Source organism: Gordionus sp. m RMFG-2023, chromosome 2 (genome assembly GCF_954871325.1).
Source record: "Gordionus sp. m RMFG-2023 chromosome 2, tfGorSpeb1-WG-v2, whole genome shotgun sequence".
In the NCBI taxonomy this organism is placed as follows: Eukaryota; Metazoa; Nematomorpha; class Gordioida; order Chordodea; family Parachordodidae; genus Gordionus; species Gordionus sp. m RMFG-2023.
Window position 1 is genome coordinate 33924913 of NC_088776.1, and position 144179 is coordinate 34069091.

A 144179-nucleotide genomic window follows, 5' to 3' on the forward strand; every position below is an offset into this window, starting at 1 on the left:
CTCACTGAATTTTTAATTTAACATGTTTAGAATATATATTTTTAGATATTTCCTTTAAAAAAATTTAAAAAGTTCAAAAATAGCGATTATGACAATTGTCACCTATCTATGATACATCCTCACTGAATTTTTAATTTAACATGTTTAGAATATATAATTTTAGCAATTTGCTTTAAAAAACCTCAAAAAAGTTCAAAAATAGCGATTATGACAATTACCACTTATCTATGGTACATCATCACTGAAATTTTGATTTAACATGTCTATACAATATATATTTTTATCTATTTCATTTAAAAAAGTTCAAAAATAACCATCATGACAAATGGCACTTTTCTATGGTACATCTTCACTTAAAAATTTTAAAATATAACTGATGAATATTATAATTTAAAGAAGCTTTAAGTAACTTTCCCGCCGATAATATTAATATATATTAAATGTTATTTGACTTTTGGTCGAAAAAAATGATCTAGATATTAGGTTAGGGGTGAAAAAGCAACTCTAACTTTAAGTCGTCTTTATAAAAAAAGATCCATATTTTGGGTCGGATTGAATAAAACGACCCGATGTTTGAATCTGAGTCAGAAAAACGACCCAAACTTTGAGTTGGAGACGAAAAATACGATCTAAACTTCAAGTTTGAGTCGAAAAATATGACCCAAACTTCAAGTTTGAGTCGAAAAATACAACCCAAATTTCAAGTTTGAGTCGAAAAATACAACCCAAATTTTGAGTCGGAGTCGTAAAAAACGACCCATATTTTGGGTCGAGGTCGTTTTTTTCGGCTTGGACTTGGGTCGGAGTCGAAAAAAACGACCCATATTTTGGGTCGAAGTCGTTTTTTTCGGCTTGAACTTGGGTCGAAGTCGTAAAAAACGACCAAAACTTTGAGTTGGAGTCGAAAAAAACGACCCAAAATTTGGGTGAGCTCTGTTCGAGCCGACTCGGCTAAGCCGATTAACAACACTAGGTTGTTAATACCCAGACCTGGCGCTTGGCTCTAAAATTAAACTAAATCTGCTAAGAGCACGAGGCCCATGTATTTTAAGTTATTTCTTATTAAACTTATTGGTTAAATATATGGTTATTACAGATTAATTGATAGATAATTAAAAGACCTATTGAATATGCAACAATTCAAGCGCCACTTTTCTATGAGTGAAGCTGTTTCTACGTAAACGGAAATTTTAATAACATGAAGAGAAAAAATAATTCTTAAAATTATATTTTGAAATAAAGAGGTTGCTCGAAGCATAAACTCCTTCCTATTCATATATTTATGAACTATTATTTTCCTGATTTTATTATATTTAAAATCATAAGAAATATATATTTTTTTTATTTTTATAAAAATATTAAATAATAAAATAAATGGAACAATGAATTTGTTGATCCAAAAATTTTTTTTATTTATTCGATTTTTTCATTGTAATTATAAAATTTAACTAGATGCAAAAAAAAATTTAAAAAATCCCCCACTCCTTAATTAGGTGCCAGATAGGCGATTTGGTTTTTTATTTTATTATAAAATTAATTTCTTTTTTATATTTAAGATTTTTTGAAATATTAAATAATTTTTTATAAAAAAATATATAATATTGCTTACAAATTTTTAAAGGAGATGGAAATGGAAGTTAAATTTAGGGGAAATGTTACTAGAAACCTCTTTATTTCCATACAGGATTAATTTTAGGAATTGATTTTTTCCATTCATGTTATCAAAATTTCCGTTAAAATTATTTAAAAATCTTAAAACTTAATTTGATAATCTAGCAGATATTATTCTCTTAATATTGTACAAAGTTAAAAATAAAATGTTAAGATCCATACATGCCCATTAAGTTTAATTAAGTGCAATGCTAAAAAAAAATTTCACGAACAAATATGAGTAACTATATTAATTTATTATTCCCGGTCAAATTAATATACACCATATAAAGGTAGTTAAAACTATATTTATTTGATATCCATGCATTATCATATCAATATTTGATTTTGATAAAATTATTCCTGACCTACGTAGAAATAACTTCACTCATCGAGAAGTGGAGCTTGACTTTTTGCCTATTCAATAGGTATTTTAATTATCAATCGATTTATCTCTAATAACCATATATTTATATACTATAATATGTTCAATAAGAAATAACTTAAATTAAAATATATGGGCCTGAACCACGGATCTGTGATCGGGGTTCGTGCTCATTACAGATTTTAAGAGCCAACCAACCAATTAACAACACTATATAACTAATCAAGTTTCATAAATTTAAGATAACCTGTTGAGTTCACGATTCAAATTCATAACTGAGTTCACGACTCGAGTTCATAACTCTAGTTCAACATAATTCGAGTTCAAGACTCAAGTTCGGAACTCGAGTCGTAAAAATGAGTCGACTTATCGACTAAAAACTCGACTTGAGTTTTGAGTTGATTTTTTGACTAAAAACTCGACTTGAGTCGTAGTTAAGCCGATTCGGATGAGTCGTTTAACAACACTAATCTGGTTATTAGGACAGTAGAGCTATATTAGAAAAACGATGTAATTATTATAATGCAAAATATGATTTGGTTTATCATTTTATTTCGATAAAGTGCCGTCTTTTTAAGCGAATTTTTTTAAATCGATGGCCGAGGAAACTACCTCTACTGACTTATTAATGGAAATGGGATTTCCTTTGCAAAAAATGTTTTAATTTTTGATATAGTTAACTAAATTTTTTAAATAGTTTTCAGGCTATTTTGACCACAGGCAGTCAAGATATTGGCCAACTCATCACATGGTTATTTATTTAAATTTCTTTATATGATAGTTGTTTAGGATGGAAGAAAACGAAGTTTTTGAAAATGCTAATGATTCCCTACAAACTACCCTGCCATCAAAATCAACTGATCAAAAAAGTGTTGATTCATTTGATCCATCAAAATCTGCTGGTCAACAAACTCTTGATTCATTAATCAGTCAAAAGGTTGAGGATGATAAGTTAGAAAATAATAAAAAGTCTAACACATTTAAATGCAAAATGTAAGTTTTTTCTCTCAATAATTTTTTAAATTTACTTGTAGATGTCAAAAATTATTTAAAAATGATGAAATAGCAGCCATTCATGCTTCTAAAACTGGTCATGCTGATTTTGAAGAGAGTAATGAAGAATTAAAACCATTAACAGAGGAAGAAAAAAAACTTAAAGTTGAAGAGTAAAAAAATATGTTTTATGACATCTTAAATTAAATTACACATGCTGTAAAACTTCTATAAAGGTATTATTAACACATTTTATAAATTTTTGTTATGTTACAAGGCATTTTCTTTACCTAATTATCTACATAAATAGCAAAATAATTTATTTTTTAACCAAGGAATACTTACCTTAGCACAAAGTTGTATTAATATTGAGCTATCTAAAAATGATTACTACCTACCTTAAATATATATAACTCCAAAACTATACAAAACTCTTTCACTATTTTATTTGAAAATATTTATAAAATAATAAACTATATATATATTATAAAATATTTATTCTTATTGTACAATTAATGAAGAAATTTGCTTGAGGTTTTGCATTTGTCATTATATCTTCTCTATGAAGCCAAAACTGTCAAATAGTTTGCTGTTTATTAGAACTTGCCCTTTCATCCTAGCTTTTATATTACCTGATTATTAGGAGCTAATAAAGATAAACCCCCCTTTTAAACCCATTTTGGATAAATAATTAGTATACAGTTCCACAAATTATTCATTCACCCTCTCTGATATTTTTTGATATTCATATGAATTCAATCTGATAACCAATATCAATCTGATATTTACATTAATTTTTATTTTATATCTTTCTAAAATAATAAAAAAAAGGTAATAATATTCTATGTAGTGTTGTAAACATTTCTAAAAAAATTGAACACATTCAACGTTCATTGAAAAAAATTGAACCTGTTCACGTTCACTTCCAAACAAAAGGAATGAATTCACGTTCATTCAAAATTTTATAATAAATTTTTTTTTAATTTAATTTAATATAAATAAATGTTTTATATTTTTTTAACGCAATATATTAGATATTTTATTTTGATAATATAATTATAAATACAACATAATATAACAAATAAAAAGATATTTATATTATAAAAAAAATTTCTTATTAATTATATTAACATTAGTTTTAAAAATTTGATAGAGAGGAACGCTTGGCAGTAAACACACTCTTTGCAGTATTATATTTTATAAACAACTCTTAACATGGGGAATTTATTAAAAACATTTATTGTTTTGTCCTTCGCTTCAATTTTTTATAGATTTGTTGTGTGGAAGTTTTATCCATGCCATTGAAGCTTGAATACTGGATTAATAATTACAGAAAGAACTTATTGATCTTTATATATATATATATGTTCAAATCTTTAAAAAAATAAAATATATGTATAATTAATTTGAAGGTGATAGGTTTAATATCTTTTATTAATCCCATTTAATATTTCGTCTATCAATGTTTGACCATATTTTAGGCTACTAATTTTTTTATTGTTAAAATAACTATCGGTTGGCGTCATGTAGCTCAAATGCATTTTTTCTTCAAATTTAATGATTTTACTTAGTTATAATATATTATATTAGTAATTTTATAATCAAATGTCGTTTTGAATTGGAACTTGAAGAGGGCACATTTTACATTTGGTAAGTATTGAATTAGTTCCTTCAATATAGGATGTTACTGTAAAATATTTATCAAATTTGGGCCATGGTGTTAATTCATCTAATTTTGAATTCAGAATCAGATAATTATGATGAAATAATAATATCCATGCTTATACTAATCTATTAAATTAAAATATAAACAATAATATTCAAATTAATAGACTATAATAATGGCGTGTTTAAAAAATTTAAATGTGAAAAAGGAAAAACAGTTGATTATAAAATATAACTTTTTTCTTAAAAAAATTGGATTAACATTAAATTTTTCAAACAAATAAAAATAAAGTGTTTTTAATATTGAACGAACGTTAAATTCGAACGCGTTCGTCATAAAAAAAGGAACGCGTTCACGTTCAAAGTTCGTCAAAAATAAAAAGAACTAATTCATCATTTTTTTCAAAGAATGAAGTTCGTTCACTATGAACGCGCTCGTTTCCAACACGAATTTTATGTAATAAAAATAACTAAACTATAAATAAAGCATGAAATTTTTCTTTTCTCATGGCTAAGTTGAGTGTATTTTTTTTATTCCTAATATTATTCATCTCATTTAAAACATGGATAAAGTTTATGGCTCTATTTGACTCATTTTAAATTATTTTCTTACAAATATATCACATTTCTACACTTTTTTTTTAATTAGTTAGATTTTTTATATATCATTATGTTTGTTGAGTACTTACCCTATGAATTTCAGACAATTTTTGCCATAAACATTGTGTATTTATATAAAATTTATGTTAAAAATTAAGAATAGCTCAAAAGTTACAGCAGAATTGTTTTAAATTTACAGTGTGTTGGCTATACATGCTAGAATATATTTCCAGCCAAATCAGATTTTTCAAATTTAAAAATTGCCTTCAGTATATGAATTAAAATTGAAAAAATTTTTAATCCCATGGATTTCATATCCCAGTACAATATATACAATCATAAAATAACCCAAAATAATGATGATATCAGATCGTTTTTTTGGCACTCCCTAGTTAATTAAAACCAAATCATTTTATTCTTTAAATTTTCTGAACCAAGAACTAAATAAATTTTTGATAATCTGAAAAAATCTTAAATTTTTATTAGATTGGTCATCGTCCATAGTAAGTTAAAAATGAATGTCTTAAAATGATAAGGATCTTCGATTAAAAATAATAGATTATTTATTAACTGATTATGATTAGTGTTGTTAAATGGCTCGATTTGAGCTTATTTTTAAAAACTGCTAACTCAATATTTTATTTAGAAAAATATTAAGCCTTTAGATTACATTAATAGTTGTCCAAACCTTTGTGTTATCTGTGAACAAAATCTTCAGGCTTGCTAATATTTTTTTGGGTGAGTTAGACATTTTTAAAACTCAAATCAAGCCATTTAACAAGACTAATTGTGATTACCAAAATGGAAGCAAAAAAATTTGAAACATGGTCGGCGAAAATCTCTTTGTCTGCATGAATTCATTTATTTGTAAAAATTATTATTTTAAGAAATTTGTAATTTTATTTTTGGATACCTTGAACTTTCAACTTTTGAAAAGGGTTCGGATTCAGCAAAAACACTAGTGTTCGGGCTCACATCCCTGATATTCATTATATTGTCAATGAATTGATTATTTCATCAAATATTTTATAACAATTTTTTAGAAAAGCTTTTATTCGTTAAAATATTTATGTATATTCATTTTTTAGACATATTATTTGTTGGCCGCACAAATTATTGAAAGAAAATTAGACAGTTAAACAATAAAGTGATTTCTTATAAAAATTGTAAATACTTTTCTTATCATTTAAAAATATTATTTCAAATTTAAGAGACCAGTGTAACAAAAATTTAAATATTTTATTTTTTTTACCTTACTATCTTTAGTGATGACTTCAAATTTTAATATTTAAATTGATTTAGTTTTTAATTAATAAATAATTAGTTTATATCTGAAAGAGGTAAAAATATAAAATTTTTGACTTTTAACCTTAATCTCAGGTAATATAAAAGCTAGAATCATATTTTGTTTCTGTTCTAACTATAGTATATATATCAAATTTTTTCGGATTTGAAAGAGTTGGTTGGGAGAGGTGCGTTATATGATTTCTTTAATGGTCATAAACGATTTTTTCGTAAACGTTTTATATATAATATCTAATAGGAATAACTATATTGGCCTTGGAAATGGTCACCTTTGGAAGTTTTACTGAATTAAAGAATGTAAAGTTATAAAATAATTTCGTCATAAATCATTTCACAATTGTAATGTTATTTTAATAGATTACAAAAAACTTTAGAGAAACGCAGATTAGAAAAAGAGAAAGAAGAAGAAGAAGAATCCAGAAAAAGAGAACAACAAAGGAGGAAGCAAGGCAAAGAATTTTTAACTATCAAAGAAAAGTAATTATTTATATATAGTAAAACTTATTTAATTTGGGTTTTTGTTTTCGGGCAATTCCCTAATTTGACCAAAATATTTAGTCTCAATCATATTCCTATTAACTACTATGTATTAAAAAAATGCGATGCCCAAATTAGTCAGGTTTTGCTGCAGTCAAACTTGTCAAGGCATTTTTTAATAGGAATTTGATTGGGACACAAATTTTTTTTTAGGAAATTGCCCATCAAGAGTTCAAATTAGACAGGTTTGACTGTATATATACAATTTTAGAACTTTGTCCAAAACATTAAATATTTGAATTTTTTGTTTTTTTTATGAATTTAAAATAAGATTTAACTTATATTTTGAATTCATTTAAACTATGAACCATTTATATTTAATTTTTAATAATAAAAAAAAATATATTAAAATTTTGTGCCTCTTTTTTCTACACCCATTTTAAGCACACTCTCTCTAAAATCAATGATTACCTGGAAAATCAGCTAACCCTGCATTCATAGTTAGCGTGGATTAGCTGCGAAGTATACAATAATTCTTCTGTTTACTTATTGGCGAATTTTCGCTAACTGTGAATGCAGGGTAATAAATATCACTAACTTATTTTTGAAATACGTTGACTCATAAAATGTTTTATTCGAAAATTTTTGTTCCTTCCTTTCGCTTAATTATCCCCATTTTATCTCTTTTCCTTTGATTTTTGTCTAATCGAAAATCGACCTCATTTCTTTTTTAAGTAGAAACTATTACCGCTTCCATACATAATATAATTTTTACCTACCAATATTCACTGTTTCTGAAATGACACACAATAAAGTTATATAAAACCCATTAAGTTTCCTCAGGGGTCAGTAACATTTTAAAAGCGTGAAACGTTTAAGCATCCCAAATCTACCTTCCACTACACCTATTAGATAGAAAAAGGATATAAACATATATATTGCAAACTTGGTGATATAATAGATAGGGTACAGTAGTGTTTTATGAATAGAATGCTGTAGAGATATGAATTACCTTCATGGCTATTTAAGTTTAAGATTGGAAGGATCAGCAGACTTCAACGATATTATCCTTGTAGAGGGTCCGCCCCAATTAGTAAAACATTTGAGCAAGTAGCCGGGTTCGATTCAAGCGTAATATAATTTAAGTAGGTGGTTCAATTGATAAAAAAAAATTATATTTTTAAATCAAAATTAAAAAACTAGACATAAATTTAGTATAAAAATTAGAATTTTTATTTTATTTATGGGCAAAATATATTTGAAAATATAAAACATAGTCATGTATCAATTTAAAAAAAATTATTTAGACGTATTAGCATAATTCTTCCATGAGTTGTTCGCTCATCCTCGATTAGTGATAGAATGAATTTCAAATGTGAAAAAGATCCTTCAACACTAATATTATATATATTTATGTGAAAATATAATAAATTAACTTGGGTTGCAGGAATAGCAAATAAGATTACGAATAAAATATATAAATCAGGGTACTGCAGTTTAGCAGCTAAAAATGCAAAATATTTTCCTTCTTATCCAATCTTTTAAAATCGCCCAAATTCAATCATTATCGTTCCAATACTTTTCTCTGCAATCGTTGGCCTTCTTTTAAGTATTTTCTCCTCCCTTTCTTTAAGTTGTATCAATTTCTCTAAATCATCCTGTTCAATAACTTCACCCGAACTATTATCATTAGAAAAAATGAGCGTGGATATAGGTTTAATTTTACTCTCTAAATTAACAAAATACCTTTTCGCTCATTGATTTGTTCTAGGAAACAAAAACAACATTCTTTGAATGTGTTCAGTAACTAGAGTCCAAATCTAATCTAATTTCATATTGCTTTATACTATTGATATTTATTTTTACAGCAAGGGGATGTTACTAAAAATTTTCTTAGTATTTTGTTAAGGATTCGGCAAAAAAACACTAAATATTATATTCATTATTTCATATTGAATTTATAATCTAAATCTATGTTTTCCAAAAAACATCACAATTATCAAATCGGTAGATGACTGTAATAAAATAACAATGTTTATTGCGCAATTAGATAAACATGGTGTATTTGGTAATTTTGCTATAAGAAATTGATGTATTAACATTAGTCATCATATCCCTAACTACTGGATCTCAGAAATTCAGCGTCAGAAAATAAATTAAATGCTAAACTATATATAGGTAGATGCGACCTATATTTTAAAATTTAACTCCTTTTATGATAGAACTTGGTCGTAAATATGATTTTTCTATATATAGAAAAAACGAATATCTATTTTCAGAACCAGTTCTGATATCCATCATTATTCCTCTTTAATGTGAAATGAAACCCTCATTAGTGCATATCATTATGGGTATGGTGGCTAAGATATACGTCAGTTTAAATAATACTTATTATTTTTGGGGAGATTATCCATAAATATTAATGCCACAAACTGTCAACTTAATTCTAATTTATCTACATCCTTCAATATCATCAGAGTAAATTAGCCAACTATGTTATTTTGGCAATTCCATTATCTGATATATTTTCAGAATAATTTTGTGTTAAAAAAATTATTAAAGAAATGAGTGTTTTATGTTTAAAAATATTTTTCTAATTTAAGTTTAATGATATATAATAATTTAAAAAAAGTTATTTTATAATATTCTGCTGTGGTTGTATATAGTGTTGTTAAAAAGTCGAGTTCTTACGACTTGCGACTCGAGTCGTAGTCGTAAAAAACGGCTCCGACTCAAGCCGATCAAGGAGCCGCATGAGTCGGCTCACTTAGTCGGCTCGCTTAGTCGGCTCGCTTAGTCGGCTCGCTTAGTCGGCTCGCTTAGTCGGCTCACTTAGTCGGCTCGCTTAGTCGGCTCACTTAGTCGGCTCGCTTAGTCGGCTCACTTAGTCGGCTCAGAGGGTAGCTTGAGTTTATTTTAAATTTAGAGCCAAAAATTATTTTAAAGTTATTGAGAAATTTTAAATAATAATGTAGAATTTTATTTATTTATTTTTAGTAAAATAATTTATTTTATTTATATTTTATTTAATGCAAATAATATGTTTTGATTTGATTATAATAAAAATGGATTTATTAAATAAAAAAAAATTAATATTTTTGAGCTAAAAATTTTAAGAAAAAAATATTTTTGAAACATATTTTGCTAATTTTTTGAAGAAATTTAATTCTTTTGTTTTATCATAAAATTTTATTCTTTTTTTGATTATATCATAAATAAATAATCTTTTAGGTCAAATCTTCTATAGTTTTTTTTATATTATTTTTATAAATATATCTATATTTTAAGTTTATTATTAGAGGTGGCTTTTTCTAAATATTTTTTTAATAAATATATTTATATTTTAAGAATATTAAAAGAGGTGGTTTTTCTAAATTATTTTTTTATTAATATTTATGTCAAACTTTTTTTTAATGCCGCAATTGTCATATGCGTTATTTTTTAAGATTTTTGGACACAAAAGGGTTATAATATAATTTATATTGTAAAGATATTATATTATAAATTCAATGAAGATGTTCCCTGGAAAAATGATAATTATCATAATAGGTAGGTATATTTTTGAACATATAAGATTTTTTTGTGACGCTAATGGGCAAAAATATGTTTCTTTAACTGGTAAAATTTAATGTAGATGTACCCTAGATAAATGACAATTGTCATAATAGTTATTTTTAAAGTTTTTCGAATTTTTTTGACGTAAATGGGCTAAAATAAGCATTGCTAACATGTTAAAATAAAATTTAAGTGAAGATGTACCCTAGATAAGTGACAATTGTCATAATCGTTGAAGTTTTTCGAATTTTTTTGACGTAAATGGGCTAAAATAAGCATTGCTAACATGTTTAAATAAAATTTTAGTGAAGATGTACGATAGATAAGTGACAATTGTCATAATCGTTGTTTTTAAAGTTTTTCGAATTTTTTTGACGTAAATGGGCTAAAATAAGCATTGCTAACATGTTTAAATAAAATTTAAGTGAAGATGTACCCTAGATAAGTGACAATTGTCATAATCGTTTTTTTTAAAGTTTTTCGAATTTTTTTGACGTAAATGAGCTAAAATAAGCATTGCTAACATATTTAAATAAAATTTTAGTGAAGATGTACGATAGATAAGTGACAATTGTCATAATCGTTGTTTTTAAAGTTTTTCGAATTTTTTTGACGTAAATGGGCTAAAATAAGCACTGCTAACATGTTTAAATAAAATTTTAGTGGAGATGTACCATAGATAAGTCACAATTGTCATAATCTTTGTCTTTAAAGTTTTTTGAATTTTTTTGTCGTAAATGGGCTAAAATAAGCATTGCTAACATGTTTAAATAAAATTTTAGTGAAGATGTACCCTAGATAAGTGACAATTGTCATAATCGTTGTTTTTAAAGTTTTTCGAATTTTTTTGACGTAAATGGGCTAAAATAAGCATTGCTAACATGTTTAAATAAAATTTTAGTGGAGATGTATCATTGATAAGTGACAATTGTCATAATCTTTGTCTTTAAAGTTTTTCGAATTTTTTTGACGTAAATGGGCTAAAATAAGCATTGCTAACATGTTTAAATAAAATTTTAGTGGAGATGTACCATAGATAAGTGACAATTGTCATAATCGTTGTTTTTAAAGTTTTTCGAATTTTTTTGACGTAATTGGGCTAAAATAAGCATTGCTAACATTATTAAATAAAATTTTAGTGGAGATGTACCATAGATAAGTGACAATTGTCATAATCGTTGTTTTTAAAGTTTTTCGAATTTTTTTGACGTAAATGGGCTAAAATAAGCATTGCTAACATGTTTAAATAAAATTTTAGTGGAGATGTACCATAGATAAGTGACAATTGTCATAATCGTTGTTTTTAAAGTTTTTCGAATTTTATTGACGTAATTGGGCTAAAATAAGCATTGCTAACATTATTAAATAAAATTTTAGTGGAGATGTACCATAGATAAGTGACAATTGTCATAATCGTTGTTTTTCAAGTTTTCGAATTTTTTTGACGTAATTGGGCTAAAATAAGCATTGCTAACATTATTAAATAAAATTTTAGTGGAGATGTACCATAGATAAGTGACAATTGTCATAATCGTTGTTTTTAAAGGAATTTTTTTGACGTAATTGGGCTAAAATAAGCATTGCTAACATGTTTAAATAAAAATTTAGTGAAGATGTACTAAGAAAATCATAATATTTTTTAAATTTTTGTCAATTTTTCTTTAACTTTTATTTATTTTAGTTATTCCTTTTTAATTTATTTCTATTTTTTATTAATATTTATGTCAAACTTTTTTTTAATGCGACAATTGTCAGCAATGCTTATTTTAGCTCAATTACGTCAAAAAAATTCCTTTAAAAACAACGATTATGACAATTGTCACTTATCTATGGTACATCTCCACTAAAATTTTATTTAAACATGTTAGCAATGCTTATTTTAGCTCAATTACGTCAAAAAAATTCGAAAAACTTTAAAAACAACGATTATGACAATTGTCACTTATCTATGGTACATCTTCACTAAAATTTTATTTAAACATGTTAGCAATGCTTATTTTAGCCCATTTACGTCAAAAAAATTCAAAAAACTTTAAAAACAACGATTTTATGACAATTGTCACTTATCTAGGGTACATCTTCACTAAAATTTTATTTAAACATGTTAGCAATGCTTATTTTAGCCCATTTACGTCAAAAAAATTCGAAACTCTTTAAAAACAACGATTATGACAATTGTCACTTATCTATCGTACATCTTCACTAAAATTTTATTTAAATATGTTAGCAATGCTTATATTAGCTCATTTACGTCAAAAAAATTCGAAACTCTTTAAAAACAACGATTATGACAATTGTCACTTATCTAGGGTACATCTTCACTTAAATTTTATTTAAACATGTTAGCAATGCTTATTTTAGCCCATTTACGTCAAAAAAATTCGAAAAACTTTAAAAACAACGATTATGACAATTGTCACTTATCTATCGTACATCTTCACTAAAATTTTATTTTAACATGTTAGCAATGCTTATTTTAGCCCATTTACGTCAAAAAAATTCGAAAAACTTTAAAAACAACGATTATGACAATTGTCACTTATCTATGGTACATCTTCACTAAAATTTTATTTAAACATGTTAGCAATGCTTATTTTAGCCCATTTACGACAAAAAAATTCAAAAAACTTTAAAGACAAAGATTATGACAATTGTGACTTATCTATGGTACATCTCCACTAAAATTTTATTTAAACATGTTAGCAGTGCTTATTTTAGCCCATTTACGTCAAAAAAATTCGAAAAACTTTAAAAACAACGATTATGACAATTGTCACTTATCTATCGTACATCTTCACTAAAATTTTATTTAAATATGTTAGCAATGCTTATTTTAGCTCATTTACGTCAAAAAAATTCGAAAAACTTTAAAAAAAACGATTATGACAATTGTCACTTATCTAGGGTACATCTTCACTTAAATTTTATTTAAACATGTTAGCAATGCTTATTTTAGCCCATTTACGTCAAAAAAATTCGAAAAACTTTAAAAACAACGATTATGACAATTGTCACTTATCTATCGTACATCTTCACTAAAATTTTATTTAAACATGTTAGCAATGCTTATTTTAGCCCATTTACGTCAAAAAAATTCGAAAAACTTCAACGATTATGACAATTGTCACTTATCTAGGGTACATCTTCACTTAAATTTTATTTTAACATGTTAGCAATGCTTATTTTAGCCCATTTACGTCAAAAAAATTCGAAAAACTTTAAAAATAACTATTATGACAATTGTCATTTATCTAGGGTACATCTACATTAAATTTTACCAGTTAAAGAAACATATTTTTGCCCATTAGCGTCACAAAAAAATCTTATATGTTCAAAAATATACCTACCTATTATGATAATTATCATTTTTCCAGGGAACATCTTCATTGAATTTATAATATAATATCTTTACAATATAAATTATATTATAACCCTTTTGTGTCCAAAAATCTTAAAAAATAACGCATATGACAATTGCGGCATTAAAAAAAAGTTTGACATAAATATTAATAAAAAAATAATTTAGAAAAACCACCTCTTTTAATATTCTTAAAATATAAATATATTTATTAAAAAAATATTTAGAAAAAGCCACCTCTAATAATAAACTTAAAATATAGATATATTTATGAAAATAATATAAAAAAACTATAGAAGATTTGACCTAAAAGATTATTTATTTATGATAAAATTAACAAAAGTATTTCTTAAAAAAGTTAAAAATTAATAAAAAATCAACAAAATATGTTTCAATATTTTTGTTCAAAAATTATTTTTTGCTTAAAATTTTTAGCTCGACAAAAATATGAATTTTTTTTTATTTAAAAAAAATCAAATAAATAAATCCATTTTTATTATAAGATCAAAACATATTAATAAAAGTTAAAAAAATTTTTTGTTTGATAATAATAAAATATTAACATTAAATATAAATAAAATAAATTATTCACTAAAAATAAATAAATAAAATTCTACATTATTATTTAAAATATCTCAATAACATAAAAATAAATTTTGACTCTAAATTTAAATTAAACTCAAGCTAACCTCTGAGTCCACTAAGTGAGCCGACTAAGTGAGCCGACTAAGTGAGCCGACTAAGCGAGCCATAAATGAGCCGACTAAGCGAGCCGACTAAGTGAGCCGACTAAGCGAGCCGACTAAGTGAGCCGACTAAGCGAGCCGACTAAATGAGCCGACTAAGCGAGCCGACTAAGCGAGCCGACTAATGCGGCTCATTTAGTCGACTCGAGTCTGAGCTGTTTTATCGACTAGAAACTAGGCTCGAGTCATAGCTAAGTCGACTCGGCTTAGCCGTTTAACAACACTAGTTGTATATTAATATTTTAAGGTGTATTTTTCTTGAGGCAACACTAAGCTTATGAATTTCAACATCGTAATTCATAGCCGTCGACAGCAATAATACAATATTATTTAATTGATTTAAATATGATTACAGCATCAATTTTAGTAATGAACAAATAATTTAATATTGATCACATAATAATATTTCAAAAATACACTAAAATTGATAAAATGTGTTCTTAAATCGATTCGCTTAGATATTTGTATCAGAGGTTACACTTAACGGATAATTTGGATTCATCTTTTAAGGAAATTAATATTGGATTGGGAGTCCAGCTAGATGTCGAAAACTTCGTCTTCTCGAACATACCCTTAGAATTCTTTTCCGTTTTGTCTCATATTAAATCAGCGAAATGACTCGAATGCTGATGAAATTTGAAACATTTATCAAGCCCGATTCAAGGCATATATTATATTCAAAATCGGGGAATTACTTATGCAAAAATTTAAATTTAAGAACTAAACAAACTCTTCATGTTATCTCTCACATATGTATTAGTTGAGTGAAAAATAAATTCCCTCCATTTTTAAGCTTTGGGCTTGATTCTAAGGTTGTGCTTAGTTGCTGCAACAAAATTTTAATTATTAATTATTAAATTGTTATTATCAGTATATATTATTTAAAAAAATTGAAATATTTAAATTTTTTTATATTACATTAGGATAAGGGAACAAGAATTGCTCAAAATGGCGGATGAAAGGAAAAGGGAAAAAATGGAAGATCAAATGGCCAAGTTATTTTAGATTTTTATGAAAATAAAGATAGAGTTTTAAAATTGTTGCTGTTTTATTGCCCGCAGGGACGTCACTATTTTTTTCCCCGGGCTTCGATCGGGTTTCTTTTTAACATCTTATATCCTTTTAATTAAAATTAACAAACCTTGATTTAGTATTCAAATTCTTACATTTTTCGATCTATTATGTATATATACATATATGTTGTAAAAAACATATATAATGAAGGTCAAATAGAAGACATTTTTTTAAGCAATGATAAAATTTATATATGTAAAAAGGATATACAAAAAAAATAAAATAAGTAAAAGGATTATTAAAAAAAGTTATGTAAGCTCCTTAGGAAGGAGGCTTCCAATGAAACAGGTGTAATTCGATTTATGAATAGCAATGGAGAGTCTTTGCTTAAGGTAAAAACCTTACCTAGTTTCATCAGTGGTTTTACGAATAATAGAACCGAGTTCCTTGAAGGTAAAAGCATGGCTGCCAAATTCGGTTAATGTAGAAGAGATTATAGGTATAAAAATGTGTTCATTGTATATTTCTGGATATTTATTAATTTTGGATAGCTCTTTGATGTCCAAGATGTTTTTGCTAAGATGTAAGGGCTTGGGGATTTATACAGGAATAGTCCCAATCTAGAAATTGACCTCTCTTAAGGGGTATCAAATTCTAGATCTCCATAGATCTAATGCCTTAGTATACGACGAATCGTCCACAGGAGAGTGAACGGTAATAATTGGTGTTAATAATCAACTTGAGATAAAGAATGTTAAAGCTAAGTCAGAAGATCTGATGCCAAAACCGTGAATTTTTTTGGGAGAGTTGCTTGAGTCCAAACATGTCTTCGGTAAGTACCTTGATTCCCGTTTCATATACTTCCAAAGGGCCAGGATATTTTAAACAGGAGTAATCCTTAGAGTGTAAAGAATGCGCGGTATATTAAAAGCTGTTCAACAAAAAAAAGAGAGGAAAGGAGGAAAAGCAGTGGCCCCTACACTTTCTGAGCGAATGAAGCAGAATACCCCCCTGAAAAGAGTAATAATTACATTCCACATTTTGGCCATCTTATAAAGATTTCTAAACTTCAACATTTCTTCGAAAATTTGACTTGAATTTAAATTGTAAAATTCACAGATATCCTCGATATCTTTTTAATAATTGATTTTTCTGCCATTCCCTTTGGCGTTAAAAATGATGTTTGATGTAAAAATTTCATCTAATCATCATTAAATCTTTCGTTAAACTGCATAATAATTAAATCGAGTGCAGTATAAAACACACCTATTTTAAAGCTAAAAAAATTTCTATATTTAATGATGAAAGTATATATACCTCTCCTTTTTGGATTGTAATGTTTGAAGTCTAGAACTTTCAAAATCAAAAGGTAGATTTTTCTCTTTCACAAAATCTTGTGCCTTTGAAAAAACATCCAAAAATTCAGTGTTATTATCTATTAGATTAAAAAATAATTAAGACAATAATTTATATTATACTTCTCAAATTAATCAAGCAATCTTTTGCCAATTGAATTTGATTTATTGCAAACCCTAATCCTTCGAAATGGTTTGCAATTTTGTACAAGCCAAAATATTTTATCCAAAACACAAAGTGATAAGATAAAATCAAATTTTTCTATTCTAAAGACTATAGAACGCCATAATGGAAGTGGCAGGATCTTCAGAATCCTTTAAAGCTGCCCTCAAGGCATCATAAAGTAGAAAAAATTTTACAATAGCTTTATATGACGATAGCCAGCTTCTAAATGAAAAAAACATTTTAAATCTAAATAAATAAAATACTATTACCGAGTGGTTCTTGATGCGTAGAAATCGTTGCGATTTTTTCAGACCATTACACTGACATTTTTTGAGTATCTCATATCTTTTTACACCATTAAAATAGATATAAATCTCATCTAGTATTCCTAGAACATTTCGAAGTTCTTTAATTGATTGGCATAATTGAACAATGATTAAATTTAATCGATGACAATAAGGCATAAAAGCTGCCTTTGGCGCCTCTGCTTTAATCAAGGCCTGCACACTATTGATTCTTCCACTCATGTTTGAGGCGCCATCATAACTTTGCCCTACTTGAAATTCAAGGGGTAAATTAATCGAGCCGAGTTTGGATATTATATTATGCTTAATATCGAGACCTGTTATATTTCCCCTACAATATATGTCAATCAGTCTTTCAACAGGCTTCGGCGTCTCACTATTTTCAACATATCTTACTATCAAAGCTATTGCTTCTGATTTTGAAACATCATATGTGCCATCAACTATGATTGAAAAGCACCTGTTAAATGATTTTGAATTTTTTTATAACCATATTTTTCATGATTTCAATGAGAATATTTATGTTATTATATGATAATAAATTTGAATATAATTTCGTTTTTAATCCCTTTTTCTTTCTTCATTTTGTTGTATATACATTTTTAGTACAGGTTCAGAATCTGCAATAAGCTTAATAAGGGCCATCATATTGTCTTCTTGTTGCCTGTTCCCCTAGAAGGCTTGGTTACGAGATATTAAATAATCTAAACATCTTATTTTAATTCTTATGATAGAACGGTTATTATCTACACATTCTTTCTGGGGTGTTAAAAATTATAATATTGAATTTTTATTGTGAGAAAGCCTTCCATAATCGGCTATCATATGTGCCTGTGAAGATTCATGCAGAATAATATCACGATTAATATTCTGCCATTTATCTAGACCTTCACATGTCCATTTTGAATTTGTGTGTAGACCTCCAAATAAGAGACATGTTAAGCAAAACCCTATATTCATTTTAATACTATAAGTAATCCAGTTTCTAATCATCTCTTATATTATGCGATTTGCAATTTTTAATTAGGCATTTGTATTTTTTTTGGTTAATATTTTTAGGCATATTATAAAATTGGAAAAATAATTTATGACAAGAAATCTCGGATAACAACTTAATTTACTAAACATCGACCAAAGTTTCCGTCAATTTATATTAAATTAAATATTAAGTTGGGAGGGGGGGGGGTCTTATTATTACATTTATAAACCAGAAATCACTTGATCATGGTGGATGTAACAAAACAGTAAAAGAATTAAATAATTAAAAAAGTACCCCCACTCAAATTTACTTAAGCAGTTGCTTCGGACCCCCCCCCCGTTGTAGGGGCCACTGAGGAAAAGGATATCACACAATTTGATAAGAGTCTCATGGGTTGAATCCAGAACGGTGCAAACAGCTGAGTTGCCTCCAACCGATGATCCTAAGTGAATTAGTTGATCTTGAAAGAGTTTTTCATTGAGCATTATAATTGTTATAGTATCAAAGAGTGTTAGATATTTGATATTGGATAAAAATATTTGAATGAAAACATTACAAAAGTAATAAAAAATGTCACTTTTTTTCCTACACAAGATTTAATAAACTTCGCAAGGCAATAGAATTCTTAGCACACTTTGATAAAATGTCATGCAACAAATATAAATAACTGTAGCCATTTTAAACATTATATGAAAGAAGAAATTAATAAGGAAAAATAGTAATCTTAACCAAATAAAAATTAGGACATGATTTAAGGTAGATAAGCAATAATGGGTGAATAATTGTAAAATAATTAATTGCTTGAAAGATTATTATCCATTTTTAATTTTATATAAACATCCAGGTAATACACATTAGTACTTAAAAAGGAACTATTTTCTCTTCCCAAGTTTTAAACAATAGCGGCACATTTTATATTAAATTTTAGATTGTTAAAATTTATTTAAAAATATTTCTTTCCATATTAATATTTGTCACTATTTTTAGAAAAGCTTGATCTGGGCACTAAGACATCTGGGCCTTCTCAGCCTATATTAGGTTATACCCATATAGTGGATTAGGAGAAAATAGTGCCTAAATTTTCGCGCACAGTCTCAACAAGGATATCTTTTTGATAAAGATTATTAATGATTTAAAAGGCAAAAAATTCTTAGTAGCTCTCTCTTTGACCAAAGATCATACTACAAATTTAATTCTCTGGTGTCATTTTAAGCAATCTTTGATAGGAAGCATTATGTGAAAATTTGTTGTTAATTAAATCAACAATTCTTAAAGGATAATTATGTGGTAATTTATAGCGTCCTCTTAGAGAGCATGATGAAAGCCAACATGATATTCGAGGGAATTATTGTGACAGAGTGGCTCGAGCCCCATGAAAATTTTTTATATCTGAAATAATTAACATTTAATATAAAATAACAATGTTTTAAAGTGCCGATATTGTTCAAACATGATTCAAATTTTTAAGTGCATGAGCCCTGTGCCTTCCATAGTGACGTTATTTCTGGAGACTACTACTTATTGATTTTTAATGTTATGAATTCTCTCTATCTATTTATTCTTGAAAAATATATCATTTATTATAGAAATATTTTTTTTTAGTTAAATTTAAAATGGCGATTATAGAAAAATAAAATTTCTATTGCATAAATATGTAAACGTTAATCATGGATAATCGGATTTACATTAAATTTAGAGTTTGTTTTCTGTAATATTCGAAATAGCGATTAAAATAGTTTATCAGTAGATTTAAGTTTCAAACTTCTTGTAATTTTTGTAAATTAAATTACCCATAAAATTTTAATATAATATAGTGAATAGATTCTGTTTATAATATTGCAAATAAAATGTCCTCAGTTTTTTTTAATAATTAAATATAATATTATTATGATCATTTTTTCCTTTCTAATTACCATCTTTTTTAAAAAATAAATTAACTATAGTATTGGATTTGAGTAAGTCACATTTCAATTAATGTAATTGTTGAGAAGTCCCGTAACAATCTTAATATTAATAATGCTTTTTAACTAATTACATTTTGGGCAGTATGTTACTTTAGATAATACCTTATGCAATATCGAGTTAAAATTGTCTTTTCCTCTTATTAAATTCATGATTTTCATATTTTTATATGACAGACAACGCATCAAAGATTTGATAGAGAGGGATAAAATGGACCGAATGAAAAAGGTTAATCATTTTTTGACACTTTTTATTTTAGATATATATTTTTAGTAACAGGAGGGAGGAGGTCAGATATTATAGATTATTAATTTTTAAATATTATACATAGGAGTTGGGTTTAAACCATTAACGGTCACGTCATTAGGTCCTGTGATTTAAGCTTAATTTTGAGTACTCTCAAAAAACGCTTCGCTTAAATATAAAATAGTACAGGCTTTCACCACGCATAGCGAATCCAATACATTAAGTTGTACGCTTTAAAAAAAGAAGGTGTCGAGACCTACTAATTTACATTTCGATTCTGATATTTGAATACCCCTGACGACTAATAGACAATTAAATATAAATATTTGTATGACTTATTTATTTTTAATAAATCCCAATAAGATAGCTTTATTGAAGCGCTATTTTATTTTGTAATTTATTTTTGATAGTTGGAAACTCGATTTGTAATTGTCATTTTGTAAAGATTATATTATATAGATGGGAATGCTCAATATTGGAAGTTAATTTTAAAAAATCCATTTATAGCAAAATTTTAATTGATCTTTTCACAATTATAAGAAAAACTTAATTTTATGAGATTCGAAATATTAGAATTCCAATAACATTTTAACACGAACGACCACTCACCCGTTGTTTTACAAAATTTTAATCCGCTCCCCCACGAATAATTTTTTAATTAACCCTCCCACTCATTTATCTAAGAATTGATTTTAACTCGCTTGCTTGCTCAATTATAAAAAATTATTTTATTGGTTGGCTTAGTTTAGCCCTTCATTTATTTTATATATGCTTTTACTTAAACTTATAAAATATGCAATATTATGAAATAACCATATTATTTTTTGTTGTAAACCTCTATTTCAAACATTAATCATTTTTTATAAGATGTTAATAATTTTATTATATAAATTTTAAAAAAATCATAGTTTAATTATATCGAGTCTGATCAAGTCAATCCTATTGATTCTCTCAACAATTGTCCTTCCACCAATAGTTACAATCATGAATCTGTCAAAGAAAATCAACAAATTACCGAAAATGACGATATAGTATTCAGAGGCAACGGTTTGGATAAGAAGGAGTACGACAAATGTGATTTACAGGTTAAAAAAATTCTTAAATTAAATTTTACTAAGTAATGAAGGTGGAAATTAAGGAAAGGGAATGGTGTAAATGGCAATTTTTGTGATTTTCCCTTATTTTTTAATTATAATTTTTGCATAAAACGGATTTAATTTTTTTAATATAAATTTCTTTTTTGGAATGCATAAATTTGTTTGGATAGACTTCCATAACTGTCCCGTGATTACCACGCTGCATAAGGTGGGAAAAGAAATAGGATAATCATAAAAAAAATATTATCGTTATTAAAATAGATCCGAATGATAGACGGGAAAATTTTGAAACACAGTTTTGGTGCTAAGGAGGAATTAGCGGCGGTGAGACTTTTTGTTTTAATGAATTCGACTCATAATTTTGATGACACGGCTCAATCTCCTCTTCCCGTTAGCCTTATGACCCCCTTTCCAAAGAGGGTATTTTCAGAAGGGGACATGTCGAAACCATTATCTGAACTGGGTAAGAAATCAGAAATTCATATTTTTTACCCACCCGTCCATTTTTAAAAAATTTAATACGCTTGCCAGTCCTTTTTTTTAAATTTACCTGCACGCACATTTATCTAAAATTTTGTTTAACCCGCCCGTCCAATTTTTATTATTTTAATGATTTGTTTGGTTCTTTATTTATTTTTAATGTATTTTTTCTTTAAACTTATAAAATATGCAATATTATGAAATAAAATAGAATAAATAGACGTCTGTTCTGCTCATTTTGCTCGAAAAATATTTAAAATTCACCCATTAATTTTTTAAAAGTATTTTTTAACCTGCCCACTCACCCGCTTGATATTTAAATTTTTTTAGAAAGCTTGCTCACGCTCTCACATAGAATAAGCGGGCGGGCTAAAAACATGACCATTGCAGACCTTTAATAGAGATTTCATTAAGTATATTTTATCTAATTATATTTATTTATTAACCCTCTGATAATAATAATGTTTGCAACAATAAAATATTTATATGATTAAAACAACATATATTTTATGTATAGTTTTAGAAATAATATAAAATAATGTTTTAATATTATTTCAAGGCTTGGTTCCGAAAGCAGTTTTGACTGTCACAAGACAAAAAGCTTGAATTCTCAAAGATTTTTCAAATTATATTGATAATTTTTAAATATTTTGTGGGAAACATGTCTATTTTTGAAATATATATTTTATTTATATAGTTTATACATTTTGATATATTATTATATTGATACTGAAACTAAAAATATATTTCAATGTTTTCCATTCAATAAAAGTGATGACTTCTTTTTAATTCAAAATTTTTTCCTATCTTCAGAATTTATACTTTAAATTTTAAGATATTTTTCTTGATATCCATAAATGAAATTTATTAATACAATTTTTTTTGAAAATAATAGTTTCCTATTGTGAGGTTAGAAAATAAATTAGACTGAGCTGGATTAGCTTTAAGCAAGATAAATAATTAAATTGAATTATAATAGTAATTTGGGTTAATAAACCATTAATTATATATGCGATTCATATTTAGAAACCTTATATATCATCATGAGACTATACTAGCAAAACTTATTCGGGATTCACCCTTATGTAAAACCGATTCTTTAAAATGAATGTTATAAACAATAAGTGCAGTTTTGTTTTTTGGTTTACACTTACTTATCCATTTCAATGTTCTTTCCCACTGTATGGTGGGTCTTTAATAAAGTCCTAAACAGTGTCCAATTCAAGGAAGCCTTGACTTTCAACTAACCTGCAAGTTTAAATCAACATTATTTTTTTGAAAACTATTTCTTATTATTATTTTTGAATTGCCGATATTAAAATGGTGGTTATAAATGTGCGTGTCTTAGAACCAGAGATGTAACATATGGAAAATTACCCTGTAAAACGAAATTTCCCTTTTAGTTTCCCTAACTTTTATTTTATTTTTTGATCAAATAATCGAATTTTAATCATATTTTAGAAAGATATATTTTCCTCTTGATTTATATATCATAATTATGTCTTGTTTTTATATGTACATCCATTTTCGGTAATATTTAAATTTTTTAATAAATGATATAAGGAGTAGGATTAAAGGTTAAATAGATATAGGAATAGGTCAACTTCCTTTTCTAATTTTAATTCAACTAATAATAATTATATTTTTGAAAAATATTCTAATGAAATATATTGATAATTTCGCAACAGCTATTTTTCTATGAAATTATTCAAATGCACCATGTATTTGGAATAAATTTTTTAATCTTTAAAAACAACATTTAAAATGCTCTCAAGATATTTATTTACTCAGTAAAAATTTGTTAAACAGTGAATATGAAACGATTAAAAATATAGTAGAAAGATAAAATAAAAATTTGACCCTTATTAATGATGGGTGGACAAATATCTTAATGAGATGTATTGTAAATTTTATTATAGCAATCCCAAGTCCCATTTTCTATTAATTAATTGAAACAGGGACCAATATGCATACGGGAGAATATGTATATCTAGTGAATTTATTAAAGTAATTGTAGATATAGAAAACTCAAAAATTAACATGATAAATAATGCAAGTAATGACGAAAGCCTGAACATTGTGAGAATTAAAATTCCAATTATCGAATGCATTGGATCTGCATCTCATGGACTTAATTTGATTTTAAAGGATCTAGCAAATAAAATGCCAATTTAAATTTTAGTATCAAAAATACAAGTTATTATAGAATATGTAAAATTCAACTTTCTTTTACACACTTAAGGAGAAACAACTATCTAAAGATAAAAATAGAATTGTTTCCTTAAAGTTGCCTAGCCCACCCGTCTCTTTGGAAAGTATAGTTATGATAATTAATAGTCTGTTAAAAATTATTATATTCTGTGGCACGACTCCATATTTTTGTAGGGATAAGAGATGTAGTCTTCTTGATAATGAAGTTTTTTAAATGATCTTGCACATCTATACAATATATATCAGCATAAATAGAAGAAATCGAAGTGGACAAATCAAACATCTGAGATTCCTCAAGCAATTATTCATATAGGGGAAATCTCTTACGGAAAGAAAATCAAACAATTTATAATAAAAATAAGAAAATTTTATGTTGCCGGGACATACATTACATTAACCTGCTATATACTTGGAAAATCAAACAATTTATAATAAAAATAGGAAAATTTTATGTTGCCGGGACATACATTACATTAACCTGCTATATACTTGACACAAGATATTGTGGATTTAATTTTAAAGACAAGTTGAAAAGGATTAAATGTTATAAACCGATTTTTTAGTTACCTAGATTTAGATGTTGCTAGACAAATGACAAATTGCATGATTAGAGATCTGGAATCTTTTCAAACGAAGATACCAAATTATAATAAAAATTATACCATTTTTGTTTAAATAACATATTAATAGTCTATATGATAAATATAAAAAATCAATATTGACCTATGAAATAAATTTTTTTTAGAAAAAATTTCTCTCAATTATAGTTTCCCGGGAAATTTATATCCATATGTAGAACTGCCACAAGATAAGGCACTAATTTATTTATGGCATAACTATCTTAGAATGTAAATAAAACTTTAAAATAATTTATCAAACAAATATTTTAAGGAAGAGTCAGCATTTGGTGAATTTATAGAGCCTATTTGGATCGTGTTTTAACAATTTTTTGCCGAATTGATCCCGAACAAATTTTTGATGGCCAATTCTTACGCCTATTTACAATAATTTTATTTTATAAAAGGTTTTAATGTTATATCAATATTCCGAGGCAAGATGTTTATGCATAAAAAATAAGCTGTCAATCTGATGCTAATTTTAAGATTTACTCTAGAGACCTGTAGAGGTACTATTTGCCTGACCATGATTTAAAAAAAAATATTTTGGCCCTCCCTTGATTTTTTTAAAATATATTATATTTATTTTTAATTTTTATAGCTAATTTTGGCTATTTAAAATATACGGCCCAGCCCGGGTATTTTTTTTAAAAAAATTTTAAACCTGGCCCGGGTATATTTAAAAAAATTAAAATACGGGCAGAGCCTGCAGGTCGCTGTTATACACATTTATAAATTGGTCATTTTAATATCGACACCGCTTTAAATATTAAATTTTCTGAAAAGGTAAGTCTTTTGGACATATTTTTATTTATTAGCAAATAAAATAAGGCGCGTAGCTATAAATTTTCAACGTAAGGATGGGGGGGGGGGCATTATTTAATATTCAAGTGATTTTTTTTGGAACATTAAAAATTATTACAACTTTATCATCATATAAAAGGTAATTTCGATTCGAATAATAAAATTTTGGAATAGAAAATATTAACGAATATAAAATTGATAAGGATGTGCTCTAAATATTAAACATATAAATAAATAAATTTAATTTTTAATATAAAAATGAAATAATGTTCAAAATCATTTTTCGTCTTTACAAAAATTTATTATTAATAGAAATAAATAAATTATAATAAAATTCTGCTTAAACTTTATAAATTATTAAAAAAAACTAGTAAGTAATATTAAAGTGTTTGTAGGCCTTGTTATTTTCGTTTTTTTTATTTTTTTCCTGTTCTTTATTTGAATTTTAAATAAACTTAAAAAAAAATTAGTGAAAGATTTCGGACATGTTTTATTATTTTATTAATTTGGGAAAATTTATAAATTTTGAGGTTTTTTAAATATATTTAGGACAACACAGCGGAAGATCTTCAAATTCCTATTTTTTAAAATAATTTGGCCTGGCCTAATATTTTTTAAAAAATGTTGGGTCGGATCGGGCTTAAATTTTTAAAGATATTCTATATTGTGAAATAAATTGATATACTTCAAAATTCTTGAAATAAACAAAGCGGCAATATTTTTTATTTAAATTAAAAAAAATTAAATTTTTTTTATATTTAAATAAATTCTGATCAGGCTAAAATTAGGCCCGATGCAGATCAACAATATAAATCATAATAAAATATAGAATTAAACATTATATATGATGATTTATAATTAAAATATCCTTCATATATAAATTTTTTATCCCCTCCGATTATGCAAATGTTTCATGAGGATTACATCTAGATGTATATTTAAAGCTAGTCATTCATTCGATTTTCTGTTGTATTCTGAGATAGATCTTTATTCTCTATAATAAGGTAAAGGCCTCTCATTTGTGCTCGTAACTAATTGGCATTGTTGCCAAAATATACAATAATTTTAATATATTTGGAAAAAATTCGAAAATATATTTAGAAATATGCAATACTTCCACGGAATTTCTTGGAGGATTATCTATTATAATTACTTGATTTAAAGCGCTTTTGCCCTCTATCGCTTATAGTTCAACAGCTAGGCTAGATATTGCTCATTTCCATATAATTAGAATAAATTAAGTTGGGTCAAAAATTAAAAATGAGGAGCCCTCTGCACTTTTGTTAGCAATCTCCAGGTACTTGTACGCACAACAGTCCAAGACCATCATTTAAACGTCAATAGGCTAAGATAAAATGAGTTGGGCAAAGTAAAGGCCCATACCCAAGAAATTTCGCATATATTTAATTACTTTATGGGATAGGGGAAGTACTAATTTTAATTTTAAATGGCTGTGTTAAATAAGTATATTCTGTTCGTGTTGATGTTAGTATTATAAATAATTGAAAGCCTTTTTGTCGGCGGGTTAACCATCTAAAACGTATGCAATTAATAAATTTTTAGTCTTGCTATTCCATTGAGATTCCCAATTCATTTTTTTACACAGGAAACTTATGAATACAAACCTCATCTACGAAAACTAATCGTTTATACCAAGATTCAAATGTTAAAATTGATTTGCATTCAGATACACATCCTCTAAAAATTGAGCTAAAAGAAAATTTTTTCAATATCAAGATTTAATATATCTAAGGAAAATTCATTGGTAAGTATTTCTAAATTAGATAAAGTTATTTAATGAATCACAAATCATTCAACTCGGTTTAGCCGATTTTTAGTCGGCTAATATTGGTTTAAACGGCTAAAAATAGAGTAATTGCTCAAAATATATTGGCAACACTGTATACTATCGTATTCTTATTGCCATACATTTCCGATACTTTTTTATAATAGAATTTAGTTTAATTTTAATTCAAATTATAAGATGTGAAAAATGTTAAATACATAAATTAAGGTTTAAATATATTTTAATGTTGTATAAATATTTTAAGGTTTCTATGCTTCACTCCATATTCACTCCAATAGGATTTTACTTCCAGATAATATAGCAAAAAATAGTAGTTGATAAAAACCAAAATTTAATTAAGGTTTAACATAACCAAGGTGTCAAACTGATAGGTATAACATTTCAGTTCGTTTTAGTTTTTTTTTAAACATCTCAAATTTTTAAACTATTTCTAAGAAAAAAAATGTTCATTTTAATTTTGTATAAATATTTTATTAATATAAATTTTTAGAATATATACATAATAATCAGCAACTAATGATATAAATCATCAAACCCAGGAGAGAGGGGGGGGGGGCAAATTTTTTGAAAAAATATATAAGGTTTTTATGAATTACAAAGCATTATATTTCAAATAAGTCATATTCTATTTTAAATTTTAGTAAAAAGTTAAAATTAATTTAAATAATTCTTCCTTGTGTATTAATATTTTACAAGAAAATTTAAAGCATATTCTCTTACATTGAATATGAGAAAGTTCTATCAACTAAATAAAATCTATATGTTCATATAACCAAAAGATAGAATTTACTGATTATAATTTTTTCTGAGACTTCTTGTGTTACTAAGAGAAAAAGACTAAAAAATACCAGACAATATGAAGCCTTCGACATCAAGCTGTTACAGCAATTTTGTTTCTAGGGGAGCCTATCTTGAGTGCCCTTGGAAAAAATATAAAAATGGCCTGAATCCGTTATTTCATCTGAAGCTTCAATGCGCAGCTTATTTTTTTTGCATTGAAATATATTAATAAATTATTTAATTGACAATATTTTGCAATATTTTCAAAATTTAGGATATGAGATTCGTGTATTATTATAATATAAACTTAAATATCACGATATTTATGTGTGTTGAGACGAAAGCAAAATTATATGATTTTGTGATTTACAAGCCTCACTTGTACCTAGACAAACAAATCGTTCCTATATGAATGAGAACTCAATTTAAGAATACTATTAAATAACCGTTTTTATTACACTTTTGGAAACATTTTTTACTAAAATCAATGAATGTTTTGAGATTCATCAAATGGCCTGTCCAATTTACAAATATTATTAGCTTTATATCCTCCTGAGGATATATTAAATCTTGACTTTGGGAAAATTAAATATTTAACTAAATTTTATTCAGAGGTATAAATATCTAAAGGCCAGTTAATTTCAGAATTTAAATATGAAAGATTAATTTTGGTAGATAATCTTGAAGAAATGCAACAGAACATTGCATACTTTAAAATAGATGGGAGTTTTTCCAAACATATAAAAATTATTGTATTTTGGCAATACAATCAATTAGTATAAGCACAAATGGTGTTTTTCTTCATTACGGAAAATATAACCTATATTAAAAGTAAGACACCTTGAAATCGATTGAATGAACTATCATTACTTCATCGAGAATTAGACCTCAATACTGGACAAATTATTGAAAATTGACGCAATTATAAAAAATAAAATATAGACGCCTTGAGTTCTACAAGATTGGATTCACATCTTAGGGAACAATAGAGAGAGTCAAAGGTACATTTCCCAATATCCTTTTTTAGAAAATTTGGATAATGAGGTAGTGATCTGCATCGGGCCTAATTTTTCAAGTGGTCCGAAAATTTTTTATAAAGTTTTGCCCGGCTAGAACCCGAAATATTTTTTTAAAAATTTTGCTGGCCCGGCCCGGCCCGAATTTTTTTAAATATAGAAATTAATTCTTATAATTACTCAAAATAAACAATATATGTTATATGGCGTCTACTTTCTATAAATAAAATCACATATTTTTATTTTACATAAAATATTCAACATAAATTGATAAATTTAGATATATTTAAAAAAAAATTTAAGGCCCGACCCGGCCCGTCCCGAATTTTCTTAAAAAATATTAGACCCGGCCCGGTACGGGCCGAGCCTACTTTTGCAGATCTCTAAGAGGATATTATTTAAGGCTGATTATTACATATTTTAGTACAATTTAAAATTAATTTATATATGGTATTTTTAAAGAAAGTGTGTTATAAAAATCTGACGATGATATTTGTTGTGTAAGTTCTATGTTTAACACTTATGGAATTAATTAAGATCTGTTACTTCTTTTTCTTTACCTTTTGACCAAGATAAAATTTTGTACCTTTATATGATAAAACCTTTACTCAGTTTAGGATCGGTTTTCCTCCTTATCTGAACAATTCCTTCTAACAAACAGCGCCGTGACGAGACCTTTAGCGGTTCAGGGCAAAAATAATTTGGCCGGCCGTTAAAAAACACAATTTATCTAATCTTATTTGATAAATTTTAGAAATGAAATACTTTATTAAATTTTAATTATAAATGCTTTTTCAGGCGTATTTATTAAATCTGGTATATTGAATAAGAATCAAAAGTGATCTCTAAGGAGCTTTAACCGCTAGAAATGTTCTTCCAACGAATTTCTCGCTTAATCTAGTAATACATTGAAAAATTCAATCTCATTTTGTTGAGGATCATGTAGCCGTGCCATCTTAAGAAAAGATTTTTGACTTAAGAATTAATGTTGAAGGAAAACACTGCTATACTCATTTCCAATTCCTGTGCAAGCTCTTTCGTTGAATCATGGGAATTATGAAAGCCGTTTTCCTTAAAGCAATCTAAAATATCTTGCGTACTTTGTATAAGTGTAAAGATGGATACTGAATATTTCTGGCATTTCACATGTGGCATATTATGTCACATTTTTATTTCTAAAGTGTTTTAAAATAGCCCCTATTTGATAATTAATAAATGTACATTCGCTCTTCTCTCTTTTCGTTTCTCACACCTGAATCAAATTTGTTTCCTCATCCCATTTTGAAAACTCCTTGGTTGTGAAATAAAAGATTTTATGATAGTGTTTTTATATTAATTAAGTATACCATTTTATAAAAGGGTCTGATCTGAAAAGCATATTATATAGATAGTAAATTATAAATTAGATTAAACATTTAATAGTCAAATCTATTTTAATGAAAATAATAATTCAATTTATATTATAAAAATTTAAAGTATGCCCGCTCGAAAGGTCTATAAACTTTGTTTAAAATAGACTTATCAGAATACTCAAAAAGTGCTTCATAGCGATTACAGATAAAAAAACAGGACCTTTATGAGAAAATAGGCCAAATATTTATCGAAATAATCATTCAATAGAAATGGTTCTTTTAAAAATAAATTTATTTTATTTTTTTACTTAACCATTACCTAGTTTCTTTGAAAGATTATTTATAATATATAAAAATTAAAATTTCAATAAAATAATCCAATTTCATAACTAAAAAATAAATGAATTTTTTTTACTATAATATAAAATAAATTTTTTGTTATAATATTTATGGCTAGATAGATACCAAACCTTTTTTTAAAATTCATACACAGTTTTTTTACAAAAAACAAGAATAATTTTTTTTACAAAATTTGGAGACCCCTAAAATTGTCTAATTTCGGATGCTCTGAGCAACTGCCCTGCTCACCCCCCCCCCCCCGTCTGCACGTTCTGCTTACAAATGTCATATTTATTATCCCAATAGATATACTGATACATGAATTACAAAAGTATCTTCAATAAAAATAATGAGATATTAAAAGTTGCATGATATGCATTTCACCCATCTTTAGATTGTTTTTCAGGGACCCGGAGCAGAGGAGTTTTTTCATTTCGTTCCAGTTCCGGTCAAAAAATTGTTCCATTCCAGTTCCTTAAATATATTTTTTAAATCTACAAATTTTAATTAATCTTTATTTAATCATTAAACGAATCAATTATTATATCGAAGTAAAAATTTCCTAAAAGATTGGCATTTGTATGTTCTTTGTGGTGTTTGTATAAATTTGAATGTCGAAAAACAACGTTCAACAACCTGATTACATGGAGTTTCTAATACGATTTGGGCCAATTCATACAGGATAGGATTTTTATTTCATTGGATTCCAATATTCTAGAAAATTTTTTAATTTAAATACTATTATAGTTGATAGAATATCATCGTTATTGTATTTGCTTTTCTTTTTTATCCTTGAACCTTAGAAAAATTTCTAATTTAGCATATTCTTGTCGTTCTTAAGAAGATTTATCTGAATTACTTATTATATTTAAATCTAAAATTTTTAATATGTTCCCATGTTGGCAATAAATTATTTATAGCTATAATATTTTCCTCTTCGTTCTAAAAAGATTAAGCCTATCTAGATATAATTGATATTTTTAGAATGAAGTATTTTTTAAAGATTTTTATAATACAAATTATTAATTTTATATATGAAAAGTAGGATTTGTTCCTCTATAATTGATTAGGCTGCCAATAAAATAAAAAATATATATAATGAAATTATGATTTCATGGAAATAAAAAGGGAATTTGGGCCAAATAATTAATTCGATTTAAGATTTTTATAGAAAGATATATAGATGAATATAAAGGATCTATATATGGATAAAGATGTGTATATGGATAGAAAATATATATATATATGGATTATAAAATTTGTTTTATCAAAAGTGAATGTATAAAATCCTAAAATGAATATCATTAATGTTATAAAAGGTTTATATGAAATCTTAAAATGAACATCTATCTTTAATATAATTATAATCCTCTTAAAAAGTCAATATTTAGCTAATAGTATTCTTTTAAAAAATATTCGCCCAATGATAATCATCATAGCAATTTTAAGTCAATAATAATTCTATCATGTGATTTACAGATTATATATTTTATATATTTAATGGCGATAATGATGATGATTTTATATACTAAGATATTGGTAATTTTTGTTACAGGTCATTTTTTCTTAATAAATATTTCACATTGGATCTCAAAATGATATGAAATTAATGATTTAGCTTTAAGAGCTATAGTGAAAAATTTTACAAAATGTGAATCAGAAAAATATGAAAATAATGATTTTATCATTCATAAATTTTGCCAATTTTTTTCCTACTGCAAAAAATGACAAGTAGTTGCAGGTAAAATATTCATTTTTCAAAAGTATAATATTTAACAAATTTTAGAGAGAATAAATAAAATTTCAAAACTCTGGAAAACATTTTACAAGGAGTGCTTTGTGCCTTTCATTATAAATATTACCACAATCTAATAAATATTTTCATTTTATACAATTATATATCTTTGTTACAAATCTTAATTTCTGAACATATTAAAAAGGCAATTTTTATGTATTTATTTTATCATGAATTTTTTATATAAATAAATATATGCTTTTATATGATAGGAAATTAGAATTTTCTCCTCTCCTTAATTGATAATAGATGAATCAAATTCCCTCATATTTGATGATGGATATATCAAGGCTTATAATATATGTTGAGGAATACCAAAATAAACACAACACTATTTATAATATTGGAGAGTGGTTAAACTAAAACCACATCTCTAAAATATCAGAATTCAGCAAATATATATAAAAAAAGGCAGGCAACCTTAGTAAAAAATTAAAAATGGGCCAAGCAAAACTTGGAATGGTTGTCATTTGCAGACCTCAGGTGGTAAATGCATGGGAAAATAAAAGTGGCAAACGTATACCATATATAAATGGATTCCTTGGCAGAGGTAAAATTCATTATGATCTGCTGTTTCCGATGTCATCCTGACTAGTGGTTTCCAATGGGCAGGTTTTGATGCACCTGCCTGCTCATTTATTTAAAAAATTTGCTTAACTTGTCTGTCCAATGTTTAAAAATTATTATATTGGTTGATTTGGCTCTTTATGTATTATTTTAATGGTTTTTACTTAAATTTATAAATTATGAAATAAAAAAATAATATTTTATACTAAATAGAAGTCAGTTGCTCATTTTACCTGAAATATATTACAAATTCACCTGCCCATTGTTTTAAAATAATTTTAACCCTCCCGCTCACCAACTCATTATCTCTCAGTCTATCCACGGGTTTAAGTTAGGTAAAACCTTTACCTAGCAAGAATAAATTTTTTACATTGCAAATAAATATATAGAAATATATTTAGGAATATTTTTTTATTGAGCACATAAATATAATTTTTACAGATTTTATGAAATTAATATATAATGAAAATTCATTTATATTGAAGGTAATAAATATATCAAAGACCTGTAGGTGCCATTTCACAGCCTCCTCTGGATTTTTCTTTTTTTATATTTTTGGAATATCCCGGTCTGGATTTTCTAAAAATATATTTTTTTTCTATTCAATTTTTATAGATAAAAATGGCTATTTAAAATATACAGCTCGACCTGGGTATCTTTAAAATTTTTAGGCCCGACCTGGGTATATTTTAAAAAATTAAAATTTGGCCTGACCCTTATACCTGTATCAAAATATAATTTATAATAAAGATCATTTTGAAGAATGGATCCATATCATGAGAAGATGCAAACTTATTCAAAACTCTGTGGGGAATAATTGGAGTACTTTGTGGCTTCTATTGTTAATAAACAAAACCCTTAAGAAAGGATCCTTTCCCACAATCAAATAAATATTTGCATTTTATATGATTACTAGCTGATATCCCACAAGAATGACAAGGAATTAGTATTTTCACCTTAATTTGATGATGGATAAATCAGAAATAAGTCTTGAGAAGTGAATTATATATTTACCTTATATTGATGAGAGTTAATTCCAAAATTTTAATTATTCTTATAAAATATTTTAATGATGTATATATACTTATTGTTGCATTCAATATGAACAAATATTTGAAACATGTTTGAATGTACCTTTTTTAATTATATTAATTTTCTTATTTTTTTATTATTTATATACTCAATAAAAAATTTAATCTTGTTAGATGAGGGTTTTGTATATTGTTATCATGGAAACAGATTTTGGATTTGGACTTATTAAGAATGATTTTTTTAAAATTGGCTTCGCTTCAATAAATTGAGAACAAATTATTTTAGGAAGAGCACCACAGATTGTTCCATCATCAAGATACCAAATATTTATATCCAAGTCAATTTAAGATAATCAATGATATCATGAATACCAAGGTAAAAAAAATGAGGACATGTGCCCCCTGCTATATCCTTTGTCAGAACCTATGTCATAGGCTAAATAAAGGAATTCTAATGTTATAGTATGTCTCTAGGAATTTTGAATAATCAGGAAATGATAAAAACAATTTATGAAATGTTCATGAAATTTGCTATTAAAAGAATTTTTAAAGTCTACTTTGATAATAGCCATTTTAAGAGGAGGATTTTGGATATAATACAAATGGTATCGTGAAGCTATTTTGCCTTCTCCCTTATCACCAAATCATAATTGATACGTATAAGTTAAGACCCTGGGCCCCTTGGCAATTATTTTTGCTAATAATCTTATAAATAACCCGTTGCAATGGGAATGGATACCATCACAGTATTTATGAGATAATCAGGTTTGCCCCCATAATTGATTCGAATCTATGATGGCACTCCTTTTTTTAAAAGAATATTTAGGAAGGTTTGACAAGCATTTAAATCAAAAATATCCGGTAGTGTATACTATAAATCATTATCAAAAGGGAAGATTCTATAAATATCATGAACGGTTTAAAATCCATTCTAAAAACCGAAACAATTTAAATGGAGGATTTGATAAATACTAAAAGCCGGATCAATACCAGAAATACGATAATTGGATGAAAACAAAATTCTAATTTTCGAAGAATAAAAAGAGATATACACTGGACGTATAAATTGTGGGCGTGTAGCAGTTTGTGAACATATAAATTATATAATATAAATAAAAAATAGATTTTATGAAGTGTCAATCATTTATTATATATATTTTAATTAGTTGATTTGATTTTTATATTTTAAAACAGAAGAAGTTTTTTTCTTAAAATTTAATTAAATTTTTAATTAATGTTAATTTTAAATAAATTAAAGTAAAAGAGTTTTGATTTGTTCTACCATTTGAATGTGACTTGAAATAAAGAGTTTATGATTGGCTATTTGTATTCTTTTAAATTATTTTTACAACTTATTTTTCCAAATAAATTATCTTTATATTAAATTATTCGAATGAATATTTGAAGAAAATTTTACATTGACTGTTACATTTTGAAAGGACTTTCATAATATACACATGTGTTGGAGTGACCACTCATTTGTGTAGTTATTTGTTTTATCATAAGAAATTTTTGTAAAATATTTTTTAAAAAATGTGCAGTGATGGCCTTCCACTGTGGTCCATTTTATTTACTAATAAATATCACTCCCATAGAAGGGATGTAACATATTGGGAATTACGAAAAAAAACAACAAAACCAATCGAAAAATATCAAAATGCCAACTAGGCATATGATAAAGCAAGACATGTATTAGATGTTATTCGCACACTCATCTCATTGGAGATATGTCCCATCGTTTGCATTAACCTAAAAGCCTCTGCTATCCACAGAAGGGGGAAATACCGAGTGGTTCAAGAAATTATAACGTCGTTAAACTAAGTTCGGAAAAATTCCAAAGAAGGTACGACAACAAACAGTGGCCACCGACAGTTTATCAAAGAACGGAGTTAAAGGATTTTCCAGATAATGGAACCTCAAGATATGTTGGGAATAGAAACCAGTTGAATTAGTCAATCCCGACCGACAAGGGGATGGAAGACGCCTTGCTCCAATAGTATATAAGAACATTAATGTCTAGATTTGTTAGGAATCGAATTATTTTTATGTCCATGTTAGGAGAGTTATATATATACATTAATTATAACATATAGTTCGATGACGCATTATCTTGGCCCGTTATGGGTAGGCATGTTGTAATAATAATAAAAATAATGATATATTTTTCTAATAGTATGTCAATAATAATTTTGTGTTAAAAATGAATTGAGAATATTCTTTAATGTTTAATGAGGATTTGAAAATAATTTAAAAAACAATAGTAATTTTGATTCCATACTTTGAAGATATAAGAAATTATTACTTTTATTAATAATTGGCCGAATAATAATAATTTTATGCGATTTTTAGAATTAAGATAATTACAATTGTTGAAAAAAAATATCTTATCTAAATCACCTATTTATCTGATTAGAGATAAAAATATTAACATTCCCAATCCAAAAGTAATATATGTTAATATTTTTCAATTCATTTATTTTTATTTGATTCGTTGCTTATCTATGGGAGGATCAACGCATTTTTTATAATGTAAAACAAGATTGAATATGGGCGTGGATAATTTCATGTAGTTTAATTTTTGGCTTATATCTCCAGCCATTTATTCCCTTAAGGGAATGACCCCATTAATGGACAATAAAATTGTTTATTTTTTATAAGTATACGATCATTACTAAGGAATTGTATATGATTAATGAAAATATTAAATACACTTTTTAAAGGAAGGAAAATAACATTTAAAAATTTCGACCCCAGTAATAAAATAAGCCATAATTATAAAAAAAATTAGTGGTTTTTTGAGAATTTGAACAAATAAAGAATGGATAAAAATTGTAACAGGATTCATGTGCCCAAAAAGAGCATTTACGTGGTACAAAGACCCACAAACATTTTAGTATTTATTAAATTGCATAATATAGTTTCTGCTCTTTCTTGAATATTTGTCTTGATTTTAAATCTTGCTGTTTCAATAATCTTGATTTATAACTTTTAACTGTTGTATAACCTAAGTTTGTTTGTTCCATAATGACTAGCAAGGATGAATTTTTATTAAATATATTCATGATTTCATATTTGTTGGTTGTTTCATTTTTTAAATATAATTTCTTACCATATTCAAATTTCAATAAGCCAAATAATTTCAAAAATGGCGCTCAAAAAGCTCGCATGAACCTCTGAAAAGATGTCCCAGATCCTCAATAGCTTTAAAATTTAATTTTATGATAATTTAAACATGTTTTTTGTTCAAAAAGGAATTATTTAATATAGAATAGAATTTAATCTTTTATAGTTATTGGATAATTAAAATCTTTATTATTTTTTATTTATGATACATTGCAGCATTTACAAAAGTTACTTTTGACGGTATAAATCATGAGACCTGCAGAGGTACCATTAGTACGGCCCGGCCCGGATTTTTTTTTTAAAATTTTTTTAACCCGGCCCGGCCCTGGTTATTTTTTATAAAAAATTTTCAGGCCCGACCCGGATTTTTTAAAAATATATTTTATTTATTTTTGATTTTTACAGCTAATAATGAAGATTTCAAATGTTTGGTTTAAAAATATACGCCCCGACCCGGATATTTTTTTAAAAAAAATTTCAGTCTCGGCCCGAGCAGGCCGGCCTTAGGAATATATTGTTTTATTGTGATCCGATATTCAAAAATATTATAGCGCATATGCATAATGTAATTATAAATACAGTGTTGTGTAGATTTAATTCAAAACATTTCTATATTTTTTAATTCGTTTGTAATTAATTATTTAACTAGTAAAAATTGATAAGAATAATAAATATGTTATTTTAGCAATTTTTTTGCAAGTCAAATAATTTTATTTTCAAATAAATTAAAAAATATGGAAATGTTTTCCAAATCAAATCTGATCAACACTATATTTAGTTAAAAAATTAACCATTAAAGTTAAATACTCTGGAAGAAAACTCCAAGACTAGCAAGGACCTCGGGCTCATAAAATCCCCGGTCTCCCCTAGTATTAGTTTTGGCAAAATGGACCTACCTTTTTTTTCTTATAAATTTATTTGACAAAAAAATATAACTTTTATAATTTATTGAACCGTATAAATCCTTTTACCAAATTTCCAAATGGAACATAAAATTTTAATTTCTGAAATGATTTTTAAAATGATTTTCAATTTTTTGGAATTTATACTCTTATTTATTTTTGTTGCTAATATCTATTCTACAAATTGATAACTTCTATTTTTTATGGTTAAATATTTTGTTTAGATAGACCCAAAATCAAAATTTATAAATGCAATATTAACTTATAAATATTTAATAATATTATAATAATCACATTATAAAACTTGTTTGGTGTCATTACAAATACAACTCTAGCAGAGATATATTAAACTGTATCACTAATCAATAATTAAATTTTGATAAATTCGCAACATACTCTCACGATAAATCAAATATTTTGTTCAATAGATAAAAACGACCTTCAAATAAAACTATTTTTGTTTTATAACTATTTCAAATAAGTGTATTCCAACGAATAATAATTTAAAAAATATATAGCAATTAACAAGTCAATAGTCGCAATTTATGAAATATGAAGTACATCTTGTGGATTGCCGTTCTGTACCTCTCAGGATACTTCTATAAAATTATGGCTTATCAGGTAATAAATACATTATAATTTACTCACCACATTTGTTAATAAAAACTCTCATTATTTACACCAAACATTAGCCATTGCCGACCATTGTTCCAGCCAGAAATGCCAATCCCGAGGCTGATGCAAAAGTATTGAGAGGTGCTTTGGCAGGAATGGGTAAATTTTATATTTTGGAAAAATTATAAATCATTTCACAAAAGTGGTCAAATAATATAGTACTTTTGTAGTGTTTTTTATATAACATATTTTATAAGTAATTTTTATATTTAAAAATAAGAAAGTTTAATAATACAACCAATTCGATTTGGATTACCATTATAATATGGAAATCTAACTTTATTTTTGAATATTCAATTTTAATAATAAGTTGAATTTTTTAATTCATTATAATCGAATTTAAAATTATTACTAAAATTCTTATTTAAATTTTATTGTTTAGGAACTAATATTGATACTTTGGTTGCAGTGATGAGTAGTAGAAGTAATTTGCAAAGAATTCAAGCCGCCCATGCTTACAAAGCCAATTATCGCAGAGTAATTTTTTTTTAAATATAAACTATTTTATTAATTATGGTAAAAAATCAGCTATTATAACCTTTTTCAATTTTACCGTAACCAATCCATCTTATTTTGGTAACACATGGTCAGAACTACGGCATTTAAAATAAGCAATTAGACAAAAATGTCATGGGCATCGATACCCATCGCACTTTAACCAAATAATAAAAGGAGGGAGAGGGGGAATTATAATTATTTTAAATTAATAAAACAAAACATTATATATTTTGTAGTGATGTTAAAATAACTAGTTACATTTTGGCTAAAAAATAACTGTAACTAGTTATATTTTTAAAACTGTAACTAGTTAAAATTTTTAAAACTGTAACTAGTTAAAATTTTTGAAATGTAACTGCCAAAAGTAACTAGTTACTTTTAAAGATATATCCAAATAATTAATTTTATTTTTAATATGTTGTGATAAATTAATTTTAAATTAAATTTATTTTTTAAATAAAATTTATTAATTTAAAATTTTGTGAAAATGTCTGATTGTTCCCAACAATAACACAAATACTTATATGTATGGCAGATGTGCAGGGATTATAATATTGTCAACCTCTAAAGGATACTATATTAGCTAGTATTGAAAAAAGGTAACTAAAATCAAATAATTATTTATAAATTAATAATATCATGTTATAGGTTTAATAATCTTTATGATAATGACAATATCATTGCTGCAATTCATCACCCTTTATTTAAAATTGACTGGCCTTGGATTAGGCAAGAAAGGAATAAAGCAAAAAAGGAGGAAATTTTAAATTTAATAAATACCTTAATACCTCAAAGTGAATCCCAGACGAATGAATCATGCTCAAAACCAACATCACTTGATGTAGTTGGATTTTTTGACCTAAAGCGCCAAAATATTCTGGATAATGAACTTATAGAAAACTTTATCAAATCTAATAACAACACTTTTTTTTTATATAACGATTTCCCAAAGTTAAAATTAGTGCTCCCGTAGAGCGCTTATTCAGTCTAGGTAAGCTCATTTTTGGAGATAAATGAGCACGTCTCCTAGATAATAACTTAGAAATTAATATGTTGTTAAAAGCAAATAAACATTTATTAGATTCTAATTTTTATGAAAAATAATTTTTTTTTCAATGCAAATATATATTTTTATATTCGATGTAAATATTCAATTTTGCAATATTTTTTTATATAAATAAATTATATATTATTTTAAATAACTGATTATACTTTGTTTATCCTAATTTTTTTTATATTAAATAAATGCAGTCAATAAATAAATAATGCGCATATGAAGGATGTATAAAGTAAGTAACTAGTTACTTTTGAAAATAACTGTAACTAATAACTAGTTACTTTTGTAAAAATGTAACTAGTAACTGTAACTAGTTATGTTTTTGCCAATTTAACTAGTAACTGTAACTAGTTATGTTTCAAAAGTAACTTTTAACATCACTAATATTTTGATTATATTAATCTGCACGACCCGGCCTATGGGCAAAAAATTTCGGAACGGACCCAAATATATTTCGGGTTGAGAGGAACAATTTATACTAAATATTTGGACCGGTCCTGAATTTTGCAATTTTTTTGAATTAGAATTAAGCAAATTTATGTCTTTTTTTACGGGCTGGGCAACTTGTTTAATTATTTTATATGTCGGGCTAAAAATTTAAGGTGCGGTCGAAAAATCATCATGAATCGGGCCAGGCCATGCTGATCTTTAATAAAAATTATTATTTTGGGATAGTGCAAAATTTTATAGTAACAATATAAATTGGGATATTTTTGTTAAGGTTGTGTTTGAGTGGTCCAGCATTCTCAATATCTGCTTATTAATTCGCAATAAAATTTTTAAAATTATAAACAATTATCTGTTCTTAATTTCTATTAAGAAGCCATTAATGACCTCCTATAATTGAAGGGTGATCGGACGATCGCATCGTTAAGATCTTAAAGATGTATGGAATATTTCAATTTTGTCTGAATCTTTGTTCCAGTAGTGCGCCATTTAGAGTAGGTGCATGTGAGAAGGAGGCACTAAAAAAGTTTTAGTTAAATTTTAATATATTAATCTTTTTTATTGTCCCTTAATTTCAGTTTATTTTATTGTGATTTATAATAAAGTATATTCAATTACAAATATTTATGTAATAGATACTTTTATCATCTATAGAGGATCGTTTATTGATATTTTTGTGTTTATTTAAATCCACGAATATGTAAAGATATTTTTTTTTAAATTTTTTTTCTGCAATGATGAGTATTTTATGGAATTTGTTTATCGTTTGTAAGGGGGTGGGGGTGGGGGGGGATATAAAAGATGGTAAATAATTTAAAAACAAAGTGGAAAATTTTTAAAGATATTTAATATCAGTACAGTAGCTCAGGGAGATATAGGTTTAACTATCACCGATGACCCTCGCTATCTTCTTGATATGTTTTTTATTATATTTTATGGTTCAAAACTTTGTATATGAACATGAGATAGGTTTACAGTTGTACTACAGTATTTCTATTGCTATAAATGACATCTGACTATTAAAAATTATTCCATATTGTGATTTGCGAACCCGGCAAAATTTTTGCCTAGGTTCGGTTCGGGTTCGGTTTAAGGTTAAAAATATAGGTGGGTTCAGTTCGAGTTCGGTTCAGGGAAATATTTTTGAACCCGGGTTTGGTTCCGGGTTCAGCTCGGGTTTAATAATTTTTGAATTGATAAAAAAAAATTCTATATTTAAATCATAATTAAAAAACTAGATATAAATTTGGTATAAAAATAAATTTTTTATTTTATATAGGCAAAATATAGTTAAAAATACAAAGCATAGTCATGTATAGACTTAAAATTTTTTATTTAGACGTATTTCTTTAAATTAACAATATCCAATATAATAAATTTTACTTTGACTTGTTCACTTTCATTTTGCTCTAATAAATAATCTTTGAGAATAAGTTAAAAATTAAAAATAAATGGCTCAAATGAATTTAATTGCTTATTAACAATTCAATAGGAATCTTTGAGAATAAATTTTAAAAAATTTAAAAATGGAGTAATTGAATTAAGTTGTTTAAAATTTATTAATACTTCACTTAATTGGAAATTTGAAAATATTATAAAATGTCAAGTAAATTCTTATTATTTGTATTTACAATTATACAAACATCTTATTAATTTAAACAATACACTGAACCCCGGGTTCAAATAAAATTCCCGGGTTCGGTTCCGAGTTTTGAAAATTTTATAAACGGGGTTCATCAGATTTTTTCCCCCAAAACTCGGATTTTCTTCTCCGGGGTTTATTTCGGTTCGAACCCCTGGTTATTTCAATATTCCTTAGTTCAAATCTTTACCTTCAATCTATTTTCCCCACTTTAATATTTATTTTCCCCGCTTAAATATTTTGTTACAATTTAGTCTTTTATAATCGAGCTCAATTCTCAGTTTTAAACTCTATTGCTTGATTAAGCGAGGAAAAGGGGATAAATTGTCGTTAGGTTTAGGCTAGAGTATTTTATATAAATCGAATGATTCTTTCAAAAGGAATTTTTTGTAGTTAATTTATGTTTTTCAATTTGTTTTGTTTTTCATTCTAAATTTAGAAATCGGTTCTTAATTTCTTCTCCTAAAGAATCAAATAATTTTTCGAAAAATAAATTACAGGATTTGTTACAGCACATTAAAAGTGATACTAACCGTAAATTCGAAAAAATGATGGTGGCGCTATTAACTCCGGCCGCTGAATATGACGCTGAACTCGTGCGGGAATCCGTCAAAGTAATTACGAGAATAAATCAATTAATATGGAACCTTTATTATATTAAACTTCTATTGGAAATTGAATAACCTTTTTATAATAAAGGAAAATGTTAAAATATTGCTCAAATCAGTGACTTCGTTAGGGGGGCCCATTTGGGCTCGAGCTCTCTAACTTTAGAAAGGCCTATATAAATATGCAGTTTTTTTTAGATGTGGATTACCTTTTTTTGTAGCTAATTTTGAAATAAAAGATTTTTTTTTAAAGTGTGCCCCTCACGTTGAAAAAGCTAGTCAAGTCACTGGCTCAAATCAGTAGAGCAAATAAGGGCCATAGGTTTTGAACCCTTAATTTATCACCCACCCTTCATCTTAATTTTATAAATGATAAATTAGAGATTTTAGAAATAAAATTTATCAATAATCTATATATATATAATTTCCTAGTGGTGTAAACTAATTTTATATGAGGTATTTTTATGAAAAATAGTAAACATTTATGGTAACAAATGTGTTTTTGACTTTAAATTTAAAATAAGGAATTTACTATTAAAAACTTGATTTTATATTAAAAATTTTAATTTTTTATTATTTATGCATCAAATTTGATAAATATTTTTTTTTGTTTTTTCCCCCCGTTAATATAATATTTATTAAATTTTGAAAAATATATTAAAAAGTAGCATAATATAAAAAACTATATTAGAATAACATGTAAATAATTTTTTCATTGAGATCCGAGGAAACTTTGATAGTTGCCTCGGAACACGGCGATTTGAGTTGATTGTAACATTTAAAAGAGGATTCGTGATCACAATTAATTTGAGAAAATTGTTTATCTAAAATCATAGTCTAGGGATCCATTGGTAGAAATAACTATTGAAGTGAAAATCAGAAAATTCGGGTTTCTAATTTTTTGACCTTTCGGCTGTAATAATCGTATCAATCTTTGGGTTAAAAGAGAATTGGGGGACACAAGTGAAATCCCAAATAAGGTGTTTTCCTCTAAACCAAGGAATGTTTATGAATCCAGTATCGTTAAAACTTTTGGAAAGTTGATTAGTATAAAGGTTATTCAATAATCAGGACAGACTCCATCTTACCAAACTTTGGTTTTGATAGGGAGAAGAATCTTAAAGCGGAGGGTAGCATTAAAAAATTAATTTCTATACCATCTTGATTAATTAGTTTTCCTTTAATTGGAGGTGCCAAAGAAATGTTAAATAACTAGATAGTGAGTGGTAAGTAGGCAACTCTGGGTAGTGAGAGGTATGCGTAACGGAGGATAGTAAGTGGGAGGCTTAAGTTCTCAATTGCTCGTTAGGATCTGTGATCGCTTTACCTTAGAAATATGGTTTAATAATTTAAACATTCGCATTAAACAAAATTTGAATCTCTTAGGCCTTCCTAAGAAAAGCGCATTTATCCCGTCTTAATCTGTAGTGTTTTTTAGGAGGGTATAATGATCCTGATTTATGATCTGAGTTGAAAGAGACTTGGTGCAGCATCTTAATCCATCTATTCGTTGCTTCCCGCCTAAATTCTAATTTATATTTGGCTTCAGAGCTTAAGGAACTGTGAATTTTCATTGCTAATTGTTTGGCTATTAATAGTCCTTCACGTAAATTTATTTACATAATCAAACAAGGTAACAGAAGTTCTTTCGTTTTAGGGCTATAGCGTTCAAAGAGAAAAGATTATCTTAAGATTCCTGGCGAAGGACGGGGAGTTTACTAGGTTTTCATTTAGACGGGATATTTGTAGGTGGGAAACAACTCCTGAATATGTGTCGAGGGATCTAGACCTTCTGATCAAAATACCTCCTTCGAACACTCGGATCCTAGAGAATGTTTTACTTAAGTATATCGCATAACGCCTTGCCTCAAAAGATATCATTATATAATATAAACCTACAATCGGATGGATGGATAACAACATTAGGTGCTGCACCAAGTCTACAACTCGGATCATAAAATTATCATTTTCTATTTAAATTCAAAAGTTTAGTACAAAATGAAAAAGAGAAACGGTAATAAAAGTGTGAAGTGATTCAAGCCAAATATTGACTCACTGAATATCAAAATACTAAAAATCAATACATATAACAAGTTGAGATAATATCCAAATATAAACAATCAAGAGGTCATGAACATAAACAGACTTTGGAATACCAGTAACATTTTGGTAAATTCGGCTTTAATTTCCTTGCCAATGAGAGATAGATATACCGTTTGAACGGTGGAATCTAAGAATCTAATTGCCTGCCTCGTTGGTAGAGGAAATTACAAACGTAACAGGGTCAAATATACCCTCCTGGAAATTAGTCACCGATTAAAATAAAATAAGATAAACATGCCTTCCTTCAGAAGAGGGCCTCAGAGATCCAAATTTCGTTTAATAGGAATGACTAGAGCCTTTAAATTATTAAAATCTATTACTTCCTTTGATTATTTTTATTAATAAAACACAGATCCTAGCGAGCAATTGAGAACTTGGACTTCCCACTACCCCAATATATTTAACCCTGATAATGAATATATTCAATACGTGAATGACATTTCTTCTGTCATGACCTTATCTAATACCTCTCACTATCCACAGTTATTTAACACTTCCTCGGATACGTATACTACCTCCAAAATAAGGGGAACTAATCAATATAATAAAGAAGTTGAAATGTTATAGGATCTATGGTCAAGATAGTATCTTTTTATAAGGCCGACTCTTCACTTTGCTCTGAGATTCTTCGTCCTATTACGGCCAAAGTTTGACAAGATGGAGTCTATCCTTACGATTAGTTTACCTTTTGCAATTTGCAAAATTATTTACGCATATATTACTGAATAAATTATAACACTTATTTGGATTCTATCGTCACGCTCAGTAAGAGGCATAACTTAATTAGTTAGTAAATTGTAATTTTTTTAAAATTAACAAATGAGATCTGCACACACCCTTCCTGACAAATTTTTCAAAATATTTTTTTGGTATATTTATTCCGGTCAGGATAGTCCAGAATCTCATATATTAGAATTAGGTAAATTTATGTATTTTTCCTTTATAAGAAATTATTATGTGGTTGGACTACTTATACAAATTATTTTACAGACGGGACCAAAAAACCTTAGGTGGGACGGACCGTAGAGATCTATACATATATTATAACTTATTAACATTAAAGCTTGCGAGAAAAAAATTAGTTCAAATATAGGTTGTCTAAAACTTTTACAAAATATTAATATACTCTATCGGTACTTTTTCATTTTTCTAGATGTGCCAAAAAAAGTACATTAAAAGTTTTTATTTTATTATAGAATAAATTTAATATTTTATTTTCTAAATTATATATATTTTTTGTATAATTACCAACAATAATTATATACGATTTACAAATTTTTATAAATTTAAGTCTTGAAAAGCTTCTTTCCCCATAGACAACTTATAGAAATATGTTATTCTAGTTTTTGAGCCCCTAAAAATAGAAAATTTCCCTCAAACCTGGGCCAATGTTCATAATACCCGTACTATGACCGTTCCCACTCACACTTCTATTCTTAATTTCTTTTTATATCCGCAATATATATAAAACGATAACTCTTACCATCTAAATTATATCAAATTTAAAGTATTGTAAACATTTCTTATAGGGTTTAGGCACGGATTTGGATACATTATTCGAAGTCCTATTTACGAGATCTCCAAGACAAATCAAAATGATGGGAGCCGCCTATAATAGAAGTTTTTTTTTATTTTTGGTTTAAATATATGTTTTCAGAGTTTGGAACTTGAACTTTAAAACGGTGGTTCTGGTCCTGGCTCCAAAGTTTTTAAGAAGGGTTTTAAATTTAGATTCTTATATTATTTTTGCGATTCCAAGGTCCTGGTGTTGGATGTTAGACTTTGTCAATAAATAAACAATTATAAAAATTTCAAATTTTTTTACAATAAACCAACTCTAAAAAGAATTGCACTGAACAGTGGTTTAAATTATATGCACTTTTGTTTAAGCCCATTCCGACTCTAAATATTTTTAAAAAGATGATCTTGGACTATTCCTAAAGATTTTTAAATAAGGGTCTGGCCCAGGGCCATAGCCATAAGCCCCCCGGGAGAGGGGGGTGCAGCCCCCTCCCAAAAAAATTATAGGCTTCTAAACTTGGTCCCATGAAAAAAGGGCTCCAAATTTAAAAAAAATTATTTAGTTATTAAATTTTAATTCACCATTAACAAAAATCTAAATGAAAATACAACAAAATTTTGACAAAGAGATTATTTACTTAATTTATACAAATTAATAAACAAGTTTATTATTCATTATATTTTTTGTGGAGAAATCCAAGAAATTTAATAGTGATCATTAATTTACAATGCTTTTTGCTGAAAGCACATTACTAATTGTATTTTAAAGCAACAATGAATTTAATATTAATTCATCTAATATAATAAGCCAGGCATATGATGGTGCAGTTATGTCTGGGCGAAATGAAAGAATACTAACCCTGCTTTAAAAAAATTAATTAAAAAGTGCCTTATATACATTGCTAAAGCCACAAGTAGCATATAGTGGTTCAAATTAATATAATAATGTTATCATTTCTAATTTTTTTAAAATTTATTAATATTTTTAGTCGTTTTAACGTGTCTTAAATATACAGGCCATACTCTTAAGAGACTTTTAGACCAGAGTTGAATTGGTCAATTTAAAAGAATTTTAAGGCTATATTTTTTTACTTTTCTAATAGAACTCTTAACTCAGAGGTTTCCACTCATGATTCAGCCGAAGCCTCTGATCTTTTATCTCAATGCATTAATATAAATTAATTATATTGGTCATTTTAATTTCCTCAAAAATCTTCAAAGCCATAATCCAAATTGCTTTTTAATTGTGAAAAGGATTTCAATTAGAACCCTTAAAAAGGAATTATTATAAAATTATGATTACATTGTAGATCAATTTTTAGATAGATTTACACAAGATGATTATAATCTTCTATCATTTTTAATATACATTGTTCCCTCTTTACTCTAATTACTTTATATCAAAAACGAACCCATTAAAATCATTATCAAACTTAAATATGAAAACCTTGCATCATTAAATGAAAATAGCAAAAGGATTATTAGCTGCAGAAGTTAAAGAAACATAATTTTGAAAATATCTTTAATATTATGTATAAAAAAATATCATCTTGCATTTAAAGAATTGTATAATTGCTACTAGCAGCTATCATTATGACAACAGCTTTTTGTGAGGCCTCATTCTCTACACTAAAGAGAGTTCTATCGAGCACTAGAGAATCTATGAAAGATCGAAAATTTATTATTAAAGGCTTATGGAAAATAATTAGAATTTAGCTTTTAAATCATTTATGTTAAAATTAAAAATATCAAAAAATTCCTATGAGTGACTAAATATTTGTTTTATTTCAAATAAATATTGCCCCCTCCCCCTGAGTAAACCGTTGGCCTTGCAGCTGGGAATTCCTGGCTATGGCCCTTGTCTGGTCCCTCCTCTTAGATTTCACGCGGTTCAGATGGTTCCAGATTCTAGTTTTACACTCTGAATAAACAATAAAAATTATAATATTAAACACTTTAAATAAATCTTCCTAAATATATCACAGCATTTTAAACATTATATATAAATTAGTTAATTGCACTTTTGTTATAACCGTTTCCTATGAATTTTAAAATGGGTTACGGTTCATAGATTTGTCTAGGCTCCAAGTGTCCCGATACTAGTTTCAAGTAATCTAGATATATTCAAGAGTGAATCATTTTTTTTAAATGATAAAAACCTTAATTTACAACATAAAACAATAATATAGGAAAAGAAAAATATATAATTGAAAATCAAAGAAAGGGAATGAGAAGAATGTGGAGGAGAGTATAAGATGTCTGTGATTAAAAATTGCGAAATTATATAATGGGGATAAAGCTAAGATAGTCAGCCGGGCGGAAGCCCTCGTAATTAAAAATTAAATCAGTGTGTCTATGATCTATTCCATCGGGATAGCAAGGCTTGATAATAAATTTAGAAAGTATATACATTTATGTGTTATATAAATAAAATAAGAATTTAAAAGAAACTTGATACAAGATATCAAAGGCGATACTAGTGGAAAAGTAGAAGATTTGCTAGTTGAAGTAGCCAAGGTATAAAAACAATTTAAATTTTTTTTTATCAATACTTAATTATTTTGAAAAATAAATAAATAAATCTTAAGGGTGATAGAGATGAGTCCAATCGTATAGATCCTTTAGCAGCCGAAAATGTTGCCAAGGTTAAAAAATTAAATTAATGAAACACTTTGACTAGCGATTATATATAGGCGTGTGTGTATGGGTGTGGGGAGGGGGGGGGGGGGGAGGGGTGTTATATACTAAAACAATTTTTAATCATTTTATATTTTGTTTTATTGGGGCTATTATTAATTTGGTCAATTTATTGCCACATAGTAAAAGTAATCGGTTTTGAAAGTTTTATAGACTCGTATCGCTATAATCGGTTAAATCTAGAATGGGTTTAGGACCTGAATCGCATGCTGAAAAAAAATTAAATTTAAGCCTTGGCCATGAGTTTAATTTTTTTTCGGCTTTCCTTGAGATTAAATTATACTTTTGGCTAAAACTTTAAAGCTGAGGCTATACACTATATCCGCTTAGAATGGAGCATTTGATTAACCGACGGCTAAATTTAATTTTATGCCTAAAATATTTTCAATTAAAAGGGTTTAAATGCCATTTTAGATTAGGAATATAGTACTCTTATTATCTTAACACTATGTAGTCTCATTGGCGTATGCAGATGCCGGATATTTCAAAAATATTATTGTTTATATTCATTTATATTTGTTAATATTTATTCGTATCTCATATGAAATATATATTTTATTACATTTATTATCACATTCATAAGTTATTTTATCAATTAATTTCAATTTCAAGTTTTCCGGCGTAATATTTACTTATTATTTTCAAATTTTTAGTGGCGTAAATCTACCATTTTCAAATTTCTAGTCAAATAATAATTATTTCTGAAACTTCCGGTCCAACAGGGAAAAAGAAATTGCAACCTTGTCCAATGAGATAGAGCCTCTTCCATCAAGCACTAACAGCTATTAAGGAGTTAGAAGAGCCAATTATATGCTATTACTGAAATATCACAATGGCCTGAAAGAAATATTTCGTCAAAAGCAAGAAAATTATTGGATTCAATGCTTATTCCAAATTTTATTTCTCATTAGAATGTATTATTTAATTATACAACTAAAGTATTACTTTTCAAAAACATCACATTGATTTGATTAAGAAGATGAGAATAGCGGAGAGCATTTATCAGAACTCAAGGAAATTAAGGTTAATGTTGATGAAGAATTTCATATTTTATTGTTAAGTCAAAAGCAGAGCTATACGTGTTTAATATTTGTCTCCCTCGACTTGTAGCAAGGCAAGCTCATCGTTAAAACATTAATATAGGATCAGTAGAAGAGTACATTTATAACCCAAATAAATGAATTTTTAATTCATCATGCAGCACTTACATATGCAAATATTACTTTCACAAAAGCCTTCCTAACCTTTTTCAGATGGTGATAGAAAATATTTGTTAGATTTTTATTATGAAGATGTTAAAGTATCTTATGATGCCTTACTAGCTGAATAACTATGTTTATAAGATTAACTATAGTTGACATAGTCCCAAAAAATGCTATGGATGCTCTGCATTATTTCAAACACATTTTAGATTAAATTCCCAATGTATTAAAAGGGTTTATAAACTCTTCCCATTAGTAAACTAATGAGAGAACACTCTCTTTTTTAAGAAGAATAACAGAGGCCTGCAGAAGTACCATTTGCATGGCACGGCCCTTATTTTTTTTAAAGATTTTTTACGGCCCGGCCTGGGTTTTTTTTTAAAAATTTTTAGGCCCGGCCCAGCTTTTTTGAAAAAATTTTTTAGGCCCGGCTCGGCTTTTTTTTTAAATTTTCAGGCACGGCGCGGCTTTTTTTAAATAAAATTTTCAGGCCCGGCCCGGATTTTTTAAAAATAAATTATATTTATTTTTGATTTTTATAGCTAATAATAACGATTTCAAATATAGGCTGTTTTAAAAAATACAGCCCGGCCTGGGTGTTTTTTTAAAAATAATTAAGGCCCGGCTTGGGTGTTTTTTTTTAAAATTCAGGTCCGGCCCTGGTGTTTTTTAAAAAAAAATTCTGGCCCGGCCCGGGTATATTTACGGGCCTGCAGGTCTCTGAAAAACATACCAAGAAGTACAACATGTGTAAGTAGATTGAAAGGTTTGGATCTTTTGAATATTCATAGGCATTTGACGACAAGCAAGGATGAGATAATTGAAAAATTAGCTTAATCCCAACGAAGACTGGATTTTACATTGTCAATATATAACATACAAAATACAATTATTCCTAAGAAACTTTTTGTGTAAAGGCTCAAAAAATTCAAATTTCTATTTTGGGTCATTTAAGTGATTCTTTACATATAATTTTTTTATAATTCACATTAATTTAAAATTGTGTATTAGGAATAGTTATTAGTCCTAATAAATTTTTGCTTGATATTTTTAAAAAACAAAAATATTTCTTAAAAAAATTTATTCTCCCCCCCCCCCCCCCAGACCAAATTTTTAAGTACGCGCCTGTGTAGTCTTAATTACGACACCAAATGCCATTCTTGTTTATTATAAAAATTTTAAATTTTTTTCTATTTTAAATTAATTTAAATTTCTGACGGAAGAAGAATTTTACTATAAGTTTATAGATACAGATAGCGATAGTGTTTTATAAAGGAACAAAAACATTTTTTTAACATTATAAAGAAATCTATATTAATATTTTTATTTTAAAAATAAAAAAAACAGTTTTAAAATAAAATTTTTTCCATTTTTTTCTATTCTAATCGGATTATATATTATATTTTATATAATAAATTATATGATTAAGAAACCGAAACAGCCATTTAACCTAACTTCTCTTTTATCAATAATTTTTGCTTTAGTTAAAAAATAATATACAAATGACAAAGTTGATGGGTATTGTTAAATTAAATTCTTATATTTCTGCTTTGTAATAAAAGTTGAATAGATCATATTACAGTGAAACGATACACATGTTTAAATATACTATAAAAGGGGGTAAACAAAATAAGATTTTATTTTTAATAGAATAAAGATTGAAATTAAATATGGACAAGCAATTAATTAAGAAGATTAATATAGTTGTAATCATTATAAAAAAATGTGTTACAGTGAAACGATACACATGTTTAAATATACTATAAAAGGGGGTAAACAAAATAAGATTTTATTTTTAATAGAATAAAGATTGAAATTAAATATGGACAAGCAATTAATTAAGAAGATTAATAGTTGATTAATCATTATAAAAAAAATGTGTAATTTATGATGAAAAATGAATTTTTTTTTTATTTTCTTTGAGAATGCTCAAGTAAGATATTTGATTAAATTTCATTTAAAATTCTAAATCATTTTTTGTAAAAAGTCTTTTTAATATTTTAGAATTTCTTAAATGTAATCTATTTTGTATATCCATTTATTTCGATAAAAATATGATAACACTATAAACTTTTATAATAATTTCGATAAAATAATTAATACATAAAAAATATAATTATAATTTATCAAAATATTCTATTGTTCCATTGATGTTGGTACCTTTTTAGAAATTAAAAGAGTTAATATTATAATTATTAATACAAATCGATTATAAAGATTACCTAATTAATCAGTTGCCCGCGATAACCCAACTCCAAATAGCTTTGCATGTGATTGTAAAAGTTAGTGAAATCATAAGGAATAAATCCGTGTAAGAGTTGAATAATATTCCTAACAATTTCATCTCTTGAATTAGGGCGGGGATTGATTGCTCTAAATTTATTTTTCAAAACTCCAAAAAAATTTTCAATGGGATTTAACTGAGGTGAATAAGGTGGTAGGTATTCAATCCTACCTTTATAAGAATCGATAAGATGGCTTCTATGGATAGATGCATTATCCATTACAATGATTGCATCTGGTGGTAGGATACTATAATAAGCTCCGTCATAGAATCACGGAATAATAGCCCATTATAAGCTCCGTCTATTATTTTATAATGAATTACCCCTCCAATTCCGATTGTACAAAGGATACTTACATTTTTGCCCTTAGAGGATGGGATTTTTATTATTGGACGGACATTGTATGGCGCCCAGGCGTAGATTGGTACAACATGCAAGTTTATTCCAGTCTCATCTAAGAAATATAAATTTTCTCTTGGGATATTTAAGATCTTTGCACAATAAATTTGACGAATATTAATAGCCCCGGGAGTATTTCTTCTATCAGGCTCCTTGCCAGCCCTTTTTTTAGACCAACCAATATTTTTAATATATTTACTAATTGTGGTTTTTGTTTTTGGACTACCAGGAGGTAACTTTTCTATTATCTCCTGAATAGTCAAAGTGTTATTATCCATTAATAGGCTTATGATACTTCTTTCAATAATGGAAGAATCTTTCTTTTTACTTCCTCTTTTTTGAATATTATATTCCTTTAAAAGGATCTCCATTTATTTCTGGGAATGTATCCCGTCTAAATTTGTGAACAGATGCAGTAGACATTTCGACATATTTTGCTCTTTTATTTTCATTTGTTGTTTTTCCGGCATTGATAACATTTTGGTAACTATATCTAATTTTTCTTTATTCCAATATTTGTGTATTCTTTTTGGTCTTTGAATTCTCGACGAAGATTGGGAGTTTTCATTTAAATTGGAAAAATTAGTATTACTATTGGATAATAAAGATTCTATATTAAACATTTTTTTTTATTATTTAAGAAAAATTAAAAATAATTAATATGTAAGTATTTTAATTTTTTATTTTGAATTAAATTTTAACACATTTTTTTTATAATGATTAATCAACTATTAATCTTCTTAATTAATTGCTTGTCCATATTTAATTTCAATCTTTATTCTATTAAAAATAAAATCTTATTTTGTTTACCCCCTTTTATAGTATATTTAAACATGTGTATCGTTTCACTGTAAAATTTAATTCAAAAATAAAAAATTAAAATACTTACATATTAGTAATTATTTTTAATTTTTCTTAAATAATAAAAAAAAATGTTTAATATAGAATCTTTATTATCAAATAGTAATACTAATTTTTCCAATTTAAATGAAAACTCCCAATTATTCATCAAATTTATTGTGCAAAGATCTTAAATATCCCAAGAGAAAATTTATATTTCTTAGATGAGACTGGAATAAACTTGCATGTTGTACCAATCTACGCCTGGGCACCATACAATGTCTGTCCAATAATAAAAATCCCATCCTCTAAGGGTAAAAATGTAAGTATCCTTTGTACAATCGGAATTGGAGGAGTAATTTATTATAAAATAATAGACGGAGCTTATAATGGGCTATTATTCCGTGATTCTATGACGGAGCTTATTAGTATCCTACCACCAGATGCAATCATTGTAATGGATAATGCATCTATCCATAGAAGCCATCTTATCGATTCTTATAAAGGTAGGATTGAATACCTACCACCTTATTTTCACCTCAGTTAAATCCCATTGAAAATTTTTTTGGAGTTTTGAAAAATAAATTTAGAGCAATCAATCCCCGCCCTAATTCAAGAGATAAAATTGTTAGGAATATTATTCAACTCTTACACGGATTCATTCCTTATGCTTTCACTAACTTCTACAATCACATGCAAAGCTATTTGGAGTTGGGTTATCGCGGGCAACTGATTAATTAGGTAATCTTTTATAATCGTTTTGTATTAATAATTATAATATTAACTCTTTTAATTTAAAAAAGGTACCAACATCAAATTCGTGGAACAATGGAATATTTTGATAAATTATAATTATATTTTTTATGTATTAATTATTTTATCGAAATTATTATAAAAGTTTATAGTGTTATCATATTTTTATCGAAATAAATGGATATACAAAATAGATTACATTTAAGATTTTCTAAAATATTTTCAAATATTAAAAAAACTTTTTACAAAAAATGATTTAGAATTTTAAATGAAATTTAATCAAATATCTTACTTGAGCATTCTCAAAGAAAATAAAAAAAAATTCAGTTTTCATCACAAATTATATATATTTTTATAATGATTAATCAACTATTAATCTTCTTAATTAATTGCTTGTCCATATTTAATTTCAATCTTTATTCTATTAAAAATAAAATCTTATTTTGTTTACCCCCTTTTATAGTATATTTAAACATGTGTATCGTTTCATATTAAATAATCTAGTTTAATTAATTGCCATTGGGGGGGGGGGGATATAAATGCAAAAGAGTGAAATATAATATTGACTAATAAGTTAACGAGGAGATATCTACAATTGTTTAGTTAAAATTTAGTAAATTGTGTTAAAACAATCTTACTTTCATATTAAAATTTTTTTTTATTAAAATGCATTAAAGCTTGATTTCCCCTTCCCTCCTCACCAGAGTTGCCAGGTCAAAATTTTAAAATTGTGGGAGAAATTCGGTATTTTGTGGGAGTCAGAGAACTGCAGGCCCGGCCCTAAACCCGGCCCGGCCGTATTTTAAATTTTTTAAATATACCCGGGCGGGGCCTAAAAAATTTTTTTTTAAACATATCCGGGCCGAGCCGGGCCTAAAAAATTTTTTTTTTAATATATCCGGGCCGGGCCTTAATATTTTTTATAAAAATTTTTACATTATGAGTTAATGGTTATAAGATTATATTATATTATAGTTATGATTAATATAATATTGGGCGATGGTTAACACTACCTAACACCCACAGATCGATCTAATTATTAATTTCCTGCAAATTTATTCAAAGTATTAATATATTTTTTTATAATTCATATCTAAATTTTTACAACATGTTTTACCAAAACAATCAAATAAAGGAATATCTTAAATAAGCCCCAATATTCAAGTATTATTAATATATTTTTTTATAATTCATATCTAAATTTTTAGAATATATTTTACCAAAACAATCAAATAAAGGAATATCACTTCTTGAAGTTTGTAATACCTTTCAAAGCGAAAAAGGAGAAATAAAATTGATTTTACTTAATATAAAGCATTTTTTAATTGAAAAATTTGTTTTACATAAGTATCATTTTATTTCTCTTTTTCTCTGTCCCAAATTCAAGCAATTACATATGTAGTCAGGACAGATCGCAAGATGACGGAAAACTATATAAAAGATTATATTAAATTACAAGAGGCTCAGGAATTAAATGAAATACCATCGACCAGTATTACGACTGTTGTTAAACAAACTGAATCGTTTTATGACAAATGGGGCGATGGTAATTCTGTTAATATGTCAATACCCGATGATGAATATTATAATTAGATAAATAAAAAAATAGATGAAACATTTAAGGTGGATAATTTGTTAGAGTGTTGGGCGGCTCATCAATTCCTGCTTCAAGTGCAAGCTGTGAGCGGAATTTTTCCACTACGAGAATTCTTGAAGAAAGAAGAAGTAATCTTCAACCTGAAAAGGTAGATATGCTTCTCTTTCTTCAAGATAATTTGTGAATTTTTAATATCTTTCTTGAGTATAGGGTTTCGTCAATCATGCTGGTTTTTTACTTTGCAAACTGTCAAATATTTATAGCATTTATTATATTTACCTTGAGTCATGAAAGTTTTTAATCCAACATTTTTCATTATTTTTTTTTACAATATTATATAATACAATTATCTTCTTTTGTTAAAAATTTATATTATAAAATAAATTATATTAATATTGTGCAATTAGATTATATTTTCAAAATACTATTTATTATACATGCATTTTTTTAAATAGCGATTTATTTTTATTTTATAAATTAAATAGTAAATTAAATACAATATATTATATTCTCAAAATATTTTACATTTTTATAAATTAAATATTAGTTTTATTTTTATAAATGCAATATAAAATATAGTATATGCTCAAAATATTCATTTTTATAAATAACAGTTTTATAATTTTTATAAATTCAATATAATATTCTCAAAATATTAGCTTTTTACATGTATTTTTTTAATAATAAGCGATAATACTCGCTGAAAAATATCGTAAAATACCTCATAGGTGAATTTTTGTATATACCAGGTCGAATATAATTTTAAAAAATTCCGAGCCGGGCCTGAAGTTTTTTTTTAAAAAATATCCGGGCCGGGCCTTAAATTTTTAAATCCGGGATGGGCCGGGCCGTAAAAATTTTTTTTTAAAAATATCCGGGATGGGCCTTAAATTTTTAAATCCGGGATGGGCCGGGCCGTAAAAATTTTTTTTAAAAAATATCCGGGCCGGGCCTTAAATTTTTAAATCCGGGATGGGCCGGGCCGTAAAAATTTTTTTTTAAAAATATCCGGGATGGGCCTTAAATTTTTAAATCCGGGATGGGCCGGGCCGTAAAAATTTTTTTTAAAAAATATCCGGGCCGGGCCTTAAATTTTTAAATCCGGGATGGGCCGGGCCGTAAAAATTTTTTTTAAAAATATCCGGGCCGGGCTTTAAATTTTTAAATCCGGGATGGGCCGGGCCGTAAAAATTTTTTTTAAAAAATATCCGGGCCGGGCCTTATATTTTTAAATCCGGGCTGTAAAAAATTTTTTTAAAAAATATCCGGGCTAAAAAATTTAAAACCGGGCCGAGCCGTGCAAATAGTACATCTGCAGGTCTCTGGTGGGAGTAATATAAAAATTGTGAGAGAAATATGAAAATTGCTAAAAAAAAAATATTTTCCAAAATAAAATAGGTAATTATTTTTCAAAATAAAATAGCCAACTATTTTTCAAAATAAAATAGCCAACTATTTTTCAAAATAAAATAGCCAACTATTCTTCAAAATAAAATAGCCAACTATTTTTCAAAATAAAATATCCAACTCTTTTTCAAAATAAATAGGTAACTATTTTCCAAAATAAAATACGCAACTATTTTTCAAAATAGGTAATTATAGTACGACACAAAATTTCTTAAATACTATCTTTATTATTAAAATAACATATTGATTTATTATAATATATTAATTTTGTTTAAAAATAATAACCAACGATCTTTTTTAAATACAAAAGAATGTAAACAAGATAAAATTTTATTAAAAAATTGTAATTTTACAATGTAAAAAAATATATTTTATGCTAATGTATAAATAAGATTTTATAAAAAAACAAACAATTTTAAATTTACAATGTAAAAAATAATTATAATCAGTGCCGGGAAGTTGTTCTACAGTATTTAGTTAATACAATGGGGGAAGGGAATATGATATTTTGAGGCATCAAAAATCTTCAAAGCATAAATTAGTACAGGGCAGTCTATCAACATCTATTGCAAAACAAAAATATTCTTCAAAAATAAGAAATTATACAGATGCAACTACAGTTGCGGAAATGGTAAATACCTATCATGCAGTACAACATTCAGAGAGCTACTTAACATCACAATGTTGGTAGAATCTTTCCCCATAATATTTAAGGACTAATATAAATGAAAAGTATACTTTGTAGAACACAAATGAGCAAGACTATCATCAATGTTTTAGGTTATAAATCCAGAAGGTCAATTCTTGACGATTTGAAAGATGTGCAAACATATGCAATTCTGCATCTAATAAGGAGATATCAAAACATTTCCCTTGATCCTCCCCTATTTCAACAAAATTAATGTCATTTCAATAAAACTATTAAAAAAATTTTCTCCAGATATGAAATATCCAAAGACATAGCTAACCTTATAAATATGGCAGATTTGGCATTACCAATGAATTGCATAGCAGCTTTCTGATCTGATAATTCCTCAGTGAATTTGGCAAAAACCAGAGTGTATTTACAGAATTGAGTCAGCATAATATTGGTTGACAGGTTCCTCCTAATACACGCCATCGTAGAATTTTAAAATTTTACAAACCTTTAAAAAATAAATAGATTATAAAAGCTGTCCTAATATTTTGAAAAAAATTTTCAAAAATAAATGGCAGAAGTATATTTAGGAATTTTACATATAGGAAATCTACTATATGCTGTTAATATGCAGTTGCAATCAGAAGAATATAATTTAATAAAGGTTCACTAAATTATGCTGCAGAAATACCAAAGTAAGAATATTATTACTATTATCGGATAATTATTAATAAGATTTAATATGATGTCATGTTTGAGGAGATTGTAATGCTTCTTTATTTTTATGATTTGCCAAAATATTCAAAATATTAATTTTACAATGTAAAAAATAAATTTATTTGATTTTATGCAAATGTATAAATAAGATTTATAAAATATAGAAAGTCAAATAGTTATAGTTAATTATATTTTATTTGAGATTTAAATAATGGAACTAAACGTTTACCGTCGTTATTAAGATATTTATAAAATTCCTGGCACGACATTTTATAATTTTGTTTAACCATTGCCTCTAATGTTGTTAAAGCAATTCGATTTCTCTTCTTTCTCCAGGCAGTCCTCATCAGGCTAAAAATGCGCTCCGATGAGGCATTAGAATGAGGTAAGGAGAAAACATACTCGCAAATTTTTTCCAAGCATGGGGATTTATCGTTATTACGAAAAAATTCTACCCATTTCTCCTCTGCTTTTATACCATCTAACTTTAAGTATTCTGGCAAATCATAAAAAATGGAAAAATTACAATCTCTTCAAACAAGGCTTCAATGTCTATCGGTAATTTTAATATATTTATTAAATTACAAAAACCATCAAATGATGGTTTCTGTTCCAAGGTCATAATATTTATACACTTGTAAATAGAGTTATTAAAATCAAATCTTGATTGTAAATATTCCAAAATTGTCTTAATAAAAATATTTGCTTCATCTAAAAATACGTTAATTATATTTATTATCTATTTTTAACTGTAGAGATGAACAGAGCTGTAGCATGATTTTGTGAATCTTTATCATTAAAGAATCTTCTGATTGCAACTGAATATTAACTACATGAAGTATATTTCCTACATGTGAAACTAATCCCAAATATGCTTCTGACATTTCATCCTCGAAATTTTTTTTTAGCAAAATAGAACATTTTATTACTTAAATCTGTTTGGTATGTGGGATATAATATCCACTTCTAAAAGTTCTATTCTTCTAACACAAAAATTTTGAAAATGGCGAGTGGAGCACTGCAATTCTAGATAACGATATAAAATATATTAAGCAATTTACAATATATTTATAATAATTATACATACTGTTCTAACTTCTATTCTTTCTAACACAAAAATTTTGAAAATATCGAGTGGGAGAATTTTATAAAAAATATATTTTAGAGCGGAAAAATAAAATAAAAGAACTAGACATATTTTTCGAATAAATATTTAAAATTTATTTTAAAAATATAAAAATAATCAAATACTGTCTCTCAAAATTATTATTTATATATTAAAAACATTAAAATGCTAAAAAAAAATTGTGGGAGAAATTAAAAAATTGTGGGAGCTTTTTGTGGGTGATTTCTAATTGTGGGAGTTTTGTGGGAGTGAGATGTATGTGGGTAAACTAAAAAATTGTGGGAGACTCCCACTGATGGGGGGAGACATGGCAACCCTGCTCCTCACCCTTTTTTAGATTTGAAAAAAAAATTAGTTTTGCCTTTGTTTTTACGTTTTTTTACATTCCTATAATATAATTATAATTTTAAATGAAAAAGAACTTCTTAAATAATTTTACTGTAATTCAACTTTTACATTCTATTATTCATAATAATTTAGTATAGGGACGTCGAGGCTTCAGACAAGGAGTAATTCCGAACAGCCTTCACATTTTAAAACTATGATTTTAAGACTTAAATTGAAATTCATAACTAAAATACAACATTATTTTAATATTGCAGAAACTTAAAAGTGGAGGTATATCAAAATATTTTGGTACTCATGCGAATGAACTAATCACCATTTTATCTAAATGGAATTTCAATCAATTGAGGATGTTTTTCGATCAATATCAGAGGGTAACCAAAAAGACAATAGAAGAAGATATAAGCAAATATAGCGGTGGTGAAACCCAAAAGGCTTTATTGAATTATGGTAACGATTGGTATCAATTATTTGTTTAAATTGTTTATTTTAACGTAAAATTTTAATTTTTAATCGGCGCTCGCAGGACAGGGCAAGGAATGGCTCTAGGAAATTATTATATATAAAGTGTGTAATATTTATATTATAATTTTAACAATTTTTATATATTTGTATGTTTTAATCTTCTTAAATGTTTATAAAGATATTTAAATTTTATTTTATTCTATTCTTTATTTTAATATCCTTGAAATTTTAGTGAATCCTCCATGCTTTTTTGTGTATAAATCTTAGATATTTTTCGTTTCACATTTAATGTAATATTTTATTTTATTAACACAATTTTGTTTATTTTGGGATGATGATGGGATTTATATTTAAAGATTTGGGGGCCTCAGAAAGTTTTCTATTGAATTTACAAAATATTAATTTTAACCTCTAATATTTTCTTTTTATTTAGAATGATGATTTGCAATATCAATAAAAATTATTTGTTTTCAATTAAATTTTTTTAATATTTTTGATTACCTCTAATGCTATAAATAACCTTGTTATCTCTGGAAGGTAACGAGTAGTATAACAAAGTTACTTTTTTTAAGATAACGTAACTTAGATTTTCAGCGCATTAGTGTATTATTGACCCTTTCGCGCCCATGGATAACTTTTGGAATTATAATTTTTCAATTGTATATTATATGCATTAAAAATGGCCTCTGATAACTTCTTAAATCATATTTTTAATTTTTGATATTTTCTATTTCGTATTTTATAATTAACTCACTTTGTTTCATATGTTATTATATTATATTATAATTATAAAAAATCAATGTTTTCATACCATTTTCGAGCCAAAATTTTAATTCACATTCCTGGTTATCAAACTTGCTAAAAATATAAGTAACCATATTAATATATTTATTTAAAAATTATCATCTTAGGTGCTGGATTGAGCATAATGCCATTTGGTATCAATGGTCATTTCCCATGCACTAAAAAATATTTTCATCAATAAATGGAAATTTTAGACAAATTATTTAGGATATTTAGATTTAGGGTTGAGGAAACGGGGAGGGGGTAATTAGATTAGATTATATTTTGATAATAGTTGCATATATTGATTATATAATGTTTATTTGGATATAAAGAGAGATTCTAATTAGGTATTTTGTATAAATAACATATGATATGAGTTGCCTTTTATATCAATATGCATTTAGATATGACTACATTTATCCCCGTGGGCGATATATCTGAGGCTAATATAGAGAGCTCAGACTTAGAAGAAATTATTATCCTTTTCTAGCAGATGATTTGCCGACATCATCTTATATTACAAAGGAACTAGGTTTTATTGGAAGATATAATCTAAGATACTTCTATAACTAAAATAAAATATATTGATTGGTCCAAAAAAGACATCGGAAGCATGAATACAAAGTTTATTTCTATGTTGGAAATTCCTAAACAGAATTCAACTCTTTTTACCTAATTTCGTAATTTTTGTACACCCAGATAATTAGCAATTTTATATTGGAAACAAACCTTCTAATGTTATGTTGTGATAGATCATAAAAACAGATAGCGATGATATTGAAAATTTATTAGAGTACACTTTATACTATTTTAGTTAAGATGCCTTCTATACAACAGTATTGGTCGGTTGAAACATCTCTTCCACAAGTAGCGGAAACTATGTCCAGCAATCGTTTACTTTTGATTCGGAAATTTTTTAATAATAATAAGAAAGATATGGTATAGGGAAGATAAAGGGTACAACATATTATTTAAAATTTAACCCTTCGTATGCCAATTAAAAAAATAATTCAACTTAAAGTAAAGCTAGCTGTAGACGAATTTATAATTCCCCTCAAGAGACGCTCTAAATTAGGACAATTTAAATCGAATCCCCATAAATGTGGGTTAAAAGTGTTTGCTCTCTATGGCTCTTCCGGGTTTATGTTTATGTATGGTTTTGAAATATACCAGGGGAAGTATATAATGTCATAAGATCATGTTTAGGTATTAGTGGGGATATCGATCTTCATAATGAGGGAATGGATAGAGTAGATATTACAGTTATATCGGACAGATATTAAATGGAAACGATATTATATGAGAATGGTTTTTTATTTATTGGATTTCTTGTGTAATAAATATCTGTCTCCTTTATAGACGCCATATGAAAGCATTAAATAATATAAATTATGACATTGCTGATATCTAAATCTCAGATAGCAAAAGGGTTGATGCTAGCGGAAAAAGATAATACTAAGAAGACCGGAAGACCTTTCAGCATAATTATAAAAAGAAGAAAAGGTATCAATATTGCACACATATCGAATATAAGATATGACCAAGTAGGTCATTGTTCAATGCGCGTAACCATTAAGCAAAGGTGCAAGTATTGCGTAGAAGCCTATTTAAAAATTATTTGCAAAAAATGTAATTTTATTTATGCTTAAATAAACAGCGAAATTGTTATGTCATTTCATGTGAAATTAAATTTTTTTAAAATGAACTTGCATTTTGCCCCTTGATGACAATTGGAATCATTGAATATCTTTTGATAGAAGGTAATTTGTGTCTATAATATATACCCCTTAAAAAAAATTCATGGAGGGACAAAAGTCGGACGCGAAAGGATTAATTTAACAATTGGTATTATATAATATCAATTAAAAATGACATGTAAACTATTTATAAAAAATAGTTCTTTCTCTGGTGACGCCCATGAATCGTTAAAAAATTGTAAGGTAAAATTTCAAAACTGATTTTTTTCTTTGATCAAAAGGATCCTCGAGATTGTTGTTTTAGGACTCTTTTGGCTAATTCATTTGATTAGGGATTTCGCCTATTTCCCACATGAACAGTTTATTGATACTCCGATGGGTATAAATATATTGTTGTTGGCTAGGCGTGAATATTTTTGAGATTTCTCTTTTTACCGCTATACCGAATAGATCATAGTTAATAGATAAGGCGAAAATAAATATATATATACATATAAAGTCCTAATACAGATGTGTGTTTGAGATGTAAAGGAACATCGGATTGGAATAATGAATTTTGGATTATTTTATAAATTTATTTTAACAAGACAATGGATTGGAAATTGGATGTCTAGCTTTAGAATCAACTAAACCATTATCCCATATCTTTTACAGTTGTAAGGTAAATATATGTTTAAGCTTAACCTGATAGCCATAGCATCGAAATTACTTATTTCTAAAAAGACATTTATTTAACATGCTTGGATAAGTTTCTAACTATTTGTGGCCTTATTTATCCATTCCCAATGGACAGAGGTTAGTGTGACCCCCCTTCCTCCATAACCTCCAAAAATTTTTTTATTTTTATTGCGAATAGTTTTTTTTATAAAACGGAAATAAAAAATATGTACGATATCAAAATGAAATATATTTAAGAAAAACAAATAAGAATTAATTCTAATTGATCACATGGTTTAAATTAAAAATTATATGAACTAAAATATTGAATAACAAGTGGGGGCGGGGAGCTATAAAGAAATATTGTAAATATTTTCTGGCATAGTGGAGCTAGTTTTGTTAAACGGCTCAATTTGCCTATTTTTAAAAAGGGCTAACTCAATATTATAGCCAAGAAAATATTGCCTAAGCGTCGAGATTTTGCCAATAGATGTTCAATACTATGTGCCATCTATGAGCTCTAGGTTTGCATAATATATTTCTGGATAAAATATTGAGTTAGCCGTTATTCACTTAACAACACTTAATAGAGCCGAGGATGGAGAATAAATATGATCTGCATATCTCGAAAGATATTTTTTGAAAAACAATTATAAATTTAATAATATAATTTATATTGCTAAACAAATTAGATAGTTTTAAAAATTTTAATTAATTTTTTATAATTTTTAATTAAAAGAAAAATCGTTTAATTTGGTAAAAATAAACAGCAAACTTTTATTTTCTTTTGCCGGTGGAGTCTGAATTGTTGATTAAACTTGAAACGCGAGAGGATATTAAAAAAATCTCAGAATTTACTCTGATGATTTATAGGGATTACTTTGTGATGTCGAATTTTTTATATAAAAATCTTGACAGAACATAGAAATAATGCTTTGTAGGCTTTTCCATGTGTAATTGCACTTTAGATTCCCTGCCTAATATCAAAACATTGTTCTTTTATTTATCTTATCCATTGGTACATGCACTAATGAAAGTTCTTTTTCAACTTCGGTTAAAAACTTACTTAAGAAATAGCATCGGTGAAAACCGTTTAAATGGATTAGCCCTATTAAATATTTATAAGGAGATTATTCATCTCGGAGAAAAGTAGATCTCTCTTTATAAATTCAAATCATAAAACTTCAATATGATCATAATATGTTCTTAGTCTTAAAATTTTTATATGCAAAACTTAATTATAATAAATTCTTAGTTATAATATTTATATATTTTTTATCTAAGCCCGGCCCGGCCCTATACCCGGCCCGGCCTAAATTTTTTAAATAAACCCGGGCCGGGCCGGGCCTAAAAAAAATTTTTTTAAATATATCCGGGCCGGGCTTAATATTTTTTATAAAAATTTTAACATTATGAGTTAATGGTTATAAGATTATATTATATTATAGTTATGATTAATATAATATTGGGTAATGGTTAACACACCTAACACCTACAGATCGATCTAATTATTAATTTCCTGCAAATTTATTCAAAGTATTAATATATTTTTTTATAATTCATATCTAAATTTTTACAACATATTTTACCAAAACAATCAAATAAAGGAATATCTTAAATAAGCCCCAATATTCAAGTATTAATAATATATTTTTTATAATTCATATCTAAATTTTTAGAATATTTACCAAAACAATCAAATAAAGGAATATCATGGCACAAAATACTAATGATATAATTAATAAAATTAAATATAATATTTATTCTTTTATAAATACAAATAATAATTTAAAATCTGAAATATGGGCTAAATTTAACTTCATCAAAGATGAAAATAAAAAAAACATTGGCTACGTACAATGTAAGAATTGTTCAAGTATATTATCTTATAATTATAAACATGGTACATCACATCTAAAAAGACATAAATGTGATGGTAAATCCATGAAAATTAATAATTTTTTTTACACCTGAAAAACCAACCTATAAATGTAATATAAAATATTTAAAAATTATAAAATAAATTATATAAATATTGTGCAATTAGATTATATTTTCAAAATACTATTTATTATACATGCATTTTTTTAAATAGCGATTTATTTTTATTTTATAAATTAAATTGTAAATTAAATACAATATATTATGTTCTCAAAATATTTTCCATTTTTATAAATTAAATATTAGTTTTATTTTTTTTAAATGCAATATAAAATATAGTATATGCTCAAAATATTATTACCATTTTTATGAATATTAGTTTTATTTTTATAGTAAATGCAAAAAATTTAGTTATATGCTCAAAATATCCATTTTTATAAATAACAGTTTTATAATTTTTATAAATTCAATATAATATTCTCAAAATATTAGCTTTTTTCATGTATTTTTTAAATAATAAGCGATAATACTCGCTGAAAAATTTGGTAAAATACCTCATAGGTGAATTTTTTTATATACCAGCTCGAATATAATTTTAAAAAATTCCGAGCCGGGCCTGAAATTTTTTTTAAAAATATCCGGGCCAAGCTTTAAATTTTTTTAAAATTTATCCGGGCCGGGCCGGGCCTAAAAAATTTAAAACCAGGCCGGGCCGGGCCGGGCCGTGCAAATGGTGCCTCTGCAGGTCTCTGATTTTTAATAAAAGTATTGCATTGCAATAAGAGTTATTTATATTTTGATAATATAATCATTTGTATTAATTATAAGTTCAATTATATTTATTTTAAAACCGTTATTAACAAGAAATACTTATATTTTATTGTAATTATATTTTTTTTAAAATACAGTTATTTACAATAAATTTTATAAAATTTTTACATTTTGAAATTTATTTTATATTATATTAACATTAAATTGGGATGTTATTTATACTAAAGTATTTTAATAATAAATAAAATCTATAATTGAATTCTCTGTAAAATTTTGTTATATGCAAAAATTTAATTAAAATAATTATATTTAACAAAGAATAATATATATTGAGTGGTCATAAAAATTGGTGGTTTGCGGGGCGAATTTTTGTTCTTTCTACACTGAATGGATTTAATTTACAATTGAACACTAAAAATTGATAAAATTTTCAGAATAACGCTTTCAGTCGCCTATTAATCATAAATTTGGCCAAAATTTTGTTTTTCATATTTTTTCATTTATGCTGGCTACTTAAGTGGTTAGACATTAATAAAGCACAAAATATTGGCAAATTTTAGAATTAGTATTTCCAATTGTTCAGCTAACTTTAATAAAGATATAACTCAAAAAATTAATGTTGTATAATATTTTTTTAGGGACCCAGCCTTAGGCCGGAGGGAGGGGTTTTTGGGTGTGAAGCCCCCCAAAAAAAATTATAAACCCCCCTATGGATAAATCTAGCTACGCCACTGGTTATATGTCATTGCTCAAAGGTAAAGAATCGACGGAGCGTGACACATCAGCAGCATCCCTATCCATTTGTAAATTAGAAGTGGATAAATCACACCAAAGTATATGTTAGCTGACCAGCTAAGCATTGTTTAACACCGTGTCCTTAAGAGGTTTAATTAACTCTTACATTCATGCTAGGCTTAAATATAACCCACCAATTTTTTCAAAATTTTGCACAATAGTACAAAATTTAACCCACCTTTAAAATGGATTTATTTCATTGTTACACATGTTTAAATGATGTATATTTAACATTTAAAAAAAAATACTCGTTAAAATTCGCCATATTGAGATTTTTATTCGTATTTTTGGATTTTTTTTCAGATTTTTCCAAAACGGATATTTTAAAAATTCATATTTCTAAAAGTATTCAATTTGGTAAGCTAATATTTTATATATATAATGCTAACATTTTTTTTTAATATAATACATCCTATTTTTAATAATTATATTATTTATAATGGGTTTCAGTGAATTAGAATGTCGTCAAGTGATGAAAGTGATATTAGTTCCTATTATATTGATGAATCCTTTCAGAAGATAATAGGCAACTTGTAAATTTTTTATATACTCCCAAATTTTGGAAAAATGATCCTCGCTTCCTGAACCACCTATTGAATTTAATAAACCTTATGGGCCAAAAAATATTGGAGATTCTGATACTCCTTATAAAATATTTCAATTATTTTTATCTGATTCCCTTCTGGAATTTTTGACATTTCAAATAATTTATATGCAACCCAAAGTGGGAAACAGTAAAATAAATATTTTTTTTTATTAATACTTATTCTTATTATTAATATTTTAAATAAAAATAGATTTATATCTACCAATATTTTTGAAATGAAAATATTTTTGGCGATGAACATGCTAATGGGGATTAAAAAATTACCATCCTACCGGGATTATTGGAGCACAATGCCCGATTTGCACGATCAATATATAGCCAAACTAATGCCTGTAAATAGGTTTGGATGATTAAAAACTCATATTCATACAAACGGTAATATTTTAGCCCCTCAACCCGGTTCTTTGGAATTCGATAAACTTTACAAAGTTCGTCCTTTTATGAATGCGATGCTACAAAATTTTCAAAAATACATTCCCCGGCCCTTATCTGGCCGTAGACGAATCAATGATTTCTTTTAAAGGTAGAAGCCATCCAACACCATCTAATAAAAAGAAAATGTACTTGAAGATTAGGAGATGTGCCGCCTCACATTTACCTGTAAGATCAGTGCAAAGGAAAAGATGTGCTCATTGTTCAACAGTTGAATGAACATCGTTCAGATTGGACCTGCTCAGTATATGATGTGGCGTTATTTTTCTCCAAAAAACGAAACTGTTTTAAACCTTATCATGAATAATAAATCATGAATATGTTTATTTGCAAAGTGGGATAGCAGATGTCCCACTTTAATTTTTGTAATATCTTATGAAATATTTATATATTTTTAAAAATTAAATTATAACGAAATTATATGAGATTTTTACTATATATTTTCATAATTTTCAATAAAAAATTTTACCCGTGCAAAAATCGGACTTTTCAAATTTAAATTTCTGTGCATGAAAGATTAATTTAATAATGAGATTTTATTTTTTTAATAAAGAGGAAATAAAAGAAACTAAGGGGTGGGTAATGGTAATCATATGCCAAGTCCGCCAGATTTTGTTGGAAAGATGATTTGTAGCCTACTATTTAGTCAAACTTTAAGTTGACTATTATTTAAAATCGATTTAAAATTTTCTTCACATTTTTGAAGTATAGATGGTTGAAGCAGGATTGTATTGGGAATATTAAAGTTTTAAAAAAATTAAATAAAACGCCTGATGGGGAGTTAGAATATTTTTTTAGTAAGATTAATCAGATTGTGTCTAAAAATGTTTAAACACTTGAGATCTTGCTATTGGTGACCCAAGGATAAAGATTTTAGCTTTAATCACACGGGTAAATAGATCAATATCAAGAATAAATTTAGTTATTAAAAACTCAAGATAATATCTACATCTTTCACTGTTGGACGATAATGTGGCATCATCCAAAACTTGATCATACTTTTTATGGCTAAGTCGAATAAAAGTAGCCCGAGTGAATCCCCTTGTATTCTTTACGCTGAAAGAATAGTATGTTTACCATATTGTAATATGGTAGGCGTAGACGGTATCTTGACTGAACATAGTTGAAATAATAACTTCTAAAAAGTTTTGGAATAAAAAATTGCGATTTAAAATATTGAAGGCATAGCTTTTTTTTGAATGCGTGTTCTAAAGCATGGATATCCAGAGTAATACTTGCTGCGTGGTTTGCTTACCCTACTTTTCAAAACCCTAATTGGTTTAGAGACAGTGATACTGATAAAAGGTTTTTATATGTTTGCATATAATTTTTGAGATAATCCTACCTAACTCCCCCTATAGCTATTGGGTAGATGCTTTGATCTGACTTCTGAAAGGCAATCAGTCTGGCTCCTAAGAATAATGGACTTAATGAATGAGGTAGATGCTCATTAACTATTAGGTTACAGAGATCGGTCAAAGCCTAGATTAGGATCAAAGAGCAAATTGTCTCTATTTAGGAAGGATTGTTATTAACATTGGCGGGATGTTTGGAATACAGTATTGAAAATTTAGTTTATATTAGGAGAAATTTATTCGTTGTTAAAAAAACATTGCACATTTGCTATTGAAATTATTTTATTTTTTTTATATAAATTTGGCCAAAGATTCTTCTGAAAATTGTTTTTAATAAAAAATTTTGAAATCCATGTATGACTTATTATTTAAGAATTTTATTATATTATCTTTGATAGATTTTAAGGTGTTTTGTGATTTGGGACCTTAAAGATATGAAAAATAAAATGGAGTAACCTTTCCCATAATAAATTATTGCAATTTTTTAATATTGAATTGATACGATTTACCAGGGAAGATTATACTGTTACTCTGGCTCCCCGGGGTATTATGGATAATATTGGAGGAAATCTTTAATCAAGAATGTGTTAGGCCATGAATGCTATGGATCATTAAAAAAATTTAATTTCGAATTATTTGTTATTGCAGAATCATATTGAATTAATACATATGATCAGGAAAGTTGGTAAAATTATTATGAAAATCACTAGATGATTATGTTAAATTAGTATTTTGATTTCCCTTAGTGTGTAATTAATGTGGAAGTTGGATATGACTAAGAGATGGAGCCTGGTTGATATTGGACATCTAGACAATGTTGGACCATGTAGACTAAATTTGTTACTTTATTTTGTCAATTAATCTATAAATTAATTGCGTAAACAACCCAACAGGCATAAACGTAACAAACATTTTAAGCAAATTATTTTTTTTATAAAAATTTAACATAGTCAAATACAAAGTGAACTTAAAAACCTCCAATAAAATTTAGTGAAAACCCAACTAATAATGTTCCCACCCCAAGTAAAATCCTAGATATATGCCTATGACGACAAGTAATAAAATCCAGACTTCGAATGAGCACAATTATACTATTGTATTAAGTATATACTATTCGTCCATCCCCGGCACCAGTTGAACTGGGGCTCTGCAGACTGGGGTCTAAAATTTTAAACTTATTTCGATGCCAGGGGCTTGGGATTTAAAAATCTAAAAATAATGTTTTCTCTTGTTTTGTCAAAATAACTCTATAATTTTCTAATTTATTTATGATATGGACAACGTAAAGAGTGAATGCAGAGCTCTAAGTTAAACGTGTCTTTATCACAGCGAAAGCTATAATAAATGCTTAAACGTTCCTGTTTGTCTGATCGAAATTTTGAAAAACAATTATTGTTGAAAATAAAAATATATAAAATTAGAATTGTTTATTGTAATTATAGTAATTTATTTAGTACACATTTATTGTTTATATATTTTATTGATTTTGTTATTATAATCTTTTTAACATAATATATAATAAAAAATATATAGCATAATTATCTACTATATCATCTTTTCTTGAAAGTAGCGAACGATGTTATTTTTGAACAAGTAAACATATTATTTTTAAAATAACATTTACAGCACTGCCCTACAATAAAAATAAAATTTTAATTATTTTAATATTATTTTTTGAATATTATTATTAAATTGACCAATTCCTACGGGCGCCTTGATGTGAATTTTACGTTTTTGCCCCTTCCTAGTGATAATTATCCGGCTTACTGCCAATTATTCTTGTAATATTTATTTACCATTAATTCATTTGAATGATTAATCTATATATTACAAAAATATGTTTAAAAAAAGTCAAATGCATAAAAAACCCTGCCGTTTTTCTCGCAGAAAGGATACATCATGCCATAAAAGTAAATCAATTTGGGTTAAATTCAATTTAATGTAGCTTAATATTTTATTTTATATTTAGGGATTGGGCACCAAAGATAAAGATCTTATTAGAATTTTCGCCACTCGTACTGAAGTTGACATGGGAACGATTAAAAATGAATATTACACCAAATACAATAGACACATGGAAAAAGATATAAGAGTTTCACAATTATATTTCTATAAATTATTTGAGCAAATATTTATTTTTTAAGATAATTAGGAAATCCTTTAGTTTTTATTTTTTTTAAATAAATCAATATATTTGATTTGCTATAAATTTTTAATTATATTATAATAAATATACTAGAAATTTATTATAAATTTTAATTATATAATAAATATATTTAATCTAACATTCTACAACATAGGATTTTAAGATATTTCGATGCAAAAATATAATATATTTTTATTTATGTTTTAAGAGAGATGTTTCAGGAAAATTTCAAAAGATCCTAGTTGCACTATTGAGAGGAAACTTACAACCCATCACCAACACCGATCTAAATGTAGTTGAAAATGAATAAAAATGTTTTATTCCTCAAATTATATATAATATAAGTATAATCTAATTCTAAAATCAAAATATATCGCGTTTAAAGTTTTATTATAGACCTTATAATTGCAGAAAAAAAAACAATAGTCCTTATCGACATTATTATGCAACAAAAAATAACATTAAATCAACTAATATATTTGAAATACAATTGTAGGTTTGCAGGGATTCAATTAATATTATTTTTTATTATGTTATTTAATAAACTCAATAAAATAGTTTGTTTTATATGATGATTTTTATCTATTTGTTTTTTCTTGCACCTCTTTATCTATTTTAATCGCATGATTATCGGAGATCTCAAGTTTTACAATCATAATTCATTGACTAGTAGCTACTTAGATTCCATTCCACTGGATTATTAATTTTTATCGATATTTAAAATAAAATTCATATTTTAAGCACAAACAAGGTGTTGAGCAATATCGCGAATACATGTTTTCTAAATACAAATATGTTTTGCATTTTATTTCTATATATTAGGATTTCAATAACATTTTTGAAAAAAGTATATTTTTATTTATAGAGAAAATTTAAAAAAGATACAAATACTTTAACAAATATTTTTATAAATACTTAATAAAGGAAGCTTTTATAAATAATAAATTTTGTAATTTCTAAACAGAATAATATTTTGAAATATTTACTATTTACTGCCCGATTTTCACTCAATTTGGATTATAAGAATAATTAGGACACACTAAAAAAAGGAACAAGTCTTCTTTAAAAAAAAGACTACCTAGTGCCCATTCAAATCAACCAAAGTAAAGTGCCCTAGTTCATATTCTGATACTGGTCTGAACAAAAATAAGACAAACCAGAAAAAGCCTAATAGATATTTTACTTTAAATTCACCTAAATTTTAAAATAACCTAATGGGGGATCAAAAATAAAAAAACACTCAATGCTAGTTTTTATTATAGGGGTGTTAAGCACTGCTTTATCCCGCCCCTTTGACGCCATTGATCTTTATTGTTATTTTAATTATCATATTTTATTATTATGTTTGCAAATAATAATATTTTGTTTTATATGGTATTCAAAACCAAAATAAAATAGGTTAACATCATGGTCCGGTTCGGTCTCATATTATGGTTCGGTTAGGTCTTTACATAGTAGTTTAGGGAACCATTTCGTTTTTGAAAATAGGCTCTAATAAACCGGACCAAACCCATACCTTAATCAGTAAAAAAATATATAATGGCCCCCAGTCTCTCTTTTGCCAAAAAAATGATATTTTTAATATTCTTATAACATAAAATTTAGGCACTTAAACCTAGCTTAACTTTGAACAGCCGGAAAAATGGCATGATCTCAAAAATTTGGGGAGGAGGGAGGAGCTTTAAAATATAAAATAAAAATTTTTTAAAATTGCATTTTAGTTTATAAATGTTATTAAATCATATAATTGAGCGTAATATGTATTTAATGCTTATATTTTCACTTCCCTTTCAAATAATTTGTAAAATACAGTTAAAATTATTAAAAATTACTAAATGTCAAAAATCATGGCAAAAAATTTTCCAAACAAATAAGAGCCGAACATAAAAAATATTTGCATTTAAATTCTCTTAATTAACTAATATTGAGAAAGATATATTATACAATTATACTCTCTACTAGATAAATTGCTAACAAATAAAATATAATATAAAAGTTAATCTGCAATCATTATTTATTATAAAATTTGTGTTAATTATTTGATATTATATTAGTGGTTATATAAAATTGCCAATATTCAATTTTCAGTTCAGAGTTAAATGATAATATTTTATATTTCTTGTGCACATTAAAAATGCGATTTTTTTTGCAATTTATTGGGGATAAGTTTGTGTCATCTTTTTTTATAATGGTTTATTGCTGTATAAAATCGTATTAATGCATCAAAAATATTACTATATGCCCAAGAGATTTTATAATTTTGTATAATATTTCATAATATTTTATCAAAGCAATTATGCACACGGCATACACATTTATTTTATAATATATTACAAATATTTTATTAGTTATTATGAGGGAGCGAACGATTGATATGGTAGAACCATGTATTTTTAGTCGTTTATAATTGAAGCAATTTAAATATTTTATTAAGGATCAAATTAATTTTTTTGGAAATTATGGCATCAAAAAATGATCAATATATTAAAATATAACGATTATATAATAACAGCAGATTTCAACTTGTGAGAAATTAGATGTAGATTTACTTATATGTGATCATTACTGCTACGCCTCACTCTCATCATTGGATATACTAATTTAGAGATCTGCAAGGCCCAACTTGGCCCTTCCGAAAAACCGGCTGCAAGCTGAGCAGCAAGTCATATATAATTTTTTTTTTAGGTTGGTCCGGACAATTTATATGGTAAAATTAGTCAGGTCTTCTTTGCAAATATTAAATTTTTAGTAAAATTTTAATAGGCCAGCTTGGGGATTTAAATTTAGAGGTATTTTTTTGAATTTCTAGTAAATACTTGGATTAATACTAAAACATATATTAAATATGTTTATATCTTTGTATTTTAAGAGCTGTCTAATTAAATACTAAATCTATAAATAATATATTAAATTCACAAAAAATTAAACAAGTTATAATATGATCCAATTACAAATAAACAGTAAAACGGTTGGTCGAAATAGATAGCCATAGAGGAGATATATAAGAGCCTTAATTGACATTGGGGAAAAAAATTAGATCTAGAAATTAAAAATATGATGGCCAGAAAATTTGAATAAAAATGTTAACCGACCGGGCGAAGAACTTGTGCAAAAATTCTTAAAAGGCCGGGTGAATAAAATATATCATTATAAATCGTATTTAAAAAAGGTATAAGGTATAATAATTATTTTTAATATTAAGAAATTTTTAAAAAAATTGGTGAAAACCCAAAATAATAATAATTTTTTAAAATGTAAAACAATCCAAAATAAATTATGAAGAGAAAATCACCTAAACCCTCCCCCCTTCCTTACGAAAATCTTGGATACGCCTTATAAGTGTTGGCTAATCTTTTACAAGGGGAGTTTGGGAGCCCATTTTTTAAATAATATACAAAATTAGTCAAAAAAGAAAGGTAAATTGGATTTAAAATAATGACGCCTACGCTATGTTGACTTGAGAAGATAAGTTAACCAATGGATAAAATAAATATTTTTTAAAATAATTTATTACAAGAATAAGAATTTTTTTAAAAAAATATTTTATGTGCCTAAATTTAATCAGATCGACTAAAATATTTTTTATTTGAGTAAAACACGATCAAGGCCGTGAGTTAAAAGTTTTTTGCATGGGGATAAATAAATTCATCAGCCCTTACCTAAGCCCTAAATAAAGAATATTAAAATCTAAATTAGTAGAAAAGGAAATCAAAATCAATGCACAAAAAAAATTTGGCGCCTATAAATTAATATAATTTTGGTGGCCAGGGGCCGCTGCCACCACCCTTTACTCGGGTCTGAGCATGCATGAGGAGACCTAGCCCTCAAAAAATATATCTGAATGCTTAAAAATAATTCTAGGATTTCTATGTTATGTAACAAAATTATTTTGTGTATTATATGATATATTTCTTATTAAAGAAACAGCTTAAAATGTTTAATAATCCTATTCATTATAAAGAACGAAAATTACTTTATTATTGTATTTAATTACCCCAACGTGATTCTCAATAAAAAATATATTTATAAGATTAAAAAAATATATAATTTATATAATATGCATAAAAATATTTTAAAAACGGGAGTAGATTTTTGGTAGGAGATAAAAGATGATTTAAAAAAAAAGTATTATAATATAATATATAATCCATTTAATCATATCGCAATAATTAATGATATTTGGGTATAAATATTTCAGTGACCCTTAGGAGAACCAATCATTCTCAATATAAGTAGAGGGATTTATAAAAAATTATTTATTGCATATTACTACATATTATTGTATAAGCCATCTGCCCTTAATGGTTTGAATTTGTAACATCTTATGAAAATTATGTAAACATTTTTTTTAAATTAAATTTTTAACCCTTTTTAAAACATTTATATAAAATTTATAATTTTATAATTTCCCAGGACACACTTTTGTGATATTGCTTGTTATTACCCCTAGACCCATTTTACACGAAATGACATTAGTGTATTGTATAATGCTTTTTTAATGATTAAATAAATCATATAAATTTATAAGATAATATAAATAACAATATAAATAATAAAATTTTTACAATAGTGTAAAATCAATAAATGTTCATTAATTACATTTTAAAATAAAATAATTTTTGAAGGAGTTAATGAAGCATTATACTTTATTTTACGCATTTATATGATTATGATATTATGAATATTACAAAATTATATATAAAAATTTTTATTTCCTGGGTACAGTATAGAAATTTAATTTAATAGAAAACAAATAAGTTAGTGTTTAGTACTATTTCCCTATTGAGAGGAAAAGTCCAATTTGAAATTTTTATATGTGATGCATTCGTGATGGAAATTTAAATAAGTGGACATCCAAATTTAAATAAAAAGTCAAGTAATTACTCTAAAATAGAGAATAAAATAAATCTTTTGAATTTGATATTTCTTTCCTATACGTTTTTAAAAAAGATCCTGTTGCAATATACCAGGTCTAGATTTAATAAAAATTTGACACTAGGCCGTGAACGGCTTGGTAATTTTTTTTTAATTTTGCAGGTCTCTAGGGCGAGTAATTATGAATTTAAATTTATATTTAAAAAAACGATAGATAATTTATTCTTTCCGCAAAAATCTCATATAATAAACCTCAATTATAGATTTTAGAGGCCCTTAAAAAATAAAGGACTTATAATAATAAAAAAAATATTTTAAACAAATAGGAAAAGAACCCCCCATAAAATTTTATACATATATTATATATTATTATAAAATATCTTCAAAACATTCAACTATAATATAATATTGATTTCGCTATAAGAACAAAGAAAAATAAAAAAAATTTAAAAATTAGAAATTTATGTATATAATAAATAGTCTATTGTTTGTTTTACTATATTAGATATTTTTTATAAGATATAAAGCATTTCCCATTTTATGTTTTTTTAAAAATAGTGGTTAATAGTATAATTTCTTACAAATATGACTGATCATAAAATCCCTAAAAATCTTCTAAGTTCTAATTCGATAAAAATAAAAAATTTATAATTTAGTCAATGATAGTTAAGCCACTGTAAAATAATGCTTATATGTGATATAAGTGGGTGTGAGAGTTAGAAAATTGCGTTTGAAAATTTATTTTGTGTACATTCATAATAAAATATACAATTTAATTGTACAAATGATAAATAATCATTGACGTATATGGAAGTCATAGAGCCATTTGCACCAGAGGTCTTCAGGTACATATTAAATACACTTAAATATTGTATAATTATAAATTTCGGGATATGGGCTGGGGCCGGGCTCGTTTATTTGAAATTTATCATGGGCTTTGACCGGGCTTGGGAATTTGTTTTAATATTAAATATGGGCTAGGCCTGGACCTAAAAACTAATTTTACTGGTGGCCTAAGCCAGGCTTGATTAAAAAATAAAGACTTAGAAATAACTGTGATTTGCATCCCCCCCCAAAAAAAAATAAATAATTTTTTTCATTATTTTTATAAACAGGATTTTCGCCCACAAATAAAATATTAAAATCCTATAATTTTTTTTGCACCCCCAAAACAAATTCCATAAATACCGCTAAAGAAAAATTCTTGTTAAAGTTCCATTACACAGAAAAATTATGAAAATTTATTATCTCATTTAGCTGACAAGACAATGATAAATATTATATCAGAGACTCTACCCTTAAGTAGTATACTGATGCAGAATAATATTCAAAGATTTTTAAATTGTTACAAAAAAATTGTATATATTTTGATCAGGATTTTTAACCTCCTCCTATTTTATGCTTAACTATGTTTTAGCACAATTTCATATATTTTTATTGAATGAATGTTAAAATACAAACATTTTTTGGAGACATAAATGCTATTTTGAATTCTTATAATTTAAAAAAAAATTATTTGAAAACAAATTTATACTAATTAATAATATTAAATAAAAATTTTGATTATTGCATTGCAAGTTATATAGATATTTATAGGAAAAATAAATATAGTTTATTTAAGGTAATTTTGCTTTATTTAAGAACTTTTCAAAGATTCTTATTAGTTAATTTAGTATTAGATCTTTAAATTCATAATTAATTTAAGATTAACTTAATATATACGCAAAGTGTAAAAGAAAATGTTGGACAACAAGATTGACATAGACATGGCTCAAACCCTATAGAAAGAAAATAAGATCTCAGAAAGCATTTACGTCCAACTATATATAATAAGCTTGTACTAAATATACGCATAACTGAAAATAAAGATAATATGTAATTAGTAATTTTAAAAAACTATTATAAAAAATAATTTAATAAGCTCAATATTATGTAGTAAAGTGTAACCCAACCAAAGATCGGTAAAAATTTGAAATAAAGTCAGCTGCCACAAACTAGGAAATTCTTGCATTCGCCATTATATATACCAGATCGCATATATTTTCAGACCCCCCCCCCCTCCAGGAAAATGTATCGCGAGAAATTTTGAAAATATCTTAAATATTATGTATAACATAAATGCTACTCAGTAGCAGGGATCCAAACCGAACCTGAACCGAACCATTAAACTGCTAAAAACCGGTATTTTTATTGAACTTAAACCAAACCTAAACCGCTAAAAAAATTCTAGCCGAACCTAAACCGAACCGCTAAAATGGCTCTGAACCGGTTCGAGCCTCATGATGCTATGCCTATAAAATAATGTGTAAGTTATTACTAGTATATTGCAAAAATTTTAATTATATTCGAATTGTTTTAAAGATTATCATCAATCATATTTGATAGAAAAAGTGTTCAAACCGGTTTTTAGAGGTTCGAACCGAACCGATATTTTAATTTTTAACGAACCGAACCTAAACCTTTAACCGTTATTTTTATCCTAACCTGAACCGATATTCGTTTCGGTTTGGATCCCTGCTCAGTAGCCATCATCATGTATCTATGGCTTTTTTGAGGCCTCATTCCTTACACTAAAAAGAGTTCTATAGAGTAGAGAATCGATGAAAGATTGACGTAATCAAAATTTAGTATTAAAGGCATATGGAAAAAATATTATACAGAATCTAGCTTTTAATTCATTTGCTAAAATTTAAAAATTGTCTTTTGCAAACTAATAAAAATAGCAAAAAATGTATATGATTTGTTTTATTTCAAGGAAATATTTCCCCCCTCTTCTAGCTAAAACCTAGCTACGGCCCTGATCCATTAAGAGGATTGAATGAATTTATTGTTAAATTCCATAATATATATTACTAAAATCTTATAAAAAAAATTGTTTTTTCGATTTCCTTTAAAAACAAATGATATATAATTATTAATTAATTATATATTTACATTGCATAAAATTTTATAAAGGATATAATATGAAATGAATGATTGATATAAGAGAAATAAAATGATATTTCAAAAAATAAAATAAGATAAATAGGACAACGTTATAATAATATAACCATTTAACCTCCATTTAATTGTAAAAAAAATATATGATAAAATTATATTTCATTCACTAATTTTTATTTCAAATAGTAATTTATTTTTTTAAAATTTGATGTGATTTTCATTTACAAAAAAATAATATTCCTGCAATGTAAAAATAAAAAAAATTCTTTGTTTTTAAATTTAAAAAAAATGAAAGAAACTTAATATAGATACCTAATTAAAAAGAGTATATAGTTATTTATATATGTATGTTATACCTTTAGTATAATTTTTAAAATATAATGGCGAATGACTATATTAAAAATTTCAGATGAGTCAAAATGGGGATCTTGTGAAATAGATCAAATTTTTTTACCGTTACATCATATCTCCAAATTCAAAGAGATGAATAATCACAAATAATCTTTTTTTCAATAATTAAATAATTTTTTAAATATTATGAACAGTACGGCATTGATTATTATTCTTTGGCTATTTAAAGGTAAAAGAAAAGATAAATTATATAATTCAATTTTTATTGAAGAATAATTGGGTTAGTGTATATTAAATGTAATGTTGTTAAATGTCTATTTTAAAAAACGGCTAGCACAATATTCTAGATAAATATATTATGCTAGCCTCGTTTCATTAATTGATATCTAAACTTTTCTACCTTCTACGAGAAAAATATCCAGGCTCGTGTTATACTTTTAGCCAAAATATTGGGTTAGCCGTTTAACAACACTAATTAGATACCGTGTAGGCTACTTCATGAAATGATGGGTTAATATGCAAATTGGACTCAGGGTTATAAGTGGCATTATAGTGAGGGTTGCCTTTTTTTCAAAGGTTTTACTAAACTCTAATGACTAATTTTTTACCAAAAATATATAGCTAGAGCTACATAATGTCTATGCGACTTAAATGTCTGCAAAAGGAGAGCTCTCTGACAGCTCATTGAAACAATTTAAATGGGGGAAAAGGGGGGGGGGTCGGATTTTTTAAAGAAAAATATGAGCCGTCGAAAGAGTTAAATATTTTAGACCAATGGTTAAGCGGGCCTATGGGTTAAAACCCCGTCCATTGCAGACTTCTAATGCAACTAACTTTTTTTATTTGACAGCATATAGATTCTATAAATACATCGTATAATTTAAATCCAAAAGCATTAAAATTTCCCATTAAAAAGCAATATTTTCTTTATATTATATATAATATAAATAACCCTTTTGCCTTAAAGAATGTAGATATGTTTTGAACAAAAAATAAGTTAAAACTACTTTAAAATAATGTAGTAATAGCAAAATGTTTGGATAGACTACTTTTCTGAGGGGCAAAACAAGATACAACTGTAGCATAATTAGTAAGGAGCGCATATGCTCCCTGAAAACTTTAAAGAGCCCCTTAGTGTTGAGTGAATTTTTTTAGAGTTGGCCTTTTTTTAACAATTTATGGTAGAATTACTTTTTTTGGTGCTAATTGTAGATAAAATTCTTTTATACTCATTTTAAATAGAATTCCCTCCCTTTTTGCCTATGTTAGGAATTTATAAAAGTGTCCCCCTTAAGTTCATACAGGCTAAATCATCCCCATATATGACCAGGGTTGCCATGTCTCCTCCCATCAGCGGGAGACTCCCGCAATTTTTTAGTTTACACGCAGACATCTCTCTCCCGCAAAACTACCGCAATTGGAAATCTCCCGCAAAAATTTACCGCGATTTTTTAATTTCTCCCGCAATTTTTTTAAAAAGTATTTTAACATTTTTATATATAAATAATAATTTTGAGAGACATTAACTGATGATTTCTATATTTTTAAAATAATTTTAAATATTTATTCAAAAAATCCTGTTTTATTTTTATCCAATAAGAAATCGACATCATTTCATTCATATAAGTTAGTACAGGGGAGTATATCAACATCGATTGCAATACAAAAATATTCTCAAATAATAAATAATACAGATGCAACTACATTTGCGGAAATCGTACACATCTATCATGTAGTTCAACATTCACAGAGCTATATCATCACAATGTGGGTCGAATCTTTTTCTCATGATATATAACGACTCCAATATAAGTGCAAACCTTACTTGTGGCAGAACAAAAATGAGCAAGGCTATCACAAGTGTTTTAGTACCTGAATCCTAGAGGTCAATTCTAAACGATTTGAAAGATGGGCATCCATATTCAATTCTAACAGATGCATCTAATAAGGGAAATATTAAAACATTTCCCTTGATCCTTCGCTATTTCAACAAGAATAAGAACATTTCCATAAAGTTAAAATTTTTCCTCGGATAGTGAAAAATCCAACGATGTAGCTAACCACATAATGGTAAATATAGCTGATTCAGGGTTATCAATGATTTGCATGTCAGCTTTCTGCGCTGATAAGGCCTCTGTAAATTTTGGCAAAAACCAAAGTTACCGAATTGAGGCAGCACAATAATGAATTAATACCAATTGGCTGTATATGCTATATACTACATAATTCTTACAAGAAGGCAATAAATGTACTATCTGTGGATGTCGAAATAATTGTGATGAAATGTTTTAACGAATTTAGTCATCAACTAAAAGTGTTAATGAATTAAAAGAGTTGGTAAAGTGGGCTGACTTGGAATGGTGTCAGTTGTTGCGATATATACCTATCAGGTGGTTGTCATTAATACCTGCCATCGATAGAATTTTAAAATTTTATTAAAAAAATACTTTTCTTAAATAAAGATTTTAAAAACTGTCCTAAAATTTTGAAAATTTTTTACGAGTTTGAAATGGCAGAAGCATATTTGGGATTCGTTTCACATGTAGGAAATCTACTTCATGCAGTTAATATTCAGTTGCAATCAGAATATTCTTTATAAAAAAGATTCACAAAATCACGCTACAGTTCTGTTCATCTGTTCAGTGAAAAATTGATAATAAATTTTATGGCGCTATTGCTAAAAATATTATATTAAAATGTTCAAATAATACTCAAATTAATACATTTTTAAATGAAGCAGATATTTTTATTAAGACAATTTTAGAATATTTACAATCAAAATTTGATTTTAATAACTAAATGTATAAATATTATGTATGACCTTGGAACAGAAACCATCAATTGATGGTTTTTATAATTTAATAAATATATTAAAAATACCGAAAGACATTGATGTCTTGTTTGAGGAGATTGTAATTCTCTCTATTTTTTATGATTCGTCAAAATACTTAAAGTTTGATAATCTAAAAGCAGAGGAGAAATGGGTAGAATTTTTTCGTAACAACGATAAATCCCCATGCTTAGAAAAAATATGCGAGTATGTCTTCTCCTTATTTCATTCTAATGCCTCATCCGAGCCCATTTTAGCCTAATGAGGACTGCCTGGGAAAAGGAGAGAAATAGGATTGCTTTAACAACAGTAGAGGCCGAGCTAATGGTTAAACAAATATATAATATGTCATGCCAGGAATTTTATAAATATCTCAATAACGACGGTAAACATTTAGTTCTATTATTTAAATCTCAAATAAAATATAATTAAGTTTTAGCAATGTCGCCATAAAATTTATTGTCAATTTTTAACTGTAAAGATGAACACATCTGCAGCATAATTTTGTGAATCTTTGTTAAGATTCTTCTGATTGCAACTACACATTAACAGCATGTAGTAGATTTCCTACATGTGAAATCATTCCTAAATATACCTCTGCCATTCATTATTGAAAAAAAAATTTCAAAATATTAGGACAGCTTTTATAATCTTTATTTAAGAAATATTTTTTTAAAGGTTTATAAAATTTTAAAATTCCGATGGCGGGTATTAGGAACATATCGTAACCAACATTGTGCTGACTCAATTCTGTAAATACACTCTGTTTTTACCAAATTTACTGAGGCATTATCAGATCAGAAGGCTGACATGCAATTTATTGATAATCTCGAATCTGCTATATTGACCATTATATGGTTAGCTATATCTTTGGATTTTTCACTATTTGAGGGGAAAAAATTTAATAGTTTTATTGAAACGACCTTAATTTTGATGAAATAGCGAAGGATCAAGGGATGCATCTGTTAGAATTGCATATGTATGCCCATTTTTCAAATCGTCAAGAATTGACCTCCTGGATTTTGGTCATAAAACATTGATGATAGCCTTGCTCATTTTTATTCTACAAGTATAGTTTTCATTTATATTAGAGTCGTTAAATATTATGGGAAAAAGATTCTACCAACATTGTGATGATAAGTATCTCTGTGAATGTTGTACTACAAGATAAGTGATTAGAATTGTCGCAACTGTAGTTTTATCTGTATTATTTCTTATTTTTGGAATACCTTATTACGTATTTAAACGTGATAGGTGATAATTAAGTGCCTATCCCTATAATGTTATACACACACATATGGTAGATTTCCAATTGCGGTCGTTTTGCGGGACATTCGCATAAAATATACTTTTAATTGTAAAATTAAAATCGTTTTTTTTATAAAATTTTATCTTGTTTACATTCTTTTAAATTTAAAAAAAATCTTTGGTTTTTTTTTATAAATTTATATATTTTAATAAATCAGACTTTGTATTTATATAAACTAAATAAAAAATAATAGGCGGATAATTAAGTCAATTCAAAATCCCGGCCGAAAATTTTTTAGTAATTTTTATATTTCTACCGCAATTTTCATATTTCTCCCACATAATACCAAATTTCTCCCGCAATTTGAAAATTTTGACCTGGCAACCCTGTATATGACTCATGTTACCCCGGAAATAAAATTCAATAAAATAAAATTATGAAAAACATATTATAATTTTGCTTAAGTATCAGTCACAATATTACCCATCTCACTTTAAAAATAATTAATTTAATTACCGATAATTTTATTAACGTTTGTCTTTGGGGTCAAACCATAACCCCCGTTAATAATTATTTCTACCAATGGCAACTCAACTAATTTTTAACCGAGAGGTGAAATCTTTTCAATAAACAGCTTTATAACTATTTTTAAAAATAATTTAAGTAACATATTTATGAATTTAAAAACTTATAACATACTTGATAATTATAGTTAATTTAAGCTAAAATATATATTCCTTTAACCCTTTAAAAAATTATCTTTGAATGCATACCCTCGATTTAATTACCTATTTTTCATGGTTAGAGATGATTAAATCATAAATCTAGTTAATCTATTATTTTTAATATTTGAGTAGGAAAGAAATGAAGACCATTCAATAAATAGTGAATTATGTAAGTGGATGATTTGTTAACTTATTTTGACATATGTTTCGTTTTAAGTTTTAATTACACCATTATTAGTAATTTTTTTTATTCATATGAAAAAATACAATATGAATTAGAACTTAGAAAACTTTCACAATAACCTTTTTAATATTTTTATCTCAAATCTTTATAATAATTCAAATATTCGTTGTTTGGCTTGTAAAATTCAGTAATATATACCTTAACTTTAACCTTATAAAAAACTACAGTTACTAAAAATATTTATAAAAATTTACCACTCGTCTAATTTATGTTCTTAACTTATTAACTTGATGGTTTAGTTTAATATGAACAACATTTAGGTCTCGAAAAATTGGATAAAATAAAACTTTTTATTAGGATATTTAAATTTTTTTTAGAAAATTTAGTTAATACAAAAATAAAATTTTATTTAAAAAGTTTGTTGCAGCTATTTAGAATGGGAAACCTCGATAAACCCTTTTAAAAATATTACGATAGTTCAAGGAGGATCCGTCTACTTAACTTGCAACAGTTCATTTGACGCCCCATACATTCGTTGGATTCACGATGGAAAATTCTTATTGAAACAGGGTTAGACATGTTTATGAATACAAAAAATGATTTATTTTCTTTTCCCAAATATATTTTATTCTACAGATTTATTTTAGTCTCTAATATACTTATAAAACTACAATAAATCACTTTTTTCCATACCTGAATGCTGTTCAAATATTTTTTTAAGGTATAGTATATTCGCATGATGGGATCATTGGAACAACCTTTATCATCATTTCCAAATTTATTTTGAATATAATTATCAAAAATCGATAGTATATTTTAGACGTTAAAATAAAAAGGAAATAATAAGGTTGTGATTGGAGCTCTATTTATAGCTGAAATGTTGATTACAACCTTTTTTCCTAATTATTAGTTTACAAATATTTTAATTGTAACATTTTGACAAAAAAGAAGAAAATTAAAAAAAAGGAAAGAAAAGAAAAGAAAAGAAAGATTGATAGAAAATTTCTAAACCATTATTTAAAAATATAATTTATAACATTTTCATTATAATTTTCATTATAATTTTTTTAAAAAAAATAAATTTTGTATAAAAACCAGATATTGAATTTACTTTTTCTAACAGATTTTTATAAAACAAACTCATAATCTCTCTAACCTAAATACTAAACATCAAAATTATCAATCCGATTCCTAATATTGATGAATGTAATGGAGCTAATATAGTTGTTAAAAGAGGGTTATCAATTTAAATTTCTTATTTGTAATCCTAAAATTTATTAATAAAAATGATAAAACCTATGCTTAAAACATTATTATTAACAATAAACACACTGTTCTTGAGATTAAAAATTGTAAAATATTTCTATATTTTTTTTAAAAAATAACTCAAAGCGTTCTACATTTAAGTTAATATAAAAAAAAACAAGCAAGCTTAAATTATTTAAGCCTACCTGATTTCTTAATATTCACTTCTTTAGAATCGTTTAAATTTCTATGTCCAAATTTTTTTTTTTACAATTTCGAAAAATTTAATGAAACAATAATAAATAAGTTTTTCCCATTAAAAAAAATCGTTCACAACATTTTTCAAAGATTTTCAGAAAGCTTGAACAATTTAACATACGATTTCAATTTATAGATTTTTAAAAATTTGAGATATCCAGGTTGTTAACTTTTGTTGGTTAAACTAGATTTTTGAGAACATAGATGTTGAGTGCTAATTGTATTATTTTACAGATTATCAACTGATACCTATTTGTTTTTAATTTTATTTTTATTATTCTAATAAGACAAGCACACTAACCTTTTATAGTGTTGTGCTTGTGCAGTTTTAATGAAAAACATTTCCATTTTTTAATTAGTTTAAATAAAATGATTAAACTTGCAAAAATTGATAAGAATATATAAATATGTTATTGTAAGAATTCTTAACTCAATTTTATTTGCAAATTAATTAAAAATATGAAAATGTTTTGCATCAAATCTGCACAACACTATATATTAAAATAAAAAAATTGATTAATTTCTAAACATCCAAAATTATAATCCAATCTCGAAAGATCTATCTGACATTATACTCTAATGGAAATATTTTGGTGTCATTACGTCATATTATAAATATTTTGTAAAATTTATTTGCCACGATTAGATAGCTAACGGTAAATATTCACAGATTAGATCATGATATTTTACAATTTAAAATGACATATATAACTCATATAAAAAATTGTTTATTTACAATTAGATTTTGTTAAAAAAAATATTTTAAGAAACTATCGTCTATTTCCCATTCATTATTCGTCGAGTTGTTTTTAAAAAAAGAGTGAAATGAAAGGTAATCAAATGTCAATTTTCAAAATTTTTATATATAAAATAGAAGCAAATATACTAACAGTGAAATTCAAGAAAGAAATAAAATAATTAATAATATTCCTGATATAATCCTATGTAACAATTTTGAAATATTTGTGACAATTCTGACTGACCACAAAAAAACATAAATTTTTTTTTAAAGCGATCCAATTTTTTAATAATTGAAATACAGAATGCTGCTATACCAGTTTAAGTTAAATTTAAAGAAAATTCTTATAAAATGAAATTCAATTAAGTTAAAAAAAAAATTTGGAATTTATCTTTCATATTATATAAAAACAAAAGAATAAAATAATATACTCATTTCTCAAAAATGAACACACAAAAAATTATCATATAAATTAAATTTTTTTTATTTCGGATTTAAAAAAAATTGATATTATCTTCAAGATTATATAACAACATTTAGTTTAATTTTTACTCGATATATTAAATATTTGAGATTATGATTTAGTTTAAAGATATAGTATAATGGGTATAAATCTTGTAGGACTTAAATTCTGACATTAAAAATTTTAAAATTCATTAAGAGGTCTAAATTAACCTTTTTAACATTATAAGACAGCAATAATGTAAAATATAACGTGACTAAGTCAGATATCAAGTAAATTAAAGCTATGAACCGTTTAAAGCTTTGAGATAAAAGAGAAATAAAGATAATGTTATTTTAAAGGCCTTATAAAGAATATTTTTATAAAATAGGTATGAACCATATTGTAACGTCTACGGGCCACTTGTTTATTCGCGATATTAAACAAGGACACTCTGGTGAGTACAATTGCGTAGCGGTCGACGCAAGCCACGAAGACATCTCTAAACCAATAACTATCAACGTCCAGAGTATGTATAATGTATTTTAAATAAAAAATTTGGCGCCATTAAATTAATATTCTCTGTTCTCCTAAGATATAAATCCTTTTTCTCAAGCATCCTCAAGATCGATCTTCTTCATCCCCTGAGGCCACATTATCGCAAAAATGGAAAAAATCCTAAATCTCCATATGATTGCTTCTTATTACATTTTTCAATTCCTTTTTTCATCTGCTTATCGCCCTTCCTTCTCAACTCACATGTTGCAGAACCATCTTAACTCTAACTCCCCTCTTTAACTTGTTATAAGATGAGTAGTGATATTAAATGGCTTATTTTGAGCCAATTTTTAAAATCGGCTCACTTAATATTTTATAAGGAAAACTATTAAGCAAGCCTTAAGATTTTGCTCATCTCTAGTAAACTTGATACATTTAGCAATCTAAAAATCATATCAGCGGTCTGATCATAAATTACTAGCTACTCCATCCCAAGAACCTTGAGCTAAAGAACAACTCTGCAGTCCAAATATAGTAGTGGTGGCTCTCCCCGTTACTTCTTATGAAATTCCATATTCGCAAGAGTCAATTGACCCCTTAGCATATCTAATCCTTGGAATTTTTTAACGATAAACGCTGTTCCTTTTTTTAGGATTTCCTCTATGTAAATCCTATTATGTTGAAAACATAAATAGGAAAGTTCTATCAGCATTTAAGTCTATTAAATTAGTGTAATACTCATATTCCCCGTGACCTCATTTTTACATCGTTGGCAAAGATTTGGGAAAACTCTTCTTAGTATAAACTGACGTTACTAAGGCAAGTTTTACCTAACAAGACAATAGGTATTTATACAAATTCATGTATTTCTCTGTTTAGCACCCCATAGTTTATATTGTATATAATGACAATATTTATTATTATAGTATACTTTTTTTTATATAAACAGATTTTTAAATCTAAAAATATTCATTGTATTTTTTTTATCTATATTGAAGTTATTTTGATGTGACTCAGGAACTCGGATCAAGGGCATTGCGCCCTGTACCGTTTCCATCCAAATGTCTTCGTGGGAAAAATATCTATTTTATTATTTCATTTCTATTTTACTAAAATATATAGAATATTTATTAATTAATCTTTATAATATAAATCAATTCAATTATTACATCTAAACATTAATATAAAGATATAATTTAAATTAGTGTGGTGGTGTTATTAGTCTTTATGTCAAGCATCTTTTATCACTAACTTGGTAACAGAATAGTAAGTGATATGACCAAAATTTATCCGTGGGGGGGGGATGGTAAATTGGCTGAACAATTAGAAGTACTAATTCTATAAATAATGCTAATATTTTGTGCGTTATTCTTGCCTATGAGTGTTCTAAGCAGTATAGTAGCCAGTATAAAGGGGGAAAAAATACTACTAGCAAAACTTTGGCCATTACGATTATAAGGCAACTGAAACCATTTATTCTGATAATTTTATAAATGTTTAGTACTTAATTATATATTATTTTAATCAATTTGGTAGACAGTTTTGAGAAAAAAGTTATTGCAAAATAAGAAAAAATTGGCATCATGCAAGATTAGAAAATATAGAAGAACTATATAACTGATTTACGTTAATATTTAGTGCCTAACAAGAAATTGATATTTATATTTATAGGGGCCTCTTGTGCCCTCTCAGAGGCTCTTTGATTTTTGAAAAATTGCTTGGTTCACTCGCGCTGTGGATATAGCGGGAGTTTATGTTATGCATCTGGTATAGGAACCTTCTGCATTTCCGGTTCCTGGATTTATGGAGCTTATACAATATACATTTTTTGATATTAGCATAAATTCTTTATTACATATGCGGCAATTAAAAAAGGAATATCTAAAATTTATTTTATATTTTAAACATAATTTATATTAAATTCCTTGTTTTTGAAATAAAAAATAATCTATGAAAGGAATAAGTCATTGAAGTAGGAAGGAAAGATAAGCGAAAAAAATAGAGATCTTAAGTTATTAATTTGACTAAGACACTAGAAATTGGTAATAAAATACCTTATCTGCCAAAATAAATAATAAATTTGCTTATCATTTAAGTAAAACCCAATCTTATTTAGACAGACAAAATATATTGCAAACAAATATTTTATTAAATTATTTATAAACAAATATTGATATTTACTATAAGATCAAGATGGTAAATGTAAGGGCTAAAGCTAATTAGCCATGACCATAAAATCGGCCAGAACGTTTTGTCAAAGTGATTTTTGGTTGTTACCAGCTTTCCAAAAAAAAAAACTAATGAATTAATATTTTTATATAATATAATATTTTAAAAAAAACTATTCGGATCCCTATTTTATTAATCGTAAATAGAAAACAAACTGGTTTAATTTTAATAACGATTAAATTCTTGATATGTGATTCCGGATTGTTATTTTTAAAATATTATATTATATAAAAAAAATGAATTCGTTAGTATTTTTTTTAGAAAGCTGGTGATATCCAAAAACCGGTTGGAAAAAACTTTCTGTCTGGAAATGGACAAAGTCTGGTCAACTCTAAACAAATTTAATTTGCTAATAAATTTACTAATATATCCCCTCCCCCCTCCCCAATATATAAATGATAGATGAGGTTGAAATAATCGAAGGTCCAGAAGATAGAAATGTATCGTATGGTCACATTGTAACTGCTTATTGTGTTGCAACCGGTGAGCCCCCACCCATCATTTATTGGGTCAAAAATGGAAATCAAGTAAAATGATCAATTTCAATTAATATTTGCTACATTATATTAGAAATTTCAAAGGTTTGAATTATTTTTAATTTTCTAAAACAAATTATTGCATTGTTGTTAGATAAATTGCCGGATATGTCTTTGAACTTAACTGACTTATTCATTATTATTTTTGATATCATTTACTAATTTTGAGGAAAAGAGTATGTTAATTTTTATTTATTAAAAAAATATCTGTAAAATAATAGTCAGAGACTCACAGAGATCGAATTTTTAGGTCCGGATTAAATTAATGAATTTATTTCCAAGCCGGGTCGGACCGGATTAAATTTTTCGCCCGGCCCATATTTTTACAATTTTGCCTAATTTTTAGGGCTAATCAAAATTTTCTCGAAAATAATTAATACTGGTCTCAAGCCCTACTAATTGTGGCTGTATTTTGAATAATATTAAATTTATGCCAAACCGATAATATAAAAATTTGAAAATTTCATTTTATGAAAAAGTTATTAATAAACTTAACGAATCTTGAAAATCAACTTAAACCCTTTTTTCTAACTTTTATACGTTTAAATTTAAAACAACATTTGCTTATATTCTAAAAGGTAAATGACAAATCGGGAAAAAGGTATTCAGAGCCCAAACTTTTAGTGAATGTAACTAAGATGCTGCGAATAGTGTGCCATGCTTATAACGAATTGATTGACGGTGCTCACAAGGCTTTTAAAAGTGCCGTTTTATTCCCCATTTATTTTAATAAAGATCAGAGGCTTAAACCGACTTCAAGTTTTTAAATAATTGTTTTTTAGTATTTTTTTAAAGGAAGTTTTTATATTTATAGCTTTTCTTCTATTTAAAACATAAAATAGTTAAGTAACAAATTCTAACATGTTGATAAAAGTTATTTAGCTTAATTCAATTACAAGTATTGTGGCTGCTTAAAGTTTCTTAATTTTTATTTATTCTTCTAAAATTTGGCAAAAAAAAATCAGTTCCAATTTATTTTAAAATATCAAACATTCGAAGTTACTCACTTTTTTAAAGAAATTACTATTCACAGTAAACATATTTTGTGTAAAGCTTTCAAAAATATTCTTTATCAAATAATTATTTTGTCACGGATAATTATATTTTTATAACTGAGCAGGAGAAGAAATACATTTAACCAAAATAATATCTTTAAAATATAAAATTTAATAACTATAAAAACATTAAAAATATTATATAGTTAAAATAGAATGAAAATATATTAAAATTATGTTTAAAACATTAAGAGATATATAAAAGGAAAATTAAAGAGAAAGGTGTGGGCCCAACACCTTGAGCATTGCAATTTAAATCATCCCAATTATAATCCCTTGATAATTTTGATTTGAATCATTTGCCTCAACTTCAAATGAACGATTCGAGAGGAATGTGTGATAAACTTTCGATTGTTTTCCCTGTGAAATGAAAGATTGGTCCCTTAGGGTCATATGGCCAACGATGCTTGCATTTTAGTGCATTATGATAACGACTCAATAAAGTTAATATAAAACATTTTAATTATTTAATAATATTTACAAGTCATAAAACGGTCATTCACAGTGTAAATCAAAATAGGTGATTAGTTATGTTAATTTTTGTTTAAACAGATAAAATTATACAATCTTATTATTATTTTATTTTCAAATTTTTTTAAATTCAAATACTAAAATACTTCTTTTTTTTTAGCAAAATATAATAATTGGACGAGCCTGGTAACGAATCTGACAGAAAGGTTTATTTTATTTACTATGTTATTTCGAGTCTTATTATATGATTTATATAACACTATGTGAAACTTAGAAATATAGACTTAATAATTAAACTTCTAAAAAAATAATTAGTTATAACTGTATTACTGCCAGATAAACTAATATAAAAATATTTATTAGAAAGAAGAATATGCAATAATCATAGGTGGGTTTATAAGAGAAGTAAAGATATTCCATTTATGCTTTAAATCTAAAAAAATGAATTCCAATTTTTTTAAATCTATAATATAATCTTTATACTTATTTTGTTTTACAAATTGATAAATAAATAAATAAAAATCCAAAATATTTTCTTAAAGATTTCTAGAGACGAATTTCTCCAAGAATCATTCGAAATGGATGAATAAAAGTATTTTAATTATTTTATAAATATTTTTAAGCATATGTCTTATAAATTTTTTAAACTTGTATATGATTTATTTTAAATAAATTAATAAAAGATCGCTTTCAGCCCTTCTCAATACCGTCTATAAATACCAGCTCGAACGAATATCTCCCTCCCCTCAGTTTCATACTCGTATGGGCTGGTTTGCCCTTTTTTATAATATTCACATTTTTATTGTTGGGATTTGTGTGTAAAAAGTGTGTGATAGACAGGATTAATCCTTTCAGATGCTATGATAAAACATTTTTAGAATGCCCCAAGGATGGGAAACTTATGGGGAGCAGAGACTTTAATCAAGACTCGCTCAGGATATTTATATCCGATCTTCCAATCAACGAAACTTATTACAATAAGATATCTCCAGACAGCTTTCGGAATTACAACCAAGAGTTGCATAATTGTGCCATTAATTCTCTCAAGTCCAAATTGGCAAAGCTCTCATTACCCCACCTAAGGAGAAGTTATAATAAAAATGATATTAGTAACAAAATAAAAAATATGACCTTTTTGAGTTCTCACAATACTGTAGACCTGAGCGATCACCAAGCTAAATTCGTACCCAGTGAAGGTTTACTTAATGAATACCCAAGGAACAATATCATATATGTGAAGAATTTAGGCCAGGGGGCATTTGGTCACGTTTTTCAGGCCAGAGCTCCTAATTTGGTTAAAACCGAGCCATGGACTATGGTGGCGGTCAAAATGATCAAAGAAGGAGTCGAGATAAACTGTGATTTGGAAGAAGATTTTGCAAGAGAGGCCAGATTAATGGCTCAATTTAATCATCCCAACGTTATAAAGCTCCTGGGAATATGTTCCGTTGGTAAACCGCTATGCTTGTTATTAGAATACATGAGTTATGGAGACTTGAATCACTTACTACAACGCTATAACCCATACAAAATGCATTTTCATCAGCTTAAAGCCAACAAAAACTGTTTTGAAGGACTGTCCAATTTAATGTATTTCGATCAAAAGTCAGCGAGGAGGATCTTAAGGCAGTCCAAAGCTACATTTCTACCTGAAATACACGATTTCTTCTGTAACAAGGCAAATCAAAAGCGTTTCGGAAATTTTCAAACCCTCACCAATAATGAATTTTACAAACCCAGTGGCCTAGATTACAATAGTTTCAATCCTGGTATAGTTAAATCAAGTAATTCGGATATTTGTAAATTAGCGCAATCTCTGACCTTAAACGATCTCATACACATCGCCAAGCAGATTACTACAGGCATGCTTTATCTGTCGTCTAAACAATTCATACATCGAGACCTGGCAACTCGGAATTGTTTGGTGGGTCATAAATTTATAGTAAAAATATCGGATTTCGGATTATGTCGTAAAATAGAAACTTACGCCTCGTCTCAATTTACTGCATCACGAGATAGGGCGCTTAGTTATAGTAAATTTGTTAGTAATTACCAATCTAGCGAAGAAGGGATTGACTATTACAGAACTACCAGGTTGAGAGCAATAGCCATTCCAGTTAGGTGGATGCCTCCGGAGGCTATATTATTTAACAAATTTAGCATAGCCTCTGATGTTTGGTCCATGGGTATTGTGCTATGGGAAATTTTTGCATTTTCCATTCAACCTTACGCCTGGTTGAAAAATAAGACAGAAATTGTGACTTATCTCAAGAGAGGGGAGCGACTACCTAAACCTACTTTAATGCCAGATTCCATATACAAATGTATATTGACCGAGTGTTGGAGAGTTAAACCTTGCCAAAGACCAAATTTCAAACGCATCTACGATCTGCTGTCGCGAATAGATATAGAAATCAGAATTAATGGGCATTAAATGTATGAATATATTCTATAAACGAAAGAAAGAATGCTAACACTTTTTCATAGATATACAGGGTTTCCCATTCTAAAAAGGAAAAGTCATCAAAAAAAGAAAAAGGTCCGATCAAAAAAGGAAAAAGTCCTACCAAGACAGAAAAGGTTCAATCAAAAAGAATAAGTCACACAAGAACGAGGAAAGAAGGAAATTAGTTATTTATTGTTTTTTAAAAAAAATTTGCTATTTTAATAATCTTGAAATGCCATTTTATGTTATTGGTTATTTTAAATTATCTTCCTTAATTTTTCTAACTTTTTCTATTCACTCTTTAATTTTATGACATTTTTAATCTATTTTTATCATCTTTTCTCAAATTTCTTTATTTATTTTTTGTTTTTGAATTTTTTAAAATAATTTCTTTATTTTCCCTGTCATCTTTCTATAATTCCCTATTTATTTTGTCATTCCTAACTATCTTTCCCCCTTTTTAAGATTAATTATAAATAAAATTAAGAGAATTGAGAAAAGGTAACAAAAATATAATGATCTCATAAAAATTAATGAGGGATCACTAAGTTAGAAAAAATATAAGAAAAAACTTAGAAATAATCAAAAATTAAAGAAAAATGACTTATCAGGATTATTAAATCGACAACAGGAAAAATTTAATTTTTTTAATATAAACTCTAATAATTAACGATTTTCCTTCTTTGGATGAGAATTTTTCATTTTTGATTGAACATTTTTCTTTTACTTAAGAAACTTTTATTTTTTTTGATTGACATTTTTTCTCTTTTGATCAGACCTCTTCCTTTTTTGATAGGACGCTAACTCTTTAGCATTTTTCCATTTTTGATCGAGACTTTTCCTTTTTTGAATAGGAAACCCTATAATATCGATATTTTATATTGAAAGCAAAAAATAGAAATATTGTGTTTTTTCAATAATTTGTTTCTGTGCAATAAATAAATAATATAATCTTATATAAAATTATCTATCGTTTAATATATTAAGAAATCTATAATAAAAAATAATGCATAATATACATTTGAATATGTATTTTTTAGGCATCACTATTATTTTTTATAACCTTAAAATTATTTTATAATAATATTTATTTATGACAATCATAAAATAAATTGAATAAAGCTATCGACTTTTAGATAAATAAAAAATCAGGACAAAATTTTAAAACAGGAATAAAATTTTAAGCTAAAAAGTTGATAAATTAATTTTAAAAATAAATATTATCGTTTGCCATAGAGAACCAGTCTAGGCATCTGGAGCCAAATAAGTCTTGTTATTTAGAGCTAATAGTACGCTCTTGCCAGAGTTCCAATTTAGAGTCTTTATTCAAAGCTGTTATAAATTTCATCATGGATCTGCAGTCTGGTACTTTAGATAGATATATGCTAAATATAAATATTATGATTTTAAATGTTAATTATTCTATTCGAAAAGGGCTGTTGAGAGTGCCAAAGCCTGCCTGGTATGCCTAAATATATTTAGCAGAAGATATTTCGATATTACATTCATAATAAAAACATTTATACATATAGTAATTTACAAGCATGTTAAATAGTTTTTAGACTAATTTCGACAAGTTTTTTCCATATTATATATTATGCAGGTTTGCCAGTTTTGAATGACCAAATTTGCACTTGGTAAACTAATTTAGGACAAATGTCTTAATTTTTTAAACTAATATTAGAGCAAAATTATCTTAGAATTTTTTTCAAAATGAAAACCTACTTGATCTCCTCTTCTAATTGATTCTTAATTTGTATTTATTATATATAGCGAGTAGTCTAGATTCCCCTTGGCAAATGAATATGAGATAACATATATAACCATAAATTAAGATATTTTTTTTATTAATGTCAGGTGCAAATTCAGCATGAACGGTTTCTAACAATATATCTTATATTTAGTTTGAATTGAATAAAACTTCATTATTAAAATTTTACACAAACCACTTTCATTGATTATAAAATTTCTTGCTTTTTATTCTTAATTCTTCACACTATTGACTGTACTGAAGAAGACTAATTTCTATAAAGAAAAATTTGAGTGTCTGGGTAAAATATATACTCGCAAAATTATCCAAAAATTAAGGCGACATTTCCATCATTGGGGTCAAAAATATTGTTACTTTGCACATATCAACACAAATATTTACCCATCCATTAAAAAAACCCTTGAATGTCAGATAAATTATATGTTTATTTTATTTAGTATTACAAATTCATTTACCTTCTCTCTTCATATTTATTAACTCTATTTTTTCATCTTTCTTTACGTATTTCTTTTTAAAGAAGTTAATGTTTTTCAAAAGAAAAATGATAATCAACCTGAAATATAATGTATATAATCTGATTATAATATTTCACATCAAATTATTGTTTTAAACCAATTATAGATGTTCAATTAATGTTAATGGTTATGTTGACTTACAAAATAGCATCTAGATCTGTACCTAGATATAAAAATGTGGTATTTGTACGTATCTAGATAAATTTTTGATTAAAGTATCTGTATCTTGATATTATTTTAGAGGTATCTGTATCTGTTTTTAGATACTTTTTAAGATACATTTTGATATACTTTTATTTAACGCTTATATTATAAATAAAAATACTTGAGTGTAAAATTTATTTTATTTCATATGAGCATATAAATTAATATTAATAAATATATTAAAAAATTATATATATATGTAAAATATTAAAACTTATTAATAAAAAAGAATATATAAATATTAATTAAATAGCAATTAAATATTATGTCCGAGTTATCAATAACAAGCAAATTCTGATATTACAATCCATCTCAAGGAATTTGCCATTTTTAATTGTAATGGAATCGGTATTTTATTTTATTCTATTGTATTTATTTTTAAGATTAAAATTGATGACAAAAATGATGACATTACATGGCCAATTTATAGACCATATTTTAAAATAATATCTCAAAATAAAGAAAACAAATCTCTGTTAGTAAAATGTTTGCAGTGTCCAAAAAATATGAAAATTTCAGATAGCAATTACCTCAACTTGCAACATTGTAAAACATTTAAGGGTATAGATACTAAAAAAATGTTTACAATTTTAATTTTAAATTTTAAGAGAAAACATCAAACACTCTTAATCCAAATAAAAAGGGGAAGGAGAAAAAATCTATTAAAGAAAATATTGGACTAAGCTCATCGTCCGTTGATTTTTTTCCTAGAGACCTTAGACTTTAACCTAAACCACTTTAGATGATTTAATAACTGATTTTATTATAGATAGCATTCAGCCATTTTCAGTTGTTGAATATCCATCATTTATAAAAATGATCAAAACATTAGCTCCACAAAAAAATATAATTTGCAGACAGACAGTGGTTGCTAGAATTTCCCAAAGATAAGAGAATGAAAAGAAAGAAATCATTAAAAGTCTAATAGAACCATCGTTAATATGCACAACAGCAGATTGTTGGAGTGCCTATCGCCGCATTTAAATTTGTATAATAATTTAATTACAAACAAATTATTTGAGCTGTTTTAAGAAATGTTAATTTTTAGTTCATGCATAGGAGTCAGTTAACAGCTTATTACTGTGCAACTAGTTACCAGCTCATTATTAAATTAAACAATTTAAACAAATGAACCTGAAATTTTGTTTACCACTCTTAAATGCCTTACTTAGGGATTGAAGATAGGTAAATTAATATTAAATTAATCAATATTTAATAATTCTAGGTTTATTGGGACAATTTTTGAAGATGAAAATATTTTGGCAACTATGCTTCATCTAAACTAGATTGGACATGGTTGCAAATGGATGAAAATTTTAATAAAAAAAACAATTAATACAATGATTAGTTGAGGAATTATTAAAGTCTTCAAATGAGTGCAAATTAACCTGTAAAAAAACCAATAATCTAATATCCGATTTTTTTCAGTATCCCACAGCAGGAAATATGATTGTTTATGATTTAAATTCTGATAATCAACAAATTTTAAATAGTTTATTCAAAAATGAATGCCGAGATTTTAGTATTTTTAAACAATATCCTGATATATCTTAATGTTAAGAGGGGTGATGTAATATACACTTCAAATTATTACAGCGAGGAGTGATACACCCCCATAAGTTATATTCCTATATTACTTGTTTACCTTGGTTATTGGGGTTGGAGACAATACACATAAATATAGAAATAAAATTAATATACCCCCTCCCCCCCGTGTAAGTTATTACAATAACCAAGGTAAACAAGGAGGAAGGTGCATCAAAATTTACTAAAACAGCTGTCTCTATTCTCAGAAGAACTAAGAGTACCCCTAACCCTAAAGGGTGTGATATATATCTTAATATTAGGATAATAATGAAAGCAGAATTGGCACCCTTACATAATTGGTTTGTCTCAAGATCAAAAATAAGAGGCTTGCAGTTCTTTGTACCAATGTTTACATTGCAAAAGTTAATCCCGGTTTATTATTGTACTATCTGGTATAAAAAACTGCCAGTCTCTTATTTTTGATCTTGAGACAAACCAATTATGGTTTGTCTAAGGTTAAGAGCACTAATCAGATCATTGGCGCCAATTTATATAAGAAGTTTTATAATGATCATAGTGTACTCCTCAATTGGGATGTCAGTATGAATAGTTCTACTGGTGAGAAGAGGAGTATTTTATTTTTTATTATTTAGAGGAATGTACATCTTTCTAATTTTTAGAGTAAAAAATTTAAAAATAATAGTTTTAAGGGTAGTTAATGCAAAAGCTAATTATTTGTTAATATATAAAGTAACAGGGGTTAGTCTACTAATAATTTTGTTGTTTTCTGTGTCAGGGTTTCCCCCCTCTAATATTTTTTTAATGAAGTTAGTTGGGATTATTAATCTTATTAATAATCATGCGATAATAGTAGTAATACTTTTATTACTATCAGGGGTGGGGTATTACTACTATTATCGCATGATTATAGTTTGATATATTTATTTAATAATAAATTTAATACCTAAAATCTTTAATAAAAAGGTAAGGGGGATATATGATAGAAAGATTAGAGTAATCCTTTTAATTTTATCATATTTTATACTAGTATTATATTAGTAAAAAGGATTTTAGGTTAAAATTTAAACCGTAGGTCTTCAAAACCTATAATAATTTATTAAAAATTAAATCTTATTAATATATTTTGGATAAAAATTCTTAGCTGCTTCAAAGCTATGCTTTAAGTGATATAAGCTATAACCAATTATTTATTACAGTAAATTTCAAGTTATTGTCAGTATTAATATGACGACAAATAAGATAGAAATCCTGAAATCACAGGAGCAAAAAGAATAAAATAGTTGGATATTGGGTTTCATATAAATATTTCCCAAGAAGAAGAAAAAATGTTAATAAGATTAAATATAATAATTCTTCCTACCCCTAAAAGTATTAAAGGGATTGATAAATTCCAGTTTCTATAAATTTTGAGAGGGGTCTACTTTCCTCAAAATTTATAGACTTTAAAATTCGAAAAGAATATCCAACTGTTAAAAATACAGATAAAAAAATTAGGGCTCATATAAGAAAATGACTACTATAATAGAATCTAGTAGTTTCTATTAATGAGTGTTCTTTAGAAAAAAATCCTATAGAGCAAGGAAAAGCTATTAATGATCAGAAAGATAGAAAGGAAGATTGTGAAGTTAATTTACTAGAATTAATAGGTTTCATTCGAGTTTCTTGAGAATTTATATTAGAATGAAATACTCTTCCTGCTCTTATAAATAAATTACTTTTAAAAATGGCATGAGATATTAAATGAGTTAAGCATAGATAAAAAAGTTTATTTACAGCAAGAATTAATAAAAGTCTTATTTGATGTATAGTTCTGAGAGCAATAATTTTTTTAATATCTTTTTCTTTTCAAGCTGAGAGTGAACTAATGAAGAGGCTGGCTACTAGCAGCCAGCCTCTTCAGGGTAGTTGCGCAGATTTAATAAAAGCCGCCAGTAGTGTTGTGTTAAATGCTAAAATAAGAATAGGGTTTTGGGCAGTAGATATATTAATATTAGAGATTATGTCAATATTATTGGGTCTCAAGAAAAATATAGATAAAATAATTATTACATCCCCAATTCGATTGATTCTTAGGGTCATGGTGGCTTTTATTATTGAAGAATGATTTTGGTAAAATATAATTAAAAGAAAAGAGGTAAGACCTAAACCATCCCACCCCAGAATAAGAATAACTATTCTGGGGGTGATTACTATAAAAATTATAGAGACAATAAAGAGGTTAAATATCATATAATAAAAAAGTTTATTTACATCTTCTAGTATATAATAAAATCTATATACTAATACATTTAATGAGATAAATGTAAGAATAAAAATAAAGGACACAGAGAAAGGGTCAAAAAAATCAAATTCAAATCTTATATTTTTAAGTATAATTAAATTATAAGATAATTTTGTTGATAGTCTAATTATAATGGTTTGTATAGTTATAAAGATAAATATTTTAACTATACAAACCAATAATTTATTTTTGAATACACCCCTTTTTATTTTTTTATTTATTGTGAGTTGATATTTTATATAAATATCTTTATTAAAGTCACAGTTTAAATTTAACTCACAAATAATATAGTCAACCCCTTGCCATATGATTAAGGATATAAATAAAAAAAAAAGGGTTGTAAAAGATCCCTGTAGGAAGGATGAAGACACGTCCGCCTTTTTTACCCCTATAGAAATACGAGTAAAAATAAAACTTGAAATTAATATTAAGATAATTGTATTAAGGATAATAGAATATATAAATAAATAAGAAAAATTTATTATATTATAAATAATAATAATTTCTGGAAATAGATTAAAGGATGGGGGGCACCCAATGTTAAATATTAAAATTATAAATAGGATTAATGTGGCATATAAAGATTTTATATTTATTTGAGATTTAACTAAAATTATATTCCGAGTAGATATTTTATTTTATATCAAATAAAAAATAAGAAATATAGAAGGTCTAATAAATCCATGGGATACACTTATTGAGATAGACCCTTCTAGTGAAATGAAGGATATTAGAAGTATTCTAATGGCAAGAAAAGTTATATGAGATACACTAGAGTAAGCAATTATAATTTTTCCATCGTTGCTAAATGATATTCCAATTCTGGATATAATTATTCCCCATAGAAGCGTCGACATCAGGATCCATATTACTAGCGAGCCGAATACTCCTAATATTAATAGGGACCCCGCTAGTAATATGGATCCTGATGTCGACGCTTCTACATGAGCCTTAGGAAGCCAGAGATGAAAAATGTAAATAGGAAATTTTACTAAAAATGCCAAAATGATAAGGATTATTGTCCCTGAGCCTCAACCTCTTAAATTATCAGATATCCCTAGTTCCGATCATGATGATAATTTGAGGTTGAGGCTCAGGGACAATAAAAGTAAAAGCAGCGGCGTTCTTGCTACTCTCAACCTCAAATTATCATCAGGAACTAGGGATATCTCAAAAAAAATAAAAAACCAAAGAATTTTATTAATTAAAGATACTAGGAGTATAACCATAGACATTTATAGTGTCTTCATCCTTCCTATATATTATAGGAAGGATGAAGACACTATGAAAAAAGTGGAACTTTTTGATAAGTTAATAAGTATAGTAAGAGATATAGTTGCCTCGATAATTATTATATTTAAAATAAATAAAAGAAAAATAATAGATAAAGAAGTTCCTATATAGTTATTAAAGACTATTAAAATACCTATAATTGATAATATTTCTATAAATAGAAGTATTTTAATGACTAAAGGGAAGCTTATTAAAATTTTAATTATGATTAGTCCTGTAATTAATCTAACTATGTGCGGAGTATATCATTGAATAGAATAATATAGAAAATTTTCTATAGATATAAATTAGCAATTTATAGGATAATTATTCTAATTTTATTCTTTTAGGGAGAGTCGTCACGTCTTAAGTAACAATTAAGTATTCTGATTTTAAATTACCTAAAACTAAGGACACGTTAAATGTTGTCTGTAAAAGAGTCGAAATCTTAGATCTTAAAATTTTGGAGTATTAGAAATTTTTCTAAAACAATACATGCAAGGTATTATAGTGTACCCCAGTTTAATAAGATGTTTACTTGTATCAATTAATATTGTTATAGATTCATTCCATAGTAATACCTACAGTTAATACTAAAAGTATTAAAACTGAAAAATTGATCTCATTAAAGATTTCATTAGGGGTAATAAGACGATAATAGCAATTTCAAGATCAAAAATAATAAATAAAATTGTAATATATATAAATTTTAAGGAGTAGGGTATTCGGGATATCCCAAAAGTGTCAATCCCGCATTCAAATGATGATCTAAAGGAATTAATTTTTAATTTTGTTGGCGTAAATAAAATTTTATATAGATTGAACAGAAAGTAAGAGATTAGTGAGGATAAAGAAATTAAAATAGTAGAATGAAACATTGTAGTCTACTATTTTAATTTCTTTCTAATTGGAAATTAGATGTACTTAATTATACTAAAATAGTAAAGTATATAAAACTTTACACACACGGGCGGGGGCGGGTTAATCCCCCCATCAGTACAGACACAGGTATAAAAATAGTCATACCACGTCAACAAAATATCAGTATCAGGCTGCCAATACAAAATGGAGCATGTCTAGTATGGAAATTAATCCCATTATGATTCGGGTGGTTACAGATAGAAGAAAAAGGGATCCAACAATGATGTGAAACCCATGAAATCCTGTTGCCACGAAAAAAATTCTACCAAAGCAAGAGTCATTAATTGAAAAAGGTGATTGAAAGTACTCTTCAACTTGAAGGTATGTAAAGTATAACCCCAAAATTACAGTGATGGCAGTAAGGTACAACACTGAGCTGGATTTTTTCACTGAAAAAAATGAGTGATGAGCTCAAGTGATTGAAATTCCTCTTATTAATAAAATAATAGTGTTCAACAGTGGAGTTTCAAAAAAGGGAATAAGTATTACTCCTATAGGAGGCCAGTTATTACCAATCTCAGAATCAGGGCAAAGTCTAAAGTGAAAGTAGGCCCAAAAAAAGAAACAAAGAATATAATCTCTGAGACAATGAATAGAATAAAAGAGAATCCTAAACTTTTAGAGATCGTTGATAATATTTCCCCTGATATAGAGGATTCACGTTGTAAGTCCCTTCCTCACATGAAAAAAGTTATTATTAGAGTAACAACTGCAAAAAGAACAAAAATAATATTATTAGAAGTTTTTCATATTACACCCAACAAAGCTGCTATTGCTCCTAGCGCTGAGAGTGAGCCTAGTAATAAAATGATGGATTAATAATATACAAAGGATTTTTTATCATGAGGTAATATATTTAGGAATTAGAAGATTCTCTAATATATAATGAAATAAGAGATATATACACGTATGCTTGAATAAAGGATACTATTAATTCTAATAGATTTAATAGAACTCTAGGGATTAATATTATAAAAGGTTTTATGGAGAATATTCTGAATATGTCCTCTTGTAATATTAGCAGATAGACGTAATGATAAAGTTAAAGGACGGATTAATAAAGAAATAAGTTCAATCAGAATAGGAAAGGAGATAAAAAAATCGGGGACCCTAAAGGAATTAAGGATCATAAAGATATATTTTTTAAGAAAAAACTAATTGAAATTGTAAATAGTGAAATTGATAATATAAAAATGTTTAAAGTTCTTGAAGTAACAGGAAAAGTGTATGGAAAAAGTCTAAGAATATTATATGACAAAATAGATGACAAAATACATATAGAAATTGACACTGTAAGGATCAAAAGATGAAAATATCTAATATCCGATTTTTTTCAGTATCCCACAGCAGGAAATATGATTGTTAATGATTTAAATTCTGATAATCAACAAATTTTAAATAGTTTATTCAAAAATGAATGCCGAGATTTTAGTATTTTTAAACAATATCCTGATATAAAAATGTTATTCATTAAATATAACACCACAATCCCTTCCAGCGCTCCTGTTGAAAGACTTTTTAGTATAGCTAAAAATGTCTTTACAGATAAACGAAGATGTCTTAAATCAAAATTTTGAAAATATTTTATTACTGAAATCTAATCATCTAATATATATAATCTCCATAATCATAACACGACCGTTTTCGTATCTCCCTAATGTATTTTAAATTTAAGGAGACTATATAGTGTAATGTTAATTTTTTGCTCTCTACGAGAATCGAACCCGAGCCTCCCGTTTCTATGCTTTACCGCATGCACCAACTTGATTATAAATAAATTTAAAATATTAATTATATATTATATATATTAAAGTTTCGCACATGCACCAATTTGAATATAATTAAATTTAAATAAAATATTAATTATATATATATTAAGGTTTCACGCATGAATATAATTAAATTTAAAATATTAATTATATAGATGTTAAAGGGTAATTATTTAGTTTGTGTGTATGGTATTAAATATACCTTATTAATAAATTTTATATAAATATTAAAATTTAAGAGTAAAAGAGGTAAAATTAGTGCAATGTATACTGTGAGCATGTATTAGAAATATCAAAATTTATTAATGTGTAGGAAATCATATTGAATAAAATTTAAAATAGAGGTGCTTTAAGATTTTTGAATTTTAAATATTGGTTTAGATTGGTCTGAAATTTTATTTGCAGACATAGCCAGGCCTGATCAAAAAACCATGGGTTGAAGGGTAATTATTTAGTTTGTGTGTATGGTATTAAATATACTTTATTAATAAATTTTATATAAATATTAAAATTTAAGAGTAAAAGAGGTAAAATTGTTTCAATGTATACTGTGAGCATATATTAGAAATATCACAATTTAAAAATGTGATGGAAATCATATTGGATAAAATTTAAAATAGAGGTGCTTTGATTTTTGAATTTTAACTATGGGTTATAGATTGGTCTGAAATTTTTTTTTGAACCATGTCCCATGCAACTTTCATATTAATTAATAGTTGACATTTTTAAAATTTTGCCTGTGTATTGAATGCACTGAATACACACCTAATATTATACATATTTCTGTATATTTAGGGGTAAATAGAACTTTAAATGCATCAAGTACCATTTCAATAGGAATAAGGTAGAACTTTAAATGGCAAGTACCCATTCAATAGTAATAAGAGATTTATTTGAATACTATTTTAATTCTTGAATTTATGTATAATTTAGGATTTTATACCATTATATTGGGGTTTCAGAAAAGATAAGAGAGATATGGAAGGGACAAAGCACACTTTGGTAACACAAAACTCTTATCTAGCAAGAATAAATTTTTAGATAATAAATTACAAATACAAATAAATAAAATTACTTAATATATCATTAACATATTTTATAAAAATAATGGAAAATTTTAGAATAACCCCAAAATAAATATAAATTTTTAAATAAAACCTCATAAGATAGGAATATTTTGTATATTTACTCATAACTTCATAATTGTAGAATGTATGTTATTCATAACTTATAACATTTTTGATTAAATGTATAACCTTTTTGTTTTACTTATATATAATTTGACCAGGCGCGTACGCAGGAATTTGGTCTGGGGGGGGGGGGGATAATAAAATTTTTTAAGAAATATTATTGTTTTTTAAAAATATCAAGCATAAATTTATTAGGACTAATAACTATTTCTAATACACAATTTTAAATTAATGTGAATTATAAAAAAATTATATGTAAAGAATCACTTAAATGACCCAAAATAGAATATTGAATTTTTTGAGCCTTTATACAAAAAGTTTCTTAGGAATAATTGCATTTTGTATGTTATATATTTACAATGTAAAATTCAATCTTCGTTGTGATTGAGCTAATTTTTCAATTATCTCATCCTTGCTTGTCGTCGAATGCCTATGAATATTCACATCCAAACCTTTCAATCTACTTTCAGATGTTGTACTTCTTGGTATGTTTTTCAGAGACTTGCAGGCCCGGCCCCCAAGTCGTACAGTATTTTAATTTTTTTACATATACCCGGGCCGGGCCCGAAATTTTTTTTAAAAAAACACCCAATCCGGGCTGTATTTTTTAAAACAGCTTATATTTGAAATCGTTATTATTAGCTATAAAAATCAAAAATAAGTATAATTTATTTTTAAAAAATCAAGGCCGGGCCTGAAAATTTTATTTTAAAAAAAGCCGAGTCGGGCCTAAAAATTTTTTTAAAAAAAGCCGGGCTGGGCCTGAAAATTTTTAAAAAAAACCCAGGCCGTGCCGTAAAAAATCTTTAAAAAAAATCCGGGCCGTGCCCTGCAAATGGTACTTCTGCAGGCCTCTGTTATTCTTCTTAAAAAAGAGAATGTTCTCTCCTTAGTTTACTAATGGGAAGAGTTTATAAACCTTTTTAATACATTGGGAATTTAATCTAAAATATGTTTGAAATAATGCAGAGCATCCATAGCTGGGACTATATCAACCATAGTTAATCTTATAAACATAGTTATTCAGCTAGTAAGGCATCATAAGATACTTTAACATCTTCATAATAAAAATCTAACAAATATTTTTTTTCTATCACCATCTGAAAAAGATTGGGAAGGCTTTTGTGGAAGTAATATTTGCTAATTAGTAAGTGCTGCAGGATGAATTAAAAATTCATTTATTTGGGTTATAAATGTATCTGTATTTAAGATATACTCTTCTACTGATCCTATATTAATGTTTTAACGATGAGCCTGCCTTGTTACAAGTCGAGGGAAACAAATATTAAATAAAATATAAAATATGAAATTCTTCATCAACAATAGCCCTAATTTCCTTGAGTTCTGATAAAATGCTCTCCGCTATTCTCATCTTCTTAATCAAGTCAATGTCATGTTTTTGAAAAGTAATACTTAAAATAATTGTATAATTAAATAATACATTCTAATGAGAAATAAAATTTGGAATAAGCATTGAATCCATTAATTTTCTCCCTTCTGAGGAAATATTTCTTTCAGGCCATTGTGATACTTCAGTAATAGCAAATAATTGGCTCTTCTAACTCCTTAAAAGCTGTTACTGCTTGATGGCAGAGACTCTATCTCGTTGGACAAGATTGCAATTTCTTTTTCCCTGATGGACAAGAAGTTTCATAAATAATTATTATTTGACTATAAATTTGAAAATGGTAGATAAATGTTACGCCACTAAAATTTGAAAATAATAAGTAAATATTACGCCGGAAAACTTAAAATCGAAATTAATTGATAAAATAACAGTAGATAAATGTGATAATAAATGTAATTAAATATTTAATATGAGATAGGAATAAATATTAACAAATATAATTAATATAAACAATAATATTTTTGAAAAATATATCCGGGATCTGCATTTTTTGGCTTTGGGGGGGGGGGGGATTTGTCCCCCCCCCCCCGCTGCGTACGCGCCTGAATTTGACTATGATTTAAGTTTACCTCCTAATATTTGTTAACTTAGACATATCTTTTTATTTTTTCTATTGTAATTTAATAATAATTTCTTAAATTTAATTTTATATTTTGTAAATAAGTAATAAATCATTTGGTTTGTTTAAAATTTAAATTAGGATGAACATATTTTAAGAATGGTACTTTAATATGTATTCATGAATTTCATATAAATACCAGGAGCTCACCAGTAGAATCATAGGTAAATCAGATATTTACCCTTCATTTGATGATAATTTTGAAATTAGACAGATTTAATTCTTATAAACCCTTACATAAGATCTATTTTTCTGGATCAAAATAAATTATTTGGGTTTTCCTGGGCTTGAAAAATATTTTTCACCATTAATATGGACTTGGACATAGCTTGAGAAATATTTTTCATAATTATTATAGTCTAAGATTCCTGTAAATTTTTTAATTTTAAATATGGATTAGAAATTGACCTGAAAATTTCTTTTGAAGACACGGCAAGGCCTGATCAACCAAGGCCTGATCAACCAAGGCCCATGCAACTTTCATATTCTGATTGTATTTTTAAATGCATTGTGACTTTTTATATATTTTATTTCAGTCCTCAACTATCAAAATTATTCTGGTCTTTTGCGGGTTTGAGAAAACCAAGTGTGAGGACCTGGCTTGGGAATTTTTTTAATATTAGGCATAGGTGTAATATTTAACACAGAATATTTATATGGCCCTCAGGTAAAATCTAATTTAAATATATTTTTATTCAAAAAAATAGTATTCACTCTTAGTCTTAATGGGTTGGCTTTGGTTGGGGTGAGCTGAGTTAAAATAGGCATGGTTTTTAGAGATTTCCTATCTCCAGGCTTGGAAAAAATTTAAATTAGTATCGGTTGACCAGGTTTGAGAAAATTTTTTTATAAAATTATTATGGGTTGGGCTGGGCTTAGAAAATATTTTTATAAATTATATTGGGCTGGGCTTGGGGAAAATTTTTCAAAATTATTATGAGCTTGGATGCTTGAGAATTTTTTATTATTAATTATAGGTCAGACATTGACCCAAAATAAATTTTTTTGCAGGCCTGGGCTTGACCTGATCAAAAAACCAAGGCCTATGAAAATCTGAATTTTGATTGTATTTTTAAATTCATTATGATTATTTAAATATTTTATTTCAGTTCTTAACTACCAAAATTATTATGATCTTTCATTGGGCTTGGAAGAATTTTTCATAATTAATATGGCTTTGGACTTTGACTGGGAATTTTTTTTAATATTAAATATTAGGTATAAGTAATCAGTAATATTTAACAAATAATATTGGTATTATCAAGTAAATGCTTAAATTTATTTTTACTCAAACCATAGCACTTAGTTTTAATGGATTAAACCTGGCCTGAATGGATGAGAGGATAAGAAGAATAAAAATTGGATATTATTTTCAAATAACAGGTAACATGCATAAAAATAAGAAGAAGATTTTCATTCCCCGTCATTTTTGACGGGCTATCTACTAGTTATTTATAATCATTTAATCATATATTATATTATTTTATTAATGATATATAATAATTATTTATATTAATCATATATTATAATAATATCTAAAAATCATTATTTTAGTTATCTTTTGATAAATGTGATATCGAGTCAATAAATTTTTTGGATCATTTCATGAATTTTCACAATAGAATACTAATTTAGGTTTATTCAAACCTTATCTAAGAGTATAATAAAAAATGTATCTGTACCTAGATACATTTTAAATTGTATCTGTACCTAGATACATTTTAAATTGTATCTGTACCTAGATACATTTTAAATTGTATCTGTATATAGATAACTTGTTAGAAGCTGTATCTAGATAAATTTTTAGACTATGTATCTAGATCCATTTAAAAAGTATCTTTTAACAACTCTACAAAATAGCAAGTAAATTCAATTAAAAGTAATTTTTATAAACTTATTCATAAACACTCATCAAAATAAAGGAAAATCTCTGATTCACACCTCATAAGGCAGGTTTAATGCATAATTAAAAAAAATTATGAATATTTTTATAAAATTAGTCTTCAAAAATATAGATATTAAAACAATGATTCATGGATATGTCCATTTAAGACAATTAATGTATTATAAATCTTCGCACTTTTTACTGAATGACAATATTATATAACCAAACATTTTACACCCCCCCCCCTCCTTACCTCATAAAAATTTATGTTTTAACCTACCTCCCTAAATAAATTTAGCGCAAATAGGAAATATGAACTAACAAAGTTAGTTTAGAAAAATCATACCTCCTACCCTCATTCCACCCCTATTGCACCCTCTCCCTTCCATTCTTATTATATTTCAATGACGAACTTGCATCATTCACTCTCCCCTTGTGGTGATAGAAGTATCTGCTAACATGATTGGATAGTGAATCGGCTGTAGACTTATCAACTGTTCTTATATTTACATCGGCATAATGCTATAAATAACATCATCTAAATGGTTTTTATCTATTTAACGATCATTACAAATATAATCGGTAAAAAATATTAGGAAATAGTGTAATTATACAGACGGAAACTCGTTTAAAATTGTGAAATTGTTGCCCTGGGAAAATCTTGTTTTATAAATTCCACCCTTTACCGCATAACCCCTGATTAGTGAGTCAGTTTAAATTGTCTATCAATTATTCTAGATAAACTAGGAACCTAGGACTAAATTTATTTGGTAGCACATTATCTTTTAAATTTCATATAATTCAAAAGAGTACCTTAGAAGTAGAAGTACATCTTTTGACTAAATTTGATGATTTGAATAAAAAATAATCTGAATTTTAGAAGATTTCTAATATATAATTCTATAAGTTATGACCTACTGTTTAACTTGTTCCCAGATTTTTATCTTGTATAAAGACACTATAGGAATAAAAAGCGACTATTATTCCTGGGTTGAGTTGCATGGGGAAATTGACAAAAGAAATGCTGAGATCACAACCTCGCTCCTTAAAAATTAATAAATCAATAATAAAATAAGCTGGAAAATTTATAGAAAAGGAATTTTTCTTATACTCTATAACCAATATTTTAAAAAAGGGAGAAGAGTGGATTGCTTTTTCGAGGTTTTCGGAGGGGTCACATGATTTGTGTCAATAATGACTTCTTCTATATCTGACTATTGTGTTTGGATTAATTTTTTTGTAATTTTTATAATTAATTTTATTCAATAAAATTCAGGATGTATGTTTTTCTTTGTTTTAATTGCTGCTTGCATTGGCGTCCGCAGCGGGGGGGGGGGGCAGGGAGACAAATCCCCCCCCCCAAGCCAAAATGCATGCCAGACATATTTTTCAAAAATATTATTTTTTATATTTTTATATTTTATTATAATTATTCATATCTATTTCTTTTTAAATTTTTATATTATTACCTTTTTCATTTACTAATTTACTTTATCAATTAATTTCATTTTCAAGTTTTCCTTGTGGCGTAATATTTATCTATTATTTTTAAATTTCCCGGTATTATAATTTTCAAATTTCTAGTCATGGATATTATACTTTTTTAAAAAAGCGCTGAAGGTGAAAATCATGCCAAAAAGCAAAAAATGTTGTAATTGTTGAGAAAAGAAGAAATAAATTTAATATAATACATAAAATGTCAGTTATTTTCTGACAGGGGAATAAAGTTTTCCTTTGGGAAAGAAGGGGAGATGATGATCACGGGGTGTTTGATTGTTAAAAAAAACCCCTAGTTGGAGATTGGGAGATATTGGATTAATGGTAGAAGATGTCAGCTGTGGACCTTTGGGAAATGAAGAATTGGATAATTATGATTTATTATATTATATTTTTTCTACATATTATATATTAGATTGTTGTTTTATTTAATGAATAAATTTGGATCGTCTTGTTATGAAATATGGTTTGTTTTATGTTATGGAATATGGCTTGTTATATTGGTGCCGTGACCAGGATTTATCTAGGGATTAATGTGAAACCACAACGCAAGTAACTATACAGGAGGAGGTGAGATTAAGGGGTGAGTTTAAGGATTTCTATACTTTTATATTTAACTTAAAAAGGTGTAAGATAGAAAGTATGTAATGAGTATTAGGCAGAAATATGGAAATAAGATCAGGAATTTAAGACAGTAATATTTGGTATATTATCTTATGTCTGATGTATATGTTACATCCAATTTTGATTATTATTTGATATGCCTTAAGACTCATTGAATGGTGTTATAGGTATTCCGTCATAGGAAGCTAGACCTCATGATCAGCAGGACAGAAAGGATTGCTAAATATTTGAAATTTAGGAAAATATATATGGAAATAGACTTTTGTAATAAAGTATATATTACAATTATGCATTTTGGGTTTTTAAAGGGATGGACATGTGTGGGGTCATTTATTATTAATTAATGTTAATATATTGTATTTGTAATTTAGTTTCAATTAAGTTTGATATGGTATTAAAGGATCTATTGAGGGTGAGTTAATGTTGTTTATTTTGAAGTAATTAACCTTTTTTATGAAATAGGATGTAATGTGAATTACACATATGATATATTTAATGATGAATGATAATAGTTATTTTGATTTAGTGTCTGCATTTAGTATATATATAAATTGGATAGGAATTTATATGATATATCAGATGATGTATAATATTTTTTTTCCCAAATTATGAAATCTTTATATTTAATATATATATTTTTTTTAAATTATAAAATTTTTATAAAAAGTTTTATTTGCAATTATTATATTATTTTTATGGTATGCAATGATGTGAAGGGAAATTATTTTTACAGATAAGGTCAGCCCATGTTGAGGGGTAGGCCTTGAGGTGAAAATATTGTTTAGTTTGCATACTGGGGAAAGTTTTTTTTTTTGGTGTAAATTTTTTTTGTAAATATGCTGCATAATACATTTTTTTAAATCTTTTTAATAATTTTATAACACATCACATTTTACTATTTAATTATGAACATATTTTTTAAAGAAAAGACTCAAATTATTTTATATTGTGAAGGTATATTAAAAATTCTTTACATATATACCATATAGCCCATTATATTCTCAATTTTTGTTAATTTGCATTCTACATTTTTGTGAATTTGTGTTAATTGTGATGGCAGAGTTAGGTAGGAATGGGATATTTTTCTTAGGATACTGAGTAATTCCTAGATGGAAAATATTTTATTTTCTACATATTATATATTTTTCCTCCCTATAAAATATGAAATTTATTTCTATACATAGTATTGTAATTCTATTTAAAATCTTTGTTCGGCAAATTTTCACAACTATTTTTAATACCTAAAAATGGATTTTTATATCTTATCTATTTTAGGAGATATTTATAAAAATGTAGCTTTGATTTTGTTTACATTACAGAAGGACAATTACATGTGTTGAAATTGCATTTCACACATAGACCATGTGTTCACATTACAGTATTATATGCAAAATCATTAAATTCCTAATATGAATCATACCCAAATAATGTATATTATAGCTCATAGTTCCCAAATGTCTAAAAATGAATGAATTATTATGTTTTGCGGATATTACATTGTCCATATTTATGTTCCATAGATTATAAATACAGATACCCCAATGTACATGTCATTATTGATAATATGTGTTTTCGCGATTATATATTGAAATGAATCGGAGATATTATAAATCATCATAAGGGAAGACGATTCGACAAATTCCCTGAACGTCTTCAAGGCGTCTCGATACAATTCAAAAAGGTGATTCGATACAATTCAAAGAGGTTATTCGATACAACACCACCACAGAGAGAGGGACGCTGGGCTTGTGAAGGGTGGGCGTGTTGTAATTGTTGAGAAAAGAAGAAATAAATTTAATATAATACATAAAATGTCAGTTATTTTCTGACAGGGGAATAAAGTTTTCCTTTGGGAAAGAAGGGGAGATGATGATCACGGGGCGTTTGATTGTTAAAAAAAACCCCTAGTTGGAGATTGGGAGATATTGGATTAATGGTAGAAGATGTCAGCTGTGGACCTTTGGGAAATGAAGAATTGGATAATTATGATTTATTATATTATATTTTTTCTACATATTATATATTAGATTGTTGTTTTATTTAATGAATAAATTTGGATCGTCTTGTTATGAAATATGGTTTGTTTTATGTTATGGAATATGGCTTGTTATAGTATAGTATGATAATTTAATAAACAAAAGCTGTGAACTGATGATTTCCTCAAAAGAATCAATTCAAAAGGGGGATATGATTCCCATTTCATCATAAATTGATAAAAATAGGGTTAAAATTGCAAAAGAAAATAGAGGCAATATAAAACTAACTATTGAGGCTATTTTATATTGTGGCTTGCAAGGCCTAGCACTTCGTGGCCACAAGGATTCAGGAAGCTTAAATTTTAATAATAATGATAACGAAGGTAATTTCCGTGGACTTTTAAAATTTAAAGCATTAGGAGATCCTGTATTAATGGAGAGCCTCATTAGTACCAATAAAAATGCTACTTATCTCAGCCCTAGGATATAAAATGAGATAATTGATATTTGCAACAATATCATTTTAGAAAAATTAATTGTTGAAATCAATTCTGCCCCATGCTTCTCAATTTTGGCAGATGAGACCACGGACATTGCTGGCATTGAGCAGATGTCGTTGTGTGCGCGATATGTAGATACTCATAAAAACATTATCAAGGAAATGTTTCTCCAATTTATTCCTGTTTCAAGCATGACTGGGTCTGCTTTAGCTGATGTAATATTTGTGAATCTTAAAAAATTAAAAGTAATAATTAATCTTATTATATAATTATTTTAAAAAATATAGCTAAATATAAATATGATATGTGGGCAAGAGTATGATTGAGCACGTGCAATGAGTGGACAATTCAATGGGCTTCAGGCATTTATTAAAAAAAAATGCCCAACAGCTATATATGTCCACTGTGCTGCCCATTCACTCAACTTAGCAATATCGGATTCATGTTCTTTACCATTGATATCAAATTGCTTAGGTTTTTAATTATTAAATTAAATTTTTTATATTTATATCAGGTAAAATATCTAGCATCTATGAGATGTTTAGATACTCCAAGCGTCAAAATATTTTGAACAGAATTATATCTGAAACTCCTTGCCCAACAAGGAGAAAAAAATTGCTAAAAGCTTGTCCAACAAGATGGAGTCTTCGACATCAAGCAGTAACAGCTTTTATCGAGTTAGAAGAGCCGATTATTAATGCTCTTATAGAAATATCACAATGTCTGAAAAAGATATTTCTTCAGAAGCAAGCAAGTTACTGGATTCAATACTTATACCAAATATTTTTTTCGCATTAGAATGTATTAATAAATTATTTAATTATACAACTATTTTATGTAATACTTTTCAAAAACCTGATATTGATTTGATTGAGATGATGAGAATAGCAGAGACAATTTTATTAGAACTCAAAGAAATTAGAGCTAATGCTGATGAGGAATTTCATATTTTATATGTTAATGTTGAATCAAAAGCAGAGCTATACGAGTTCGATATTTGTCTCCCTCGACTTACAGTAAGGCAAACTTATCGTCCAAATATTAATATAGGGTCAATAGAAGAATATTATAAAATAAATGTCTTTATACCTCTTTTGGATACATTTATAACCCAAGTAAATGAAAGGTTTTTAATTTATCAAGAAACACTTATCAATCTGCAGATATTACTTCCGTAAAAGCCCTCTGATTTCTGGTGTTAGAAAAAAAATAAAATATTTGGAAGATTTTTATCATGAAGACATTAATGTATCTCATGATGCTTTATTAGCTGAATGCCAACTATGGTATAAAAGATTAACTATGGTGATATAGTCCCAAAAAATGCTATGATGCTTTGCATCATTTCATACATCTTTTAGATTATTTTGCCAATATATTGAAATTTTTATATATATTAGCAACTCTTCCCATTAGTACTGCAACTAATGAGAGAACATTCTCTTCTTTAAGAAGATTAAAAACGCACATAAGAAGTACAACTTCTGAAAGTAGGTTGAATGGCCCTTTTGAATATTCATAGGCATTTGACGCCAAACATGGAGAGATAATTGAAAAATTAGCTCCCTCCCAACGAAGATTGGATTTTACATTATAAAAATATAATGTTTCTATAATATTTTTTGTGCTATCATTTTTTAATGTCTTATATATTTTTCTTTTACATAAAAAATATAATTATTCATATTTCCAACATTTAGATTTTTTATACTTTATATATAAATTTTAAAAGCTCAAAAAAATTTAAATTTCTATTATGGATTATTTATTTTATAGTCATCATATCCTGGTTATATCCACTTAATATTTTATAATTCAGATTTATTTAAAGTATTTATATGCCGCCGGTTATATTCGTTTAATATTTTTGTAAATCAAATTTATTTTTATAAATCGGTTTATATATTTAATTTTTTATAATTCATATTAATTTAAATTTGTATATTAGAAATAGTTATTAGTCCTAATAAATTTATGCTTGATATTTATAAATAACAATAATTTTATTTAAAAAAATTTTAATTATCCCCCCCCCCACACCAAATTCCTGCGTACGCTACTGCCTGCTTGCACTTTGCCATCTAATCCGGCATGATGACAACCACCTTCTCAGAGATTTCAAAAAAGAAAACTCCTTAAATATAGTAAGACCTGATATTGATGATCTCATAAAATTAATTATATCATGATAATGATTATATCCTCATCAGAAATATCATCAAAAAATATAAACGCTAGATATTCCCATTTTGACAAGTGATTTTGTTTTTAATGTAAGACTAGCGACGATTAAATAAATAGCTCCTCGGCCCATCTACCAATTTAATTTTACTTTCGAATCATCCTCTTAGCTTTGCCTTTTCATATATAAAATATGTAAATTTTAAATCTCATTTAAATTGCAAATATATGAATGAATAGAAGAGGCTATAGGATTTAAACAATAGTGGCGCTATTAATTGTACTTTTTTGTATAAAAGTAGCGCCACAATCGCCTAATTCTCAAAAGAAATAGCCGCTACTGTAGTGGGCTTCTTTTTAGCTACTATAACGGCAGCATTAATTATATTGCTGAATATTAGATAGCAAAATAATTTTTTGCCACCTGACTGCTAGGCTTGAAGCGAGAAAATTTTATTTAACAGATCTCTAAATTGCATTATTGAGTTTCTAGTGGTAGTGAGTCTAAAGATCATTCTGCAAATTGGATTAAATATCCTTTTGTTTTACACTGCCATATGTATAATTTATTTGGCTTTTCTTTTATTAATTTTATGTAAACACTGTTGTAATTTGCAATTTTTTTTATTTTTAGTTGAAATGTCAATCAAATTTTAATAATAACTTTGATTTTTTCATGATCAATTTTTTTGATCGTTTTTTTTTTGATAAAGTGATTTTTGATTATTATTAATTTTTCTGATAATAAATTTTTTTGTATGATAATAAAAATTATCAATTTTATGCTCAAATTTATAAAAAACGATTTTTCATGATTAATTTTTTTGTTATTAAATTTTGAAAATTTATTAATTTTATGCTAAAGAAAAATAAATGAAATTTTTACAATTACTGTTCTGATAGTTTTGTGTTTAAGAAAGTCATATATTGATCATTGTAAGTCTTATATTGTTCTTAGGCTCTTGATTTTTTTTGCAAATTGCCTCATTTTCAGGTTCTTTCGATTTATTAATTTTCTGTAAGTTTTTTTTATTATTTTTGGATCTTGGCCAGTTTCTTAAGCTTTATTTTGATAAACACTAAATAGCTATTAACCATCCAGCGGTTCACAGCTGTAAGGACCCTGAGTAAACACAGTCGTTTGAAATAGAGGAGGATGCCTGCATCAGGCTACCCCTTCGAGGCTCTCAAAATTATGTGCATAGGTGAGCATGGCAATCGCGGTCATGTTCAAATAGTGCCAACGCTTGAAGGGTAGTGTTATTTATTTTTTTTAATTCTGGCAATTCATTATATTCTTAATTTTTGTTTTCTAAAAATATAACTAATTTATCTTCATAAATGTGATCAAAAAAGATAAAATTTCGTTTTTCTAAATATCGAATGCAAATGGCTTTTATATATCTGTAATTAAAAAAAACATGACCCCCTTCTGTTTTTGACTTTCAACATAGTAAATTAAAAGTAAGCCTTTATTTTATTTTTCATTACTCCTAATTATTGCAGCTATCAATTATAACATTGCTGTTCATTTTACAATTATAAATATGACTGAAGATAAAAATTTAAATTTCAATGAGATCTATCTATATGTTAATAGTTTTATTTGATTTAAAAACTAGACTAAAATTAATATTTATACAGCACTAGCAAAATATTATTTTGTTTTTGCCTTTCATTTTCCCCTCCCAGAAGATGAAATGCATCTTACTATTTATTAATGATATTTGACTAAAATGTTATAATATTTCATATGAATTTGAAGTAATAGATTCGGTATTCATTTGAATAACCAAATAAAAAGGCCAATGTTCGTCACCCAATGGGTTGCTTGTTACCTCTAATCACAGCGACTAATAAGGCTTGGAATTTTCCTGAAACATCCCTCTATATTATAAAAATAGAAAGTTAAAGAAATATATATTTTTATAGTATTCAAACAATTCTTTTTTCGATGATTAATTAATATATACGCTATTAAAATTAACTAAGACATATTGTATAAGAATTAGTTCTTATAAATTAATAGATCATATTTTAATATTGCATATTATTATTACACCTTTATTTAAATCTGGCTCCTAAGCGCATTTTAACATTATCTCTCCAAAGACACTTTTTAAATTTGTTAAATGGGATTATTAAACTAACATTTTGGTTTTATTACAACCTTACTCCCTTTTTATAATTTAAATAAAGTTTTAAATTACATGTAGTTTTTTTTAACCCAAAATCTTTCAAACCCAACTTAAAATAGAAAATATTATATTGAAGTGAAATGGGAATGGGAATGAGAATTTCTATAGATCAAATTAATTTTCATGTTTTAAAAATTATCGAATAATAAATATTAATATTCATTTGAAAAAATAAACCCTGATAGACTTTTCCATAAATTTATTGTATTTAGAATAATATGCGTTTTTAATTGAATCCAAGTCGACTTCACTGCGAGTAGTCATAATTCGGATTAAGGCATTATCGTTAGTACCTAGACCCTGTTATTTTGCAATATAAATTTAAGAAAATATTTTGACTATAGGCGATAGTGTTTGCAAGGTCACGTCTTTCTGTTCTAAAATGGGACTGGACCGATGGACCGTTTAGTCAGGTGAGACCAGACCATGAAACCGTCGGTCCAGTCCGGTCTATCCGTTGCCATCTAAAATATTATATTTTGTTATATAAAAGTTTTATTCTGCATTAAATTTAGTAACTATTTTAATTATATCATCAACAAATCATTTTTATTATATTATACAAAACAATTACCTAATATTTCAAAATAATATTAAACAAATATCAAATTTATTCAATATAATATAAATCAATTTGGATATTAGTTGGTTTTTGATATATATAATGTGATAGATATTTGGTTATAAAATAAAGATTTATATAAAAATATTATAATTTTCTTCCAAAAAATCAAAAATATTCCAATTTTTATCCATGAATCAAATGTCATTAGAGATTGAACCATCTTTGGATTCATTCTATATCATTTTTTTGATATTTTATCACTAGCTTTAGAAAAGATCCGTTCACATGCTACTGATGTAGCCTGCGGTGGGAGATAGTCCATTGCTATTTTGACTAGATTTGGAAATCGATATTGATTCCCTTCCCACCAATCTAATATGTCGGAATTAATTGGATATAAATATAAGATAAATAGCTTTAGATATCATTTATATCATCTCTCGGCTTCCTCTGATGTCTCAGTCCTCATGAGCCTATCCCTGGCTATTCTCTCTGTTATGTAGTTTTGTAGTAAATTATCGAATTCTCTTTATTCTTTTATTTCGTATACAAAATTATAATCTTGATTTATTATTCAAATTAATATCAAATTATATAATAATAATAAAATAAACATTTTACAAAAAATAACAAAAACAACAATTTAATACATTTTATCACCACTCTATCTGGTTTCAATCGTATCCTTTTGGGATATTGATCTTGACTTGTTTCTTCCTCCCTCTCCATTGAATTCATTTCATCGTTATTTTTTATTACATCCTCTTTGATTACTATCTCTTCGGTTTTCTCTTCTATTTCAGTTCTCTCTTCTAATTCGTATTCTACAATTAATATATTTTCGGTTCTTTTCCTTAATTGGTCCGTATGACGTATAATCGTATTACCCGCTATACTTACTTCCTAACGTTGTGATCCGAGTATGCCTTTAATAATGGCTTCTTCCCATATTTTTTCTTTATTATTGTAAAGGCGAGACCAAACTTTTTCATTTATCTGGAATTTTTGATTGTATTCTAACTTCTCCTTTTTGTTCCCCCTTTTGAATATTTGATCTAACAATCCTCTAAGTTTAAATTATAGTAGTATTTTAGCGGGACTTTGTTTAGTTTCTGTCCCTGATGTATTTCTGTAATTGTAGAGAAAAATAGCTAGATTGGTTTCTAAATCCCTCTCGTTTATTCATACTCTGTTTAAAAGTTCGAACTAAACGTTTGGCCATGCCGTTTGTCTGAATCCCGCTTTTTTCACAAAAATCATTTAAATCTTTGCAAAAACGATTATTTTGGGAAATCCGAATCTTGCAAAAATATTTCTTAATATTTTTATCGTGCTTTCGGTCGTAGGGCTAGTCATGGGATCTATTTCTGGCCAGCGACTGCTAGCATCTATCACTACCAACCAATAATGATTTTGAAATGGTCCAGCATAATCAATATGTACTCGATGCCATGCTTTTGGTGGTTTTGTCTAATTTTGAACTGCTGTCTTTTGAGGCATATCGTGTTGTTCCTGGCATTCTCTACATTTTTCGACCCATGTTTCTATATCTTGGTTTATATAGGGCCATCACGCATATTGTAGTGCTCTCATCTTCATTTTTACCATTCCGATATGTTCTTGATGTATCATGTCCAACACGTTGTTTCGGTATTGTTGTGGTATTATCATTTTAGTTCTCCATAATAAACAACCTCTCTCTGTTGTAATTTCCTCTCTCCTTTGGCTACCTTTAAACATGCATCATAATTTATTGGCCATCCATCTATATCATCTCGCTTGTTTCTCTTTCAATTTCGCTTGCATTTTAAGGTGTTTCTCCCACCTGTATTTTATCTAACGTTTTTTCTTTTAATATTGGAGTTCCCTTTAGAGGTAGTCTAGATAGCATGTCAGCATTAGCTATTTATCTACTACTTTTGACTTCTATTCTAAATTGGTAACCTGCTAATAATAGAGCCCATCTTTATATTCTGGCAGTAGATGTTGTTGGTATATCTTTTCTTGGATGAAATAAACTCATTAATGGCCTGTGGTCTGTTTGTAATGTGAACTTTTTTCCATATATAAATTCTTTGAATTTTGTAACCCCAAATATGATGGCCAGAGCTTCTCTTTCTATTTGGTTATAATTTTTTTCAGCTGCATTTAGCGTTCTTGAGGCGAATGCAATTGGTCTCTCCTTACCCCCTTCTATATGTGATATTACTGCCCCCAATTCCTATGGCTGATGCATCTGTTACTAATAAAATGGGTAATTTTGGATCATAATGTTGTAATATCGTTATTTCTTGCTTTATTTTATTATACGCGTCTTTGCATTCATTAATCCATCTCCAAACAACTGCTTTTTCTAATAATTTATATAATGGTTTGGCTTTGGCTGCAAAATTTGAAATAAATTTGAATAGTATGTTGCTGACCCTAGAAATGACTGTATATTTGTTGGTTCTGGTGCTTTTTTTACTGCCTCAGTATTTATTAATAAATAAAAATGCCAATTTATTATGGCCTAAAAAAACCAATATTTTAGGAAGACCCTTGAAGTTATTTTCCTTACCCCGCTATTGGGGCTTGTTGAACAAAATTTTTACTTTTACAAAAAATAAAATTTAAAAAAAATGATTATATTCTTAAGATTTTTTATAAGGCATCTTTATAGAGTATAGTTTTAGGTGTCCAATCATATATTATTTTTTATATTAAGGAGCTATAGCCAATTTTGTAAAAATTGGTTCGACTAACCCCAGTCTCCCCTAATCGACATTTTGTTTGAAATACATTTTTCTATTTTTAGCTTGATTCCATTTTCATCTAGATATTTTAGTATCTTTTTTAAATTTGTTTCGTGTTTCTCTTTATTTTTCCCGGTTATTATAATATCATCTAAATAACAAAGTACTCCTTCAAAACCTTTTAATAAATTCTCGATGGCTCGTTGAAATATTGCTGGAGAAGACGATATACCAAAAGGTAGTCTTGTATATTTAAATAATCCTCTATGCGTATTGATTACAAGATATTTTTGAGACTGATCCAATATTGAAAGTTCCTCTCCTTTTCCTAAATTGGCTAATAAATCTTGGATTCTTGGTATTGGATATGAATCAATATTAATATTTTGATTTATAGTTCTTTTAAAATCCCAGCGAATTCTTAATGTTTTATCTTTCTTTTGAACAACTATGGGTGATGCATAAAGTGATTGATTAATTTTCTCTATTACTCCTATTTTTTGCAATCTATCTAAATCTTCTTCAACATGGTACAGGACGTGATTTACAGAAAATTGGTTTCTCGTTTTTCATATATATTTGTGCCTTAAAATCTTTCAAGCAGCCTAATTCTTTGGTAAATAATTTAGGAAATTCATTTTGTTTCAGGTAATTTAGTCATTTTAGGAAATTTAGTTATCCAATTTTTTCCAATTAGATTTTTGGTATATCCTTTTGTAATTATGAAAGGTAGTTCTAATGTTCGCCCTTTATATTGTACTTTTACTACAGTCTGACCTAATAGTGGTATATTGGTTCCTGTATAGCTTTTAAGTTTTAGCATGCAATTTGTTAATTCAGGATTAAGTTTATTTTTCAATCTATTTCATTAATTATAATGACCCTAGCTCCAGTGTCCAATTCCATTCTTATATAGTTGTTCTTTATTTTGACATCCACAAATTCTGGATTATATTCGTTTGTTTTATTATTAATAAAAATCACTATTTCTTTTCCACAGACTCGAGCCATGTGCCCAATTTTTTTGCATTTATAACAAGTGGCATTCTTGAAAAGACAATTTTCCCTTCCGTGGTTTCCGCTGCAAGAGTGGCATGGATTTGGTTTTTTGTAACTCTCATTATAATTATTATATGATTTTGATTGTTTATCATTATCATTAGTAACTTTTTTAATTTTATTTATATTATCATTATGTTCCTCTTCTAAATGATCGATTTTAGTTTGATCATTTTGTATTTTTTATTGCTGTTTCTACTGCAGTAGCTATCTGAATAGATTTATTTATGTCTATATCGTCTTCGTATAGTAATCTTTGTAAAATTTTTGGATTTTTTATTCCGAATATAAATTTATCTCTTAATGCAGTATTTAAATATTCCCCAAAATCACAAGTCGTTGCTAATTTTCGTAGATTTTATATATAGTCTATTAGTTTTTCATCATTTTGTTGATTATATTGATAAAAATGATATCTCTCTACTATTATATTAGGTTTGGCATGAAAATGTTTGATTAAAATATTATGTATTTCTAATACCTCTTTGTTTCCCGGACTATCAGGTGCACATAAATTTACCAGTATTTTGTAAGCATCACACCCTATGGTTGTTAATAACAGAGATTTTTCTTGTGATGATGTTAAACTTGGTTGTGTGTTTTTAAATTCTTGAAATAAGTTGTACCAATCATTGTAACACAGGTTTGAATCCGTTAGACTTTTTATCGACTGCGCCATTTTTGTAATGTAGTTTTGTAGTAAATTATCGAATTCTCTTTATTCTTTTATTCTTTTATTTCGTATACAAAATTATAATCCTGATTTATTATTCAAATTAATATAAAATTATATAATAATAATAAAATAAACATTTTACAAAAAATAACAAAAACAACAATTTAATACACATAAATATATTGATATATATTTAAATAAATATCTTTATATATTTTGTTACCCTTTATGCAACTTTATAAAGTGCTAACATATTTAAAATTTTCAGGGGTATTTAATAAATGTGAACTAAATAAAAAACATTTTATAATACGTTTTAAAGAATTAGGAAATTAAAACCTTTTCAATTCTGGGGTCTAATAGACTAAATGAAAATTAATTAAAAAGTAATTCAAGTTAATTTTTATCTATCTAATTGGTCTTCGGTCAGACCGTATCGTTATATCAGAGACCCGATATCCAGGTGACCAGTCTTGCCTGAACAAGATGGTCGATCCAACCGCTACTGCAAACACTAATAGATGCCATTAATATTTGCTTCTAATTTGTAATAGTACAGGTCAGTCACTCAATATTCAGTTTTATAGTATTTTGATGTTAAAGAATGAATATTTAATAGAGCAAATATACCATACCAAATCTAAAGTTATTAATTTCATTTATGTAAAAATATTTTATTGACAGTAGGATAGTTTACAATTAAAAATACTATAATACTAAATATATCTTTAAAAATGAGCCCAATGCAAATACCTTAATCGCTTTGTGGATACGTTCGGCGAAATATATTGGGGTACTTCTAACGCATTGAACTATATAATAAATAAGTAAAAAATTAAAATGTAGGAATAAATTTGGTAAAATTCCTATGAATATTAAAAAAACTATCAAAGAGTCCTGTTTTATACCATTTAATTGTACATAAAAACTTACTGATATTCAAAAAAGGGAAGGTTTGATATATAGCAGTGGCCTATATAGAGGAGGGGGGGATTGAAGCAACCTCTTAAAATTTGTATAGGAGTAACTTTTTTTTAAAAAAAACAAATTTTTTTCAAATTTTATTTAATTTTTTTTTACCACACCCATACATAACCAAAAGATTTCTTGTCATATAAAATTATTTTTCCAATTTTAAAATATGCTCAAAAAATTAACCAAAAAAATACAAATGCTTAAATTGAATACGGCAAATATAAATGCTTAATTAATAATTGAATTGCATACGGCCTAGTATAAGAGATGATAAATGAAAAGACCATATTAGAAAAGACATGGTGAGCTAAATTTTAAGGATATAAAGAAAAGCTTTGAAATAGTAGCTTTTAAAGCCATTATTAAACTAATTGCAGATTCGGAACCTGCCCTCAAATTGTATTTTCAAAAAAATAATCGTATTCTAATCTATTGTTGTATAATAATATATTCTCATAGAAACCATGAAAAATATGGTTATAAAAAATTAAAAAAGAGATTGAATTTAACAGGTATTTTTTAATTATAGTTGTGTACATATGATGTTTGGAAATCAGAAGCAATAGCTTTGTTAGTAAGATATATTGAAAATGGTAGCCGACTAGTCTTGATATTAAAAAAAATATAATACGCAAGCTTAATGAATCTACCCCTCAAATCTTTTTTTGGGCAAAGCTATGAGGATGTTCTAAGCATGAATGGAAGGGTCATAGGAGTACAGGCATTTATTAGAGCTGAGATTTCAAAGGCAACTTTTATTTGGTGCTTTTTCTTCGATTAAATCTTGTTCAATTATTCTAATTGATAAAAGAACTAAGAAATATTTTAGGAATCTTAGACCTGCTTGACGTGTATTCCAACGGTGTTAATAGATATGCAATTCTCAAAGCATTACAGAATATTCTTGTTAAATGGCTCGTTTTTAACTTAATATTTTATCCATAATACAATTACGCAAGCCTGAATATTTTTTTGTAAAAGGAACAAAGGTTTAGACATCTATTAGCGAAAACTCGAGGCCTAGGCAATATTTTACTGGCTAAAATATTGAGTTAGCCGTTTTTAAAAATCGGCTCAAAATGAGCCCTTTAACAACACTCCAACAATTTTTACACATCAAGAATACCACTCGGTAATATAATCTTATTTTTAAAATGTTTATTTTATATTTATAGAAGTTGGCTATCAACATATAAAACTAGTGTAAAAAAATTTCTACTTTATAATACCTTGAGGGCAGTTTTGACAAATTCAAGGATTCTGAAGATTATGCCACTTCTACCATTGCTAGTGCTTTGGAATAGAAAATTTTTATTTTATCTTTGATCTTGAAAATTCTGACTTCAAACATTACAATCCAAAAAGAGAGGTATATTTACTTTCATTATTTAATATAATATTTTATTTAGCTATAAAACCATATGCTGCACTTGATTTGATAATTATACTGTTTAATGAAAGATTCACTAATGAATTTATGATTCTTAAATCAAGCGTCATTTTTTACACCAAAGGGAATGGCAGAAAAGATATTCGTTACGAATGATATAGGATACTGTGAATTTTACCATTTAAATTCAAGTCAAGTTTTTGAGGAAATGTATAAGTTTCGAAATATTTATATTATGACGAGGGATGTAGTTGTTATTACACATGACCTAGAGTTTAAAGAATCTAAGGATTTATTGGATTCTGAGAATTGTAAATTTATTTTATTAAAATATTTATATAATAAATTATTAAGCTTCTTCTACTGATGATGTTTCTGAGACTTATAATTCAGTCTGGAATTCGCTTATTTTACCTTATCGTTTATTTTTAAATTTTTCTGCTTTCTTTAATTTATCAATTTTATAAAAATATTTAACCATTCCTACTACTTCGAAAAGGTATCTGTTAAAGTTATTAAAAAAATATATATTTTTTTTTATGTTACGATTTGAATATTTAAATGATAGATGAATATTAAAGTTATCTGTAATGAACTTACATTTATTTTAAATTTTGCATAAACAAATTTTTTTTGAATATAAAAACCCATTATTATTAACGAACGTGAATGTACGAATAATATTATAGATTATTGTTATTTTGCATAGAAAATGTTTTGTTTTTGCATATCAATTTTTTTATATATAAACTCGTAATTTTTATAAATCCAGAATCAATCTGTATTTCATTGTGTATTTGGAAATAAATAACGTGTAATCTTTTAAAAGGTATTATTAGATTTATATTGAATATATTTATCTAACTATTATTTATACTTAAAACTTCCAAACACGACATTGGTCCGAAGAGTAGAAATACTTAGGGACCTCAGATTTTTCAGTCTAACATATAGATGATACAATAAAATTTAGAAGAAGTAAATAGTGATTACAAGTCAATTCTTTGTGTATATCAGCGTAGGAGTGATTTTGAGAAAATTAAGTTTCATAGTATAGAAGATAAACAAGAATTAGTTCTCGATAAACTTAGAAATCGAATTACAGAATTCGTTGATAATAGTGAAATAATAAGGAGTGATTTCGTTAGATTTAAGTTACCGATGATAGAAGATAAACAAGAATTAGTTCTCGATAAACTTAGAAATCGAACACCAGAGTTTTTGATTAAATATAGAGATAAAGAGAATAAAGTTTCAAGAGATATAAATTCTTTAGAGGTAACACCCGTCGAAATCAACAAACAGATAATTAAGAAGACAGTAGAACAGGAAGAAATTATCGAAAATAAATACAGCCATGAAATAAGTATGATTGTAGATCAATACTTGGAAGTTTTTAAAGAAGAGTTAGGGACACTAAAAGATGTTGAAGATAATATAAAATTATTAGAGAATTACCAGCCTAAATTTTGTGGAGCAGAGATTGCCTTTTTCTTGGTTAAAGGAAGTCGATAAGGAATTGAATAAATGGTTAGAGATAGGCATAATACGACCTATAGTGCATAGCGAGTGGGCGACACCGTTAGTCCCCATTAGAAAGTCAGATAATAGTTTAAGGTTATGCATAGATTATAGAGTTTCGTTAAATCCATGGATTAGCACGGTTAGTTATCCATTACCGAGGATAGAAAAATTATTAGCAAATCTAGAAGGAGCAACATTTTTTTCGAAGATTGATTTTTCTAACGCTTATTTACAAATTAAAGTAAACGAAAACACGAGTAATATGTTGACAATTACGACGCATAGAGGATTATTTGCATTTTGTCGCTTACCATTTGGTTTGAAAGTTTCCCCTGCGATATTTCAGAGAACAATGACTTCGTTATTTCAAGGGTTAAAGGGAATTATGTATTATTTAGATGATGTTTTAATATCAGGTAGAACCGAAGAAGAACATAATGCTAGATTAGTTAAGGTGATAGATATAATATTAGAGAATGGTTTAAAAGCTAATATGAAGAAAAGCGTTTTCGGAGTAAGAGAAATAAAGTACTTAGGACATTTTATAAAGGGAAACGTAATTACTCCGTTGGCCAAAAATATAGACAAGATAGTAAACATGAGAGCGTCAAATAATAAGTCTGAATTACAGTCATTTGTAGGAGCTACAAATTATTACCATCGTTTTATTCAAGATTTTGCGGAAATTGCTACACCATTATATAGTCTATTAAAGAAAAATAAAAGGTTCGAGTGGGGAACAGCACAGGAAGAAAGTTTTAAAAAATTGAAGATAAAGTTGGTAGAGAAACCTATGTTGATGTGCTTTAATGAGGAATAAGATATTGTTTTAGCAGTGGACGCATCTAATGAAGGTATAGGAGGAGCTTTATCACAAGTAGTTGATGATGTAGAAAGACCGATTTTATTTGTGTCAAGACAGTTTAATAAGGCTGAAAGAAATTATTCAACTATAGAAAGGGAAGCATTAGCAGTCAGGTTTGGTTTGATCAAATGTAGAGAGTATTTGTTAGGCCGGAGATTTGTGTTATATACAGACCACAAACCGCTGGTAGGGCTTTAAAAGAGATAATAATGAGTTGATGATGTCTCCAAGGTTACAGAAATGGTTGATGTTGTTAGGAAGTTTTGATTTCAAAATAAGATTCAGAGCAGGCAAACAAAATTGTTTACCAGATATATTATCGAGATTATGGGATAAGGACTTAGAGGAGGACAAGGAAATAGAGCCAATGATTAATATTTTAGAATATAGTGAAGAAGAGGAACTAAATTGTAATGTGATAAGAGCTTTAAGACCGATAACTTTAGAGCTTGTAGACAAGATTTCTCAGCAGGATGAAGAATTAATGAGAATTAGAGCCTATTTGAAGGGAGATAAAGAATGGGAAGATAGAGACCAGGCCTTTAAGAACAGTAGAGGTGAATTGAATATAGAAGACAATTGTTTAATGAGAGGATATCGTTTAGTGATACCAAGTAGGTTAAGGAAAGACATGTTAGCAGCCGTGCATACAGGAGATCAGGGCATAGAAAGAATGAAGAATAAGGCAAGGGAATACATTTGATGGCCCAGAATGAATAATGAAATTGAAGAATTATCTAAGAGTTGTGAAACATGTAATAAGTGTGCGAATGTACCGGCAAAAGTTAGGGGAGACAAATGGCAAGAAACAGATGTACCCTGTGAAAGAATACACGTAGATTTTTTAGAATATGAAAGGAAGAAATATTTTATAATGGTAGATGCAGGTTCGAAATGGATAGATTGTCAACAGGTATCGAGTCTGACGACGAAAGTAGCTTTGAATAGGGTAAAAGACTTCGTAAGTAAATATGGATTAATGAAGACCTTAGTATCAGATGGTGGTCCAGCATTTATAGGCAGAGATTTTGACATATTTTGTGATAGATGGAAGATTGAGCATTTATTAGCACCACCACATTACCCGAGAAGTAATGGACAAGCGGAGAGAATGGTAGCGCTAGTTAAGAGTTGGTTAAAAAAGGAAAAATATGGAGAAGGAAAATGGTGGTTATTACTATTAGCGTACAACAATACCAAGAGAAGCAAAGGATACTCACCAGCAGAGATATTTTTAGGTAGAAAAACCAGAACTGAATTAGATTTTCTGAAGGAAAGAATAGAACAGTAAGAAGTTATAATTAATGACAGATTTAAGATCGGAAGCCTAGTTTGGATACTACTTTTTGATGGCCCAGTTAAATGGGGGAAGGGTATAGTGAAGAAGAAGATAGGAAGCAAGAAGGTAGAAGTATTAAGCAATTAAGACCTAGGTGTCTAGGTTAGTAATAAATGGCGTTGTGAATCGATTAAATTGCTGAAATGTTGAGAATGCTGATAGACATAATTGATTTGTTTTTAACAAGTCTGCGAGAGTTATGAGAATCAGAATGTTGAGAATGCTGATAGACATAATTGATTTGTTTTTTAACAAGCGAGAGTTATGAGAATCAGAATGTAGATAATGCTGATAGACATAATGGATTTGTTCCTTTTAACAAGTCTGCGAGAATTATGAGAATCAGAATGTAGAGAATGCTGATAGACATAATTGATTTGTTTATTAACAAGTCTGCGAAAATTATGAGAATCAGAATGTGGAGAATGCAGATAGGCAGAATTGAATGGTTCCATTTAACAAGTCTGCGAGAATGATGATTATCAGAATGTTATAAGTACACTAGTAGAATAGATCGGCTGAAGGTATGAACAATTTGATAAAAAAGAATGAGAGAGGCATAGGTAATACGAGAATGATTATGAGTATTGAGAATTAGGAAGCAGTTGAATTATAGGAGATAAATAAATGATAAATATAGTATATTTTTAGCTTTAGTCCGTAATAGATGGCGTCGTACGTGCGAGTGGGAAACTTTATTTTGAAGATCGAGATTAGGATGGTTGATGGATCAGCCCAATCGAGAAGATGGATAGATGCCGCCAGAGAGAAGGCCCAGATCAGGTACGGAGAGATAACGGTAGATAGACCCACAGGCAGGTCGTATAATCGTAGAAGGGAACGGGAGTGGGGGTCTCGAAGAAGAATGTCTTGCTGGTTTTGTGGAGGTGATCATATTTTACGGAGATGTCCCACGATTAGCACAAACAATAACATGTTAGCGGTACAGGAGGAAGAACCTGTGGTAGGACAAGAGAACAGTGTATGAGGGGTAGAATCAAGTAGAAGTGCGAAGGTGTTAAAGTTATTTAAAAAATATATTTTTTTTTATGTTACGATTTGAATATTTAAATGATAGATGAATATTAAAGTTATCTGTAATGAACTTACATTTATTTTAAATTTTGCATAAACAAATTTTTTTTGAATATAAAAACCCATTATTATTAACGAACGTGAATGTACGAATAATATTATAGATTATTGTTATTTTGCATAGAAAATGTTTTGTTTTGCATATCAATTTTTTTATATATAAACTCGTAATTTTTATAAATCCAGAATCAATCTGTATTTCAGTGTGTATTTGGAAATAAATAACGTGTAATCTTTTAAAAGGTATTATTAGATTTATATTGAATATATTTATCTAACTATTATTTATACTTAAAACTTCCAAACACGAGTATCAAAAAATAATTAAGCTTTTTCGGAGGTTGGGGGTACTTTTCAATGGGGTAGTCTGCTTCCATCGCTCAAAAATGTAAGGGCAACTGATATATAGGAGGCTAACGTTAACCGTCATGGCAATTAATTTCATTAAATATCACAATTTTTTTATAATATTTAACAAAATATATTTTTTTAAATACTAGCCCATATCTGCGTTTTGGTGGGATCGGGCAAGTTGTTGGGTTAAGAATGATGGGTATTTTCAAATTTTTGCTAAAACCATCTTTTAATCTCACCATGAGATCGTATAGATAATCAAGGGGGATTTCAAGTCTGATCATAAATTGGTTTGCCTTGACTCGAAACTGATTCCTTTTACAACTCAGTGGAGATGTTTACATTTGAGCTGTCAAGCCATTTTAAAAATGACAATTTTTTATATACATTATATTTCATATAGAAAACTGTAAGTTTTAACATATAAAATATAAGGAGAAAAATATTCTACTAATCACATACACATGATTCATTTGTTTGTAATAAATTTTATAAATTTTATAAATTTTATTAATAAATTATAGGTTCCTCTTTATAATATTAATATATAAATATTCAAGTGTACATTACATGATTTGATGATATTGAATACCTATCATTTTTTTAAAATATTATTTATAATAGTTTGAATATTATCACTTTCGCATATTGGTGGCATGATAAACAACTTTATTAAATTTTGAATTATAATTTTGAATACTATATTTATATATCAATCTATTATTTATTATCAATATATTCCAAAAGGACAACTTAAATTTACGATTGTTATTATATATATACTCATTTTATATTAATGTTTCCATAAAATTTTGAAGCTATTCAGTTATTGTAATTAGATTTTTAGAACTATTTTGCTAATGTCATAAAATAAGTGTAATAGACAAGGCGTGTACACAGGAATTTTCTAGGGGAAGGGGATAAATATTTATAAAATTATTGCTATTTAAAAATATCAAGCATAAATTTATTAGGACTAACTATTTCTAATAAAATTAATATGAATTATAAAAAATTAAATATATAAACTGGCATATAAAAAACTATAAAATAAATTTGAATTAAAAAATATTAAACGGATAAAGCCGTCGGCATAAGAAAAAATTTTAAATAAATGTGAATTATAAAATATTAAGGGGATATACCAGCATATGAATCACTATAAAAATGACCCAAAATAAAAATAAAAAATTTAAATGTTGGAAATGTAAATTAATAAACAAGTTTCTTAGGAATAATTGTATTTTGTATGTAATAACTTATAAGGTATTCATGAAAAAATATATAACACTTTAAAAAATAAATGTGCACAAATAATATTATTAAGAAGCCTATTATATATTTGATAGCTGATAACCCGTCGAGGAATCAGAATTTTCTCCTTTCAATGATGGATAAATAATAAATTTTACCTTTATTTAACAATGATGAAGAGGTTGATTTAGAAATTTATATCTTTTAGATGAGGGATTATTCTAAAATTTTACATTATTTGGTATAAAATTTATGAAGTATATGGTTAATAATTTTAATTTATGTGCACTATCAAAAATTTTTAAAATATTTTCTTATCCATTTGTATTTGTAATTTGTAATCTAAAAAATATATTCTTGCTAGTTGAGAGTATAACTTATTTTCAAGCAACATTTGAAACAGATGTTAAAAATGGATTAAAAAAATTAAAAATGGACAAAAAAAATTAAAAATGGACAAAAAAAATTAAAAATGGACAAAAAAAATTATATAAATCCAATGAAAAATAATTTATTGAATGTATAGACTTAGAATTTTATATTTTGCAATTTAGTCAGACCCTCTAGAAGAATGGAATGTTTCAAATGGATGGAATTTAAATATGTTCACAAGTAGTCAGATTTAGAAAAGTCTATAGATTTTTATAAAAAATAAAAATGTTTCATGAGTCAAAGTTGTTCAACCAATTTTGCATTCAACAATATAGTGGACTGCTATTATAACAGGCTTTATTTTTATCTATATCGTTCATAATGCCAACGTTGAAAGAATCTTTTCTTTAATAAATAATCAAATGAGAGGAATAGATTATCCATATTCATTCTTCCAAGATTTCGAGAAATTTTTAGAGAAAAGGCCAAATATATTATGGAAAATATGGAATAAAAAAATATGATTTGTAAGTTATGATATTTGTAACAAATATTTTACCCAGACACAATAGTTTTTGTTCTCTCACTTCTTATAAAATCTACACTCATCTCAAAGAATCATTTATAAGTTTTTAAAGCCTTCCTAAATACTCTTTTAAAACAAGACCTGCCATCATAGGAAATCAATTATGGGGGCAAACCTGATTATCTCACAAATACTATGATGGTATCCACCCCATTGCAATGGGTTATTTAGAAAATTATTAGCAAAAATAAATTCCAAGTAGGACTTGGTGTTAAGGGAGAAGGCAAAATAGCTTCTCATGCCATTTGTATTATGTCCAAATTCCTCCTCCTAACATACCTATTACCAAAGTATACTTTAAAAATGCTTTCAATAGCAATCGCGAACATTTCATAAATTGTTTTTATCCCAAATTTCTAGATTATTCAATATTCCTAAAGACATATTATAACATTAAAACTCTCCATTATTCAGCCCAAGTGTCATAGATTTTGATAAAAGGATCCAGCAGGCGGCACACGTCCTCATTTATTTTACCTTGGTATTCATGATCTCATTCCATTATCTTAAATCTAAATTTGATTTGGATATATATTTGGTATCTTGATGATGGAACAATCTATGCTTTTCCTAAAATAATTGGTTTTCAATCTCTTGAACCTCATTCTTAATAAGTCCAAATCCAAAATCTGCTTCCATTATGACAATTTTAAAGCCATTATTATCTATAAAAATTGAAAATAAATATAATATATTTTAAAAAATCCAGGGTAGGCTGTTCAAATGGTACCTACGGGTCTCTAATATATTTATTACCTTCAATATAAATATATCTTTAGAACATATGAATCTTCATTAAATTAATTTCGGGAAAATCTGTAAAAATTATATTTATGTGCTTAATAAAAAAAATATTCCTACTTTAATTTTTATACATTTATTTGCCATTTAAAATGTAAAAAATTTATTCTTGGTAGATGAAGGTTTTTCTTAATTTAAACTTGTCTATTTTTTGGATATACGAAAGATATCGGGTTGGTGAGTGGAGGGTTAAAAATATTTTTAAAACATTGGGCAGGTGAATTTTAAATAATTTCAGGCAAAATAAGCAACTGATTTCTATTAAATTTAAGTAAAAAACATTAAAATAATATATAAAGAGCCAAATCAACCCTTATAATAATTTTTAAGCATTGGACAGGCAAATTAAAAAAACTTTCTTAATAAATGAACAGGCAGGTGCACCTAAACCTGCCCAATGCAACCTCTAGTCAGCATGACATCGAAAACAGCAGATCATAATGGATTTTACCTATGCCAAGGAATCCATTATAAATGATGTGTCTGCCACTTTTATTTTCCTATGCATTTACCACTAGAGGTATGCAAATGACAAAATTTTTAGGCCCAATGGGAATTTAGTTAATGCCCATCCCAAGTTTTGCTTGGCCTAATTTCAATTTTTTACTAAAGTTGTCTGACCTTTTTATATATATATTTGCTGAATTCTGATATTTTATAGAAGTGATAATTCATAAAATATAATGTTTTTAATTTAACCACTCTCCAATATTATAAATAGTGTTTATTTTGGTGTTCAGCAACATATATTTTGGTATAAGCCTTGATTTAAAAAAAACAAAATTCATGATAAAATAATGCACAAAAATTATTTGTTAAAAAATATACTTTTGAAAAATGTAAGAAATAATGGCAAATATAACCAATATCTTAACATCTTCTGATATCGATATGGCATCTTGTGTTGAATATATTCACCATATCTGTAAATCACATGAGAATTTCTATTGAATTAAAATTGCTAATGATTAGATTATCATTGGACGAATATTTTTTTAAAAAATACTATTGGCTAAATATGATTGACGTTTTTTGAGAACTATTATAATAGATAAAGTAAAATCTAATCTTCGTTGAAATTGAGCTAATTTTTCAATTTTCTCATCCGTGCTTGGCGTCAAATGCTTATGAATATTCAAAAGGGCCAAACCATTTGATCTACTTTCAGAAGTTGTACTTCGGTATGTTTTTATTCTTCTTAAAGAAGAAAATGTTCTCTCATTAGTTGCAGTACTAATACTAATGGGAAGAGTTGTTAATATATATATAATAATTTTAATATTGGGAAAATAATCTAAAAGATTTTTGAAATAATACAAAGCATCCATAACATTTTTTGGGACTATATCAACCATAGTTAATCTTTTATACCATAGTTGGTTATCATAAAATACTTTAACATCTTCATGATAAAAATTTGCTAAATATTATTATTTTTTTTCTATCACCATTTGAAGAGGGTGGGAAGGCTTTTGTGGAAGTAATATCTTCAGATTGTTAAGTGCTGCCTGATAAATTAAAAACTGTTTATTTATTTGGTTTATAAATGTATATCTAAGAGAAAGATAAAGACATTTATTATATAATACTATTCTAATTATACTGACCCTATATTAATGTTTGGACGATGAGTATGCCTTGCTGCAAGTCGAGGGACAAATATCAAACTCGTATAGCTCTGCTTTTGACTCAACATTAACATAGAAAATATGAAATTCTTCATCAACATTAGCCATGAGTTCTAATAAAATACTCTCCGCTATTCTCATCGACTCACTGCTTGATGTCTAAGACTTCATCTCATTGGACAAGCTTTTTGCAATTTCTTTCTCCTTGTTGGACAAGGAGTTTCAGAAATAATTTTGTTTAAAATATTCTGTCGCTTGGGGTATTCCATTAATGCAGAATCCCCGAATGCTTTAAATTTTACAAAACCACGATAATAACCTTCATTATCATTATAATTGAAGTTCAAACTTCCTGAATCCAATTGCCACATAATACTAGGCCCTGCAATCTACAATATAGAATGCCTCAATAGCTAGTTTAATCTTGCTTCTATTTTCTTTTGCTATTTTAATCCTATTTTTGTCAATATGTGATGAAATGGGAATTATATCCCTACTTTGAAAATTTGAAGAAATCCGGTTCATAGCTTTTGTGATAATTTGCTTTTTGATGATTGTCAAAGATTTATCCAGCATCTTTGTACTTGTTGAATCGAGTCTTAACAAGACTGTTAAGCTTAACTAAATTTATTCCAGCATATTTTGGGCCAAACAGGGCACAATTATAAAATGTTATAAAAATTTTTGTACTATTTTGCTTTTTTGTAAGATGACTAGAATTTTCATCATCATCAATATGTTTAAAAATTCTTATATCATAATTATTATTTGACTAGAAATTTGAAAATGATAGATAAATATTACGCCAAGGAAAACTAGAAATCGAAATTAATTGATAAATAACTTAGTAAATAAATGTGAACTTAAATATATATTTAAAAAGAAAGAGATAGGAATAAATATTATAAAATATAAATTAATATAAACAATAATATTTTTGAAGAATATATGGGGGTTTTCCTGCCCCCCCCCCTTATTGCATATGCGTCTATAATAGACATTTAGATTACAATGTATAAAATCTATATAAGAAATCTCAATTTACTACATTTATGTATATATATTCCGATTCCTTATTTCTATTAAATTATATTTTCATATAAATTTTCAAAAATGGAGTTCTACCCAAAAAATAAAATGTTCTATAATTAAGATGATTAATTTATATTATTTTTTAATCTTGACTAAATCATTTAAGTATTCAGAAATTATTATACCCATTGTTAGTAAAGATTTCTGAAATTTTCCCACAGTATTCTTTTTGATGTCTTCCTCGATGCTTCTTTTTGTTAATCTCTGAAATTGATCAAAAACTAATTTTAGCTGTTCCGGATTAGATCGGCCGAGAATATTTATGTAGGCATCTGTCTTGGATCCTAGTAATTTTGAAATGCGACTACCGGAGGATAAAGTCTAATCAAATAATTGTATCAATATTTTTCAAACAATTAAATTGCTGGCATGTCATATGAGATCATATTAATTATATTTTAATTTTATATTTATAGAACTAATGGGACTCAATTTTAAATGTAACTCGAACAATAATAGGGCATGCTCTCCATGAAATTTGCTTAGTATTATCCAGGCACTTCTACACCTCCTAAGTCAGTTATAGAATCGCTCCGATACATTAATTCCTCAAAATTAACAGAAAAAAAAGAGAGAATTATAATTAGAAAAAGTAAAAAAATCCAAACGACAGATAGTTATATAACAAAAATAAATAATAATTACAAGATTGATAAAGAATGTGAAAATGTCCTAGAGAGATATTAGAAATACGTATTACTTGTCAGTATGATAGATATGAGATTTGTCTCATTGAGAAATCAAAACAATGTTGAGATAAAATCAGATAAAGTGATTTATAAGTCCATGACTACTTACAGTAATTATTATATAGAAAGCAGGGTGGGGGTTAAAAATTGATATAGGATACAGGTTAAATCAGTTATAAACTTCTTAAATATTTTTTTAAATTATAATATAACCTACTTGTGCTGCTTTTAAGGCACTCTCGGCATTCACTTGATTTGAGGAGTCCCGATCAGGCTTATAATTATATTTTTAATATACTTTCGATATTTATTGATTTTGAATTAGAGTGCTTAAAATTGTAATCATTAAGAAAACTCTAAGTTTATAAAATTGATTAGTGTTGTGGAATAGTATACATATTTTGTTTATAAAAGTTTAATTTATTTTAAGTTAAATTCCCCGATTTTATAAAATGTATAAATCCCTTTGTATAAAATGTTGTTTTAAGATAAATTGTTACCTAATTAATGTCTGGTGTTTGATATAATTAATATATTTAATGTTTCCCAGTCCTTACAATTTTCAGGAAGTAGCTACGAAATTTTTTTAAATTATCATGGATTGCTTTTGTATTAAGAATTAGATCTTAAAAGATTTTATTAATCAATAAAATCTATTATTTAATCATTATTTTAAAGTCTAAGTGGATTCTTAAGAATGTAATTTTAATTTTTTTGAATCGATGAAATTCATAATAAATTTGAAATTTTATAAAAATTGTCATAAAGTTTTAAAGATGCATTATATTTTATATAATTTTTCAGGAAACTAATGATAAAACTTCTAAATTACAAAAGGACTAGGGCTAATTTAATTATTCTCAAATAGTTCATAAATTGCACTATATAATAAATTAGATATATTTTTAAATTTTTTTAATGTGAATATCAAAATTATTAAATTACGCTAAGAAGAACATCGAGAAATTTTTGGACCTTACCGTGCACATCTCCATTGATAGCCTTTATCATTGGTTTTTTATATTCTGGGATAGTTTAAAGCAAATAATATATTGATATTAAAATATTAATTGTTTAAATTTCGGCCTTCATTTCAAATGGTTTTAATTATTCAAAACAATAAAAATATACAAATTTTAAAAAAATTCAAACTTTCTAAATCCCCAAATTCAATATATAAACTTAACTAGTTTACAAAATAGTTAGAGGCTTGGCTAATCTGTAAATCCAGACTAGCTAGAGGATTGAAATATATCTTTATTCCTTTTAGTAGAGTTTTATATATTCAATCTCATTATTATCTTTCTTTTTGTATTTCTCTTACCCATTTTTGATTCTTCTTATAATTAAATTTTTTATATATGTTAGCCTAAATGTGTTATTTTTGGCAATTTGATATAGAGGTAGGCCGGGTGAATTGGTTATTTCGGCAATGTATTCTATTTTATAAATAATCAATCTTTTTATTTATTTAAAAAATGATAAATTACTAAAATATTAAAACAAGTATATAAAAATATATAAAATTATCAAATAAAAATAAATATAATATATTATATTATAAGTATCGGGGGTTTGACTAAACTGCAAATGCTAAGGTAAACTGCAAATGCTTAGGTAAATTTTTTTATATATTATCTATTTGTAGTGAGATCCATTTTCCTATAATATAAATAACTTATAAAAAATTAAATTTTTAGATATATTCAATAATAAAGAAATATACATTAATAGTTGAATTATCTTTTATCTCATAATAAATCGTTATGTAAATTTTAAATTTCAATAATATTAAATCCGCAAGATGGCGTATTATTATTTTATAAAAAAAATTTATATTATTTTTTGTTTTATTATATTTTAAAATCATATTGTATTATTACTTAAAAAGTAAGCTAAATTCCATATATTATCTATCAAAAATTGATTCGAAAAATTGCAAGAACAAATATAGGTTTTTATATATTACATATGATCACATTTTAATGGTTATAGTAAGATAAATTAATTTTTTTAAATAATTTTTGCATGCTTGTTATTGATATTTTTCCTAAATAGCCACTTTGTTTTTATTGCCATTATTACAATATTACCATACAATAATATTATTCTAATAAATAAGATATCACAGAAAAATTTTATCGAAAATATAATGTTTGTAAAAGATTATTTTACACCTAGCATAAAAATGTATATAATGTATAAAGATTTACCATTTTTAGGGGAAAAATATAATTTAGATAAGGGATTCTGGTAATTTTATAAATTGCGTTATATTTTATTTGTAAAATGATATATTGGTTTTAAGTAAAGAATGGAGAGGGCGGGGGGAGATTGGTGTATTTGTTCGAATTTTCAGTTGATTTCGAAAGACTTTGATTTGCTATTCTGAGATATAATAACTTGGGGTTTTAACGTCGGCTAATATCTAATGAGAATTGTTGGTGGGTTAAGCATCCATGTATTTCTTTTTCTACAAATTTTGTTTTGTTAAGTTAATCGTTAAAGTAATATAATTTGATTGTTTAAATGACCATGAAAAGGGTCTTTGGATTTTGTAGCGAACAGAATATCATTACCAATTTTATGTAATATATTTTAATTTGCAGGATGGTAGTGAAGAAGAAGGTTGTGAAATTTAGGTTATGGAAATAAGTTCCCATGAATCAAATCCTAATCTTAACATTTTAAATGGAAATTTTTTTTAAATAAAAGTTAAAAAGGCTGGATATAAAATCTGTATAAACATAAAAATGATAAAGGGTTAAACACAAATTTTGTTAAACATATTAAAAATATATTATTTATATGTGGCTATAAGGAGCATAGGTTTTCTTAAAAATTCAAGCTTAAGATGGTATGGACAAAATTTAAGAAAATATTTTCCAATAATTTGAATATAATGAGGCTTTTTTTGATATCAATATAACATCAATATTTTAAGATATGAATTAAAGAATACTTTCAAAATATATTAATAAAAGAAGCCCTAAATGTAGTATCATAGTATATAATCAAGCTCAAACTATAACACCAATAGATTTAATATCTAAAGAAAATATTTTTTTTGGTGAAACAAGTGTTGCAGAGTTCAATAATACAAATAACAATGAATTGTAGGTTTTAAATTATATTATGAGAAAGTTGAAATACATTATAAATGCTTAATTATTATCTTTCCATTAAGGAAATTTTTTCATAAATATAATACTGTAATATCTTCATCAGCTTCAATTGAAAGGTTATTTAGTCTTGGTACAATGCTATGTATGCCCTATCTATGCTAAGAATGGGCTATTAGTAATATTAAAATGCCTGATATATTAACTCATCATTAAATATTTTATTAATTATTGTAAATATTCATTCTTACTAAATGAATATGTTATGTTCTTCACAAATAAATAATAAAAACTATATTTTATAAACTATTCTAATTTAATTGGTAATAATAATTAGATGCAAGTATCTTTTTGATATTTTAAAAAAAATACTAGTATCTGTATCTAAGATTAATTTTTTCACATCTGTATCTAGATAGGACATACCCATGTAATATAAATATATTCCTACGTGATTATCCATTTCTGATTGAATATATTAAGATATATATGACGACTAGAAAAAAATCTATTGTGATTGTGATCTTATAATTATGCAGATTTTTTTACTCAAGGATACTAACAAACCTTATAACCCCGGTATGAAGTATAAAATGAGGTAAAAAAAGATAAATGAATGAATACCATCATGTAAAATATTTATATAAATATGATTCTAATTATATAAATATGGTATTATTGAATATCATTTGACACAAAATAATATTTTATATAGTAATATTAACAATATACTTTACCGGCATGACTTTGTTTTAAATATTATACATAGCCCTCCACTTTCGTATTATGATAGTTCAGCTTATTAAAATGAATCTTTAATGTTTTAGGAGTAAATTCTGATATATAGCATTTTAAAATGATTATATTTTTTTATAATAGTATTTTATAACAATACACGCTAACTTGCGGATTTAATATTATTTAAATTTAAAATTTAATTATTAATATTTTTAATATAATTATATTAAAAGATTTAAACGATTTATTATGAGATAAAAGAAAATTCAACTATAAATGTATATTTCTTTATTATTGAATATATCTAAAAATTTAATTTAGTTATTTATATCATAGGAAAATGAATCTAACTACAAATAAAAGATAATATAAGAAAATTTTTACAGCATTTGCAGTTTACCTTGGCATTTGCAGTTTACCTTAGCAGCAGTTTAATCAAACCGAAGTATCGGAGGCTCTAAAAAGAGCTTAATTTAATAATGAATATGTACCTAAAAAACAAGTATAATTGTGTTTGAAAATTTCTAGTTAAAGTTTTTGTTTAAGAAATATGGATTCGCGATTTTCGTTTATGTTAAAAATTTTTCGCGATAAAGTTTTTTTAAAAAAGTATGTAAACTGTGAAAAATTGCCGTTAGTTGATATGACTATTGGCTGAAATATGGAGTTATTTAATTTTGAATATGTATTAATTTATTTATTATTCATTTGAGATTAATTATTTAAAAGGAATCAATTATTTATAAATTTATTTTTATAATTTATAGATTTTGTTAGATATATTTTTTTGCGTATCACGTCAATACCGCGAAACTTTTACCGCGAAATGTATTATCGCGAATGCATTATCGCGAATGTCGATTACCGCGAAAAGATATTATAGCGAATGCATTACCGCGAATGCATTATAGCGAATGTATCATAGCGAATATATTTGCGCGAATGCATTATAGCGAATGCATTACCGCGAAAATATTATAGCGAATGCATTACAGCGAATGTAATACCGCGAATGCATTATCGCGAATGCATCATAGCGAATGTATTATAGCGAATAT

General features: G+C 26.7%; 4 protein-coding genes and 1 long non-coding RNA gene across 7 annotated transcripts in view; 3 read left to right on the forward strand and 2 right to left on the reverse strand.

Annotated features, from left to right (window-relative positions):
* Positions 1 to 2569: 2569 nt before the first annotated feature.
* On the forward strand, positions 2570 to 23109 carry LOC135923415 (UBX domain-containing protein 1-A-like). 2 transcript variants are annotated; one of them, XM_065458143.1, is made up of 11 exons: positions 2570 to 2692; positions 2733 to 2786; positions 2825 to 3028; positions 3070 to 3201; positions 6956 to 7075; positions 15658 to 15729; positions 20692 to 20743; positions 21670 to 21846; positions 22120 to 22321; positions 22669 to 22751; positions 22898 to 23109. In XM_065458143.1, the coding sequence occupies exons 1-10, from the start codon at positions 2631 to 2633 to the stop codon at positions 22734 to 22736; spliced, it is 1143 nt and encodes a 380-aa protein (XP_065314215.1). In that variant the 5' UTR covers positions 2570 to 2630; the 3' UTR covers positions 22737 to 22751; positions 22898 to 23109. The 2 variants fall into 2 exon arrangements, with proteins under 2 accessions (XP_065314215.1, XP_065314216.1); XM_065458144.1 differs by lacking the exon at positions 22669 to 22751.
* A 16034-nt stretch (positions 23110 to 39143) lies between these two features.
* Positions 39144 to 73337, forward strand: LOC135923747 (annexin A4-like). 2 transcript variants are annotated; one of them, XM_065458668.1, is made up of 12 exons: positions 39144 to 39303; positions 39375 to 39456; positions 39740 to 39834; positions 43502 to 43615; positions 47242 to 47332; positions 49671 to 49750; positions 49822 to 49878; positions 61496 to 61688; positions 72536 to 72594; positions 72654 to 72776; positions 73039 to 73174; positions 73216 to 73329. In XM_065458668.1, the coding sequence occupies exons 1-11, from the start codon at positions 39235 to 39237 to the stop codon at positions 73138 to 73140; spliced, it is 1065 nt and encodes a 354-aa protein (XP_065314740.1). In that variant the 5' UTR covers positions 39144 to 39234; the 3' UTR covers positions 73141 to 73174; positions 73216 to 73329. The 2 variants fall into 2 exon arrangements, with proteins under 2 accessions (XP_065314740.1, XP_065314739.1); XM_065458667.1 differs by having other exon boundaries at positions 73039 to 73337.
* A 7759-nt stretch (positions 73338 to 81096) lies between these two features.
* LOC135925520 (muscle, skeletal receptor tyrosine-protein kinase-like) lies at positions 81097 to 96504 on the forward strand. Its single transcript, XM_065460893.1, has 8 exons — positions 81097 to 81225; positions 86402 to 86554; positions 89060 to 89197; positions 91798 to 91922; positions 92510 to 92690; positions 93618 to 93663; positions 94000 to 94049; positions 94141 to 96504. Exons 1-8 carry the CDS (start codon positions 81183 to 81185, stop codon positions 95889 to 95891), a joined length of 2487 nt encoding a protein of 828 aa, XP_065316965.1. The 5' UTR covers positions 81097 to 81182; the 3' UTR covers positions 95892 to 96504.
* Positions 96505 to 119879: 23375 nt separating this feature from the next.
* LOC135924277 (annexin A7-like) lies at positions 119880 to 122498 on the reverse strand. Its single transcript, XM_065459331.1, has 4 exons — positions 122433 to 122498; positions 121488 to 121730; positions 120440 to 120562; positions 119880 to 119951 (listed from the first exon to the last, which is right to left on the reverse strand). The coding sequence occupies exons 1-4, from the start codon at positions 122496 to 122498 to the stop codon at positions 119880 to 119882; spliced, it is 504 nt and encodes a 167-aa protein (XP_065315403.1).
* Positions 122499 to 138826: 16328 nt separating this feature from the next.
* The window catches only part of LOC135923264 (uncharacterized), a 13311-nt gene continuing 7958 nt past the window's right edge, over positions 138827 to 144179 (reverse strand). The window contains exons 2-4 of the long non-coding RNA XR_010571162.1: positions 140207 to 140286; positions 139479 to 139535; positions 138827 to 138893 (exon numbers count right to left, since the gene is read on the reverse strand). This is a non-coding gene — a long non-coding RNA (uncharacterized LOC135923264). The remainder of the gene's footprint in view (positions 138894 to 139478; positions 139536 to 140206; positions 140287 to 144179) is intronic.

Coding starts and splice junctions, on each gene's coding strand:
- LOC135925520 (XM_065460893.1), top strand. CDS start 81,183: ATGAACAGTACGGCATTGATTATTATTCTTTGGCTATTTAAAG. Junction 86,555..89,059: donor AAAATTCTTATTGAAACAGG/GTTAGACATGTT, acceptor TTTATAAAATAG/GTATGAACCATATTGTAACG. Junction 91,923..92,509: donor GGGTCAAAAATGGAAATCAA/GTAAAATGATCA, acceptor ATATTCTAAAAG/GTAAATGACAAATCGGGAAA.
- LOC135923415 (XM_065458143.1), top strand. CDS start 2,631: ATGGCCGAGGAAACTACCTCTACTGACTTATTAATGGAAATGGGATTT. Junction 3,202..6,955: donor AAAAAACTTAAAGTTGAAGA/GTAAAAAAATAT, acceptor TTATTTTAATAG/ATTACAAAAAACTTTAGAGA. Junction 22,322..22,668: donor GAAACCATTATCTGAACTGG/GTAAGAAATCAG, acceptor AAATTTTTTTAG/AAAGCTTGCTCACGCTCTCA.
- LOC135924277 (XM_065459331.1), bottom strand. CDS start 122,498: ATGATAATACCACAACAATACCGAAACAACGTGTTGGACATGATACAT. Junction 120,563..121,487: donor GATTGAAACCAGATAGAGTG/GTGATAAAATGT, acceptor GCAAAATAACAG/GGTCTAGGTACTAACGATAA. Junction 119,952..120,439: donor TTATGGAAAAGTCTATCAGG/GTTTATTTTTTC, acceptor TTTATAATATAG/AGGGATGTTTCAGGAAAATT.
- LOC135923747 (XM_065458667.1), top strand. CDS start 39,235: ATGAAGTACATCTTGTGGATTGCCGTTCTGTACCTCTCAGGATACTTC. Junction 49,751..49,821: donor TGCTAGTTGAAGTAGCCAAG/GTATAAAAACAA, acceptor ATAAATCTTAAG/GGTGATAGAGATGAGTCCAA. Junction 49,879..61,495: donor CAGCCGAAAATGTTGCCAAG/GTTAAAAAATTA, acceptor TTAATATTGCAG/AAACTTAAAAGTGGAGGTAT.